The sequence below is a fragment of the Adiantum capillus-veneris genome, chromosome 14 (genome assembly GCF_014529385.1).
Source record: "Adiantum capillus-veneris isolate H3 chromosome 14, ASM1452938v2, whole genome shotgun sequence".
NCBI lineage: Eukaryota > Viridiplantae > Streptophyta > Polypodiopsida > Polypodiales > Pteridaceae > Adiantum > Adiantum capillus-veneris.
The window spans coordinates 100,658,031-100,792,010 of record NC_140944.1 but is presented as its reverse complement, the minus strand read 5'-3'; the positions used below and the strand labels follow the sequence as shown (position 1 = coordinate 100,792,010).

At 45.2% G+C, this 133,980-nt stretch overlaps 1 protein-coding gene across 4 annotated transcripts; it reads right to left on the bottom strand.

The window, feature by feature from the left end:
- Nucleotides 1-17,213: 17,213 nt before the first annotated feature.
- On the bottom strand, nucleotides 17,214-119,530 carry LOC147442844 (acyl-CoA hydrolase 2-like). 4 transcript variants are annotated; one of them, XM_086528857.1, is made up of 17 exons: nucleotides 119,395-119,530; nucleotides 98,803-98,895; nucleotides 98,208-98,275; nucleotides 97,976-98,057; nucleotides 46,469-46,524; nucleotides 46,269-46,394; nucleotides 21,576-21,653; nucleotides 20,422-20,509; nucleotides 20,237-20,349; nucleotides 19,600-19,659; nucleotides 19,454-19,509; nucleotides 19,246-19,350; nucleotides 19,116-19,172; nucleotides 18,195-18,299; nucleotides 17,832-17,880; nucleotides 17,665-17,733; nucleotides 17,214-17,567 (listed from the first exon to the last, which is right to left on the bottom strand). In XM_086528857.1, exons 3-17 carry the CDS (start codon nucleotides 98,229-98,231, stop codon nucleotides 17,490-17,492), a joined length of 1,146 nt encoding a protein of 381 aa, XP_086384983.1. In that variant the 5' UTR covers nucleotides 98,232-98,275; nucleotides 98,803-98,895; nucleotides 119,395-119,530; the 3' UTR covers nucleotides 17,214-17,489. The 4 variants fall into 4 exon arrangements, with proteins under 4 accessions (XP_086384983.1, XP_086384982.1, XP_086384984.1 ...); XM_086528856.1 differs by lacking the exon at nucleotides 119,395-119,530 and adding an exon at nucleotides 119,114-119,325; XM_086528858.1 differs by lacking the exons at nucleotides 20,237-20,349; nucleotides 20,422-20,509; nucleotides 119,395-119,530 and adding an exon at nucleotides 119,114-119,341.
- Nucleotides 119,531-133,980: the final 14,450 nt, after the last annotated feature.

The window sequence follows — 133,980 nt, the reverse complement described above, 5'->3', positions numbered from 1 at the left end:
TGGGCTGTACCCAGAGAAGGCATCTCCACTGCAGAAGAGGAGATTGTTGTTGAAATCCAGGCAATCTCCTCTTCTGAAGAGGATTTCAAATATAAAATATTTTATGCAGATTTGGATGTCCCTTAGAGATCACCAGTGATAGGGGCAGTCATTTTGTCAATGACATGATCTCAACTTTGCTGGCCAATTACAAGATTTTTCATCGCAAGTCATGCTCTTATTACCCTAGAGCCAATGGGCAGGCCGAGAGCACTAACAAGGTTCTGATCGCCCTCCTGCGGAAAGCATGTCATCTCCATCCAGTATCATGGGCTTAGGCTGTGCACGACACTCTTTGGGCATACCACACATCTTTCAAAGCAACAACGAATCACACGCCTTTTCAACTCGCTTTCGGTTTGGAAGCCATAGCTCCATTTGAGTTCAACTCCGGATCCCCTAGGGTGGGTAGTCTACGTGCAAGTTGGGGCATGGAATCTGCTTCTATATCCCGTCTCACCTTATTGGATGAAAGCCACCGTTTAGCTTCACATGCTCTGCAAGCGGAGCACCTTCGTCGCAAAGCATGGCATAATCGCCACCTTAGAAAGCCGAAAATAACGCAAGGCACACTGGTGCTACTCTATCAGGAAAAATATTTGAAAAAAGCAAAGAAGCTGGTTCCAGCTTGGCAAGGGCCCTTCGTGGTGGAAGAGATTTTACCACAGGGGGCAGTCCAGTTAGTCACTCTAGAAGGTGTCTCCCTACCGCTGGTAAATGGATCCAGACTCAAGATTTACCATCACTAGAGCTGACTTTCCATCATCACTGGCCCTATTGATAGTATACTTCATTGAATATGGTGGTATTATCCCTTCATCAGTAGCCTTATTATTGTTCCTCTTCATGATTCCCGTTTTTCTACTATTTTCCAACTGTCACCGACTCTTCTCCATCCCATCTATGATGTAAGCAAAATTCAATCCTCTCTCTGATCTTCTAATTCCCTTTTTCTCATCTCGATTGTACTCCCAGTAAGGATCTCGTAAGGATCTCGGATCTGCTCTCATTTCATTCAACAAGTCACTTGATTTTGCCCCAGGATTCAGCGTGTCTTTTGATTTATTTTAACTCGAAAATCTCTCCACTCTTTCCAATCCACGGTTATCCAACTGTCTCATCTCCACTCTCAGCATCTTTGCTTATCTGTATCAGTCTCTCTCTTCCCTATGGAGTTCTTCAAAAGAGGCATTCCCATCTCCACTCTTTTCTTTGAAAAGGCTGTTCTTTTGGAATATTATCAACTCTGTTCTGACTAGGAACGTTCCCTTTCCAAAAGTTCAACAATCAGTCAGACCAATCTTTGAGTTCTATTGGGCTGATTTTTAAGTAAAACTCCTTAAATCTATGGAAGTATATGATTTTGAGTTCTCTTGGCTAACTCTCTAACTCTCTAACTCTCTGAGAGAGTTCTATACGTAGGAGTGCATCTGATAAACTTAACGTCCCTCGCCTCCACCCACTTTTACCTGAGTTTTTGACCTAGCCCCTAACTTTTGCCTGAGTTTCTACCATCGCCCCTACCTTGTAAACCTCGCCTCAGCCCACCCTGCCTAGGCATACCCATCTAACTCGCCCCTACCCACTTCAATTCGCCCCTACCCAGTTCCCTCTCAATTCGCCCCCAGCCCTATTGGATTCGCCCCTGCCATATATTGGATTTGCCCCTACCCAGTTCCCTCTACATTCGCCCCAGCCTTATTGGATTCGCCCCAGCCCAAGAAAATTCGCCCCCAGCCCTATTGGATTCGCCCCTACCCAGTTCCCTCTACATTCTCCCCAGCCTTATTGGATTCGCCCCAGCCCAAAAACTTCGCACCAGCCTCAAAATTCACCCCAACCTTATTAAATTCGCCCCAGACTTACTTATCGCCCCTACCCTATTGTATTAGCCCCAGCCCTAACTTCATTCGCCTCTAACCTCTTGATTCGCCCCTACCTACCCAATCGCCCCTATACCCTAAACTCGCCCCTACCCCATTGATCCGCCCTTACCCAATGCACCTAGACCCTAACCAATCTCCTAGCCTCAGTCGAATCCTCTCGCCCAGCCCCACCCTCATTCGCCCCAGCTCACCTTCTGTCAGCCCCTCTGCCTAGCCCAATCCCAAATCGTTCCTACACTGGCTTTTCTAGTATCCTCGCCCCCTACTATGCAGGTCCCTACCATCAGAACTACTAGCGTTTTTCGTCCCAGAGTTTCTATACTCCGCCTTGGTCTGCATCTGACTGATACGTGGTGCTTTTCCATCACCTGGTCTACTAATCTGCTCACTGTTTTGTCATCCACCCGGACCTCACCATGGCAGGAGGTAGCAAGAAACAGGAGAAACAACCAGAAGGAAGTAGCAAGAGAAAGGTAGAGTTGAAGAAGAGGAAAGCTCTGGTTGCAGAATCAGAGAGTGAAGCAAAGGAAGTATTTGCAAGCAGTAGCCATGGCATAGATGACTTTACCTCCAGTGACCCAAGTGATGAGAGCTACAAGCAGACTCATCAGCATCTGATGATTCAGATGTAAATTCCGAGTCGGGTGCTTCCAGTGATCAGGAGGAACATTCAAAAGTGGCTCAGAAGAAAGGAAAGCAATCAATCATCACTCATGAAATCAAGAGGCTTGCTTCTTCGAAAAATCACACAACATTCTCATTAAATTTTTATATGCAGCAACCTCGACCATCTCTCAGTGAGGTGCTTTCGACTGCTCAGCTAAGGACTCTGGGTCTCACAGCATTGGCTGATGCAGATTTACCTGATACGGTTCGAGCAGAGATGATACATCAACTGTTGAAAGACTTTCCAAAGGTCCGGGGCCACAAGCTAACAGCTACAAGTCTTGGCCATGCCATGGGTATGACCAACTTTCCAGCTGTGAAGCCTACTACTCGTACTTTCTCTTTGCTGTCCAAGGATGCGACAATTCAAGCATGTCAAGAGCTACTGAGTTCGGATCACCCGGATTATGAGCGAAACAAACGGCTTCTCACAATCTTCAGGTATTACTTTCTGGCTCGAGATGCCAAAGAAGACAAGGAAAAAACTGATCTTCTCACTACCTTCTCCCACTGCGACGGGCTCTACTATTTAATCCACACTATCCCTTGTGGATTCCACCAGATTCTCTTCAGCTCTTTGCAGACTAGGGCTAAAAGATTTCGGGCCCAAGTGCAGTCTATGCAGTTAAGTTTTAAATGTTTTGTGGCACCTCTCTTGGCATGGGTCATAAACATACCTATTAACCCAAATGAAGTGGATGAGGAGCAGGGAACCTCGAAAGGGAAAAGGAAATCCGTGAGCATGCAGGTTGACCCCACAGTCACCAAGAAAAAGAAGATCAAGGCGAAAGTGGTGAAGGATATAGTGAAGTCTCTACTCTCCTTGCCAGTTTCTGAGAGCCAGCAGACTAGGGTACATTTTCAGCGTCACACGTCTACTTCTACCCCTGGTTCTGTTGTGCCGGCGCCAGTGTCTACTGCCGCTCCTCCGGACAGGATGGTCACTTCACCCATACATTCCTTCTTCTCCCATCTTCACTCATACACCGGTCAACATATCTCTCTCTCCACCTACAACAACAATCTCAGAGGCACCTACTACACCAGCTGTACCTACTTCTAGCTCGCCGGTTGTGCCACATGTGCGCCCTCCAGCATCACATGCATCTGAGGGATCTTCAGGTATGACCGACTCCACTTCTCTGTTTCAGCTTTCAGAGAAGTTACTTCAAGACTCCAGAGCTGCTATTGCCACCATCGAGCTAGGCGCAGAGCAGTTAGCTGCAACGCACAAGTGTCACTCCGCCACATACGTAGCTATGGAGGGATCTCTGCGAGTTGTCGAGAGTGCCATCACAGATCGAGATGCAACGATTTTTGCACTACAGCAAGCATTGAAGATAAATTCAAGGATTATTGATGACCTAAAATCACAGGTGCAAGGAGTTCAAGAAATGCTTATGTATGGTAACAGGCCTACCCAGGCTCCTGTGGGATATGGATGGACTGGGCCAGGGATACAAGTCCAGAATCCAACAGGCTTTGCAGCACCAGCAGGTCCCTCTCAGCCCTCTCAGCAGTTCATGGGACACTACCCACAACCCCAGTTCCAGTACTTTACTCAGCAGGGGTCTCAGGTCCAGATGTCACGCATGCAAAGCCAGAGTGTTCCTTGCTATGACGGTGTTGCTAGTGCACACCGCCATGGTTGTGTTACTAGGCGTCCGGAGTTCACTTCAGGGCAAGTGCTTCCATCCGTTGTGCAGCAGATGGTTGCTGCAACCACAGGAAGCCAGGTTATGCAGAGCACATTCCAGCAATTGCATCGTTACACAATCGATTTGATGGCTCCCCCCGATCCGGATACTTCTTGAGCAGCAGTGGCGACGACACTTTCCCTTGGGTGACAGGACTGTGCTCATGCCCCACCTTTCATTGTACATATAGTTACTTTTGCAATTTCATTCAGTGTTTGGCTCACCGAGACGGTGACCAGTCTTGTGGCGGGCAACCTGTAGCAGGCTACGGTGACACTGCTACAGGACACAGTTACAGTTAGTACAGTTGGTCTGGTCTGTTTACACTGGATGGACACTCTAGGTAGTGACACGTGACAGGGATATGGATGATGGCCTAGTGGACATGTCGCCAGGTCACACTTAGCTGGATGACATTTATGAGCCGTTCGTGGCTCTTTATGATTGTATCTATGAGTAGTAATCGTTGGGTCGTTATCATTATCTTTCAGGGATGGCCTGGTTATCGTCTTGGTAGTGAGTCTTACACAGAGCACCTCGGCACTCACCCTGCACATCTGAGCCTCGACACCCCATTTGTACCTGTGAGTGCTGGAATGGAGCTGAGTGTGCTGCCACGCCAGAGTCTGTTCATGGTTCTTTGAGATAGTAGAGTCCACATGTTCTGGTCCACTGTTGTGTCTCTGTTGTTCTGTTGTTATCCATTTTTTCTGTGTTTCATTCTGTTTAAGTGAGTTCCATTTGTTTGAGTGAGATTGCCACGCACATTTCACTAAGGGCACCCACACTGTAGAGAGCACGACACATTATCCGCGCTACATTAGTGACCAACAAATAGTCTAATCCTGGCTGAAAATTCTCAAGGGCACGAAAGACATGTGGATCTTCTCGCTACCTAAATATTGGACTCTGCTCTGTGAGGAGCATCACTAGCTCTCTCTTGAGCACTACTAGTGGTAGATACATTGCTAGTAGACTGAGTTATTTGTGTAGCTGTATTTGAGTCTACGTCCTCAAGTCTCACTTTGTGATACTCAACCTCTTTCAGAGGCTATCTATGCATCTTTGATTTTTTTTAAAATCACTTGTGATCTGTGAATAACTCCCTGAGATTCCGAGTGCCAGAGGCAATAGCCCATCTCTCCATCTATACCATAGCCAATGAAGATGCATTTGTGTGACTTAGGGTCCAACTTCATTCTAATCTCTTAAGCACATGTGAGAATGCCTGACATCCAAACACACATAATTTTTCATAATTAGGGTTCTTGCCTATTCACATCTCCTATGGAATCTTATAGTTTAATGGTGTACTAGGTAACCTATTGATTATATGCACTGTTGTCATAACAGTTTCTCCCCAAAACTCTTGAGGTAAATTTTCCATAGATAGCATGGAAGTTACCCTGTGCTGAGTAGTTCTATTTATGCGCTCAACAATTCCATTATGAGCAGGTGTGTACATCGTAATAAATGTACATTTAATGCCTCATTTGCAACAAAAATCCTTAAACTCAATGGAGACGTACTCTCTCCCATTGTCAGTGCACAACGCCTTCAAGTTTTTGTTGACTAGTTTTCAAAACTTAGTCTTTCCTCTTAAAGAGGTAGATCTACACCTTTCAAGTAGATTCATCTATGAATGTCAAGAAATGTAATGCCCCCCCTCGCCAAGACTTATGCGACACAGGCCCACATAGATAACTATGAACCAAATCTAGAGGATTCCGTGACTTCAAATCTAATGGCAAACTAGTAAGTTTAGTATGTTTCCCGTATATGCAATGCTTACACAAACTAAAATCATAATAGTTTAACACAAGGATATAGCCAAGTCGCTGTGACTGCTTCATTTCCTTGTGAGTCATATGACCAAGTTGGCTATGCCACAACTCTGTAGAAGGCAGCTCGACTACATATATAGAATTCTCTTTCACACTAGAGACATACAAAGGTAAAATGAGCTAGACTTTTGGCCCTTGAGCATGATTAAGTTACCTTTTTTGATAATCCAAGAACCATTACCAAACATTGTAGTGTATTCAAGCTCTCTTGCTAAAACCAATCTTCTAGTTAGCTTTGACACATGTCTGATATCTCGCAGCATGAACTCAGTACCATTGCGCATATGCAACTTCACATCTCCAATGCCACATATCTCAAGCTGATGAGAATCACCCAACTTAACTAAAGCAGCTCTTCCAAACCGAGCCTTAGAAACAGCCGGGGTTGCCCAAACAACAGGGCAAAATTGGCTCCCACAATGTACATCCAAAATGTGAATTTTTCATTGCAAAACCGTAGGACTCGCACTCAAATAGGCGTCAATGATTATGCAAGCAAAAGCACAGAACCAGCTCCCTACAAAAAGTAAAACGCTCTCAATAGAGCACAAACACTCTTAAGTGCTAGTCACGCATAAAACATATGCATCCAAAACTCCCACGAGAATTGTAATGGATACTACTACCAAAGATGCTCCTCACAAATATACTATGTCTAGAGAATTTGTGATTGTCGCTGTACATGTACAAAATTTGTATTTGGGAGCGGTCTTTGAGAAACCGTCAATAGCTATGCATAAGAGATACCTACAAAGAACATACATCATGACAAACACATATGACAATCCAAATCTTCTCTCAAAAACACATAGAATTTCTCCTAACAACAATCTATAATCTGTCTCCCTATCTTGCTCTCAACAATGTCGGAGAGTATGTGAAAGTTTGTAGTTGATGTCACCACGATGTCGGGTGTCACTCATCTATGAAAGAAGGACCTCACCCATGGATGTCTATGTCGAGGAAGAAGCCGATGTCGCAAGCTGAGAAAACAGTTGTTGATGGCAAGAAAAATGGGTGTCAATGTCGAAGGAGAGTCGTTGCACTCTCTCTCTCCCGCACCATCCGCTTTTATAGATGTTGCACAAATTGAAGTTTGCACGCTAAGCGTACATAAGTAGAGTGTACCCATCTTTTCTTCTTTTACAACCACCAAAGTTGTTTCCAAATGCAACGTTGTGGCCCTCATCGTCCAACTAGCCTATAGAGATTAAGTTTTTGTAAAGAGAGAGAACATACCTAACATCTTTAATCTTTCATTCATTTCTATTTGGAGTTTTGACAAAAATTATACCTTTGCCAATAATTTCACAAGCTTCATTATCTCCCAAAATTATCTTTGCCTTGGAAATACTACTTGTAAGGTGTGGCATGGAATGAAGCCATGAAGTCTACTACTAAGAATTGGACATTATTGTCCAAACAAAGAATTAGAGTGTCTTGCTCTACTTTACATACCACATTGGCCTCTGATGTTAGCTTGTTATCTTCAGACTCCGACTTCTGCTTCTTTTTGGACCAGAAATCCTTCATTACGTGGCCCTTCTTGCCGCAATTTCAATACTCAAGAACTGACTGGGATGACTTGCTCCGCCTTGAGCAATCATGACTTCTTTGGTTCTTGAACCTCACCTTCAGTCTTCCTTTTGTTTCCACTAATAGTGCAACACTTGATGATTCACGTGTGCTTCTCCTTCACATTTACTCGCTTAAAAAGACACCCACAATATCATCAAAGTTAAAAGTATTTGTACCAGAGATTCCAGGGCAGCTCCGACCGCATGCGGGAGCGCCGCGAGGATTTCCTTCGACTCTGGCGCCATGGGCCTTTCTACACCATTGTCCAGGGTGTGCTCAGATGGCACTACCGACCACCTGTGCCATCCGACCACCTGTGTGGCTCTTTCCTCCTCCCATCCCTTGATTTAGCCTCATTGTATATATGTTGTTCTTTCATTGGGAGCGTCTCCCCATCATGTTTGTTGTAGCCCTCTCTTGCAGAGGTGGTTGTAGCCCTACGGGCAGCTTTCATTAACTAATAGAAGGATCTTTTTCTCGGAAAGAAAGAAAAGAGCGCGAGAGAGATTGTTTGCCTTTCTTTCTCAAGAGAGGAGAGATGTAGCACGTGTACACGATTTGTTTTTCTTTGTCGCGTGCTATTTCAATTTTTTCGAAAACTGACTTTCTTTGAACCAATCATCTTTCAAAATTTTGCACTTTTTATTGGAAGAGTTGTCAAAATAACTACCTTAGATGACTCCTAGGTGCTTAGAGAAGCAAACACCTTAGTCATCCACAATTTTGGAAAGAGGAAAAATCATTCTATTAGCTTAGGATGAAACGCTGAGAGGTGGAATGGGAAATTGGAAAGTAAGCTCAAGCGTGGATTAAAAAAGTGAAGGGTGATAGTATAGGGCATTGAAAAGTCTCGTGAAGTTAGAAAGTTAAAAGGACTTGGTATCCTAAGATCCTGAGGTGGCAAGCTTCGCAGAGACCATACAAGAAAGCAAAGTGTGCTCGAGCGCAAGCAAAATTCGGAAGATTGGTCTAGGACTACCCATGCCTTGTTGTCAACAAACGATAAGTAAAGCCTAAAAATTTTGTTCAAATTCGATGGTGAAAGGCCTCACTGCAAGGCGACAAACATCCATCTTGTAAACTTTTGCACCTCAAGGCTCGACACGAGCTTGAGGTTGGTTCTGTAATATTATGATGTGTTTAATACAATCCACTCAAGAATTGTGAGTTTTGCCCCAAAAAAAAACGACTTGGTATCGTTTATATAAAGAGGTGGTTGAGCAAGCATGTTTCTTTTCTTTGCCTTTCCTCTTCTCCTTGGAAGTGCATGTTTTTTAGTGGTGGTTAAGGAGACATAGCCCCCAACTGCTCATTAGGGTAGAGGGGCTAGTAAGGGCACACCTAAGGAAATCCAAGGCGCTCTATCTTTGTGCTGGTCCATTTCGAGCACAAAAGGGCGCAATGCATAGCCCACTGCGAGGCTTACCTGCAACAAAAGGATCGGCATAATCGCCACTCAAATATCAAAGTTCGGCTCGTATCTCTCATTTTCTGTGTAACAAAAAAGCAGGCGAATAAAAGCACAACCAGGAGCGAGTAGTGAGTCAAAGCAACCAACAAGGCTCGAACTAGCGATCCAACAATGATGATTTTACGACACTCGCACTAGCCAACAAGTCTTTGGCCTGCTCGAACTAGCGATCCAACAATAAGGATTTTACGACACTCGCACTAACCAGCAAGTCTTTGGCCTGCTCGTGTACTACAACTCGTCCTTAAACGTAAAAAGTGTTGGAGGTGGGATCATCCTATGATTGGACCTTGTACTATTACTAGCCCCTCTACCCTAGTGTTGCATTCTCTAAAATTCTCTCCCGCTACGCCATATGTCATTTTTTGGGGAGCTACCTCAAATATAGGCATTTCTTCTAACAATTAGCAATGCCCAAGTAAATCGTACAAAGGGTGTTGGTATTGGTTTTTACAATCTCACGAGCATGTCTCCCAAATTTTGCAAGCAGGTCTCATTAGACAGAATCTACTAAGATGCTCAAGTATGTAGTTATCTTGCTGAGAGGGCAAAAAAGGGGACCTGCCAAGTGGAAGAGAGAGAGAGAGACATCTTCCATGTGGCCCGACAACCAGAGAGGCGGACATATTTTTAATACAATTGCCAGTTGCCATGCACCAAGACACGCACAGAGAGAGAGAGAGAGAGAGAGAGAGAGAGAGAGAGAGAGAGAGATTTTGATGGGGCTGATGCGCATTGGAGGTACCGTTTGTGTCTCTCTATCTCCTGCATCCTTGCGCAACATCGGTGATGGGCTACTACAACGAGTGGAGGGTTGATCCCCTAATCAGCAACAACGATGGGGTTGGAGCAATGAGTGCAAGCTTGCAGTTAGATGCAAGGCGACGATGAGAGAACAAAGGGCGTGCGGAGGGTTGGCGACATTAGCATCAATTGGGGGTCGAGGGCAGGGGTGGGGAGAGCTTCCCTACAACGTCAGAGACTTGGCATGGGCAGGCGAGCGCGATGGGTGATGAGGATGCCAATCTCTGAGAGATTCAGGAGGGAGAGCTGCAATGTGACGTTATCGGCATCGTTGCCTTTAGAGCCTTTGAGAAACAAAGAATCTGTATAGATTCGGTTTAGCATTAAAGGAAAACAATGATTTGAAAGCATTCACTTACAACCATCATTGCTCATCTCCAAAGCTACAAAACACCAACCAAGCACTAAGGCCTCTCCCTCTAGCAAGCCAAAATCATTTTTTATTGCTGGACTTTTTTAGAGAATTAATTGCACTCTGACAATCTAAAGGCCCATCACTTTGTTAACTTTTTTCCATCAAGCAATAGGTATGTAGATAAATTTCCCCCATAAGAGAAAAAACCAATTATTTAAATTCTGCATTACCAGAGGGATTAGACATTCAAATCAAGGAAGCAAAGTAAAAACTTTGCGAAGCAAGTGTAACGTGTGAATTTTATCAGCATTATTGACGTGACACTCAGATGGTCCGAGCCAAGGTGGCTTGGTCAGTCATCACGCTTCCTTGTTCTCAGGGAGGCCTTGGGATCATTGATCCAGCACAGCAGAGCAAAGCCCTTCTTGGGAAGTTCATAGTCAGAGGACTTCTTCTAGGTGAGGAGCCCTGGAAGGAGTTCCTGTTGCAGAGGCTTCGTGCCAGGGTGCCTCAGTCAGGAGGCCCTTGGCAACCTTCGACCAGATGGATCTTTACAGAGATGCGCCGAGTTGGTTTGAGCAGGAGACTGGAGGACCGCTTCGCTGTGAGTTTGCTTCGTTCTTGGGAGCTCTTACGGCGTGGCCTAGAGCAGCGACAGCCGATGTGCACGAAGGAGCGCCTACGGCAGCCCCTTGTCTGGAACCCCATGGTTAGCACTCAGAGAGGCCACTTGGTTGGTAGTCGGCCTCATGTGTCCTAGTGTCCCATGGCAGCAGGTCCAGCGCGCTCTCTAGGTGACTGGCTAGAGTTCACAGGTTTTTCAGAGGAGCTGCAGGGTTTCCAGCTGCAGGGCATGAGAGGGGTGCAGAGCATGTGTCAGGACATCTCAGAGTTAGTTCCAGCTGAGTGGCTCACGCCTCTCGAGCCAGTAGCACCCCGGTGGATGGGAGCCTTCACACGACTGGAGGTTCTCATTTCACTCAGGGCCTGCTCAGAGACTATCCCAGCCCTGTTCTTCGAGCTTCAGGGTGGGGGATGATTACAGCGAGTTGCAATAGAGGCCCCGCAGGTAGGACAGTGTTGTTTTCAGAGGATCCGAGTTGTGGGCATCTGTGGGAGGACTTGCATCATAGACCCTGACCCAGCAGCTCTTGAGACTGGACACTGGAGGCTATGGGCTTGGAAGTGTTGTCCACTGGCACGAGTACAGTGGGATCCTGGTGAGTGGCTATGGAGGGACCCCTTCTCTTCTGCAGACCACCCAGGAGTCCCCTTCTTTCAGTACACTGTTCGGCTTGGACGTCATATACTTGCAGCACAGAGAGAGGCCCGCCCCGCTGCAGCACGTCATTGGCAAGAGGAGGGCCTCACAGTCGAGTTCTTGGCAGCCTTTTGGCAGAGGCTATGGGACTCCAGACAGCCGAGGCGCGTCACTTTGTTTCAGTGGCTGGTTGCACACAGAGCTACAACAGTAGGGAGCTGGCTTGTGCATAGTGGTCTCTCGACCGCATGTGCAGCCTGTGACCAGTTGGTGGAGAGTCACCGTCATTGTCTTTGGGACCGTCCCTCGGCCCAGCAGGTGTGGCTACGAGTTCTTCGGCTGATGCCTACTCTCTCCACGGCTAGACAGTACACTTGGGGGGCAGCGGCTTGGTCCACTCTCACGGGTCCGGCACTTCAGTTTGAGCTATCTTCCACCAGCAGGATGATAGTTATACAGGGGGGGCATCCTACACTCCAGCCTGCTAACAGAGCTTACTCCACAGGAGTGGTACAGTGAGAGAGAGGAGTGTTGGGAGCTCATCAGTGGCCTAACACTTTGGTTCATCTGGCGGGCCCGCTGTTTCCGCATTTTTGAGGCCCGCTCTGTGCCGCCAATAGAGACTGTTCGTGACTTTTGGCTAGAGCTAATCCATACTCTCAAAGGAAAGCTTGAGGGACTACAGGGCAGCTCCGACCGCATGCGGGAGCGCCGCGAGGCTTTCCCTCAACTCTGGCGCCATGGGCCTTTCTACACCATTGTCCAGGGTGTGCTCAAATGGCACTACTGACCACCTGTGCCATCCGACCACCTGTGTGGCTCTTTCCTCCTCCCATCCCTTGATTTAGCCTCATTGTATATATGTTGTTCTTTCATTGGGAGAGTCTCCCCATCATGTTTGTTGTAGCCCTCTCTTGCAGAGGTGGTTGTAGCCCTACGGACAGCTTTCATTAACTAATAGAAGGATCTTTTTCCCGGAAAAAAAGAAAAGAGCGCGAGAGAGATTGTTTGCCTTTCTTTCTCAAGAGAGGAGAGATGTAGCACGTGTACACGATTTGTTTTTCTTTGTTGCGTGCTATTTCAATTTTTTCGAAAACTGACTTTCTTTGAACCAATCATCTTTCAAAATTTTGCACTTTTTATTGGAACAGAGTTGTCAAAATAACTACCTTAGATGACTCCTAGGTGCTTAGAGAAGCAAACACCTTAGTCATCCACAATTTTGGAAAGAGGAAAAATCATTCTATTAGCTTAGGATGAAACGCTGAGAGGTGGAATGGGAAATTGGAAAGTAAGCTCAAGCGTGGATTAAAAAAGTGAAGGGTGATAGTATAGGGCATTGAAAAGTCTCGTGAAGTTGGAAAGTTAGAAGGACTTGGTATCCTAAGATCCTGAGGTGGCAAGCTTTGCAGAGATCATACAAGAAAGCAAAGTGCTAATATGGACGCTCGAGCGCAAGCAAAATTCGGAAGATTGGTCTAGGACTACTCATGCCTTGTTGTCAACAAACGGTAAGTAAAGCCTAGAAATTTTCTTTTTTCGACACACCATAGGGCCCACAAGGGGAGGTGCTTATCCCTTCCAAATATTAGCCATGTTACATGGTCGGGCAAGGGCCGCGTACCATCGGGCAAGAGCCATGCGTAGGCATCACCATGGCCACCTAATTGATGCACCAGATGCTGGGAACGGCGGAGAGAACTCGTAGCAACCAGCTAGGAACCTCCTCCTCGGGTGATCCACCCCAGGAGGAGGATGCACTCAAGTGTCCAAGGGCAAGAGCCCTAGCAACGTGAACACCAGGTGAGCACAAGGTGTCCCTCTAGAGTGTGACCCAACGGGGGATTTGAACCCACAACCCATAGGTTTAGAGGCCAAAGCCTTACCGTTAGACCAACTCTTTGGGGACAAAGTCTAGAAATTTTGTTCAAATTCGATGGTGAAAGGCCTCACTGTGAGGCGACAAACATCCATCTTGTAAACTTTTGCACCTCAAGGCTCAATACGAGCTTGAGGTTGGTTCTGTAATATTATGATGTGTTTAATACAATCCACTCACGAATTGTGAGTTTTGCCCCAAAAAAAAACGACTTGGTATCGTTTATATGAAGAGGTGGTTGAGCAAGCATGTTCCTTTGCTTTGCCTTTCCTCTTCTCCTTGGAAGTGCATGTTTTTTAGTGGTGGTTAAGGAGACATAGCCCCCAACTGCTCATTAGAGTAGAGGGGCTAGTAAGGGCACACCTAAGGAAATCCAAGACGCTCTATCTCTGTGTTGGTCCATTTCGAGCACAAAAGGGCGCAATGCATAGCCCAGTGCGAGGCCTACCTGCAACAAAAGGATCGGCATAATCGCCACTCAGACATCAAAGTTCGGCCCATATCTCTCATTTTCAGTGTAACAAAAAAGCAGGCGAATAAAAGCACAACCAGGAGTGAGTAGTGAGTCAAAGCAACCAACAAGGCTCGAACTAGCGATCCAACAACGACGATTTTATGACACTCGCACTAGCCAGCAAGTCTTTGGCCTGCTCGAACTAGCGATCCAACAACGACGATTTTACGACACTCGCACTAACCAGCAAGTCTTTGGCCTACTCGTGTACTACAACTCGTCCTTAAACGTAAAAAGTGTTGGAGGTGGGATCGTCCTATGATTGGACCTTGTACTATTACTGGCCCCTGTACCCTAGTGTTGCATTCTCTAAAATTCTCTCCCGCTACACCATATGTCATTTTTTGGGTAGCTACCTCAAATATAGGCATTTCTTCTAACAATCAGCAATGCCCAAGTAAATCGTACAAAGGGTGTTGGTATTGGTTTTTTCAATCTCACGATTTAGCATTAAAGGAAAAACAATGACTTGAAAGCATTCACTTACAACCATCATTGCTCATCTCCAAAGCTATAAAACACCAACCAAGCACTAAGGCCTCTGCCTCTAGCAAGCCAAAATCATTTTTTATTGCTGGACTTTCTTAGAGAATTAATTGCACTCTGACAATCTAAAGGCTCATCACTTTGTTAACTTTTTTCCATCAAGAAATAGGTATGTAGATAAATTTCCCCCATAAGAGAAAAAACCAATTAAATTCTGCATTACCAGAGGGATTAGACATTCAAATCAACCAAGCAAAGTATAAACTTTGCGAAGCAAGTGTAACGTGTGATTTTTTATCAGCATGATGGCTCCAAAATTTCAAAGCTATTGCGTGCTTGCAGACTTGAGCTATGAAGGCATCTATCTGCACTCGTATTGACATGAGGACGAGGGCAACACTTAGCACTACATCTCTCATCTCCTACCTAATAGAAAGTTTTTTATAAAAAGCAGAAGTCGTTTCCATCATGAATGAATTGGAAAAAAAATCTTTCTTTTTCCGTGATCGTCTCCCTCACTACCCAATTAATAGAAAAAAATCCACAATTAAAAAGTCCTCTCTTGCTTGTCTCTAGATTGCTTGGATCGAGGGCTGAATTTGTCAGGTTTAGGTCAGCTTTTTAACGAAACATTTTTCTTTTTATCCTAGAAGAATTTACCAAAACACCCCTTGAATTTTAAAACTTACCAAAATGCCCTTTTATCTATTTTGGTTGGATTGTTCAAGATTTTCTAATCTTTATTCCTTTTGTGACAATTAAGATTCATTTTTGAGTGCTTGGCATGTACTTCGTCACAAATCACCTCACAGAGAAAGACAGTTATATTTAAAAATAATGAACAAATTCATCTCCAAAGCCTACATAACATACCCAAATTCTAGTTTGAGCATCTTTTGTTGATAGACAATCAATCTTCTTAAGAAATGCTATAGATTTTTTTGTCTTCCAAGAAATTTAATCTCACGACCAAGGGTATTTTGGGAATTTTGAAAAAATTGAAGGACATTTTGGAAATTTGTGACAAAATATTGGTGGTGTTCTTGGAATTTTAAGAAATTTAAGGGGTATTTTGGAAATTTTTACAAATTATATTAAAATTAGGGTTGCAAAAAAACACACAGCTTGGAGATAACGAAGGAAGCTCAAGGTACCCAACAGAGAATGTATTACTTGGTGTGCAATAGAAAGATAAGATAGCCCTAGAGTGATGGACGTATATACAATGCACACGGGGAAAACCTCCTAGTCAAGGAAAAATTGCCAAAGTGTTCCTAAGTGTGTTCACATACATCACTGCCACATATATATATATATGGTAGCAAATCTCTCCTGGGAGTGATGCGACTAATAAGAGCTAGCACTTAACGTATAGGGAAGTGTCGTGCCTTAAAGACATGATCAGTAGTAAGCCCAAAGCTTTGCGAAAAGCTTCGAACTTCTCACAAGACAATGCCTTTGTGAAAAGATCTGCAAGGTTGTCCTATGTTGGTACATAAACCAAGTTGATCTCTCTTATTGAGAGCCTCAATGTGCTTTGTGTGAGCATGAAAATTTGGATTTCTCGCAACTGTCAATGCGCTCTGACTGTCAATGTAGATAGTGTTGGCAGTGTCATGTCCAACACCCAAATCAGCCATAAGGAGTCTGAGCCATATACACTCAAATGTAGCTATGAAGATTATCTTGTACTCAATCTCACAACTGGAAGTGAGCACAGTAGGTTGCTTCTTGCTCAACCATGATATGCATGAATTGTCGAGCATAAAACAAAAACCACTCGTGGACATTCGCGTTTCAAAACAACCAGTCCAATCTGAGTCCAAAAAAGCATATAAGTATGGCATCAATGATCCCCCTTGGGATAAAACAATCCAAGATGTAAAGTGCCACTAAAGTAGCGAAAAATCCTCTTGATCCTAGGCTATGCATAAATCTACTGACTGTGAGATTGCAAATTAAATATCTGACCTCGTTGTTACATACATAAATGAGGAATCCAACAACAGATAAAGAGTGACATCGACAGGATCACCAGCATCATAGCATCATGAACTCATTTTCAAACATTTTTCTATGGGAGTAGCAATAGGTTTGCAATCCTCAAGTTCAAACTTACATAGCAATGTCTCTGTGTAACTTGTCTGACACAAGGCAATACCACCATCACACTACTTAAATTATTACGTAAGTAATGATGCAACACCCCCAAATCTTTCATCTTGAAAGTAACATTCAAATCAGCCTTAAATATAGTGAAAACGGAGGTCGAAATGAGCCCGAATCAAAAATCTAAGCAGATCGTGCTATGTGAGCTCAACCAAAGTATTTGTAGACCTGCTGACGCTCGCCAAAGCTCACAGAGTTGGAATTAGGGTTGCAAGAAAAAACACACCTTGGAGAAGACGAAGGAAGCTCGAGGCACACAATAAAGACTGTATTACTTAGCGTGCAATGGAAAGATAAGATAGCCCTAAAGTGATGGGCGTATATACAATGCACAGGGAAAAAGCCTCCTAAAGAGGGAAAAAATGCCCCAAAGGTCCTAAGTGTGTTCGCACACATCAGTACCACATGTATATGGTAACAAATTAGAGGGGTATTTTGGTAATTTTCCCTTTATCATATATATAGAGTAAGTTTGTTAGTAATCACTGAAAAAGGTAGTCTTAAAAGGAAAACATTTATTGCACTCGTTTTGATGTAAGGTGACATTGCAATGAACAGCACATAAGCACCCAAACACAGAGACCTCACTCATTTGACAATTACAAGAACATAGACTGCATATTGCTTGTGCATATGTCTATTGCTATTCATAATGATTTTGTTTAATTGTGTACACCAGAGATGTACTGCTTTTTGAGGGACTAGTAACAAACTTACTACCTCTGGGACTAAATATGTGAATAATATAAGGTGCCCATTGGAAGAAGATGTTTGCCACCTCCAGTGCACCATGCTTACAACAAAGTGATCTGAACATTTAGATCACATGAAGATCAAATATTACAATTTAGATTTGGCCTTCACCTTTGATTTGTTAATCATGCGAATGACACCTTCTTGGGCAGTTGAAACGACCAACTGACAAACATTGGAAACACCACAACCATACATCAATGCCTCACTCTTTAAAAATATTCACCACAACTGGCTTCTCAAATACCTCAATCTAACTCACCTCCCCACTCCTCGTGAAAATTTTCCCCAACACCAATCCCCTTGCATTGCTGGCACGAGGACTCTCAATCTGTTACAATATATAAAGAAAAAGCACTCATGAACGACCGACGTGTTGCAGCAAGCCGAAATAGCATTGGTACAGTTTAAATTGTGGAATGTGCTTACCACATGGAGGAGCCATTCATCTGCCCGGAATGATTTATGAAACCACATGCTGCAATTCGAAAGAGCCCGCTTGTAAGAAAGAAACTATAAATCTCTATTTGAAAATACCTATATTGGTAAGATGTTATTTCAAAGGGTTCTCCCACTGAGAAGATAATAGATGAGCAATCTCCAAACGCCTCATAATATGCCATCCCATGCATATGAAGATTATCCACCCACTAAGTCGATATGAGACGTGCTACACTCTACAAGTCTCATGGTATATCAATAGTGATAACAATCATAAATCCACATATCTCTTGCCTAGGACAAAAGCTTCAGTGCTGCAAAATTTGGGCCAAAAGATGACAAGTAACTTACGAATGATCCAAACTCAAGGATCTCGTTCGATAGCCTGCAATACCACGATGGGGGCGGAGAGACGTGTTTAACAACCGTATATCTGAAGCATATGCTGCTACACATCTGCCATCATAACCACTTCAATAAGAAGCAAAAAAGAAAGGTAGTCCCCTACTTGCAAGATCCACAGTATTTTTCAAACTTGACTTTTCAAGTTTATAACTATTTGCAAAACTCCAAATTTCCAAAAGAAAAGAGATAACCTATCATCCCTGCTCAATGAAGACCTTGGTCGCTCACTTTTTACCACTAATGCACACGCGTGCACACACACACACACACACATGCAGCATGCACACGTGTGCGCGCGCACATACATGCACGCATGCACATGCAGCATAACACACACAAGGTTTTCTCACAACCCTGCCCTAACATACACAAATGGCGAAGACTTAATAGAACATAATTAAAATGCTTGCTTATCTCGACCCTTGCTGGTCCTAAGCAAAAAAGCCTCAGTTAGTGATGTGATCTGAAACCATGAATCTACTGAGGCTGGCAACATACCAAAGTCCATCCTATTGAAAGCCTCAGTTAGTGATGTGATCTGAAACCATACATCTACTGAGGCTGGCAACATACCAAGTCCATCCTATTAAGCATCTACAAGCCCGCGAACTACAAAAACAAGTGGCTCTGGTTTAGTGCTAGGCCTACATGGCACAAAAGAAGAATGCTCATGCAAGAAAAGAGGATCCATGTGAGATCCTTGACTATTTTCACAAAATTCTATTCCTATTAACCAAAAAAGAGGAAGGTTTTCTTGTAGTGTTTATCTACTCATGTCCATGTAATAATGTGGGGCTTGAGGCTCCTTGTAACACATTAAGACACTATGTATTATTAGATTTGCAAATCAAAGGACTCTGTAATTACCTTTGCAAGGCCTGATCATCAGACAGCTTGCCCCGTGCCCGGAACCAAACTTTCTCCCTATCAGCATGCCACATTCCTTGTTTAGACAAGACAGATTGACTAGAGGCTCCTTCAACTGTATAATGCATACCTTGGTTCCATCGCTACAGGTTTCACTTGGTCATCAGGATTACAAGGTCGCACGTCAATGTGAGCCGGAACCACTGTTTTTTTGAGTAGTCTATTTCTAAAATCACTGAGTTTTGAGCAATTCAAACAAAAACCAATCATGTTCAATTTGCAGGTATTCGCAAAACAGGCTGTTAATGGAAATAAGTATTATTTAATTTAACTCTTACACAGGTAATCGCGGATCAGTCCTATAGCGTTCTTCTATTTCTTCAGCAGTCATTAACTATCCATAAACAGTAAATATGCCATCAAGGACTGTCATAGCTATCCTTAACAATCCAAAGTAAACAGAGTCAAACGTAGCATGGCAAACCTCCTCTGGGTTAGGGGCTGACGGCATCAGTTCTTGATGAGTAAAACCTTCCTCAGCCCTCTGGATACAAAATTACAAGGTTGCTACTTAATACCATGTATAAAGCTTAACAACTGAAGGAGTTACCTCAAACTTTTTCTCACAATAAAAAAATCAATGGCATACTACATACATTTCAACTTGGCGGCGTCACCTCTCCATAATGCAGACCCCATTCAAAAAGTGCACATCGAACAAAACCCCAAGGCTCTTGTTTCTATAATTCTATCTAAACCAAATAAGGACAGAGTCACTGAAATCTAAACAAGACGACTTAAGATGCAACATCACATGACAATGTATTCTAAGAGCTCCACCTCATGAGAGCCTAAAACATATTAAACATATGTACTTTGAAGATAAATGAAACCAAACAACCAAGACTCCCTCAAGCTATTTCCCATCGATACACCATGGGATTGTGGGCACAGACCTAGCAGCACAATCCAGAAAATACTTCACCTCTGGCCACTTCCACCACTTAATGGTCACAAAATATCAAATGTTAAGCCTCCCATAGTTTTCTTTATGTTGCTGCACCTTCAAGAGTCTAATTGAGTGTCAAATTTGAAAAGCAACAGAACCTGGTATGACATACTTGAAAGGATGCCATCATGACAAAGATGGTGTGACCTTTCTGGATAGCTGCGATGTGTCGAGTTGCAAAGCTATGGCCATCACGCAGCCGCTGCACTTGATAAATCAGTGGCTCTACAACAAGGACTTCAAAGTCACACTATATCCCTTAACATGAGACATGCAAAGACATTAAGACGGACGGACCATTGTTGTCTCCAGTTCGTAAGAAGTATGAGTGAAGACTGTGAACAAGAAGTGCGGGATCAACAGACTTGCTAGCTGCTGCCAAGGCCTGCAACAAGAAAAAGCAACTTGCAAACATAGACCAGGAGGCACATAGTACAAGCAAGCATGCACATAAATGAGCAATGGCTGCATTTTTCATGTTCATGATGTAACATTCACTAGTTGGACAGAGCACTCCCTACAGGCACCATTCACCATTAACCCAGTGTTCCGGAACGAAGTGTGAGCAGTGACGAGACCAAGTGTCCCGTACTCCCCCCATCTCACCCCTTGGGGCAACCTGCCACGCTAGTCTCACAGACTGTCCACTAGCACGTTGCTAGTGGTTCATCATCACCAATAAGGCCTAGGCCGCCCACCACCTCCTCTTAAGTGGTTAGTCACACTTGCCACTTGCCGTGTTCAAACTTCGCATGACTTCCACTCAAACACGGGAGTCTCATCTCAGACTGTTCCAAATGAAGCATAGGGCGGACCTTCTCTTACAGTGACCATCCACACTCGCCGTGTTCACACTCACATCTGTTAGTGACAATGTACTTCCATCCCCACCTTGTCCTAGGCTACATCCCACCTTCAATGGCGTTCGTATAACACCGAGCCTCCAAATCCATCAACAATGTATGCCAATTACTCCTGGCTTCCACAGCCAGCTTCACCATACTGCTCCTCACAGTCACCCTTGAACATTAAATCCATTAAATGATCTCCACTGATACAATCCACATCCTGGTAGAAACCCATCCTCACATTGGAAGAATCTAGTTCACCCTCTCATAAGTTGGAGGCCGCCATCAAGTTAGGGGCCAGCCAAACTAGTCACTTATTCTCGTTAGAAATTGTAGGTACACTATCAAAAAGTATCATGTCTATTTATCTAGCACTGCCTCCGGTTTGAAAGAGTCTCCTGTGAGTTCCTTAATTGCCACTGTAGCGAGTCAGCAGCGGCAGGCAAAAATAACTGCAATCACCTGTCGTTTGCTGAACATTCACATGTAAGCCCTAGACACCGTTCTAAGCCATTCCTTTTTTATATTTAGAAGCACATACAGCTTACTTGCCACTATAGAAATCAACAGATTTTGTCTTCTTTCTCAAGAAAAAACATGTACCTGTCCAAGAAATTGTCCCCCAAAAACATATCCAATCGCTGGGCCACCAGGTAGGGTAACTGCTCGATAAAGGTCCACCTTATATACAAAACACAAGATGTTGAATACGGTTTTATAACTTATGAATTTCATGTAAACACCTATGCATCATGATGTACAACAGGAATACCTGTTGATCATACTTTCCATAAGACTTCCTTTTGTTTTTATTTTAGAGAGCCAAACACAAGGTAAAAGCTGATTAAGTAGATCCATAATTATTGAATAAGTGATAAGCCTTGTCAGTAACATGCTAAGCAGAATCTGACATCTAACATTATTTGTATTCGCACATAGCATGGGCCTCCCTGATCAATAAGACGACTTATGTAATATGTAAGGTAGCCAAATAAACAGGAATAAAGGGAACGCCCACTGCCGTAAGTTCCATCAGAGATATAACACAGAAAGGATGCACCACATACAAAATTGCAAATTGCTGCTTTGTGGAGCGTTACTATTAATATGTTACAAGGGGTGCGACAGAAACCTAAATTCTAGCCTTGATTTACACTCCATGATTTTAATAGGCTTTTACCCCACATATGATATAGAATTTAGGTGTACTGGATAAGCTGTATACGAGTTATGAAAGAGCAGTTTTCTATGCATGAAAATTTTAAAACCTTGGAAAGAGCTTACAAAAGAAATCAAAGCAATTGCTTGAGTCATGCATACACTACCTTTACAGATTTTCAATTGCCTGGTCATGCATACATTGCCTGTACAGTCTTTTCATAACATCTACCCACACCCTCAAATACATTATCAGGTGCAGGTTTCAACTAACAAGATCATGATAACGCACCCCTCGCACTTTTTTTTCAGGTAACAAAAGGAAATGACCAGAGCACCAAAGCTGTACTGAATAGACGAGGTAGCTGGAACCAAACAGAGAAAAGCTCATAAGATGTAAAGGTATCCCCTCGGCCTTCAGTCCAACAGAAAGTCGAATAAGGTAAAAACCTTTGCATGTAACTGCTAGAACAAAACAGGATTCCTCAAATCCCAAATAGTTCACAATGCCCAGTATCTGTAACCCAAGCATATGTAAGCAATGCGGAATACAATAGGATCTTGTAGCAAGGAGAGTTAGAGAGAGATACGATGCAAAGTAGATTAGTGGCAAATCAAAAATTTAGATTAGCACTCTTTTACAAATTGATGGCGTCATCCACCCATGCGCTCTCAAGGTAGAGCTTAGATGGCTATTTAGACAACTAGAGCAAACAGAAATACAAGGGGCTGGCTATCCTTCATAAGGATGTGTGTGTCTTCGTCATGGCTCATAGAGAAGGCCTCCTTATGTAGATGTAAGGGAGCCTCTATATGCCCATGTGTGGCTAGCCATTGAAATCCGGCCACCGGCCAAAGACCATTGACTTACCGGCCAACGGCTGTCCATTTTCCAATCACTTTCCGGCCGCTTCTGGCCTAGGTATTCTGGGAGAAGGAATATTCCGGTGAATCTTTCCTATTTTGTCTCGGGGGTGCTACCCCTGAGGCCCCAAAGGTGGGCCCTGAATTTGCTCTGTACCATCCACGATCACAAATAAAGACCTCATTAACGTGCAAGCTGGAATCCACCAAATATATGTGCTTCTTCTCATATGGGGGCCTTACAAACTGTGAAACATACATTGTGGTGGGCAAAACTGACAAGTGGGCATTGCAAGTATACTAACAACATACACAAATTGGTAAACATTTATTCAAGAATCTGCATGGTGAGTTTTTGCCATTGCTGCATAAGATTATACACAAATGCACACCAAAGTGGCTATTATGAAGGCATGGGCCAAGCACCATCTACATGGAAGACTCCTAAGACCTTAGAACATAGTTACCGGGGAACGCCCCCTAGCCCCCGTTCCGGCGTTCCGGGGGGGCAGTTTCCTTCCCGAACGTTCCGAAACGTCCCGAAACGTTTGACGTTTCGGGTGGCCAGTGCAAACCGGAACGGCCGTTCCGGAACGTTCCGAACGCCCCCAGAACGTTCCGGAATGCCCCTGGAACAGCCAACGGCTACAAACAAATTTGGCAAAAATTGAAAAAATTGAAGTAAATGTTTGGGCTTCTTTTTGAAGTGTGCAAGGCCTCAAGGACTCATAAAATGCACCCCCCTCCCCCTTTCTCTCCACAAGCTAATCCTCAAGGCTCAAGCTCTCTCCCTCTCACACTCTCAAGATCTCTCCCTCTCAAGACTCACTCTCTCAAGGCTCAAGGCTTTAAGCCTTCAAGCTCTCTTCCTCTCCCTCCCACTCTCTCAAATCTCTCCCTCTCTCTCTCTCTCTCTCTCTCTCTCTCTCATCATCTAGTCATAGCAAGATTGAATGGTCTTCAAAACGAGTTTTTTGTGAGTATTAGAGTCAAAGCACTCTAATACTCCTTGTATTTAAACACAAGGAGCTAAAAAATGCACTATTTGGGTGTTTTTTATACCTCCCGTTCCGCGCCGTTCCCGTTCCGAACCCCTAGCCGTTCCCCCGTTCCACGGGGATCCCGTCGCCGTTCCCGTTCCGCGTTCCGGGTAACTATGCCTTAGAACTCTTGGGCGCACTTCTGGACCATTGGATTAGGGCCACATGGCAAAGTCAATGTTTTTAGCCTACGTAAGGCCTTAGTGGGGTGATCGAAACCTGAAAGCATTTGTGATCCCTTGGATAAAGCTTCGTGATTATTGCCACATGGAAAAAGAAATTGGCCTACATAAGGCCCTACTAGACTCGTGGAACTCTTAGAAGCAAATGTGGACCATTGGAGTACGCTTGTTGTCTGCAATTCTGGACCATTGGATTAATTTTGTTGAATATGGTCACATGGCAAAGTCAATGGTTCTTCCTACTTTTAAACGAACTGTTTGAAGGGAGGGATTAACTAGGGGGGCTGCACACAATCTCTCATCATCTTATTTAGTGTTTAAGAGGGGGCTTATGTAGGCCACTATGACTATTCCCCTTGTTTCCTACGTTTGATGGAGGATCTAAAAGAAGTAATAACTAGGGGGCCATACTCTCTCATCACCTTACTTAGTTTTAGAAGGGGCAATTAACTTGGAGGCCACACGCATTTGTGACTATCTGTAACAAACTTGGACACCCCAAGTCTAGTTTCTACCGCGACACAGCAGAGATCCATTTTAAAACAGTTCACAAAAGACGACATGGCCCGGCGTAGTTCCGTGCTAAGAGGTATTGGCCCCAAAGACTGGCGCCCCTTTCTGTATTTCTTTTCATATTAATTTGTGTGCGAAGTACAAGGGAGTCTGCGGGAACTCACACTCAGACTCTGCGTCCAGATGCTCTGAGTAATGAGGGCCCAACAGACATATTTATTCTTATAAGGGATGCCCAAAAGCAGAGCCCCAAAATCTCAAACTCAAAAGCTTCTTAATTCAAAAGCATTATGCCCAAAAGCTAGCCAGCGTAATTTGCAGAGATCCGTGGTCAGCGCGTTTTACGGAAAACTGCCACGTCAGCAGTCAGCGCAATTTGCGGGGTTCGTATAGTCTGCCACGTGTCAATCTGTCAGGGGGTTTTCCGGGCTACTGCCACGTCAGCAGGGTGTGTGTATCCGTGGGCCTGCCACGTCACCAGTTTGTGACATACCCCCCTCTTGAAAAATTGTAATCGCCCTCGATTTCGCCTGCAAAACAGACAGAGGCCATAAATTGTCTTAGTAGACACTGACTGTTCATTCCAAATCTCAGACTATGATTAATCGGCAACGTATTTAGTAATCGCATCTAGATCCATTCGGGACCTCACGGATGCCCGATTAACTAATCCTTATTGCAATCATGTCTATAGAAATTCATGAGATCAAAATGCTGCAGTCATTTCGTCTTTCATTTCCTGCACTCAAATAAGTCGAGTACAAATCAATCATTTTCTTTTTCGGGAATTCCAGTTCATAAAGTCATACAGCAAAATACTGTCAGCCCATCAATATCCCTGAAACCCAAAGGGGACATCAGTGACTCTATTCAAAATCGGGGTAATCCGTTGACAAGAGCAGAATGACTCCCCTCTTATGCAAGCCCGCTGCACTAGATTCACCCATGCTGAAATCGAGGTTCTATCAGAGCAGACTATGCTAAACTAAATGCTTCAAGGTAAAGTTCCAAAATCTGAGGAGTATCTGCTAGGTCCTCCTCCTCCATCCACTTTGCATCCAATGTAGGATAGTTCTTGAACTTAACCAAGAACCGCCTAATCACTTTACCTTTAATCTTTTTGTCCTTGTGTACCAACATCTATTCTGGAACGAGTATCTCCTCGCTTTCCTCCACTTCGGGTTGCTCATCTGGCTCCCCATCATCGGGCACATCGCCTTTAAAAAGCTTCAATAGACTCACATGAAATGCATTGCGAATCTTCAAGTATCGGGTAGCTTCAGTCTAAAGAAGACATCATTTATCTTTTCTTTTATCAGGAAAGGGCCATAATACCTCATGCTAAGCTTTGGAAAAGGCCGCTCCTTTCCCTTTTTCTTTCTTAGGCGTGCCTTCTCAAAACGTTAAGCTTTGGAAAAAGCGGCTCCTTTCCCTTTTTCTTTCTTAGGCGTGCCTTCTCAAAACGTTAAGCACCCAATCGTCTTCCTTTAATTTCAAATCACGACGGTGTCGATCTACTGCCTTCTTGTGTCGTTCCTAAGATTTCGCTCAAGCCTCCCAAACCTTGGCAAATGCAGTGTCCAAGTCCCTCATGTACTGGTCGGCTTCAAAAATCTTATCTTTCGTGCTAAGGAAGGGTGGAACCTTCGAAGCACCTTCAATGATCTCAAATGGCGCCTTCCCCGTCGAAGAGTGGATCGTGTTGTTGTAACCAAATTCCACCAAGGACAAAAAAAATTCCCATTGAGTCTTCTAATAAAAAATGTAAAGACTTCAATAAATCCATTACAACTGAATTTACAATCTCAAATTGCCCATCTGTCTGTGGCTGGAATGATGACGAGAATTTCAACCGTGTGCCAATGTTCTCCCAAATAGTCTTCCAAAACGAACTCATGAATCGGGGATCTCTGTCAGAGACGATTATGTAATCTGAAAATCTGTGGAATGAATAGTCTCGCTAAATGATCCGGCTTGACTATTTTCTTCACTGGAATGAAGTGAGCTTGCTTGCTAAATCTGTCGATGACATTCCAAATGCCATCATACCCACTCTGTGTCTTCGGGACTGTTACCACCAAGCGACCACCTTTTATGTAGCCATGGGCCGGGCTTGTCGGACCCGCTAGTAGTGTATTATGTTATTGGCCGGGCTTGTCGGTCAAGTAGGAATGGTTAAGAGTGATCGTCAATGAGAGGCGCACTCTAAAACTGGAACCTATAATGTTTGGGTAAGATTGGGTAAGTGTGGGCGCCCAAATGTGAACGGGCAAACCCATATAAAAGTCAATCTAAACCTAAAATAGGTCATTCTCTCATTTGTGCAATGTAAGAAGAGTACTCTTGCTCCATATCCTTCTCCGTCTCCTTTGTGTACTATAGTGGGTGTGTGCTTGAGAGAGAGAGAGAGAGAGAGAGAGAGAGAGAGTGTGTGTGTGATCGAGCATTGCGGCAATACGACGATTGAGCACAACGCAGTGGCGGCTCCCTCTTCTTCGCGGCGAGAAATCCTCCACAACAGCAAGAGTAGAACGGTGAGTGACACACCATTGTCATCTTTGAGCTTACTAGTTTATGCTAGTTGCGTGCTTGGAGCCATCTGTGGCTCGCACACAATGTTAGGCAAGTCCCTTGCTTCGATACGTGAGGCAGAAGCCCACATTTTTGGCACCTTTGCCGGGGAATTGCCCTGCACTAAGCTCAAGAGGCACTCTGTGCTTCTTCTGTGAGTGTTTATGTTAGGAAAGAAGAGGAAGAAGAAGAAGTTATTTTCTGGAAGTTTTTATTTCCTACATAATCTCTGTTTTCTGCCAATGTCTGCTTGCACATAATCTTTTGCACAGTTAGTAGTTAGTGTGTTAGTAGTGAATAAGTAAGTAGATAAGACAGTTCGTTAGGAGAGTAGGTAAACGTTTAGTGTGTGTGTGTGTGTGTGTGGCCCAAAAAAGAAACTGCGCGCGACCGTCCGCAGAATTGTTTATAAAATTATTATTTTTTTAAATTTAAAAAAACCGCTCGAGATATTTGGAACCAAAAAGAAATTGAGGAATTAAAATAAAAAAATTTATTATCCTAAAAGGAAGAGATCGGGATCGAGATCATTCCCCAAGCCCAGGCCCAGGCCTCAATCCTCAGATATACTACTTACACTACCTTATATATAAAGACTAGAATCTCAAGTGAAGGGAGGGCATGTCGGACAAGTTCCTCAAGTCCTCCACCATCCCCTTCACACTCACCCTTTGGACTTACTAATTCTAGTCCTCTCCCCACCTAGGAATAGACTAGTTTTAGGATTCCGAGGGCTGTTCGTAACCGAATCGGGGGCTGTAAAGCACGGCACGTCCCTCTAGCCAAGACGCTCATTTTGAGCTATCGCACGCTATATTCTGTGGCTCATTTTAAAAAAAAGGAACCAAAAATACAAAAAATTGGATTGTAAACACCTAAAAAACTAGGTGAGCGGTCTTCACACACACTCACCAACACCTCTAAAGTGTCGAGGTCACATGCACCTACGCTCTGGTCATGTACTAGAGGACGAGCACATCGAGAGTGTCTCCGTTTAGGGGCACTCATTATTCCTCTACTTTAGGCTCTAGGCCCTCTGTGGGAACTCAAGGTAGTACCACTCAGGACCCACACATCGCGTCTAGTGATTCTTCCTCTGACTACGACATCATGGAGGGTTACCTGATGCCTAAACCCGATAGCTCAAGCCAAGACATGTATGCCATGGGCCCACGGTCAAGGCCGCGCGTGCTTAGCCGCTTGAAGGAAACCTTTAGTAGAGCCACTCGCTCCGAACATGGGGCTAATGATGTAAAAGAGAGGGGTGGAAAAGTAAATTCGCCATTCATAACCGACGTAGACCCTATACTCCTGGAGAGTGTGCACATGAATACTCCATTCACTACACCCCCTGACTCTTCAAAGCTATTCCCCTCCGAGGTTATATTACCTGATGGTAGAAGCCTTGCCGAAGTACAAGAAGTTGAGCGGTATATCATTGCAGCTAGGGAAAAGGAAACCAAGAGCTTACGCAAGGCAGAGCAGCGAAGAGAGTTAATAGCGAAAGCCCCTATGTCAATATCATTGCTAGGAGAGCAATCGAGTGCTCCTAAATTAGTGACTAAGGGTCAACCCATAGAGAGCCACATTGCATCTAGTTCAAAGAACACCCCTATCACCTCAATCCTAGATGGAGCGTTCCTAAATGAGAACTTGGAGTACGAACTACAAACGGAAACTCTAACCAACCTATACGCAGGTCACACCTATCACGTGGGTTGGTTAGATGTCCTACAAACCACAATTGGTGCTACTAGTATGGAGGATCAACAACAAAGAGTTAGAGATCATCCATAGGATTATTGAGCTAGAGAGACAGAACAAGGGGATCCACATGCCTTCGACGGGTCTCATGAGATTCTTGGATACAGGGAAGGCTAAACAACCATTCTTATCGCAAATGGAGACTCCCTCGGTAAGTCCGATGGATCCTCCATATGTTGTTTCGCCAGGGGTCTCAGTGCAATCTGAGCCCACAAGTGATAGATTTACTTTTCTAAGTCTAGCTCATCTTTCCCTTGATGACACCACGGCTACCACGCCTACCCCAATGATGGGCATTAGGGAAACTAACAACTAGAAAGGTGTTGCAATCAGACTATTGGTGGCCTACCTTATTCAAAGATGCGTCACTTTTTACAAAAGGATGTGATGAATGCCAACGTTACAAGATCACACAATGAAAGGATAAGATGCCCTTACATCCTGTTAAAGTAACTCAACCATTTGAAAAATGGGGGTTGGACTTTATAGGCCCAATTAGTCCGGTAGCTCGTAGCACTCAATCTCGATATATTATCGTTGCCACTGACTATGTGACAAAGTGGATGGAAGCCAGGACGACACGTAAGGCTAATACAAGGTCAACTGTCAAGTTTCTCTTTGAGAACGTTATTACAAAATTTGGTTGTCCCTTTGAGATTGTGAGTGACAATGGCACTCATTTTATAAATGGAGTGATAAAAGTACTCACTACCAACTTCATGAAAGTTCACCATAAGTCCACACCTTATTATCCACAAGCAAATGCCCAAGCTGAGAGCACCAACAAGACCTTAATCTCTATCTTGACCAAAACGATGGAAGCTGATCGCAGAGATTGAGATTTGAAGCTGACTTCAGCCCTATGGGCTTATCGTACTTCTTACAAAGTGGCTATTAAATGTACACCATTCAAAATGATATATGGCCAAGAAGCAGTTATGACATGGGAGTTTGTAATTCCTAGTCTGTGTGTAGCTTCAAAAGAAGGTTGGGATGGTAACCTTTAGTCGAGCGCTTATATATCCTTGAGAGGTTAGATGAAGAAAGGCAATCGGCTGTGCAAAACGCACTTGTGGAGAAAGATAGGAGGAAGAAATGGTTTGACCGTCGTCTAAAGAATGGAGTGCGTAACGAAAAGAAAAAGTTGAAATATGCGAGAAAAGGACCATAGACAGTATGTGAAAGTACCCCACAAGGGACCATTCGTGTGGAGACTCTTGATGGAGTTGAAACCATTGGATTCCTCAATGGGAGCAAATTTAAAAGATACTATGATCCTTTAAGCCAAGAGGAACTACGTGCCATCCATCAAAAAAAGGCAGTAAGGCACAAACAAAATTGAAGAAGATACAAGCTCAAGCTGAAGCTAAGGAGCGACAACAACGCATAAGACGCCAACGAGAGGCTATCCTTGGAGTTACACATGCATTCCACGTTGAAACCGACGAGGATTAGTTGGACTCTGACACACCTTTACGATACCCTATTGAGCTAAACAGCACCTATGGAAAAGTACTATATAACGCCTTATTGGACACGGGTGCTAAGTATAATCTGCTATCATATGGGGTGTGGTGTCAATTAGGAAAGACATCTCTATCTAAGAGTATTATCCAAGTCAAGGGTGTCAACAATTAAAAAAACCACAATTTTTGGCATCTGGTACACTTTTGTCAGTTATGACACTGGGGTTGTAGCTCAAGACTTTTTTGTCATGCCTACTGGAACTATGGAGGGCAACATAAACCTTGAACGCACGTAGATGTTGGCAAACAAATGCACTATTGATTGGGGTACTGATAGTGTCACGACATAACCACCGACTCTTACCCCTATCATTGAAGCAAAGTCACCTACGTTGCAGACTCTCGCGAAGTTGCAAGATAGCCAAGATTCACAAACCAAAGTGGTTAACTCGTCCTTGTCGACTCTGCCCATGAACCTAGCACTTCAACACTTGTAGTTGCAGCAAGCAGTAATATTGCAAGTACTCAACCTGCATGACCTAAGAGTACATATCAATGGGTCCCCAAGGCCTTACTTCCAGATACCTCAACCCTTCCATCCATTTCAAGAAAAACTGTTAAGTATGGAGCCTCATTTTCCCTTTTTAATTTTCTGTGTTAAAAACGCACATTTGTAAGGCCCGATTATGAGGAGAAGCCATCGTGCGTGCGGAAAAATAACTCGTCGGAAAATAAAATCACTCGCCGGAAACCAAAAGATTTCACGCCCAGTTTCAAGATGGGAAGTTCATCATTCTAATGTTTTATTATGTTGATGACATGCTGATTGTAAGTGCTAACATGCAGGACATCAAAGACCTAAAATCTTTTTCAATGAAAGATTTAGGTGCTGCAAAGAGGATACTTCGTATGAAGATATCAAGGGAAAGGACGAAGAAGACAATAAAGCTATCTCAAGAGGATTGCATCAAGAAGGTACTAGAAAGGTTTGCAATGCAAAATGCAAAACCAGTTTCTACACCTTTAGCTGGTCACTTTAAACTAACCAAGGATATGTGTCCAAAGACACAAGAGGAGATAGCCTATATGTCTAGAGTTCCATATGCTGCAGCGGTAGGTTCTCTAATGTATGCTATGGTCTGGACAAGGCCAAATATTACACATGCAGTGGGAGTTGTGAGTAGGTTCATGGACAACCCAGGTAAAGAGCACTGGCAAGCTGTGAAGTGCATACTTAGGTATCTAAAAGGGACAACAACAAATGCTTTGTAGTTTGGAGGAACTGATATTTTTCTAGAAGGGTATGTTGATGCAGATATGGCAGGTGACAAAGATACTCGAAGGAGCACTACTGGGTATGTCTTCACGGTTGGAGGCACAGCAGTAAGCTGGGCTTCAAAGCTGCAGAAAGCGGTCTCACTTTCTACCACGGAAGGACAGTATGTAGCAATGACGGAGGCAAGCAAAGAAATTCTATGGCTTCACAGATTCTTAGAAGAGCTTGGATTTAAACAAGACAATTGTGTTTTGTACAGTGATAGCCAAAGCGCTATTCATCCTACGAAGAACTCAGCCTTTCATTTAAGGACAAAGCACATTGAGGTGAGATATCACTTCATACGTACTCTTTTGAAAAAGGGACAGCTAAAGTAGCAAAGGTGCATACAAGTGAAAATCCTGCAGACATGTTTACAAAGGTGGTCAACAAGGAGAAGTTCAACTTTTGCTATCTTTAATCGGCATTCAAAGATAAGAAGCCAGGATGGAAAGCAGTCATAGGTTTGGTTTGGAGATCAGTCTCCAAATGCGAGATTGTTAAGTATGGAGCCTGATTTACCCGTTGTAATTTTCAATGTTAAAAACGCAAGGCCCCATTATGAGGAAAAGCCATTGTGCATGAGGAAAAATAACTCGCCCGAAAATAAAATCACTCGCCGGAAACCAAAACTTTTCACGCCCAGTCTCGTATGGCCGGACGGCGGCCAAAAAGTGGTAGGAAAACGACCGATCGGTTGGCCGGTGGTCGGAAGTCAATGGCCGGTGGCCAAATTCAAAAGCGGACTTGTCTTCTCGAGGGCGGCCACACATGGCCAGATTGGAGGATCTGATTTGGACTTATCTACACAAGGGCGGCTACACATGGCTGCCTCTCATGAGAGAGGACAGCCCTTTTAGCCTATAAAAGGAGGCCATCTCTACACACATTTCATAGTGTGAAATTGATGCAACAAGGTGGGTGTGAGGTGGTGAGAGTGAAGCAAGGCGGGAGCTCTATTAAGGGTATAATCCCTTTGTAAACTACTTTTAGTTTTGAAGTACTAAAGCCATTGAGTGTTGCTTTCCCGTGGACGTAGCCCACAATGGGTGAACCACGTATTCGTGTGTACTCTCTCTCTCTCTCTCTACTCTATAATCTCTTGTGTGTACAATCTCTCTCTCTCCATTAAGTAATCTACTCAAATATCTATTTAGCTACGTCATATTTTCTAACTGGTATCAGAGTAATATTTGCTCGTAGCTAAATTATCTCAAGGAAAGGATTCCTTGAATTGAGTGGGAGTAATGGGGGAGGAAGGGAAGCTCAAGATCAAGAAGTTCAACGGCAAAAACTACCAACATTGGAAGATGCACATTGAAGATTATCTCTACCAGAAGGACCTCTATTTGCCACTAGGCTGTCTTGCAAAGAAGCCCGCAATGATGGCATATGAAGCATGGATTGTCCTTATCGAAAGGCATTGTGAACAATCCGGTTAAGCTTAGCGTCAACGGTGGCCTTCAACGTTTCGGAGATGAAGACCACGGAGGACTTGATGAAGTCACTTGACGACTTCTATGAGAAACCATCGGCATCCAATAAGGTATTTCTTATGAAGCGCTTGTTCAATCTAAAGATGGCAGAGAATGGTTCACTTGCAGAACACCTAAATGACTTTAACACAAACATAAGTTAACTTCGATCGGTGAAAATCAATTTCAATGACGAAGTGCGAGCTCTCCTTATACTATCATCTCTACCGGATAGTTGGGACAACCTTGTGATGGCTGTAAGTAATTCTATCTCTGGCAAAAATACTCTTAAGTTTGATGATGTTGTGGGTGTTCTCCTAAGCAAAGAAATGCGAAGGAGAAGCAAAGGAGAATCATCAAGTGTTGGACTATCAGTGGAAACAAGAGGAGGGCCTAAGGAGAGGTTCAAAAACCAAAAGAGTCGTGATCGCTCAAGGCGGAGCAAGTCACGCACAAAGTCAGTTCTTGAATGTTGGAACTGCAGCAAGAAGGGCCACGTCAAGAAGGATTGTTGGTCCAAGAAGAAGAAGGAGACAGAGTCTCAAGACAACAAGCCAACATCAGAGGCCAATGTGGCAGGTAAAGTAGAGCAAGATGCTCTAATTCTCTCATTAGACAATGTGCCTATTTTCTGGATAGTAGATTCCGGGGCTTCATTCCATGCGACACCACATAAGCAACATTTCCAAGATTACACCAAAGATAATTTTGGGTATGTATACTTGGGAGATGATGAAGCTTGTGAGATTGTCGACAAAGGTATAGTTTCTGTCAAAACTGCTAACGGAAATGAATGGAATCTTAAAGATGTTAGACATGTTCCTTCTCTTCGGAAAAATTTGATCTCTACAGTACAATTGGACGATGAAGGTCACAACATTGCACTCGGAAAACAAATGGTGGAAAATCTCAAAGGGATCTTTGGTGGTTGTCAAGGGAGAAAAGGTCGGTACACTTTACTCGTGTAGTATCAACACGCAATCTTCAACTTGTGCAATAGCTACAGGAGTTGACAGTGCGGTGTGGCACTATCGGCTTGGGCATATGAGTGCTAAAGGAATACAAATCCTTCAAACAAAGAAGCTTCTACCAGGTTTGAAAGAAGTGGACTTAGAGTTCTTTGAAGATTGTGTTTATGGTAAACAAAAGAGGATAAAATTTCAAAAATCACGAAATGAAAGAAAAAATAAAAAACTTGAATTGGTTCATTCTGATGTTTGGGGTCCTGCAAGTACACCATCACTTGGTAGCTCATTGTACTATGTAACATTCATAGACGATGCGACTAGAAAAACATGGGTTTATGTCATGAAGAATAAGTCTGATGTGTTTTCCATATTTCAAAGGTGGAAAGCCTTTGTGGAGAATGAAGCAGGTACCAAGGTTAAGTGCCTCAGATTCGACAATGGATGCGAATATTGCAACCAAGCTTTTGAAAGCTTTTGTGCTAGCAATGATATTGGGAGGCAGAGGACAACCCCAAGAACACCTCAACAAAATGGGATTTCGGAAAGGATGAACTGAACAATCATGGAGCGAGCACGAAGCATGCGGCTACATGCAGGCTTACCGCTTGAGCTTTGGGCAGAAGCAGTAAGTACGTCTGTGTACTTAATCAACCCGTCACCCTCAACGGCATTGGATGGGGGAGTTCCAAAGGAGGCATGGACAGGTAAACCGGTGAACTATTCATTTCTCAAAGTGTTCAGCTGTGAGGCTTTCATGCACATAGATAGAAGTTTAAGATCAAAGCTAGATGCAAAGTCCAAAAAGTGTTTCTTCATTGGCTATGGAGAAGGTGACTTTGGGTATCGCCTATGGAATCCTGAAGATGGTAAAATCTTTAGAAGTAAGGATGTAATTTTCAATGAACAAAATATGTACAAAGATTACTTGGAAAGAAAACAAACAAAAGAAACAGGTGATGAGTACATAGAGCTTGAGGACGGTGAAGACTCGAGGACTGCAAACGGTGACAATGTGCAACAACGTCTACCAAATGAGGAGCCTCAACCTATTCCCCGAAGATCTACAAGAGCAAGTAGACCTCGAGAAAGGTTTTTTTCCTTCCTTCAACCATCTCTTGATCTCAGATTCTGAAGAGCCAAAATCATACGAAGAAGCTATGCAACACGAATCCAAAGAAGAATGGACGAAGAGCATGCAAGTAGAGATTGACTCACTACATCGCAACCAAACATGGGAGTTGGTTGAGTTGCCTAAAGGTAGCGGGCACTTCAAAACAAATGGGTGTACAAGATAAAGGAAGAAGAAGGTGAGAAGAAAAGGTACAAGTCTAAGCTTGTGGTAAAAGGGTTTTCTCAAAAGAACGGTATTGACTTCAATGAAAAATTTTCTCATGTTGTAAAAATGAACTCAATTAAGCTTGTCTTAAGCCTTGTGGCTGCTCATGATCTAAATCTTGAGCAAATGGATGTAAATATGGCATTCCCTCACAGTGACTTAGAGGAGGAAATCTACATGCTTCAACCAAAGGGGTATGAAGTAAAAAGTAAGCAGAAAATGGTTTGCAGATTAAAAAAGAGCTAGTATGGTTTAAAGCAAGCATCAAGATAATGGTACTTGAAGTTTGATCGATGGATGTTGGATCATGGATTCATAAGATGCAACTCGGATCATTGCATCTACACGAAGAATTTGGGAGATAGGAAGTTCATCATTCTAATGTTGTATGTTGATGACATGCTGATTGTAAGTGTTAACATGCAGGACATCAAAGACCTAAAAGAGAAGCTATCTAAATCTTTTTTAATGAAAGATTTCGGTGCTGCAAAGAAGATACTTAGTATGAAGATATCAAGGGAGAGGACGAAGAAGACAATAAAGCTATCTCAAGAGAATTACATCAAGAAGGTACTAGAAAGGTTTGCAATGCAAAATGCAAAACCAGTTTTTATACCTTTGGCTGGTCACTTTAAACTAACCAAGGATATGTGTCCAAAGACACAAGAAGAGATAGCCTATATGTCTAAAGTTCCATATGCTACAGCGGTAGGTTCTCTAATGTATGCTATGGTCTGACAAGGCCAGATATTGCACATGCAGTGGGAGTTGTGAGTAGGATCATGGACAACCCAAGTAAAGAGCACTGGCAAGCTGTGAAGTGGATACTTAGATATCTAAAAGGGACAACAACAAATGCTTTGTATTTTGGAGGAACTGATATTTTTCTAGAAGGGTATGCTGATGCAGATATGGCAGGTGACAAAGATACTCGAAGGAGCACTATTGGCTGTATCTTCATGGTTGGAGGCACAGCAGTAAGCTGTGCTTCAAAGCTGCAGAAAGTGGTCTCACTTTCTACCACGGAAGCAAAGTATGTAGCAATGACGGACACAAGCAAAGAAATTCTATGGCTTCACAGATTCTTAGAAGAGCTTGGATTCAAACAAGACAATTGTGTCTTGTACAGTGATAGCCAAAGCGCTATGCATCTTGCGAAGAACTCAGCCTTTCATTCAAGGACAAAGCACATTGAGGTGAGATATCACTTCATACGCACTCTTTTAGAAGAGGGACAGCTAAAGCTAGGAAAGGTGCATACAAGTGAAAATCCTGCAGACATATTTACAAAGGTGGTCAACAAGGAGAAGTTGAGCTTTTGCTCATCTTTAATCGGCATTCAAGGATAAGAAGCTAGGATGGAAAGCGTCACACGTTTGGTTTGGAGATCAGTCGCCAAGTAGAAGATTGTTAAGTATGGAGCCTTATTTACCCCTTGTAATTTTCTGTGTTAAAAACGCAAGGCCCCATTATGAGGAGAAGCCATGGTGCGTGAGGAAAAATAACTCGCCGGAAAATAAAATCACTCGCCAAAAACAAAACTTTTCACGCCCAGTCTCGAGCCTAAGCTCGAGACTGGCTCCGCCGGAATATTATGGCCGGACGACGGCCGGAAAGTGGTTGGAAAACGACCGGTCGGTTGGCCGGTTGGCCAGTGGCCGGTAGTCAATGGCCGGTGGCCGGTGGCCGAATTCAAAAGCGGACTTGTCTTCTCAAGGGCGGCCACACATGGACGGATTGGAGGGTCTGATTTGGACTTATCTACACAAGGGCGGCTACACATGGCTGCCTCTCATGAGAGAGGGCAGCCCTATTGGCCTATAAAAGGAGGCCATCTCTACACACATTTCATAGTGTGAAGTTGATGCAACAAGGTGGATGTGAGGTGGTGAGAGTGAAGCAAGGCGGGAGCTCCATTAAGGGGTATAATCCCTTTGTAAACTACTTCTTGTTTTGAAGTACTAAAGCCATTGAGTGCTGCTTTCCCGTGGATGTAGCCCACATTGGGTGAACCACGTATATCGTGTGTACTCTCTCTGTCTCTCTACTCTATAATCTCTTGTGTGTGAAATCTATCTCTCTCCATTAAGTAATCTACTCAAATATCTATTTAGCTACGTCATATTTCCTAACAAAAACTTCTCATAGAAAACCAAGAGCGGGCTCTAGGAGAGTCAAGACCAAATCACGATCGATTCCAAAACGACTATTAGAGACCCAAGGCTACTATGATGGAAATGATCAAATTTGGGTACCTAAACGTAAAATGTGTCTTTCCCTATCACCTACAAAACCATGTGAGTCAATTTGTGTAACTCCAAAGCCAATGGCAGACCATGGAAAGGGAAAGATCACAGAATGCTACACACCTATTCCAAAGCTAGTTTGGGTTCCAAGGCAAAATCAAATTATTCCACCTAGCTCAGGAAGGGGGGAGTCCCATGAAGCTTCTAGCTGCTCATGTAATGCATCCATAGAGGTAAAAGCTTCTCCACAGCCTCCACCTACAATAGTGGACCTCCATGAAACTACAAAGGAATCCACACCTCCCAGTGTTCAACAATCACCTGATGAACCACTTCAAGTTCGATCCTGGGAGAGTACCTTACCACCCTTGCAACTCGATGAGGCACCTAAGGTAATAGAAAACTACTGGCAAAAATCATCACCTATTACCAACTGGAACAATTGGTTTCAAAGGGTGACAAGCACATTTCAAACAGTATGACCTACCCAAGGAAGGGGGGAGTCCTCATTCACGTCAATATTTTGGATCCCCATCCTCTCAAATTTTCTTTCCTGACATCTGAACTCTGCAATTGAGGGACTGTATATACATAGCCTTATACTAGTTCTAGCAAACAAACAAAAAAAAAAAGAACAAATAGTACAAAAGCAAGAGCGACTAGCACGAGAGAGCACCCTATCAGATCCTACACATAAGTCCAAATTCATCATGTCACATCAAGCAGCACATGAAAACAACTCTTATGTTTTAAAGGCCTAACCAAATCTATCTGTATTCTCAGAGATGGCTCGTTCACCAGAGGCATGCGCTTCTTTTTTTTATGAAAGGTACCCTTTTTATTTTTCTCAAGTGTTTCACGTCTGCTACCCTGTACTTTCTTGAGAATGGGATTTGATAGAGAGACTTGCGTGTGAGAGAAATTTTGAGGAGTCAGAATGGTTGATACGTCTATGGATAACTAGTGATCCCTACCCAGCAGCGAATGTTTCTCCAATGGCACATGCTTATTCTTTTGCACAAGATGAGTATCTACGCATAGTGAGGTTCTTGATTAACACGCTTTAAGTAGTGTATTATGTTATTGGCCGGGCTTGTCAGTCAAGTAGGAATGGTTAAGAGTGATCGCCAATGAAAGGCGCGCTCTAAAATTGGAACCTATAATGTTTGGGTAAGATTGGCTAAGTGTGGGCACCCAAATGTGAACGGGCAAGCCCATATAAAAGTCAATATAAACCTAAAATAGGTCATTCTCTCATTTTTGCAATACAAGAGGAGTGCTCTTGCTCGATCTCCTTCTTCGTCTCCTTTGTGTACTAGTGTGTGTGTCTGCTTGAGAGAGAAAGAAAGAAAGAAAGAAAGCTTTATTAACGTCTTCGAAAGGCCAAACTCGACCTATGAGACAATATCATATACATGTGTTGATGCTCGAGGCATCGAAAAATAAAAAAAAGGTACAAACTGAAATGAGCCTATACTATGCAAAAGGGTGTGGTAGGGTGGTGCATGTGGTGTACAATGTATAGTGTGGGTCCTCGTGTCGAGGTGTGCTCACGCATCATCAGGCTCAACTAGGGGCTACAAGGTGATACCAACATGAGATGATAGGGAGGGTATCTAAAAACAAGCAACATATGTAGGGTAGAGAATGTGGTACATCGGTGGTGGCCTGCTCAGGTATCTCTGGAATGTTGGATCCCCTGGTGCTGGTACATGACTCTGCTCTAGATACTGATGGTGTAGAGCTAGTATCCTCGAGATCTCCCTCTAGTGACACCCATGTGTCCTGTATCCTGAGAGCCTCGGTCTCCAACGTGCCCTCTGAGACTCTGCCTGCAGAAGGGTAAGCCCTCTACTCTATGTAGGTAGTGTGGGGGGGTCTGGCCCTGCTCGTCGGAAAAACTGTGTGATGGTAGTCTATGTCCTGCTATCCTGACTCTGGCGTGGCTGTAACAACTGCTCTCGAACCTCTAAAGCCGCAACCAGGAACTGGCCAAACCTCCTCTGCTCTCGGCCTATCATATGTTGCTGTAATGAGTCTCCAATGCCATATCTCTCTCTCAGCTCTGTATATGCTGGGCATCTCATGACAAAATGCTCCTCACTCTCCACCTCCGTATGGCAGATCCGGCATGTACGCTCCTCTCGTGGTATGCCTCTAGCTCTGCCACTCTCAATCTCTAGTTGATGTGATGACACTCGTAGCTGGCCAATGCTGACCCGAAGTCGATGTGGCATGTACTCCTGCATGTATAATGGAATCTCAATGAATCCTTGCTATGAGAACCTCAGAAAATGCTCATAGTAATATAGCATTTTAGGAGGTAGGGTGTCTGTGGGCCTGTGCCATGTCCTCTGAATATATGTATTCCATATCTCCTGTCTGATGACCCTATTCCGCTCAAAGCGTGAGAGGGAATAGGTCGGGGCCTAGGTGTCATACTGGAGTGGTGGTAGTCTATCGATATCAAAACCGTGCTGAGCTAGCCAATCTCTTGTCTGGGCATACCATGAGCTAGTGTCCCCTGCCTGTGCCATCTCTCTAGATGCAATGAAGTCTCTATGCTGGATCCATATCTTTGAATCTGTGAAGAAGGCAAACAGTCTGAAAGAGTGCCTCTACCAACATCGGTGGTGCAGCCAGCTCAGCTCTAATAATGTCGTGTGGAACTGATGGCTTGCCACGAATCATCCTGGAGATCATAATAATCTGTGGCCTCTCTATCTGTGTCCATACTGAGTCTGCCAGTCTCGGTCCCCAAATGGCCGAGGCATACATGAGTGCAGGTGTGACCAGTGTGTCAAAGAGCCACCCCTTCGTCCGGGGCTCCTGGAAGTGGGCCTGGTGGCACTGTCTCTCCATCAGAGCTAGTGATACGTATCCTCTGGTAAGTCCATCTCTGGCTGCCTCTGTCATGGAGAAGGTCCCTGATGCTGCGATGAATGTAACCCCCAATGAAATGAAATGTTATATTAACGTCTTCAAAAGGCCAAAGTGACCTATGAGACCAGAAAGTTACAATGTGGTGGATTTGATAGAAAGTCAGAGTAACAAGATGACAAAATGACAGAAATGACAGAAATGACAAAATGACAAAAATAAAATACTATGGAATCCCGAACTGCTAGGCGAGGAATCCAACATCGGTCGCTGGCGAATCTCATCAATCTCCTCCATGGTCAGTAGTTTGACCGGGCATCGTGCCAAAGTGATCCGAATCCTCTGATGCAGCCTCCGTCGATGCTCTGTAGTCCTCCGCAGTCGTGGGCGTCTGGATCTCCCCATCTCAGTTGCTCGATCGCCCGTCCATCACAGCACTGCGGCCTGTCCTCCCGTGATGATCAAGCATTGCGGCGGCACGACGGCGGCGAGGCAATTGAGCGCGGCACAGCGGCGGCTCCCTCTTCTTCGCGACGAGGAATCCTCCACAACAACAAGCGTAGAGCGGTGAGTGACACACCATTGTCATCTTTGAGCTTACTAGTTTAGGCTAGTTGCGTGCTTGGAGCCATCTGTGGCTCGCACACAGTGTTAGACAAGACCCTTGCTTCGATACGTGCGGCAGAAGCCCACACGGAGATCAAAAATGAAATCCATAGTAATACTTTCCCAAAGGCGGGTGGGAATGGGTAAAGGCTATAACAATTGCTATGCTTTATGCTTGTCAAACTTGACCTTTTGGCATACCAAGCAACTGCATACAAAGTCGTCCACATCCTTCTTGAGTCTCGGCCAAAAGAAGTAACGCTCCACACCTTTCAAGGTGGTGTCAATGCCGCGGTGACCCGTAAAAGGTGGACAATGGCATTTAGTCAGAACCTTTTCCCTCAATGGCTGTGTAACGCACAACATCGTTTTCTTCATCAAGTAGCCATCCCGTATGGGATATCCCGCTACTACCTCCCCATTCTGTATTCGAGTGAATACATCTGAAAAATCTGGATTTGTGGCGTACTGATCAACCGTGTCCTTGAAGCTTCTATGATGAATCGCGGAAATAGCCAAGACTAGCGGCTTCCAAGACAAAACATCTGCCACCAAGTTCTTCTGTCCCTGAACATGGACAATCTGGAAGTGAAACTGTGACAAGATGTTAGCCCACCACATCTGCTTTTCCGAAAGCTACTTCTGTGACAAGAAGCAGCATAAACTTCGAGGATCAGTGAAGACCGTAAAATCGGCTCCGAGTAAGTAATGTCGCCACTGACTAAGAGTGTGGATCACTGCCAAAAGTCCTTTCTCGTAGATCTGTGCTGTCAATTCTGGCCTTGAAAACAATCGGCTTTCATAGGCAATCACATGGCCTTCTTGCATTAAGACCGCTCCCAGACTACAACCACAAGCATCACAATATACTTCGAATGACTTTTGCAAATCCGGCAAAGTCAATACTGGTCCAGTAGTCAATTTCTCTTTCAATGTCTGAAAGGCAATCACCTCTGTGGGTCCCCACAAGAAAGGGACTCCTTTCTATGTCAGAATGTGCAAAGGGGAAGCTACCTCTGCAAACTTTCGAATAAACCGCCAGTAGTAAGAACAAAGCCCAAGAAGCTTCTAACTTCATGAACATTCTTCAAATCAGGCCAATCACGTATAGTCTCAATCTTGGCCGGGTCCATCTGTACTCCTACTGCTCAGACGATGTGTCCCAGAAAGTGTATCTCCGGCAAGAAAAATTTACTCTTTTTGGCATTGATAACTAACTTGTGATCTCGCAATGCCTCAAAGACTTGCAACAGATGATGTCTATGTTCTGCTTCATCCGTGAAGAAGACTATAATGTCATCAAAGAAAGTGCCGACAAGTGATCTATACTCTCTGAAAATCCTATCCATTATTTGGTTGAAAGTCGCTAGAGCATTGGTAAGGCCAAAAGGCATCACCAAAAATTCATACAAACCGAAGCTCGTCCAAAAGGTTGTCGGGTAGAAATCTCCCGGTGCGATTCGGATCTGATGATATCCGCTTTCCAAATCAATCTGAAACAAGAGGATCCCTGTAGTCGGTCAAGAATATCATTGATCCTTGGAATTGAAAATCTGTTCTTGATGGCGATTTTATTGAGAGCTCTGTAATCAATGCACATTCTCCAAGATCTGTCTTTCTTTAAAACCAACAACACCGGAGAGCAGTACGGTGAAGTGCTCGGCTAGATAAGACCCTTTTCCAGAAGGTCTTTCACTTGGTTCATAATCTCTTCATTTTGGCTCAACTAACACGATAAGGTGGCCGGTTCGGTGGTGTGCTTCCAAGTATCAGATCAATGGTATGATCCTCGGGTCGAGATGGTGGCAACTCGCCTAGTAGGTCCTCATAGAAGCAATCGGCATGAGTGGAGAAAATCTTGGCGTTCTCTATCAAGTTCAGACATGTTCGTTCTTGTTCATCATTTAACTCTTTCAAGTAGATCGAGTAAAGAGAGACTGAATTTCATTAATTTGGAAATGGCTGAAGCCGATACAATAAGGACACACTCGCCCTTTAGTTTTACATCAAGTACAACTTTTCGGCCCTTTTCGTTCGTCAAAGTTGCTTTCTTTGCCCGATTATGGACCACGCTGTTGTTCTTATGGTACCAAGGGACTCCTAGGAGGACGTCACAACCTTCCAAGGGCATTATGTAAAAGTCCTCGTGTCCCAAATACCCCTGACAATGCAACTGAAGCTTGTCAATGACAAGTGTAATGGCTATGTCCCGTCTGGGTGCCGCTACAACTGCCTTTGCCGATGGTCCCATCCTATCGGCCCAAGCTCGGCAAAATTCTGTACTTTCATCAATCAGGCTTGGGTTAGTACCCATGCAATCTGGAACCAGTCCTGCTTTCATCTTGCCTTTTCTGCCACGTTCCTTTACTGCTCTCGAACTCTCTGTCCTGTCTTCAATTTGTTCTTGCTGTGCCTTTTTGGGGTACTTTGTGGAGACGTGCCCATGTTCCCCGCAACTAAAACACTTCCCTTCTTTGATGTAATTGGCCCTCTCTCGAAGAGTGAGCCGGGGTCGTGTATCCTTATCTTTCTTTTTTTGGGAACTCTTTCTCTTTCTACTTTCGTTGTGAGAGGTCTGTTGGGTTCTCTGAGTCAAGATCTCATCAGTGGGGTAAGTCAAATTTCCCGAATGTATCGTGAAACCCCGTTTCGCATGACCCATCAATTCTTGAATAGAATTTGACTTTTGTTCCAGGCAGTAGTCTCGGATCTCTGTAGGGAGTCCGTAGCAAAACCGCTCAATCTGTTCCTTAAAAGATACCTTCTTAAATGAAGAGGTTGGTAGAAAAGAGTTCCAAAATCTCTCGCAATAAGCGTCCAAAGAATCTCCCTTGGTCATCCGAAGATGATTCCAAGAGGTTCGTAGTCTCGAGTCAGCCAAGAAGAAATAAAGAGCCTTTTGAATTTCAACCACTTAACTGGAGCTTCCTTTCTCAGAAGAAGAGTGGACCACTATGTTCCAGCATTGCCTTTGAAGAGAGATGTAGCCCTCCTAATCTTGGAGTGTTCTGAGTAGTGTCCTCCAAAGAAGGCTATGTCAAACTGCTGAATGAAGGCCAAATCCCTCTGAGCATTTTGAAACCCAGAAAAGGATTCAAATTTAATCGAATGTCCACCTTCTTTAAATTCTTTTACTTTCTTGCTTTTGTCTTCAAGGAAGTCATATTGGTTGGCTCTGTAAAAATGCTTCTTCTTTGCATAAAACATATGGTCATCGGAGTCCAAACTGTCAGAGGATGACTCCCTTGTAGAACTGTTGGAAACTAGGCAAAATCTTGGTTTCTTTGCCTTTTGCTTGCCCTTTCCGAAGCTTTGATTTTTGCTTCGCTTTTTGCCTTTTCTATCCTCCTCGCTCGAGTCAGAAGAGCTAGAAGAACTGTCGGAAGAAGAAGAAGAAGAAGAAGAAGAGCTGGTTAGTCCTTCAAATCATACACACTTCTTCTGATTTCTTGTAGATGCAAAAGAAGATTAACGGCCCAAATAACCAGGGTAGTCAATCCCCTTCTTGTGCTTTTTCAATTTCTTTTTGGATTCATTGTTCGCGTCCAAAGACCGACTGATTTGTGTCTAAACCACCTCTTGTAGTTCTTGCTCTGTAAACATCCTCGGATAAGGAGGTTTCTTGATTGCCGGTTTGATGGGTGGTTCTGTGGCTTTCTGCCACTGGTTGTGCACTTCTGCGATGGATTGCTGAGACAAAAATTTTGCAAACTGAGGATCCTTCGCAAATTTAATCATCTGCTTTGTGCACTCGTCAACCTCCTGTCGACGTTCCATCTCTTGAAGTTTGTACTAAGTAGGTTGAGGTGGCCCGTACTCTTCCTCTGTTAAATCATCAAAATCTTCTTCATGATCTCCCACATAGCAGATGCAGAAGAAGTCGACTGATTCTTGTTGGAATCCATAAGTGTCGCGAGAAAAGGATCGGATTTCCCGGTAGAAGAGAAATCGGCCGCGCTCTGATACCACTGTAACAAACTTGGACACCCCAAGTCTAGTTTCTACCGCGACACAGCAGAGATTCACTTTAAAACAGTTCACAAAAGACGACATGCCCCAGCGTAGTTCCGTGCCAAGAGGTATTGGCCCCAAAGACTAGCACCCCTTTCGGTATTTCTTTTTATATTAATCTCTGTGCAAAGTACAAGGGAGTCTGCGGGAACTCACACTCAGACTCTGCGTCCAGATGCTCTGAGTAATGAGGGCCCAACAGACATATTTATTCTTACAAGGGATGCCCAAAAGAGAGCCCCAAAATCTCAAACTCAAAAGTTTCTTAACTCAAAAGCATTATGCCCAAAAGCTGGCCAGCGTAATTTGTGAAGATCAGTACGCATTTTACAAAAAAACTGCCACGTCAGCAGTCACGGATCCGTACAGTCTGCCACGTGTCAGTCTGTCAACGCATTTTCCTGGCTGCTGCCATGTCAGCAGGGTGTGTGTATCCGGGGGCCTGCCACATCACCAGTTTGTGACACTATCCACCTTGTTTATAAAAGAAAAGGCTCTTTACCACAAAGATATTTGATACTCTATGTTAGTACGTGGCACCCTTTTTCACACGCCATACTTTCGGAAAGGCTCTTTCCCTAGTTTCTCCAAAGACGATTGTCCCTTGATCCCTCTGGATAAACAACCTCAAGTGACATATATTCCTCTCATTTACTTGATACCCCTAACCCCCATTTCCTTGAAAATTGAGATACTTGCAAGATATTTCTGTGTTTTCCATAAATACAAGTAAATAACATCTACAAGTAAATAGCCGCAGGAAGAAGTTGATAACCATGAAAAAAGGACAAAAAGTGCAAAAGCCTGCACCTACGAAGTTGCACTCTAGAATATGGAGTTTTTTTTTTAAAAGAAAAACAAAGACCTTGATTGTCCAAGGTTTTTAGAGAACAAGTTATACCTCAAGGGTCTCAAGCTGTAAAACTTGCTCCACACCAGCACTACCAGTATGCTCCCTCTCTGAACACCAAATGGATGCCGGTGAAAGTAAGTTGGCTTTTTCGTGCCCTAATATGAGGCAGATAACCTGGAAGCATGAGCTAGACATCTAAGGAAAAGAAGATATCCCAAAAAAAACCTTACACCATGTCCTTACACTACCTCATTTTTTGCAACTACGTCCGCTTTATGGGTGTCTTTAACAGGTTCAATAGTAGCTGTCCACAAACACAGTAAAAATGAGTACTCAGGTAACCATCCATAAATCCAACTCATAGAACTGGCCTTTATCACACTTTGTAGAGAGAAATCTATGCCGTGCACTCTATTGTGGGTGATCCTCAATGCAATATGCAAGAAATCTTACTCCACACACCTCACAAACATTGTAGAGCAAGATGAAATGTAGCAAGACTATACTCAAAATAACACAACAAAAGACTCTAAACCCAAATGGAGCTTGACTATACTCAAAGGACCGATAAAGACTCTGGCTGGCAGCACGCTCAGCTCCAAGCCAAGACTTGCACTTACAATCCGGGTGCAGGGCTCCAACTGTGCAAGGAGAGTGCAGGTGTGCAAGTGCTAGACTGAAGACACAAGACTCTACACTAATATGACTCATACGCGCATAAATCCCAATGCCAACCAACTGAGCATACCAACAAAACATAAAGGGCAACCAACAACTAACACACAACACAGCTTCGCCGATCTCCGAACTATGGTGGCGGTGAGCATGCCACATCCTCCTCTCGACCACCATGGAAGCAGCAAAGCCGGAAGTACTAATACTCCGAAGACGGCGAGAAAAACGGAAAGAAAGGTGGGTATGGGGATGGAGGCCACATGTATAGAGCAGGCTACAAAACTTGGATGAGGGTACATCTGATAAGGCACTCCTACCCCGTGAGCAGGTGGAGGGGAGGAAATGTGACAAACAGTGGACGTGGGTAGTTGATAGCTTGGGAAACCACCGAAAGGTGAAGCATAAACTGACGAGGGTGGCTGTGTGATAGAGGCGAAAGATGACCCCACAAACTGAAAAGATGCAGAAGCCGGATGAGGAGATGCATTTGTCGTAGGCCTCACTGCACCATGAGAAACAATAGTAGCATCCAGTGCGCAATGGATGATACAGACTACGCTGGCCTGAAAACGTACATTAAGTCATTACAATTTTTTAATGGTTAATGATGGGCATTTCCAATCTTTAAAAATGTCCACGTAGGCAAGGAGGGGTAAGAGGCTAGGAGGGGTGAGAGAGTGTTACACGCTTGGACACTCCAAGCGAGAAATCAATAGCAACCGTCACAAACAGATGACGTGGCATGACCACCCGAGCAGACTGTACGGACAGACAGTACATAGGTGCTGATGTGGCAACAGGATGACGTGGCAATAGGATTTTCTCGAAGACAAGGGCAAAAAGACCAAGGAGTTCAAAGAGAGTGGACAGGAAGTAAATTTTGAATACTTTTCAGGGTTTCGAGATGCTCCCAAGGCATTAGCCTTTATCCAACAATTTGATATAGCAATTTTTGGAGGCAGCTATACAAGAAACTCCAAGATTAGACGGACAGCATCGTTTTTTAAAGGCAATTCACCGACATGGTGGTCCACTCTTTTGTTGAGAAAAGAAGCACCGACAAAGTGGCTAAAGCTTAAGAGACTCTTTATCTCTTCGTGGCTCACTCAAGAATATGAATGGGACGTGATTACTGACAGGAATCATCTTCGGATGGTCAAGGCAGAACCTTTGGATACTTACTGATAGAGATTTTGGGATGTTTTCTTACCTGCTTCATCCTTTAAGAAGATTAGTTTCAAGCACCAAATCAAGCGGTTTTGTTGTGGACTTCCCAAAGAGATCCGAGACTACTGTCTTGAGCAGAAGTCCAATTCCATACAACAATTGATGGGACATGCTAAGCGGGGATTTGCTATGCATTCGGGTAACTTGACTTACCCACCAGATAAACCTTCAACAAGTCAAAACAGAAGCAGACGATAAAGAGATACACGATCTCGACTGACATAAGAACAGAGAGATGAATATTTCAACGCAAGAAAGTGTTTTGAATGTGGAGAACAAGGAAATATCTGTGCACGGTGCCCCAAAAAAGCACAAGAATAAGGAGACTGACAGATTGAAAATACAACGGGGCGAGGAGATACTCATTCCAAAACAGATATTAGCTGAAAAATTATGGATGAACTGCTTTATGAATTCATGAATGAAATAGGACTTTTTGAAGATGATTTTGATTTGAGTATGAAAGTAATGTTTTATGGAAGATCCTGCTATTTGTGAACAGACAACAGGGTCGAGAATGAGATGATTTTGGAACAATGACAACTCCCGAATGAACTTGATAACGAAAAGAATCATGAATTTTGAATCATGAACGATTCAAAGGAACTGTCGTGAGCACATCAAGAGTTCCTACAAGATGAGATGACCACACATCTAGAACTGAATGATTGAACGACTCTATTCAGTATGAATTGACCAAATGACGGCAATTTCGGTTTCGAGAAATCTATGGACATGATTGCAATATGGGATTAGTTTTTTTTTTCCGAGAAAAAAATCCTTCTATTAGTTAATGAAAACTGCCCATAGGGCTACAAGCACCTCTGCAAGAGAGGGCTACAACAAGCATGATGGGGAGACTCTCCCAATGAAAAAACAGCATATATACAATGAGGCTAAATCAAGAGATGGGAGGAGGGAAGAGCCACACAGGTGGACAGTAGTACCATCTGAGCACCCCCTGGACTATGGTGTAGAAAGGCCCAGGGCGCCAGAGTCGAAGGAAAGCCTCGCGGCGCTCCCGCATGCGGTCGGAGCTGCCCTGTAGTCCCTCAAGCTATCCTCAAAGGGTATGGATCAGCTCTAGCCCAAAGTCACGAACAGTCTCTGCTGGTGGAACAGGGCGAGCCTCAAAGATGCGGAAACAACGGGCCCGCCAGATGAACCAATGTGTCAGGCCACTGATGAGCTCCCAACACTCCTCTCTCTCACTACACCACTCCTGTGGAGTAAGCTCTGTAGCAGGCTGGAGTGTAGGTCGCCCCCCCTGCATCACTATCATCCTGCTGGTGGAAGATAGCTCAAACTGAAGTCCCGGGCCCGTGAGGGTGGACCAAGCCGCTGCCCCCCAAGTGTACTGTCGAGCCGTGGAGAGAGCAAGCATCAGCCGAAGAACTCGTAGCCACACCTGTTGGGCCGAGGGACAGTCCCAAAGACAATGACGCTGACTCTCCACCAAATGGTCACAAGCTGCACATGTGGCCGAGAGACCACTATGCACTAGCCAGCTCCCTATTGCTGTGGCTCTGTGTGCGACCAACCACTGAAACAAGGTGACTCGCCTCGGCTGTGTGGAGTCCCACAACCTCTCCCAAAAGTCTGCCAAGAACTCGACTGTGAGACCCTCCTCTTGCCAATGACGTGCTGCAGCGGGGAGGGCCTCTCTCTGTGCTGCTAGTATATGACGTCCCAGTCGAACTGTGTACTGAAAGAACGGGACTCCTGGGTGGTCTGCAGAAGAGAAGGGGTCCCTCCATAGCCACTCACCAGGATCCCACTGTACTCGTGCCAACGGACAACACTCCCAAGCCCATAGCCTCCAGTGTCCTGTCTCAAGAACTGCTGGGTCAGGGTCTATGACGCAGGTCCGCCCACTGATGCCCACTACTCGAACCTCTGAAAACAGCACTCTGCTACCTGTGGGGCCTCTACTGCAACTCGTTGTAATCGTCCCCCACCCTGAAGCTCGAAGAACAGGGCTGAGACAGTCTCTGAGCAGGCCCTGACTGAAATGAGAACCTCCAGTCGTGTGAAGGCTCCCATCCACCGGGGTGCTACAGGCGCGAGAGGCGTGAGCCACTCAACTGGAACTGACTCTGAGATGTCCTGACACATGCTCTGCACCCCTCTCATGCCCTATAGCTGGAAACCCTGCACCTCCTCTAACAAACCTATGAACTCTAGCTAGTCACCTAGAGAGCGCGCTGGACCTGCTGCCATGGAACCCCAAGAAACATGAGGCCGACTACCAACCAAGTGGCCTCTCTGAGTGCTAACCATGGGGTTCCAGACGAGGGGCTGCTGTAGGCGCTCCTCCGTGCATGTCGACTATCTCTGCTCTAGGCCACGCCGTAAGAGCTCCCAAGATCGAAGAAAACTCACAGCGAAGCGGTCCTCCAATCTCCTACTCAAACCAACTCGGCGCATCTCTGTAAAGATCCATCTGGTCGAAGGTTGCCAAGGGCCTCTTGACTGAGGCACCCTGGCACGAAGCCTCTGCAGCAAGAACTCCTTCCAGGGCTCCTCTCCCGGAAGAAGTCCTCTGACTACGTATCAGCCAGGTAGAGAGGCTGATCAGGAACTTCCTTTGGTCAGGACGTGACACTCAGATTGCCCGAGCCAAGGTGGCTTGGTCGGTCATCACACTTCCTTGTTCCCAAGAAGGGCTCTTCTTTGCTGTGCTGGATCAATGATCCCAAGCCCTCCCTGAGAACAAGGAAGTGTGATGACCGACCAAGCCACCTTGGCTCGGGCAATCTGAGTGTCACGTCCTGACCAAAGGAAGTTCCTGATCAGCCTCTCTACCTGGCTGATACAAGAATTCGAAAAGATCCAACAAGAAGTGATGTACCACATAGTCGCCAACAACACCTGGTTGGCAGCTACTACTCTACCAGCCAGCGAAAGTCGTGCTGAGCTCCAACGTAGCAGCTTTCTCCTGATGGACAGGAGAAGAGGAGCAATCTGCTGCTCGGGGGATAAGTCCAAACCAACCTGACAACCCAAGTACCGAACTGCAGTCCCTGGGGAAATCCACCTGAAACCCTCTCCTGGCATCCAATCTGGCACAGGAGCACTGCCAACCGAGAAAGCCACTGTCTTTCTCCAGTTGATCAGTGCGCCCGATGCACAACGGAAGGTCTCCAAAGCCTGCTCACATCTGTGTAGATTGGCCTCATGGCCCTCTAAGTACAAGGCTGAGTCATCGGCAAACTCAACGTCCAGTAGCTCATCTCCCCGAATAGGGAGTGCTAAGCCCCTCAAACCAACCTGCTGTGACACCAAAAATCTGCTCATCGCCCCCGCATAGAACAGAAAGAGAAAGGGGGCAAGAGGACAACCCTGTCTGACCGAGCGTGTGAGCATGAAGCGCTCACCTCTACCGCCTGTCTGTACAAAGCTGACACCCCTCTGTCTAAGAAGCCCATCCTGCGTAGAGTGCCCTCTAGAAAGTCCCAGTCAACTCTGTCGTATGCCTTCTCAAAATCGAGAAGAAGAATCACAAGGTCCTCCCCACGGAGCCGTGCCAGGGCAGAAGCCTCCCAGAAAGTGAAGATGTTGTCAAGGATACTGCGTTCCTTGACAAAACCTGTCTGAGTCCCATGTATAAGGCTCTCCAAAAGTGGCTCAATCCTCAAACTCAGAGCCTTGGCAAGAATTTTGTAGGCTGAGTTGAGGATGGTGATGGGACGCCACTGTCGAATCTCATCCAAGGAGCCACCCTCCTTTGGAATGAGGTAAATCAAGCCCTCACTCATGCTATCAGGCATCACTCCTGTGTGCAAAATGTACTGAAAGGCACTACACAGATCTGGGCCAAGCAAGTCCCAGTACTCCAAGAAAAAGTTGGGAGTCAGCCCATCCTCACCTGGACAGCTACCACGAGGGAGGGCCCTAAGAGCCGTATACAGCTCCTCAAGCTGAAGTGGCATCTCTAGCCTCTGGCGCATCTCCTCAGTCACAAGACAAGGCATCTGTGCCCAAACCTGCTCCCTACATGCATCCTGCCGCTCTGACTGGGGCTCAGCCGACAGTAACTCACGGTAAAAGTCAGTAGCAACTGCACGCATCTCCTCGGGCTCACAAACAACTGACCCATCGAGTCTCCTCAACTGATTGACCTTGGCATGCGAGTGCCGAGGTCCCACTGTCTCAAAAAAAGCACCTGTCACTCTGTCACCCACCTGAGTCCACTGAGATGCCTGTCGGTGAAAGGCAAACTCATGACGCCTATCCTCTGTGCTAGCAAGCTCCTGTCGAGCCTGCTGTAACTGCTCCTCCAACCATGGACTGTCTGGATGCTACTCCTGCATCCTCTGTAATGAAGCAATGCCTCATCTAAGACGCTGCTGCTCCTCTCTCGCTACAACCCGGCGAGCCAGAGACTCCTGGAGAAAAAAGTGGCTAAGCTGAGCTAAGCCTAAGGCCACTCTGTCTGCAGGTAGAACCTGGCTGTCCATGCCCTCTCTCCAGAGAGTCTCTACTCTCTCTCTGAGTGCTGAGTCCAACAAGACCCGCTCTGGGATGCGAAGCATCGTGCTCCCACTCCTCTACCTGTCTGTCACTGTGAGGATCACTGGTGTATGGTCCGAGAAGGATGTCCCTACCAGGATGCCCACTGATCCTCCCAAGTCACTGAAGTGGTCACTAGTGTAAAAGCGATCTATCCTTGATAGAGTCACTCCTCCCACTCTGCAGTCTGAACTAGAGAAGGCAAGACTAGCTGGAGGATTCACAAAGCCAGAGTGTTGCCATGTATCCGAGACCCTCAAAGTCATACACAACCTCTCCCAAGCTGCTAACTCGACTCCATGCACAGTAGCATGGCTGCCTCCTATCCTGTCAGAAGGGTCCTCCAACATGTTGAAGTCCCCTCCTACACACCAATGGTCAGCCTGCGGCAAAGACTCAACAATCTGTGACCAAAACTCTGCACGAGCACTCGCCACATTGGGCGCATAGATGTTCAGGAAGCCCACAATGGCCTGCTGCAATGAATCCGCAATAGTCATACATACCCCACCTTGGATGCCTCCGGGTCCAAAAGCAGCTGACCAAAAGGTATCATATCGTCTACGCAAAATCTGACCATATCGCCGAATGCGGCTCTCACACAGATGGTGCTCTTGAAGCAGAAGGAGATCAATCTCTCCTCCCACAAGGCAACGTTGAAGCTCCTGATGCAATCGGCCCCGCTGTCGCTGAAATTGGGGCCCACCTAGTCCCTGCACGTTCCACGAGACGATCCTCATGGGGAGCGAGAGAGAACAGATGCTACCGCAGCAGCAAGACGGGCTATCTTCGAGGCTGGCTTGGATGGGGAGTAATCCGCATCCGAGCGTCCTCTAGATAGGCGAGACTGTAGTGAGTGCCTAGTCCAAGCCCAAGCTGAGCGAGCCGTGCGTAAAGCAAGCTCCTTTGTCCAGGAGTCCTCATGAATGTATACATAGCAAGGCAAACACTGCGTATCAGCAAAGAAGTACACCACAATGTGCCTACATCCTGCTGAGTCTGGGGGTGTCACCGCAAACTTGGCCAGTGGCCACAAAGTCTGTAGCAAATCTGTAACTCCAAGTTTTCCCATGTGATGAGAGAACTCGAGAACCTGTGTATGTAACCATCCCACAACTGAGTTGAGGGACCACTGTCTCGGCCCTACCACAGAGGGGGAAGGAGAAACCAATTGTTGAGTCCAAGGCCTCTGTCCCCCTAGTGGCGAGGAACAAAGCATGGACCCTGAAGCAGGCTGCCTCGTGGTCTGCTGCGGAATGGTCGAGAAAGCGAGTGAACCCATAATCGAAGAAGTCCCAACGGCGTTGGAGGTCAATGCTCGTCAGACCATGAGGGATAGCTGCAAGGGAAGATGTCTAAATCTGCAGAGAGGGCCGCAAGAAGGGCTGACCCTCTCTCGCTAGGCGACTCGTGGCAAAGGCGCTGCCAAGAGATCTCCTAGCCGTCGGCGAGGGACCAGTCTCCTGAGTTGACTGTGGAACTGGAGCAAGAGGGGGGGGAGAAGGAGCTGGGGGGAGAGGGGAAGAAGAGTGGGGCGACAGAGGTAGAGGGGCGAGGTGGAGAGGCGACAGGAGCAGAGGGCGGGGGGGAGGATGAGGAGGAGGGGAACTCTGAAGGGGGAGCGGCTGTCGAGGGTGAAGCGGAGGTGGAGGCTGGCGTAGGGGATTCCTCCTGCTCAAGAGGACCAAAGCGGTTCCCCGTGGCAACCCACTGCTGTTGAGTAGGCACCTGAGGGCCACTCTGAGTACCAGGCTGTCGCTGTGGCCCCTGGCGTCGACAGCCACGGGCCTGCTGCCACCCCTCCTCCGTTGGAGCCCCAGGCTCGGGGGGTGGCTCTGAATCTGTGCGCTGTGCCGCTGACTGAGGCCGCGGCCCAGCCTTGGCAGGCTGGGGCTGAGGCTGAGGTGCAAGTCGTGGCCTCCTCCGTGGACAGGCCTTCGCAAGGTGGCCCATCTGTCGACAAATGAAGCACTGGTTCGAGAGGCTCGAGTACTCCACACTCTTTCTAAACCAACCCCCACTCACCCAAGGCAGAAGGATGACCTTCGGGAGCGTGTGGGTATCTCTGACCAAAACTCGAACTGAGGGGATGCCAGCCGCCTTGGCAGCTACTGATGCTGCCGTACGAGGTGTCTCTTGGACAGTCCCGATGGCAGAGCCAATCATGGAAAGAAGTGGTAGGTACTCCCTCCGTAAACCCAGAAAGCCGACTGAGATGGGGATGTTTGCCTCCTCTACTAGAACATCCGAAGTCGGGTCAAAACCATGTCGCCACTGTCGAAAGTGGGCGCGTGATGCTCGGATGGCCAGTGGACTCATAGCTATGACCTTGGAAGCCATCTCGGAGGTCTTGAACTCGATCTGATAGTACCCCCGTCCGAGAATCTGGACATCCAAGATCTTGCCCACCTCTGCGAGAAGGCGGGCCTGGAGAAGGTCTCGCAGCTCTCCTCTGCTAGGTCGGGTGCCGAGAATCTTGCAGATGACCGAGGTCGCCTGCAATCGCTCTACCTCTGCGGCAAGGCTCGCTTGCTCTGTAGGCAAGAGAGCAAGTCGAATGGTGGGCTCAGCGGGGTCGGGCGAGGGGGCTTCTGGCGAGTCCCTCTGCGGCGAAGCTGGAGCCTCCATCTGTGTCTACTGCTGTGGCGTAAGAAAGGGACGACGGGATGGCGCTGCAATTGGGCGTGTCAACACTGCTCCAAGGAATTGAAGCACTGCCGAGAGTGCCGAACTGCAAGGAGTAACCGAGGGAAGGACCCCAGCGGGCGGACGAACGGGCCGAGGGGGGCGGGGGATTTTTCTTTTTCTTTTTTATGGCGGGTTGTTGCAAGCGGGTATGTAGTGCACAAAAGGTGGGGCTGAGGGCGGGCGGCGGCAACTGGGGCTGAGGGTGGGGGCGGCAGCAGGGGCTGAAGGCGGGCGGACAAGGGCAGCGCGAGGGGGGGGCAGCGCGGGTTGAGGGCAGGCGGGAGCAGCCAGCTGGGAGGCCAGCAGCGACGGGCAGCGTTGAGGGGGGGGGGGGGGGGGGGGGAGCGATGGGGAGCGAAGAGGCACAGCAGAAGCGAGTGCGCAGTTTTTTTCTTGGCCGTTAGAACCGCAATATGGGATTAGTTAATCCGACATCAGTGAGATCCGGGATGGATCTAGATGCGATTACTAAATACATTGCCAGGAATTATGGTCCTAGATCAGAACGAGATCTATGAATGTAATCGCAATATGGAATTAGTAAATCCGACATCAATGAGGTCCACTGTGGATCTAGATGCGATTGCTAAATACGTTGCCAGAAATCACGGTCCTAGACTCTATATGATATGATTTGTATGTGATGTGACTATCGTCTTTGTACAAGTGCTAGATTTGTGTCATCTAGTGCGTCGGTACTTAGAGTCAATGTTTACTGAATTGGTTTATGGCTTATGTCTGATTTTGCAGGCATAATCGAGGGCGATTACAATTCTTTCAAGAGGGGGGTATGCAACAAATAGATGACGTGGCATGACCACCTGGGCAGACTGTACGGACAGACGGTACAGAGGTGCTGGCGTGGCAGCAGGATGACGTGGCGGAAGGACAGGCCCGAATTCTGCGATGACATGCTGACGTGGTAGACAGTACGGACTTTCGTGATTGGCACTGACAAGTGCTAACGTGGCAACCTGTACGGATTTCCGCAACTTGTGCTGACTGTTTTTGGCAGTTTTTGAGAGAGAGAGAGAGAGAGAGAGAGAGAGAGAGAGAGAGAGAGAGAGAGAGAGAGATGATGAAATGAAATGTAATATTAAACGTCTTCAAGAGGCCAAAATGACCAATGAGACTGATAGAATCCTTGTGGATCTAATCCAATGTCTGGGTCCAAAAATAAAATAAAGTGAAAGGCTAAAAGACTAAAACCGTCAGACTGAAATCATCATCATCATCATCAATGCCCGAGGATGCCTAGCATCGGGCGTTGTCCGAGAAAGTATTGCATCGGTCGCCGGAGAGCTTCGTCAATGTCCGCCTCTCTAAATAGTCATATTGGGCGTCTCCCATATCGTGCTAGAATAGTCTTGATCCTCTGATGGAACCTCCAGCGATGTCGTGGTCACCCTCGTAGGCTTGCGCGTCTAGCTCTCCCGAGCTCAGAGGGTTTGTCCACTAATATACCTCTGGTATAAGTGGGCTCTGAAGTTTGTTGTGAAGCATGCTCATCTGGTTGCTGAGTCCCTGCTATAAAAAAGTCAGTGATCTCCCTCGGTGAATGTCTCCTCAAGAGACTCTCCCTGTGTCTGCACAGCTCTAGCAAAAACAACCCGAGGCATCTCTAATCCTGATATCCCATGACTCTAGCCAACGGTCCAAAACCCTCTCTGTGAATAGATCGTGAAAGCAGCCTCGTATCTCATAGTATACCGGATAATGACAAATGTGATGTAACTCTGTCTCTGGCTGTATATAGCACAACACAACTGGCATATCCTGGCTTCTGTTGGCACTCTCCTAAATCTGCCAGTCTCAATCTCTAGCTAATGCGATGATGTGCGCATCTGACCAATAGCACATAGTATCCCATAGGATAAATGAGTCTCCATAAAGGCCGGTCTGATCACATATCCATCCTCTGTTAGTTGGAGAAGATGCTCTCTATAGAAAGCCATCTTCGATGCCCAACTCTTGTACCAACTATATCCATGTGCTTCTGGATCTAGTTGAATCAAATCCTGACGTAAAAGTTTAGTGATCTCTATCCGTGTGAGAGAAAGGGAGGGTGCATCCAAGGAGTACTAGAATGGGGGCAGTCTATCCATGCTAAAACCATGTGATTGAGACCATGATGTCATCTGCCCATACCAGCATGTTGGGATGACTCAAGAGCTAGCCGAGCACATCTGTCTCTAGGGAGGTCCCACAAATTATGCATGAAGGAAATTGATCTAGTTAGGGCCTCAACTATGAGAGGGGAGGCATAATCTCATGTGGCACTGAGGCCTTGGCCTGAATCAGCCGAGAGATCAAAAAGATTGGAGGCCTCTCCATACATCTCCATCCATCAGTGCTATCAGATCTTCCATGGTGATCCACTAAGGATCCCCAAATCTAAACCCCATAAAGCACAGTTGACGCCACTAGAGTGTCAAAAGGCTAGAGCTTTGTTCCTAAAACTGAACCTGCGAGCACATCTTCTCCAATCCTCCCAGGGCTGCATAAGCTCTCATCAATCTAGTCTCTTTTGCTCTCCTCAATGAGAACACCGGTCCACTGAAGACTACCCCAAGATAGGTGTATGCATCTGTGTACTCCATCGTCTCCAGGCCATATGTTAAAGTGGGTGCTGACCTCCTGACCCACTGTGGTGTGGAGAGGAGGAGAAGAAGAAGAAGAAGAGAGTTTTAACGTCGTAGGAAACTATCCCAAGAGACCTTAAAGATCTAGCCGGCGAGGCATTGAACTCAAGACCTGTTATTCAAGAGGGAAATGGCATAACCAATCTACCACACTTGGTTGATAGAAGGTTATACCATTTTCCTCTTTTTATTAGCGCACACACACACACTCACACACACGCCCAAGAAGGAGAGAGAGAAAGAAAGAAAGAAAGAAAGAAAGCTTTATTAACGTCTTCGAAAGGCCGAACTCGACCTATGAGACAATATCATATACATGTGTTGATGCTCTAGGCATCGGAAAATAAAAAAAGGGTACAAACTGAAATGAGCCTATACTATGCAAGAGGGTGTGGTAGGGTGGTGCATGTGGTGTACAATGTATAGTGTGGGTCCTCGTGTCGAGGTGTGCTCACTCATCATCAGGCTCAACTAGGGGCTGCAAGGTGATACCACCATGAGATGATAGGGAGGGTATCTAAAAACAAGCAACATATGTAGGGTAGAGAATGTGGTACATCGGTGGTGGCCTGCTCAGGTATCTCTGGAATGCTGGATCTCCTGGTGCTGGTACATGACTCTGCTCTAGATACTGATGGTGTAAGGTTAGTATCCTCGAGATCTCCCTCTGGTGACACCCATGTGTCCTGTATCCTGGGAGCCTCGGTCTCCAACGTGCCCTCTGAGACTCTGTCTGTAGAAGGGTAAGCCCTCTACTCTGTGTAGGTAGTGTGGGGGGGTCTGGTCCTGCTCGTCGGAAAAACTGTGTGATGGTAGTCTGTGTCCTGCTATCCTGACTCTGGCGTGGCTGTAACAACTGCTCTCAAACCTCTAAAGCCGCAACCAGGAACTGGCCAAACCTCCTCTGCTCTCGGCCTATCATATGCTGCTGTAATGAGTCTCCAATGCCATCTCTCTCTCAGCTCTGTATATGCTGGGCATCATCTCATGACAAAATGCTCCTCACTCTCCACCTCTGTCTGGCAAATCCGGCATGTACGCTCCTCTCGTGGTATGCCTCTGGCTCTGCCACTCTCAATCTCTAGCTGATGTGATGACACTCGTAGCTGGCCAATGTTGACCCGAAGTCGGTGTGGCATGTACTCGTGCATGTATGATGGAATCTCAATGAATCCCTGCTTTGAGAACCTCAGAGAGAGAGAGAGAGAGAGAGAGAGAGAGAGAGAGAGAGAGAGAGAGAGAGAGAGAGAGAGATCAAATGTTATATTAACGTCTTCAAAAGGCCAAAAGGACCTATGAGACCAGAGCGTTACAATGTGGTGGATCTGATACAAAGTCAGAATAACAAAATGACAAAATGACAAAATAAAAATACTATGGAATCCTAAACTGGTAGGTGTGAACTAAGCAGCTAGCTGGGATAGCAAAATCACAAGTCACAATAGATCCAACATCGGTCACTGGCGGATCTCATCAATCTCCTCCATGGTTAGCAGTCTAACCGGGCGTCGTGCATGTGAGGCCAAAGTGATCCGAATCCTCTGATGTAGCCTCCATCCATGTTGTGTATTCCTCCGCAGTCGTGGGCGTCTGGATCTCCCCAGCTCAATCACTCGGTCGATCAGTGTGCCTCTGGTGTGAGGCGACAAGCTCTACTGTGGTAGTAGCTCCTCCGAGTGTCCAGTGTCTTCTCTATAGAAGTCTATGATGTGTCTCTGAGATTGGCTGGCCTCTCCTCTCATCACGCTCTCTCTGTGTCTGCGCAGCTCGAGCAGAAACAAACACAGGCATCTCTGATCCTGGTACCTCATGACTTTGGAGAGTGGTCCAAAGCCCTCTCTGAACAAGCAGTGGAAGCGGCCTGGTATCTCGTAGTAGACGCGCAGTGGCATGTGTAGTGCAACTCTGTCTCAGGCTCCATGTAACACAGGGGGCATGTCCTGGCCTCTACTGGTACTCCGCTGTATCTCCCAGTCTCGATCCGTAGCTGGTGTGAAGATGTGAGTATCTGGCCAATAGCACATCGTATCCCATGAGGCAAGTGGGTGTCCATGTATCTGGGCCTCATCACAAAACCGTCCTCCGTAAGCTAGAGAAGATTCTCTCTGTAGAAAGCCATCTTCGTGCCCAGCTCCTGTGCTGGCTGTATCCATGTCCTCCTGGTGTCTAGCTGAGTCAAGTCCTGGCGGATGAGCCTGGTGATCTCGGACTGTGTAAGAGTCAAAGACGGTGCATCCAGTGAGTACTAGAAGGGGGGCAATCTGTCTGTTGTGAACCCATGCGCCTAAAACCATGATATCATCTCCCCATACCAACATGCTGTATATCCCTGCATGGCTAACTATCGAGACGACTCAAGTGCAAGGCGGTCGTATCTGTCTCTGGAAGTTCCCACATGCGGTGTATGAAGGAGACAGATCTGGTGAGCGCCTCAACCACTAGTGGGGGGGCAGCTAGCTCTGCTCGGATAATGGCACGTGGCAGTGAAGCCTTGGCTCTAATGAGCCGCAAGGTCATAGAGACCAGAGGCATCTCCATGTCCCCCCATCCATCAGTGCGACCTGTCCTCCCGTGATGATCCAATGAAGGCCCCCATATCTCAGCTCCATAGAGCAATGCAAAAGCCACCAAAGTGTCAAAGAGCCAGACCTTCGTCCAAGGCTCCTGAAACTAAACCTGTGAACACATCCTCTCCAATCTACCCAATGCCAAATGGGCTCTGATCAATCTAGTCTCTGCTGCTCTCCTCAATGAAAATGCTGGTCCACTAAAAACCACTCCAAGGTAAGTGTAAGCATTTGTATACTCCACTATCTCCTAGCCGTATGTGAATGCGGGCGCTGACCTCCTGATCCACTGTGGGGTGGTATTAAATACCATGACCTTGGTTTTACCAAGGTTGACAGACAAACCACATTCATGGGCAAACCTATACAAAGCATCCAAGTGACGTTGCATCCCCTCCGGAGAGTCGGAGATCAACACAATATCATCAGCATATAACACTAGCGAAATCCATGTCCCTGCCAACGGTGCACCTCTATCACCATCTCTCTCAATGTAGTCAAAAACCTCCTCCACATACATACCAAATAGAGTAGGAGAGAGCAGGCAGCCCTGCTTCACCCCAATAGTGGAATGAACCGGTGTAGATAGACCCTCTGAGGTGCGTACATGCCCTACTATTGATCTGTACAATGCCATGATTCCCCAAATGAGCTTTGTGGGTACTCCCATCTCCTGTATTTTGCGCCTCAATCTAGCTCTGGGTACTGTATCAAATGCCTTGCGGAAGTCCACAAAGCTACAATAGATCCGTGTCCCATGGGATCTGCCCTCCTCGATGATGGCCCCGAGTGTCAAGATATGGTCAAGAGTAGAAAAACCTCTCTTGAACCCTGCCTGCCCAGCTGCACACATTCCCTCCCTCTCTGCCCATCTACTCAGTTGTTGCTCAAGAATGGATGCGTACAACCGTGCCAATGTGTGTCCAATCATGATAGTGCGATAATTCCCAGGCTCCATAGGATCTCCTGACTTGAAGATAGGTACAATCGTAGATAGGCTCCAAGTATCAGGCAAGCCCTCACATGGCACAATTAGAAGCTTTGCTAGTAAATTTTTGGCATGCATGAAATGCTCAGCCACTAAGTCATCATGATCGTATGCTCTCCCAATCCTCATCCTCTCATTGGCCTTCTTCACCATCTCAGCGGTGAAAAAAGCACAGCATGGATCGGGGGGGGGGGGGGGGGGGGGGGGGAAGGGGCGGCTGTAAAGAAACTCTGTACAAAGATGATGCGTACTGACCCCAAGTCTCTGTAGAGTAATGGCAGGGGGGTGTAGCGCGGATAGTGTGTCATGCTCTCTACAGTGGGTGCCCCCCTCAGTGCAATGTGCGTGACAATCTCACTCAAAACAAACTAAAAACAAACGAACAATAGACAACAACTGAGCTCACAGAGACACGACAGCAGACCACAACATATGACTCTAAAAGAACTGATACAGACTCTGGCGTGGCAGCACACTCAGCTCCAGCCCAGGACTCACAGGTACAATGGGGTGTAGAGGCTTAGATGTGCAAGGATGGTGAAGACGTGCTGTGTGTATAGACTCACTACCCAAAACGAAGATGCTGGACCATATCTCTAGAAGATGATCCACCAGCGGCTCATAAATGTCACCTACCTAAACCAATCTCCAAACTGAGTGGTGGTGGTGACCTGGCCACGATGTCCACTAAACCACCACCGTCCGTATCTTGCCACGTGTCACTGCCCAGCCCAGAGAGTCCGTCCAGTGTGAGCCAGACTAGACCAATTGTACTAAATGTATGTCCTGTGAAAGTGACACTGTAGCCTGCTACAGGTTGCCCGCGCTCACCGTCTCGATGAGAGGGATACTGAAAAACTGTGAAAGAAAACCACTAGGCACCGCATCCGTACATCTTTCGTGAAGCAGGTGTGAGGCCCAACCATGACCTTACATGCCTCAAAAGTGATGTTAAAAACACTGCACTGCTTGCAAATGCCTTTAGCCTTTTAATAGGCGGGAACCCAGTATGATTGCATAGTCCAAAAATCCCAATTGGCACAACAAAATGAGGCTCCACAGCAAAGAGATATGCTCACTAGGTAGGGGTGAGGTAGGGGGGGAGGGGAGACTAGGTAGGGGCGAGGGGGGAAAGGGGTGGTTAGGGGGGCTAGATAGGGACGAGAGCAAAGAGGGGGTGGGTAGGGGCGAGGGCAAGAAGGGGGTGGGTAGGGGCGAGATTGTGTGAGGGGGTGGGTAGGGGCAAGGGCAAGAGATGGGGTGGGTAGGGGCGAGTGTGTGTGAGGGGGTGGGTAGGGGCGAGTAGGGGGAGGGCAGGGGGCGAGGGCAAGAGAGGGGGTGGGTAGGGTCGAGGGGGTGTGAGGGGGAGGGTAGGGGCGAGTTAGGAGAGTTAGGGGGGACCAATTTGGAAAACGGGACGAGTTGGGGGTTGGGTAAGGGCGAGGAGGGAGCAGACCATTATGAGCAAAGTGCAGGTTGAGGACAGAGTCAACTATTATGAGCAAGACAACTATCAAGAGCAGGGAATTCATCAAGCAAGACCTGCTCTATGAAGGGATTTGGCTAGACACAGAGGAGAGCTTCGTTCTGGTTGGAGAAGTAGACATCAATGGGGCTGATGTTTGAAGGGGGGTGAACTCTTGTAGAGGTGATTTCTTCCCGCTTCTATGATTCTTCATAGGCTCACCAAATTCAAAGGCTTCCACCAAGGGCGCATCAAGAGTAGCTTCTGTGACCTTCGACCTTTGAGCTGGCTCAGGTGGCTCATTCGGTTTAGTTGTTGTGGAAACATTGGAAGAGGGTGTACCTTCAAGCAAAGAGTGAATCGAAACTCCAAAACAGTGCATAGATTTGGTAGCATCCAACCACTCCAACAGATCCTCATCTGACCCGTCAGGTGGAGTAGGCTGTTCTGATTCAAGGCTGGTTGCTAGGGACAAAGAACTATGTTGCATGACGGGATCCATGCCTCCTTCTAGGCGAATTGGTTGCATCGGGGAGCCAGGAGTATGTATCCACATGGCATCGTTTCCCCAATCATGAAGTGCTTTAGTGTGTCGTAGCCATGGTCTTCCGATGAGCAAGGGAAATCCGCCCTCCACCTATGGAAGACGAATCACAACAAAATCCAAACTAAAAGTGGAATCTTGTACCTGCAGAGGCACTTTTTCCACTATGCCCATAGGGTATATTTTCCTCTGTTCGGCCAATGTTACTGTGAAGGGGGCAGGTTGAGTTGGCTGCAGGCCTAAAGCCATCATAGTGAACTCAGGCATCATATTGATGCCAGATCCACCATCCACAATTACTCCTGAAAATTTATCCTCCAAGACGGACACGGTCAGGGGAGGGCTTCTATAATCAGTGAGGGGAGCAACAGGATTGGATATCATATAGGACTCTAATGGTCGCACTGGGAGGTGCCTGCCAGTAGGACTTGCTCCGGGGTAAAGTGACTAAATAACAAGGGTGTCGCTTCTAAAACTCGCAGCATGTCATAGAGGGACAGTTGTTGGAAGGTGTTTTTCAAGATTGCCTCTGCTCTAAGCTTTTCTTGTTCTAGTTCTCTGGTACCTTGATCTTCTGTAGACCGGAAACTGCCTTCAAGAAAGCTTCATCAATATTGGAGAGCAAAGATTTGGATTTCTTTCATGGCACTGGGGGATGGCGCTTGTTAACAGTTGAAGGCAGGGTATCCACTGGTGTGATAATGTGTGCGGGAGTTGAACGTGTTGGAATACTAGGACCGAGAGCGACTCTCTGGGCCCGAGTGAGGACGCCGGCTGGCTCCTCTACCAACTGCAACTTCTCGAGTGGTAACCACATGGGCAGAAGGGGGTGGTTGAGAACTGGTGCTAACTGTTATCAAATTGCGCTTGGGAAAGATAAACTCATTTTGGCTTTGACTTGGGTTCGCAGCCGTGGATGCACAAAGCTTAGGGCAATCTTTACTATAGTGATCCTTCATTTCACGGCAATGACGACAGGGAGGGGACCCTTCGGGCAGAGGGAATTTGCTTTGGTAATGACCATATTCCCCGCATCTGTAGCACAAAATGGGCCGATTCAATGGGCGAGTCGAAGGACGAGGTGGTCCTTGCTCTTGGTGCATGGAGGTGGAGGCATAGAAGCTGTGAGGTGGGGATGGAGCATGGGTGTGATAAAAGCTGTGAGAGGGAAAAGTGCTCTGCATACCTTGCATTATGCATAGGAGGGGCTGACAATAAGGTGGCATGCGGTGTGGATTGCCACAGGGAGAAACCATATTGGATGCAAGTGTTGGCCCTTGTTGAAGAGTAGGACCAAGACTTTGTTGTATTTGTCGCAATCCCTTGAGGTAGTAGCAGTCCTTGTCCTCATGCCCAGACTTTTTGCAGAAGTGGCAATAAGCCCGAAGGGAGAAGTCCTGTGGAGGGTGTCCAGGAGAGCGACACGAGCTGCACCATACCATAGCTTTAGTCTCCTGCTGAGACCGAAGCTCTTCTAGCTCTCTCTTGATTGATCCAAAGCCTCGTGATGTGGGGGCTTCTCATGTTTAAGCGAGATTGATTTCTCCTCTTGAAGAGCGCGTTGTAGTTTTAGGGCTTCAAGTTCCCTACGTAAGAAGTCAAAGGGTCAGCTGGACTCTCCAAGAGTACAGAGGCAGTTTCTACCTGAGAAGAATTTGTAAACAACTTACTTGCCCCCTCTATCCTAGTAGCAGCCGCAACAAACTCCTCCAAGGTGGCATCAGGTCAGAGATTCTCTCTCAGTTTTTGATGAGAAGTCTTTGGAAGAGCCTTCTCTACCCATTTCTTGACAATGAACTCACCTGGTTGCTGAGGAATCTTGGCAACCAGAGACTTGGTTTTAGTCATGAGTTCTGCAAAAGTCCCCTCTGGCTCGAGCACCATGTTGGCCAACTCATCCAAAACCTTTTCCTTGTAGTCACCTGGCCTGAATGCCGCACAGAACTGTTGTCTTAAAGCTGCCCAAGTTGCAAAATGGTTCTCTGCAAACTGACTGTACCACTTGTCTGCTAAGCCATCCAATGTTGATGGAAACAGCACCAAATAAGCATCTTCTCTATTAAGACCACGACCTCTACAGAGAGATACGAACCTTCGTGCATGGTCGTCTGCATCTTCTGAGGAGAGTCCCTTGAAAGTAGGAAACTTGATGTTTACCTTGGCCAAAACACTGGTCAACACCTCCATGGCCTCTTGCTCAAGAGCTCGTTGCTCAATACCCTACTGTAACAAAATAGGAGAGAACTTTACTAGGGAAGGGGACCTGGAAGATGTGGAGCCGGATGGAGGAATGGGTGATGCAGTCTGTGGAGGTATGGGTGACGAGGTTGGTGAACTTCTACTTGGTACCAAGGGTCGTCTTCTGTTGTTGTACTTCAGAGGACTCAGTAGTGCACTTTGACGCTCTAATGACCGCCTTGTATGTGTCATGCAGCGACCACAAATCCAACCAAGCTTTTGGGCAAGAAGACCTTTAACTGCTCTAACTGGTTGAAGACAGATCTAGACTCTACTAGACTAGGCAAGTGACTAGACCCAGGACCAGGGACAAGAGGACTAAACCAGGACGAGGAGGGACTAGACCAGGACGAGGAAGGACTGGACCAGGGACAAGGGCTGGTTGGACCAAGGCGAGAGAGGACCAGACCAGTTGGACCAGGGCAAGAGAGGACCAGACCAACAGACTACTACACAGTGCAAGGCAAAGTAGGCGAAGCTAGGTACAAACCAGCTAGCTTCATGATTTGTATCTCAACAGAGAGTGAGACTTCAGTTGAGGTCCCACCGTGATCGCCAAAATGAGAGCACCTGTAGCGCGGATAGTGTGTCGTGCTCTCTACAGTGGGTGCTCCTCAATGCAAAGTGCGTGACAATCTCACTCAAAACAAACTGAAAACAAAGGAACAATAGACAACAACTGAGCTCACAGAGACAACAGCAGACCACAACATATGACTCGACTATCTCAAAGAACTGGCACAGACTCTGGCGTGGCAGCACACTCAGCTCTAGCCCACGACTCACAGGTACAATGGGGTGTCGAGGCTCAGATGTGCAGAGATGGTGAAGACGTGCTGTGTGTATAGACTCACTACCCAAAACGACGACGCTGGACCATATCTCTAGAAGATGATCCACCAACGGCTCATAAATGTCAGCCACCTAAACCAATCTCCAAACTGAGTGGTGGTGGTGACCCGGCCACGATGTCCACTAAACCACCACCGTCCGTATCTTGCCACGTGTCACTGTCCAACCCAGAGAGTCCGTCCAGTGTGAACCAAACCAGACCAACTGTACTAACTGTGTGTCCTGTGAAAGTGACATTGTAGCCTGCTAGGGGGGGGGGGGGGGAGGGGCTGCTCATGAAAGAGCCGCCATGCCTCACACGAGTCCTGACTCAAGAATAGCTTGTATAGATCCTGCTCTAGTCGAGCCAAAAATGCCCTCTTCTTCCGCCGCACTAGGCATCGGAAGTCAATCAATGACTGTCTGTGAGTGATGTTCCCCAAAAGCACCTCCCTCTTAAGTCTAGCTCTAGTCTGGCGGCAGTCCTTATCATACTAGTTGTTCTGAGGCATGCTCTCAGAACGACGTCTCTGCTCAGGCTAGGTGTGTGGGGTATGCCTCTGTTGCTGCATCATGTAATGGTCTGTGTCACTATAGTAGTAAGCTCCTCCAGAGGTCGCCCTGGCTCCTCAGTGCATAGGCCTCTGTAGATCCCGGTCTATGTATACAAAATACGTCTCCCGCGTGAAGGTGTAGCGAGTAGGGGCTGCTACCCGTGGACTGTGTGCTACACTGAACTGGAAAGAGATGGTCAACGACACAAGAGCATGATCCACTGCCACCCCAACAGGTCTGGGCCCAACTATGAGATCCTGGATACTAGAGATGAGGCTCGGCTGTGCCATGACATTATCCACTGTGCTGGCTCCATGTCTGTGTGGAAAGCATGTGAAACCTCCTGCAGTGAGAAATCTCTGTAGGCCATTCAAGATGGCCAATCCATGTGCAGTCCCCATGTCTATCAAGTGTCGTCCATACTCGGTATGTTCCCCATCCCGTCTCTGCAACAGTCACAAACTGCTAACGTGTCAAGTCAGTGAAGAATAGAGCCAAACTTGCAGATGCCAGCCGAGGGGCCTAAACCCAAGAAGAACAAGTAACATAAGAAGTCCTATAAACTTATGGGACCCCGTCCGATGGGGCCACAAGTGACATAAAAGATTAAAATAAAGCAGGATCTGCACACATGCGTAGCAGCTGATGACGTGGTAGTTTTCAGATTTTTCATTGATAGTGCTGACGTGGCAGAATTCCGCAAAAAGCGCTGACAGTGCTGACGTGACTGTTGTACGGAATTCCGTGATTTACACTGGCAGTTTTTCGGCATTGCTTTTGGACCATAAGCTTTTGAGTTTGAAGGCTTTTCATGTAAACTCCTTTTCATAGGCCAAGGGCCTTTAAATATATGCTAAGGGCTCATTCTCTGGCATGCTTTCTAGAGAAGGTGCAGAGTCTGGAGTACCGGCTTGTACTTTGTTGATGCAATATAAAGAAATACCGAAAGGGGCGCCAAGGTTTGGGGCCAATACTCTCGGGGGTGAAAATCCGTCACTCCGTGTCGCATGTCGTGCTCTCTCTCTTTCAGTTCAAGTGTTATCTAAGTGCTAAAAGTTTGTTCAGTCTATTCTTTTCTATTAGCACGTGGTGCCCATCCTGTGACAGCAACATCCAGCACTCTCAACATCTCCTCTAAAGTCTCATGGGTAGTCCTAGCGTTGAAGTCCCCTGGAATGATAATGTCACCATCTCTAGAGAATTCCCATATGTCATCATCCAAAATAGTGAAGGGGGAATGTCCTCTGGGTGGTGCATATACTGACGTACTCAGGGGAAAGTAGCAAATAGCAATGTAAAGATATCTGTCAGTCTCTGCCCTCAATCTCACCCACATGTACCTAGCTTGCTCATCCCTGCGGGCTATATGTATCAATGGCTGCAACTCCTCCCTCAATAACACTGCCACTCCTCCTGAGCCCCACCCTCTGTGCTTTGATCATGTTGTCTCCTGTCTACATGTTGTCTCCCATCTATATCCACTAATGTGAGGCATAGACTACCTAGGGGCCTGATGTGTCTCAGAGTAGAAGATGATGTCTCTCCTGGTAAAACTCTCCTCAAAAGCACCCACATCAAGGCACATAGATCCATTACAATTCCAAGTAGCAACTTTGAGTGTGGTCCCATAGGCCTCACACCGTCATGTGGAACGTGGCTCCAATATCATCACTCTTCCATCTCGGTAAAAAGCAATCTTACCTTTTTCCCTTGCCGCTCTAATCTCTGGCATTACCTCCTGCATATTGGCGACCTGTGAGAGGGTAAGGTCATCCCCGAGAAAGATACCCGTCTTCTTAACAATTGGTCTCTTCAAAAAGTCCTTCGCTTCCATGGAGGGAAAACGAAGGATGAGTGCCCTTTCTTTCGAGGTTTCCCCCTTGCTCCCATTTTTCTTGTTGCCCACTCTCCAAGCTCTTGAGTGCATCGGTTCATGAACCCCATAAAGCCATGAGTTCTTTTACCTCTTCGTCTATATTATCTGTCTTTAAGGCAGCAAATTCTCACATGTAGAGAGCGTACACGTCTTCTTTGCTCTTCTTCTAGTGTCGGGTTGATAATGGTGGGTGTGGATGTTGTTTCCTTACTTTTCCCTTTCTTGGCAATCTCAATCCATTTCTTAGCCTCATCTGCTTTCTGTTGAGTCTTTGTAATAACGTCCACCCAAGAAGTCGTCATTTCTTTATGTTTCTCTTCCCCCTGTTTGATGGCTCACACTGCTCTGTGATTGTGTTGAGTTCTTCTATTACAGAGGGTTACAATTCTCCCTCTTCAAGCGTGTTTCATGATCGTGCCTCAGCAAGCTCCTTCTTGAGTGACGCAATCTCTTCGTCTTGGGCCGTCACACGATCTCCCATTGCAGTGATCTTGCTTTCTTGGGCCAAAACGCGATCTTCGAGCATTTTAATTGTCCTTAATAGGTGGCGGTTGATCTTGTTAATGGTTTCGGCCATTTCTTCTTTGCACTTTTAAACTGCATCTTCTAAGGGGTCAGGCTTATCATTTCGCTTCCTCACGTTTGGTCGTTGCCAAAAACGAGAGGAAATTTTGCGGCGGAAGGAGACCTACACGCACAAGTGCTTCCACATTATGCATACATGTTCTCCCACATTAAGCATACATGGCGTACATTTTCTGCAAATTACAACAAAAGCCCGCTTTATGCAATTTCTGCCAATTCTGCACCTCTGCAATCTTGAATTTCGAAATTCTACAATTTTTCTGAAAACCGTCTTCTGTTGTACTTGCGGGGGCGGGGCTGCACGGAGAAACGTGAGGGGGACGGGGCTGGGGGGGGGGGGGGGTTGGGCAGAGAGAGAGAGAGAGAGAGAGAGAGAGAGAGAGAGAGAGAGAGAGAGAGAGAGAGAGATGAAATGAAATGTAATATTAACGTCGTCAAAAGGCCAAAATGACCTATGAGACCAAACGAGTACATGTGGTGAATCTAATACCAAGTCTGGGTACAAAAAGTACAAAGAACTGAAAAGAAAATAGTGGGTAGGGGTGGGGTGAAAGCTAATACAAAGGGAATACAAAGGGTGAGTCGATACAATGGAGCTCTCTGACAGTCGAGGCATCATATACATATACATCAATATCCAAAAGGCTATAGAGATTCAATGTCCTCCAAGGTAGGCACTCTGTCGGGACGGCTCCTATGTGGTGACTTCTCCTCCGTGAGTTGGAGAAGATGCTCTATATAGAAAGTCATCTTCGTACCTAGCTCATGTGTAGGTTCTATCCATGTTCCCTTCGTATCCAGTTGAATCAAGTCCTGTGATGAGCCTGGTAATCTCTGCCCTAGTGAGAGAGATGGAGGGTGCATCCAAAGAGTACTGAAATAGGGGTAGCCGATCCATACTAAAGCCATGTAACTGGAACCAAGATGCCATCTCTGCATACCAACATGATCTATCTCCCTGCAATGCCAGCTGTCGCGAAGACTCTAGTGCTAATCGAGCATATCTATCTCTAGGGAGAGCCCAAGTGCTATGCATAAATGAAATTGATCGAGTGAGTGCCTCCACTACCAACGGAGGAGCAGCGAGCTCCGCCCTAATAATGTCATGTGGTACAGAGGCCTTGGCCCTAATCATCCGAGAAATCATAGACACCAAGGGCTTCTCCATACATCTCCATCCATCAGAGAGAGTGCGAGGGGGGGGGGGGGGGGGGGGGCTGCAGGGGGAGCGTGGGGGGGGGGGGCTGTAGAGGCAACGCGAGGGAGACGAGGTTGCAAGGGCAGAGAGAGAGAGAGAGAGAGAGAGAGAGAGATGAAATGTTTTATTAAACGTTTTCAAAAGGCCAAAATGACCTATGAGACCCAACTGATACAATCTTGGTGGATCTAATACATTGTTTGGGTACAAAATGACAATGAAGTAAAGTCAAAAACTGAAATCGTCATCATCACCAATGCCCGAGGATGCCTGGCATCGGGCGTTGTCCGAGAAAGTATTGCATCGGTCGTTGAAAAGCATTGTCAATGTCCACCTGTGTAAATAGTCGTATTGGACATCTCCCATGTTGTGCTAGAATAGTCATGATCCTCTAATGGAGCCTCCGTCGATGTTATGGTCACCCTCGTAGACGTGGGCATCTAGCTCTTCCGAGCTCAATGGCTCTGTCAACTAATATACCTCTGGTATAGGTGGGCTCTGAAGTCTGCTGTGAAGCTTGGCCATGTGACTGCCGAGTCCCTGATCTAAAGAAGTCAGTGATCTCCTCTGTGACGGTCTCCCACTTCTTGGTCTCCTCAAGAGACTCTCCCTATGTCTACACAGCAACAAAAACAACCCGAGGCATCTCTAATCCTGTTATCTCATGACTCTAGCCAACGGTCCAAAACCCTCTTTGAATAGACAATGAAAGCAGCCTCGTATCTCATAGTATACCGGACAATGACAAATGTGATGTAACTTTGTCTCTGGCTCTATATGACACAACTAGCAAATCTTGGCCTCTGTTGGTACTCTCCTAAATTTGCTAGTCTCAATATCTAACTGATGCAATGATGTGCGCATCTGACCAATAACACATCGTATCCCATGGGATAAATGAGTGTCCATATAGGCCAGTCTGATCACATATCCATCCTCTGTTAGCTGGAGAAGATACTCTCTACAGAAAGCCATCTTCGTGCCCAACACCTATGTCGGTTGTATCCATGAAGCTAAATCACATCCTGACGTATGAGTCTCGTGATTTGTGTCCGTGTGAGAGATAGGGAGGGTGCATCCAAGAAGTACCGGAACGGAGGCAGTCTATCCATGTAGCTAAATCAAATCCTGACGTATGAGTCTAGTGATCTCTGTCTGTGTGAGAGATAGGGAGGGTGCATCCAAAGTCTATCCATGTTGAAACCATGGTCATCTGCCCATACCAGCACGTTGTATCCCCCTGTAGCGCTAGCTGTTGAGATGACGCAAGGGCTAGCCGAGCATATCTATCTCTGGGGAGGTCCCATAGACTATGCATGAAGGATACTAATCTAGTAAGTGCCTCCACCACGAGAGAAGGGGCAGCTAGCTCGGCTCGAATAATGTCTGAAACCATGATGTCATCTGCCCATACCAGCATGTTGTATCCCACTATAGAGCTAGCTGTCGGGATGACTCAAGGGCTAGCCGAGCATATCTATCTCTGGGGCATAAACTATGCATGAAGGATAGTAAGTGCCTCGACCACGAGAGAGGGGGAAGCTAGCTCGGCTCGAATAATCTCATGTGGCACTAAGGCCTTAGCCCGAATCATCCAAGAGATCATAGAGACTAAAGGCCTCTCCAAACATCTCCATCCATTAGTGCTGCCAGATCTGCCATGGTGGTCCACTGAGAGTCCCCAAATCTGAACTCCGTAAAGCATAGTTGAAGCCACTAGAGTATCAAAAAGCCACATCTTTGTTCGAGGCTCCTGAAACTAAACCTACGAACACATCCTCCCAATGCTGCATAAGCTCTCGTCGGTCTAGTCTCTGCTACTCTCCTCAATGAAAACACCGGTCCACTGAAGACTACCTCAAGATAGGTGTATGCATCTGTATACTCCACCGTCTCCTTGCCATATGTAAATGTGGGTGCTGACCTCCTGACCCACTGTGGTATGGTGCTAAACACCATAACCTTGGTTTTTCCCAGGTTAACACACAATCCACTATCATGAGCAAATGTGTACAAAGCATTTAAGTGATGTTGCATCCCCTCCGGGGAGTCAAAAATAAACACAATATGATCAGCATATAACAATAGTGGGATCCATGTCCCTGCCAACTCTGTTCCTCTATCACCATCCCGATTCCCTCTCAATGTAGTCAGAAACCTCATCCACATACATGCAAACAATGTAGGAGATAGCGGGCAACCTTGTTTCGCCCTGATAGTGGAGTGAACCAAATCAGAAATCCCCTCTGGAGTGCGTACATGCCCCACTACTGCCCTATATAGAGCCATGATCCCCCAAATCAACTCTATGGGTACTCCCATCTCATACAATCTGCGCATCAATCTAGCGTTGGGCACTGTATCGAAGGCTTTGCGGAAATCCACAAAGCAACAATAGAGTTGTCTCCCATTTGATCTCCCCTCCTTAATAACGGCTCTGAGTGTCAGAATATGAGCAAGAGTAGAGAAACCTCTCCCGAAACCCGCCTGTCCTTATGCTTGTACACCCTCTCTCTTTGCCCATCTATTCAATTGCTGCTCAAGGATGTATGCGTACAACGGTGCCAATGTGTGTCCAGTCATGATAGTGCGGTAGTTCTCAAGCTCCATAGGGTCCCTTGACTTGAGGATAGGTACAATAGTAGAAAAACTCCCAAGTATCACGTAGGCCCTCGCACATGGCACGATTGAACATCACTGCTAGAAGCTTTGCAAGCAGATCTCTGGCATGTATAAAATGCTCAGGCCATCATGATCCAATGCTCTCCTCGTCCTCATCCTGTCAATGGCCTTCTTTACCATCTTGGCGGTAAAGAAAGCACATGTGTGGGCATGGCTCTGGCAGATCCGCAAGAGGTGGCTGCCTAGAGACAGTGTAGAGAGATGATGCAAACTGACCCCATACATTCGTAGAAGTGATGACTGATGGGGGAGAATGCCCATGGAAGAGTCGCCATGCCTCTCGAGTCCTGACTCAAAAACAGTTGGTATAAATCTTGCCTTAATCTAGCTAGAAACGCCCTCTTCTTCGGTCGCACCAAGCATCGAGAAGCAATCCGTGACTGCCTGTGAGTGATGACTCCTAGAAGTACCTCCCTCTGAAGTCGGGCTCTCATCTCTTTGCACTCCTCATCATACCAGCTATTATGGGGTATGCTCCCAGAACATTGTCGCTACCCAAGCTTGCTCAGTGTGTGGGTATGCCTCTGCTGTTGCATCCTGTAGTGTCTCTGTCAATATATATGTGCGCTCCTCTTGAGGTCTTCCCGGATGCTCTATGCATAAGCGTCTGTATATACCATCTATGTAGACAAAATCAGTCTCCGAAGTAAAAGTATATCAGGTATGCATAGATGTTTGTGCCGGTCAAGCTGTGCTGAACTGGAATGAGACAGTAAACGTGAGGAGGGCATGATATACTGCTAAGTCCTAAATAGAGGGTATAAAACTGGGTTGAGCCAAAACATAATCCACTGTGCTTCCTCTTCACATAGATTTTTAACCTGCTCCTTAATGCTTTCAGTTCCTTTATCATTGAGGGTTGATTTTCTCCCTCCTTTGCAGGGGTATTTTTACAAGCTGCGAGTTCTCCCTTAAGTGCTTCGATCAATGCATCCTTTTCATTCATGCGTTCTTCCATGTTTGATTTCCAAGATTTCAAAAGCAGCAAGTACATCCTCTAACCTTTTTTGCATAACGCATTCCATTACAATCACTTCTGCCCTCACTATAGTGTGCCCTGACACCAAATCTCTCACACGATCCTCAGACCTTTCGGGTGGTGACTGAGACGATAATGAATCAGAGAAACAGTCACTAAACTCGCAAAAATGCTGACCTTTCTTTATCTAACAAAGATAAATTTGACTGACAATTTTTTGAAACATAACGTGCAAAAATCAAGTATGCAGAAAGATGATTTTTAATTACAGAAGTGATAGCGGAAGCTGATACAATAGGGACAGACTCTCCTTTGAACTTTCCATTCAAGATGTGAGTTTTGCGCCTATGCTGCAAGGTGATCTTTTTGTTGAAGACCTTCAACACTCCATGTACACGAAACATCCACAGGATTCCCAACAAAGCATCACACCCTTCCAAAGGCATGATATAAAACTCTTCTATGTCCACATCCGACTGAATATGTTGACGCAGCTTTCCAATCATGGGAGTTACACACTTTGAATGGCCAGGACATGCCAAACCTGCCTCAGTTGTGTACCCCATCTCTTCCGCTTTGATGCCCAACTTGATAGCCAACTCTGGTGAGATAAAGTTTGCCTCTGCAAAGAAAATAAGCGTTGTTTGATCACTGGCTTTACCCCACGCTTGCATAGCTCACTGGCATCAAAATTTGGCTTTTCGCACACCATATCTAGCACTAAGTTGTCCATGGGTTTGGGCTTCTTTCCTTTCCTGTCCTTTTTGTCATCTGAGTCAGCTGGCCTCTCCTTCTTTGGACAATCTGCAGCAAAGTGATCAGGCTGCTCACAAATAAAGCATTTACCCTCAACCATTAAAGCCTCTATTCCTCGAAAGACTTGCGCACAAAAGGCTTCTTCTATTTCTTGGACTGTTCTCCAGAAGTCTCGGCTGAGTCTTTAGCTTTCTCTACTTTTCCTGACCCCTGGGAAGCTTCAGGAGTCGCTTTTGCGAAGGCTTCTTTGCTTAACTTTTCTTTGACTGACCCCCTTTCACGTTGCCCTGGAATCCACTATCTTCTCCTTTCAACAATGCATGACCAGTGCTAGCAACCTCCATTAGTTAAGTAAGGGTGGCCACTCTGTTCTTTATACAGTAATTCCTAAGCCCTTTAGGCAGCCCACAACATTACTTTTCTATCTGCTCTGACAATGGCACAAATCTGTAGGCAGTTACTAAAAGCAGCGCTTTACAGAACTTCCGATCATACTCCTCTTGAGTTTTTGCAACTAGCTATCAAAGGTGGCAGTGGAAGATGCAATGAAGACAAGAACTAGCTTTGTGATCCGCATAGAACTGACATGCCAACTGGATAGGCTCGAGATACACACAACAGCGACTGCTATTGACACTACCAACTGCTCCTACACACACAAGACCACTGACACAATCTCCACATGGGCTGCCCTAGCCTCTTGTGAAAGCGAGGCTTTGGTGGGATCTCTCTTGGCAAGAAAGCTGATCTGGAGGGAAAAGAACTTGAGTCAAGGCTACCCTATGGTGTGGCAAAGAACATGGATCTCCTCCTCCGGTATGCCTGCACCAAGACGGAGGTGCTCTACATCTACAAGATCATAGTGCCTCCTAGAACATACCCTAAGAGAGTAAAACACAAAGGTGATCCCCTGCTGCCCATCACATTTGCTGGTGTGTTGCCCTCATCCTAGTGACCACAACTGATGGGATGGAAAAAAGTTAGGAAGGACTGTTGAAAAACGCTAGCAGAACTGCCCTCCACCTGCCCATCTAATAACCCTAAGACTGTCCCCAAGGGGCAACACTACAACCCAGGCCTATGCACACCGTCCTCCCATGGTGCCCCTGCCCCCACATATATACATCCATAAAGGCTCGTTGGCCAGATCCATGGCAGTCCCCCACAACAGAGAAAAGAGGGAAAATAGGGGAAAGATAACACCAAAAGCCCTATGGACTATAGGAAAAATAGTGGTAAGGCTGGGGAAAATACTCCCAGCCTGCAGGAGCCTAATGGCCATGGAACCAAGCCAAAACCCAAGGTTAAACACAACCCGACATGAGAAAACAACCTCACACTGGCCGGGCACAGCCACAAAACAGCCCACACTCCCTAACACTTGTCCCTAGGAGAAACTGTGACCAATTGGACGAATCCAAAGACCCTCTTGGAAAGGGAGACGAACCAGGAAGCTGGAGTGAGCAATCTGCAACTGCAAAGAGAGGGTTTCGTGGACGAGGATATCTGCTACAAAACTCCGAGGTCGAATAATACAAAGCGTCGTAGTATCATCCAACCACTACCCCCGAAAAACGTCCGGGAAGTAAAATGCTATCTACTGAAAGTAAATCCTGCTCTAACAAGAATCTCCTCAACACAACCGCCTCACAAGTCGCACAACAAGCATCTGCAAAAGGTACATTGGCTAACCGCTTGAAGAGAATGCATCATAACTGAGGGTTAAGGCATAAAGTAATGGTATCCGGATCATTTCCCAACTCTAAAGTGCTCCCACCCTCGAGGAAAGAGTCGGAAACATGCACCTCCGATCACATAACACATGCTAGAATCTCCAAGCTGCTATGGGAAGTCCAAAGAACGGGACAACCGAAGCTATTGAGTAATTAACTATTTGATGATAAAGAACCAAAGAGCTACACCAACCGCCATTTAGAATAATGAACTGCAAACTCTATCTGCAGAAACTTCATCAGAACCGAGAGTGAAACTACTACCGATCTTCATCTGTCTGGAACACATCCCGAGAGAATATCACCTCACTCTCAGAGTGAATCGGGAACAAGCATCCGACAAAAGGGAGCACACATCAATATTGAGACTGCAACTAACACAGCAAGATCAAGAGACCCTACACCCAAGCTCTGCAAGAAAAGAATAAGGTGCTACCAACAAGACCGTCAATCCTATCCACTGCACATAAAACTGTCAATCCTATCCACTGCCCACCAACAAGACTGTCAATCCTATCCACTGCACATAAAACCACTGGTACTGAAGGAAGTAGTTCATGGAAACTCACTCCCAAGCTAGCTCCACATCCCCCTCTAAAGGAAGAACATCCGAACCATGGATAATTGTCAAAACTCTCCAACAGTCTCTACCTGTGTCACTGGATCACCCAAGGTAGGTGAATCCGAAAGGAAATATACATGTGGAACCTGGAACCCAAACCTGGGAGAACCAAGAAGACCGTCTCTCCACTGTAAAATTGTCATGGCTTATTATAATTGGTTCCTAGTCTAAGGACTACTATCCACCTGTACGAAATAACATGCAAGTCTAAGGATAAGGAAAGAAGGTGTGTCCTAAATGGTACAGCCTCCTCCACGGATCAATCTGGAAGACAGAGGCATAGGAAATAGTAACTACTACTTGGATGCACTGGGAAGAGCAACCGTCATGCCACAAATCCAAAAGACGAAGCAACCACCAAAATGGCTAAAGAATAACATCCGTCTTACTAACTACAGTGTGGGTTGAACACAAGAAACGAGTGTAGCAGGGCTACAGTGTCACTGGCATGGGACAAGCAGTTAGTTGCAGTTGGGCTTGAGTTCACACTGGGCGGACTCTCCCCTGCCAGTGACACGTGGCAAGTGTTACGGATGGTGGGCCAGTGGACACCGTGGCCAGATCACCACCACCTCAGTTAGGAGATAGGCTTAGCTGGATTGGGATATCTGCCAGCTGTTCGTGGCTCTTAGGAGATACATATGAGTGGTTGGTTTCAGTCGTCGGTACGCATCATCGTCTCCTTTTGTGTGGTCTGTCGTCTAGGGTCCATTATCTTCAGTTATACACAACACGTCTGCACCATCCCTACACACTTGAGCCTTGACAACCCCACTCTACCTATGAGATCTGGGCTGGAGCTGCGTGCGCTACCATGCCAGAGTCTGTATCAGTTCCTTTGAGTTTGTCGATGTTAATGTTGTTCATGTTCAGGTTTTGCTGAGTCATACTGTTGTTGCTCTGTTGTCCTTTGTCTTATGTGTTTGCGTTTGTGGAGTGAGATATCACGCACATTGCACTAAGGAGCACCCACTATAGAGGGCATGACACATTATCTCCGCTACAGGTGCTCTCATTTTTGGCGATCACGGTGGGACCTCAACTAAAGTCTCACTCCGTCGAAAGTCGAGTCAAAGAGCTACTGGTTTGGGCCTGCCTCAGCTTGGCTCCGTCTAGTTTTCCCTCGACTTGCTTAGTTTTCAACCTGCTCGTCTAGACCTGCTTGTCTATTCTCTCGTCCTAGTCTATTAGTCTCTAGGCTGGGTCTAGTCTTCTCATCCAAATCTAGCCAAGAGGTCTAGTCACTCGCCCTGGTCTAGTGGAGTCTGGACCAGTGTGAGGTAAAGGTCTTCGTGCACAAGTGCTCAAAGCTTTGGTGGGTTTTTGGTTATTGCATGACACATACAAGGCAGTCAAAAGAGCGACAAAGTCCACTACTAAGTCCCTTGAAGTCCTACCACAGGAAGCGTCAACCCTTCGTGCCAAGCAAAAGTCCACCAGCCCCATTACCCCTACCTTCTCCCTCAACCAGTTCTACACCTCCCCAATCACCCCCATCAATTTACTTCTCACCCACTGTGTTACATCCAGCTTCGGTGCAAGAAGCTCTTGCACAGACAACCATGGAAGAGCTCACAAGTGTCCTAGCTAAGGTGAATATTAAGTTTTCGACTTTCAAAGGTCTCTCCACACAAGATGCTGACGACCATGCCCGGAGGTTTGTTTCTCTCTGCAGAGGTCGTGGCCTCAACCGAGAAGCTGGCAACCTGCTGCTTCAACCCAAAGAGACTTTTGCAGAACTCATAACCCGAACAAAGTCTTTGGTCGCCAAGCTTAACGCAGATCTGGATCCGACGGAAGTTGTACTCTTGCAGATCAATAATAAAGAAATATTGAAAGGGGTGCCAGTCTTTGGGGCCAAGGCGTCTAGGCTCGGAACTTCGCCGAGTGCTGCCGTCTTCTCTCTCTTTTGTTTTCAAGTTGTTTTAAAGTACTAAAAGTGTATCTTTGTGTTTCCGTCCAATCACTCGCCAGAAGTGATTACATACCATGCATGGTGTAGTTCTTTGTTTCCTTGCCCATTGTAGCCGAGATAATGTGTCGTGCCCTCTATAATGGGTGCACCCAAACGCAAACACAGAAGACGAAGAACAATAGAGCAACAACGGTACGACTCAGCAAAACCTGAACATGAACAACATGAACATCGACAAACTCAAAGAAACCCATACAGACTCTAGCATGGCAGCGCACTCAGCTCCAGCCCAGATCTCATAGGTACAGTGGTGGTGTCGAGGCTCAACTGTGCAGGGATGGTGCAAACGTGCTGTGTATAACTGAAGATAATGGACCCTAGACGACGGACCACACAAAAGGAGCTGATGATGCATACCGACGACTGACACCAACCATTCATATGTATCTCCTAAGAGCCACCAATACCTAGCAGATATCCCAATCCAGCTAAGCCTATCTCCTAGCTGAGGTGGTGGTGATCTGGCCACGGTGTCCACTGGACTACCATCCGTAACACTTGCCACGTGTCACTGCCAGGGGAGAGTCCGCCCAGTGTGAACTCAAGCCCAACTGCAACTAACTGCTTGTCCCATGCCAGTGACACTGTAGCCCTGCTACAGGTTGCTCGCCACAATACCACTCACCGTCCCGGTGAGATGGTGAGATAGAACAGTTAGACTAGAGAGAACCGTGAAACACTAGGAAAAGCGCAGTACACTCGGACTGAAGAAGGTGATGTTTGGAGAAAATTTTGAGTTCCTAGGAGGAAGTACCAATGAAGCAATGCCGATATTTGCAAGATGTGCTGAAGAAGTAATGACCCCGGCTCAATGAGGTAACTGACCAGACATTAGAAACGAAAGACTGAACAATACGTGCTTATCGCTGATTCTCGCAGAAAATTCACTATGGGCTGCCCTTTATACATGGATTTCACTCTGGAGGGCAAGGGGTAGGTAGGGGAGGGGTGAGGGGGTTGGGTTAGATAGGGGTGAGAGGAGAAGGGTGGGTGGGTAGGGGAGGGGGAACTAGATAGGGGCGAGAGGGGGCTAGATAGGGTGGGTAGGGGCTAGATAGGGGCAAGGGGGGGCTAGATAGAAGGCGAGAGGGGGAGATTGGGTGGGTAGGGGCTAGGGGGGACTAGATAGGGGCGAGGGGGGCTAGATAGGGGCGAGGGGTGGGTAGGGGCAAGGGGGGCTAGATAGGGGCAAGGGCAAGAGAGGGGGTGGGTAGGGGCGAGGGGATAGGGGGTAGATAGGGGCGAGAGTGTGTGAGGGGGTGGGTAGGGGCGAGTAGGGGGAGGTTCTAGGGGGTAGTGAAGGAGGAAGGGGTGGTAGGGACGAGGAGGGAGCGAGGGGTAGTGAGGGGTGAAGCGGCGAGGGTAGAGGGGTGTAGCTGGGAATGTCCATGAGCAGACAGATATCATGAGCAGGGAATCCATCAAGCTTGAAATATACATAGCGCATGGGGAGTAGCTTCTGTGACCTTTCAACCTTTGAGCTGGCTCAGGTGGCTCATTAGGTTTATTTGCTGTGGAAACATTGGAAGAGGGTGTACCTTCAGGCAAAGAGTGAATAGACTCCATAACAAGGCATAGATTTGGTAGCGTCCAACCACTCCAACATATCCTCATTTGACCGTCAGGTGGAGTAGGCTGTTCCAATTCAAGGCTGGTTGTTAGGGACAAAGAACTATGTTGCACGACGGGATCCATGCCTCCTAGGCAAATGGGTTGCATCGGGGAGCTAGGAGTATGTATCCACATGGCATTGTTTCCCCAATCATGAAGTGCTTTAGTGTGTCGCAGCCATGGTCTACCGATGAGCAAGGGGAATCCACCCTGAACATGGGGAAGGCGAACCACAACAAAATCCAAGTTAAAAGTTAAGTCTTGTACCTGCAGAGGCACATTGTCTACTATGCCCACTGGGTAGACTGTCTGCTGGTCGGCCAATGTAACTGCGAAGGGAGCAGGGCGAGTAGGCTGTAGACCTAGAGCTAACATAGTGAACTTGGGCATCAGGTTGATGCCAGATGTAACAGACTTGGACACTCCAAGTCAAGATTCTACCGTGACACAACAAGAATTCACTTCAAAACAGTTCACAGTTCACATTTGATTCGACACGGCCCGGCAGAGTTCCGTGCCTAGAGATATTGGCCCCAAAGACTGGCGCCCCCTTTCGGTATTTCTTTTTGTATTATTCTGTTGCACAAAATACACAGAGTGGCTGGGTCTCACTCTCAGACTCTGCGCCAGATGCTCTGAGAAGTGAGAGGCCAAGCCACAGTTATAAAGGTTTACAAGGGATGCCAAAAGCAGAGCCCCAAAAACTGTAAATCAAAAGCGCTTTAAAAATAAATGGCAATTCCTTTCAAGCCTTGGTAAATAAAGCAAAGCTTTAAAAAATTAAGGCTTAATTTTTATTTTTTTTAAGCCAGGCTTTAAAAAATTAAGACTCTCTCTCTCTATCTTGCGTAGAGTTTTACGTAACCAAAAGCAAGAATCAGTGTAGCCAAAAAGCAGCCAGCATTTGCTAGAGAAAATATGTCGTACAAATCTGTCACGTACAGCCTGTCCGTACACTGCTGCCACGTCAGCCCTGCAGCGCAATTCAGCCGGCTGTTCTCAGCATTAGGGCGGGTGTGTGTACTCGGCAGCCATGAGTGTACAGGAAAGCCACGTCACCATTTTGTGACATACCCTCCTCTTGAAAGCATTGTAAAATCGCCCTCGATTACGCCTGCAAAACAAACAGAAGCCATAAACTGTCTTAGCAGACACTGATTGTTAGTATTGACGCACTAGGAACACACATCTAGCACATGTACCAATCGACAGTCACATCACTTGACATCACAGGATATCAAATGACAAATCACATTCAAAATTCATTCGGATCTCAAACCATGATTTATCGGCAATGCAATTAGCAATCGCATCTAGATCCACTCAGGACCTCATAGATGCCCGATTGACTAATCCCTATTGCAACCATGTCTATCGAGATCATTCAGACCAAAATGCTGCAGTCATTTCGTCTATCAGTTCCTGCACTTAAACAAGTCAAGAACACATCAATATCATATTAGCGGGAATTCCAGTTCGTAAAGTCATACAACAGAATACTGTCAGCTCACAGCATCCCTGAAACTTAAAGAGACATCAGTGACTTTAATATCAAAAATCGAGGCAATCTCTTGACAAAGGAGCAGAGCAACTCCCCTCTTGTGCATACCCGTTGCACCAAATTCCGCCCAAGCTGAGTTCGGGGTTCCATTTAGAATAGACTATGCTAGTCCAAATGCTTCAAGGTAAAGATTCACAATCTGAGGAGTATCTGCTAGGTCCTCCTCCTCGATCCACTTCGCATCCAATGAAGGATAGTTCTTGAAGTTAACCAAGAACCGCCTTATCGCTTCACCCTTAATCTTTCCGTCTTTATGTGCCAATATCTGTTTTGGAACAAGGATCTCCTCGTTTTCTTCCCCTTCGGGTTGCTCATCAGGCTCCCCATCTTCGGGCACATCGCCTTTAAAAGGCTTCAAGAGACTCACATGAAAAGCATTGTGAATTCTCCAAGTGTCGGGCAGCTTCAGTCTAAAGGAGACATCATTTATCTTTTCCAAAATCTGGAAAGGTCCGTAATATCGCATACTAAGCTTTAGAAAAAGCCTCTCCTTTCCCTTTTTCTTTCTCAGGCGTGCCTTCTCAAAACATAGAGCATCCAATCGTTCTCCTTCAATTTCAAATCGCGACGATGGCGATCTGCTGTCTTTTTCTGTCTTTCTTGAGATTTCTGCAAAGCCTCGCGGACCTTGGCAAAAGCCTTTACAGCACTTTCAATAATCTCAAATGGCGCCTTGCTCGTCGAAGAGTGTATCGTGTTCTTGTAGGCAAATTCCACCAAAGGTAAATACTTTCCCCATTGAGTCTTCTGATCCGAGATGTAAGACTTCAATAAATCTAGTACCACTGAATTGGCAATCTCAAATTGCCCGTCAGTCTGCGCCGTGCGGGTAGAAAGATGACGAGAACTGCAACCGTGTGCCAATGTTCTCCCAAATAGCCTTCCAAAACAACCTCGTGAATCTGGGGTCCCTGTCGGAGACAATCGTCTTGGGCATGCCATGTAATCTGAAGATCTGGGTCACAGACAGTCTCGCTAAGTGATCCGGCTTGATTGTTTTCTTCACTCGAATGAAATGAGCTTGCTTGCTAAATCTATCACTAACAATCCAAATACCATCGTGACCACTCTATATTCTCGGGAGATCAAAAATGAAATCCATTGCAATACTTTCCCAAGGGCGGGTGGTATGGGTAAAGGCTGTAACAATCCCTGTGATTTATGGTTGTCAAACTTGACCTTTTGGCATACCAAGCAACTGCGCACAAAATCGTCCACATCCTTCTTGAGTCTCGGCCAAAAGAAGCATCTCTCTACCCCTTTCAAGGTGGTAGCAATGCCGCGGTGACCCGCAAAAGGTGGACAGTGGCATTCGGTCATAACCTTTTCCCTCAACGGCTGTGTAACGCACAACATGGTTTTCCTCATCAAGTAGCCATCCCGAATGGAATATCCCGCTACTTTCTCCCCATTCAGTATCCGAGTGAAAATATCTGCAAAATCTGTATCTGTGGCATACTGATCGACCATATCCTCGAAGCTCCTATGATGAATCGCGAAAATAGCCAGAACCAACGCCTTCTGAGACAAAGCATCCGCCACCAAATTCTTATGTCCCTGCACATGAACAATCTGGAAGTGAAACTGTGACAAGCTGTTCGCCCACCGCATCTGCTTTTGCGATAGGTGCTTTTGTGACAAGAAGTAGCGTAAACTCTGATGGTCTATGAAGACAGTAAAATCCACTCCGAGTAGGTAATGTCGCCACTGAGTAAGAGCATGGATAACCGCCAAAAGCTCTTTCTCATAAATCTGTGTTGTCAATTCCGGCCTTGAGAACAGTCGGCTCTTGTAGGCAATGACATGGCCTTCTTGCATTAAGACCGCACCCAGACTTCGACCACAAGCATCACAATATACTTCAAATGACTTATGCAAGTCCGGCAAAGTCAAAACGTGTAAGGTGCAGCGGAAGTGAATGTTGAACTTTGCTCAAGATGAGTGCTCGGAACTGTGCTCAAGGTTCTTTTTACTTAGGGAAGGGAGAGCCTTCTGTTCTTTAATGAGAGAGTGCAAGTGATCACAAACAAAGTGGTAGACACTGTGAATGAAGGTGCATGAGTCTGAGAGATAGAGAGAGAAGAGAATACGACACCAAGAAGCTGTCAAACCCTCCTCCAAGGGCCCTCCTCTCGATGGCGAGAGAAGTCTATTCTATTGATTGCACAATCTGGTACAAGATGCTTATGCAAGTCTAAGTGATGCTATGTCCAGGTCGATGATGCTAAGGCTGAAAACTGAATGCTATAGAGACGACGAAACGACGACGGTGACTAGCTGAATTGGCTTTCCGTCTGCTATTCCTTATTGGCTGATTTGCTGTCGCAAAACGCTGCCCCTTGCTTGTCTAAAAACGCTGACTGTTATAAGTGTAAAACGCTGATGTACTGGTCCAAAAATGCCACCATGCTGTCTTGGAAAATGCCAGTTCTGCTGCCTTTTAAAAATGCTGAAGTCTCTATGCTGAAAAATGCCAAGTTTTGCTGCTTGAAAACACTGAATTGGCTGCTTGAAAACGCTGCAGAAGATGGCTGAAATCGCTGATCTATGGGGCTGAATTCACTGCTGCAAAAACGCTGCAATGCTGGCTCCAAAACCCTCGTCTTAGGTCCTCAAAAATGCTGGCTTGACTGCTGAAAAACGCTGGGTTTTACTGCTGAAAACGCCAGGTCTTGAAGGGTTCTTGCTTGAGAGAGCGGGGGAGATGCCTATTGCAAGTCTGTTGCCTGTGCACTTCCTCCACTTCTGCCAGATAATGCTAGCGCTGGTTTCCTTACATATTATCTTATGCAAATTGCCCTACCCAGTTTCCCAACAAAAGTCACTTAAAATAATACGTGAAAAATGTCAAAAATAGGAAAAATAGGTTCTGTGCATTGGAAAATGCTCCTCATGGTTTCTGATGGTAATGCTAATGATCATGTTGTGTGCAACCAAAGGATATGCATCTACTCTAAGTGTCTGGACATACACGGTTTGCGAACAGACTCACAAAAGTGTCAGATCACTTCCTATTCTAGATTGACTTGACTAAACTGAACCTTGGTCATGTTGTAGCTTGTCCACGGACACATAGGGTTCGATGTGTCACGTGACATCCCCTCCTTTTCAAAGTGAGGTATTGGTACCGGATTGTATGGCGTCGAGGGAGATCGCCAACAGCGTCTAGAATCCTGGAAAGGACTCTTCGCCGGCCCATTCTGATGCGTAGGTCGTGCGATACTTTAACTTTATAAAGGTCTGCAATGCTTGCTTCTTTGGGCTGCGCCGAAAGCGACACAAAGTCTTTTGTGGATCCTTCGATGCTTCAACTTCGTCGATAGTCATGCATCTACCTTCTTCAAGAATCTCCGAGGCTGAAAATTCCTGAAACCACTTCCAACGCAAAAACATGAACATACCCATTCCATGTAAGGTGACTGGAAAAATTCTAGTCTTCTTTAAAGACTGTGCATGCAATGTAGAGGAACATATAGACGGAGTGTCAAACCGTATATCAAACACATGCAAACAATGAGGTGGAATCTTTTCTTTCTGATCTAAATCAATCAACTGTGGAAAATCACAATGAAAATGCCTATGCTTGATGCTCAAACCTTCTTGTACTCTTTCGGATACTGTGTCATGCCAAGGAAGAGACATGGAATGTGAATTCCTTGAATGCAAACATTTCATCTTTTCATGAGTAATCCACATACATCCGTGCTCATTCATGAGTGAATCGTGCTTATCGAACAATATGTCATGCCTGTGAAAAGGGATCACATAAGGACGGTGACTAAAATACAGGAAAGCATCACGAATAAAACACTCGAACAATGTGTGCTGACTAATCATTCGTACACATAATACTTCCTGAGAGGGTCCTTTGAACCTCGACTCGAGAGCCAAGATCAGTTCTTCGTGATCGATCGTATCTTCCTGTGGGGATGCTATGGAACTTGACTCGAAAGCCAAGATCGGTTCGTCGTGATTGATCAAATCTGCAACGAGGCTAGCTTCGCTAGAAAAAACATCAACTAAACCATCATCCTGGTGAACAATCACATCATCTTCTTGCAAATTATCATGCTTGTGAGAAATCACATCTTGATCATGCAAATCATTTGTGTCATTCTTTGGAAAAGAAGAGACTGAGAGAGTCTCCGTTTTCGGATTCTTTGCCATCTTAGCCTGCACATTAGAAATGAGAGATGAAGAATGAACAACTTGCTCTCCACGAATGACAAGGGGAGAGTCACTTTTGGCATTGAAAATGAACGTATTTTCCGCCCAATCAATGAGAGGGTTATGTTCATGAAACCATCAAATGCCCAAAAGCATATCGCATCCTGAAAGAGGAGAGACTACAAATTTTCTGCGGAAGGACACTTGTTGAACAGTGAACATAACATCAAGGCACTCTTGCGTGATGAGAGAGTCCATACCGAGAGAGAAGCCATACACCTTGAAAGGAGATGTCTTGCGAACTTCCAAGCAGGCTCTTTCGACAAGAGAGTCACTAATCAAATCATGCATACTGCCTGGGTCAAACAATATGACAACGTTGCCCTTGCTAGTCTAAAAACGCCGACTGCTGCAAGTGTAAAACGCTGATGTACTGGTCCAAAAACACCACCATGTTGTCTTGGAAAACGCCAGTTCTGCTGCCTTTTAAAAACGCTAAAGTCTTCCGGAGTGAGCTTACGTTTAGCAATTGTGTTAGCTTTACCCTTAGGTTCATTTTGAGAGTTCTTTTCTGAGAGACTATTGGAAGATTGGTTAGAAGAGTTACCGTTCTTACCGTTCTGAGAGGTATTTGTGGAAGTCTTGTTTTCCTTAGGCTTTTCCTTGTTGTGCTTCATCTCCTATGCGAGAGCAATCGCTACCGCCTTGTTGAGATCGATTGGATCGAGTACCTCGACATCATACTTGATATACTCGTCCAATTCATAAAGGAGTGCCTCTTTGCGCTCTGCATCCAATTTGCGTAATTGAGTACCGAGCTGCAAAACACGATTAGAGAAAGACATAACTGGCATACCATTTTGCTTGAGAGCGCGTCAATCGTCCTTCAATCGTGCAAGGTACTGGGGTGGCATAAACCGCGCCTTGAGCTTGTCTTGGAAGTCGGCTCAATTGAAGGAAAGGGGCGCGTCTTCGTCGGCTTCTATTGCCTGTCTTCTTAGTTGTCGCAAAATAAGCATTAAATTGATGCAACCAAGAATGAATAACCGTAGCATCCATCTTACCATCATACTTATTGAAAGTCAACTTCTCTGTGACTGGGTTGTTGGAGTCCGAACCTCGGCTTGTGCCACTTGTTGATGAACTACCAACTTCTTTGGCTGGCTCGGACTTCGAGGCGAGAACCTGTTGAACCAATTCTTGCATGCGTAGTTCTCTCTGTGCCTCACGATCGGCCTCCAAGGCCGCTCGTCTTTCTTCGGCCGCCTCCTTTCTTTGTGCTTTTCTTTCTTTTCGTTCCTCGGCCGCTCGGCGCGCTTCGCGGTCCAAGGTTTCATGTCTGGTTTGGCGTTCACGCTCCATGGCAATGCAATTCGCTTCTAGTTGGGCCATCGCAACTCGATTCGCTTCTTGTTGTTGTGCCATCATGTCCATTATCGACTTGACCAAAGCCTTCATAAGATTTGGTACAATCCATGGCGTAGATAGGGGAGGAGGATCAGAAAAACCTCCTTGGTGGTGAGATTCTTCTTCGCTACTGTCATGCCCATCACCTCCATGCAAAGTATCCATTCTGCTTCGGGTGATGACCATACACTGAGATCTTTGGTTCTTAAGTTCACGAGGGTCTTGGGGTTCTTGGGTTCTTGAGGTTCTTGAGTTCTTGACGTTCTTGAGGGTCTTGAGGTTCTTCTTTAGCTTGCAATCTGTGTTAGAGAAGGATCTTCTCTTCACCTGAGTTCTGCTCTTTTCCGTAGGCTTACCCCTTGGCGGCCTTGCGCACACACCAAGGTTGCTTTTTCCCACCTCACGTCGATTGGCCAGCTACTAAGTGCACGATCCGCTCTCAATGAGTGAAAAGAGGCACAAGCGGAGGCTGGACTAGCCCTTCTTTCTTGGGTTTCCTGTCACTCTTCAAAAACACGATTAGGAATCGACACGCCCAAGAGGTCTTGGGTTACGTGAGACCGCAACAAGCAAAAAAAAATATTGTGGTTCTTTCCTTGAGTGATACAGAACACTACCAAAGCTCTCATACCAATGTAAGGTGCAGCGAAAGTGAATGTTGAACTTTGCTCAAGATGAGTGCTCGGAACTGTGCTCAAGGTTCCTTTTTACTTAGGGAAGGGAGAGACTTCCGTTCTTTAATGAGAGAGTGCAAGTGATCACAAACAAAGTGGTAGACACTGTGAATGAAGGCGCATGAGTCTGAGAGATAGAGAGAGAAGAGAATACGACACCAGGAAGTTGTCAAACCCTCCTCCAAGGGCCCTTCTCTCGATGGCGAGAGAAGTTTATTCTATTGATTGCACAATCTGGTACAAGATGTTGATGCAAGTCTAAGTGATGTTATGTCAAGGTCGACGATGCTAAGGCTGAAAACTGAATGTTGTAAAGACGACGGGACGATGTCGGTGACTGGCTGAACTGGCTTTCCGTCTGCTATTCCTTAATGGCTGATTTGCTATCGCAAAACACTGCCCCTTGCTGGTCTAAAAACGCTGACTGCTGCAGGTGTAAAACGCTGATGTACTCGTCCAAAAACGCCACCAGGCTGTCTTGGAAAACGCCAGTTCTGCTGCCTTTTAAAAACGCTGAAGTCTCTATGCGGAAAAATGCCAGGTTCTACTGCTTGAAAACATTGAATTGGCTGCTTGAAAACGCTGCAGAAGATGGCTAAAATTGCTGACCTATGGGGCTGAATTCACTGCTGCAAAAACGCTGCAATGCTGGCTCCAAAACGCTGGTCTTAGGTCTTCAAAAACGCTGGCTTGACTGTTGAAAAACGCTGGTTTTCACTGCTGAAAACGCCAGGCCTTGAAGGGTTCTTGCTTGAGAGAGCGGGGGAGATGCCTGTTGCAAGTCTGTTGCCTGTGCACTACCTCCACTTCTGCCAGATAATGCTAGCACTGGTTTCCTCATATATTATCTTATGCAAATTGCCCTACCCAAGTTCTGTCACAAAGTGATGACGTGGCTGCCAGAGAAACCCTAATCTGCAAAAATCCTAATTTCTGCCAAAAACCCTAGTCTACAAAAACCCTAATTTCTGCCAAAAACCCTAATCTGCAAAAACCCTAAATGCTGCCAGAAACCCTAACCCTAATTTTGGGCATGACACGTGGCAGCAGTACGGACGCCCGCAGGTTGCGGCGGAAATTGGGGAGGTTGATTTGCTGCGGCAGATTTTCTTTTGACAGTTTTTGAATGCTGCTTTTTCCTACGCAAAGGATGGGAGAGAAAGAAAGAAAGAAAGAAAGAAAGATTTTTAACGTATATGTCAGGCCGAAATCGGCCTATGAGACAAATCAAATGTACATGGTGTGTATGTCATCCGTCTATCGGAAAGACAAATGAAACAAAAACTGATACAAAACTGAACTGAATGTAGGTAGTGGAGTATCTGAGGAGGGATGGAGCTCTATCTCTAGGGGTATATGCATGTCTATATGCTCAAGGTAGTACAATCATGAGAATGAGAGAGAGAGAGAGAGAGAATCTTTTGCTTTATTCTCTATCGGCTCAAGAGAGCTTGTGAGAGAAAGAGCCTTTGCTTTATTCTTAGGCTTTTGATTTTTACCTTTTGGGGCTCTGCTTTTGGCATCCCTTGTAAACAAATAAATAAGTGGTTTGGGCTCCCACTCTGCAAGGCATCTGGACGCAGAGTTTGAGAGTGAGACGCAACCACTCTTGTACTTTGAACTCAGATTAATACAAAAAGAAATACCGAAAGGGGTGCCAATCTTTGGGGCCAATATCTCTAGGCACAGAACTCTGTCAGGCCAGTGTAAATCAATTGTGAACTGTGAACTATTTTGAAGTGGTTATTTGGTGCTGCTGCGGTCGATTCTTGACTTGGAGTGTCCAAGTCTGTTACAGTGCTATCAGAGCACGGCCGATTTCTCTTCTACGGGAAATCCAATCCCAAATTTTTTTTCCGCAACACCTATGGCTTCACACAAGGATCAGTCAACTCCCTCTGCATCTGGAGATGCGGCAAGGGATCACAGCGAAGATTCAGGCAAGGAGTATGGGCCGCCTCGGCCTAGTCAGGCGGAGCGACGAGAGATGGAGCGCCGTCAATTGATCGGCGATGCAACAAAGATGATGCTCAATTTTGACCCAAAATTTGCAAAATATATGAGCGAGACTTCTTTTCAGGAAGTTCATACGCAGTGGCAACACCACCCCTGAAACCCGCTCTCAAGGAACCTTCTGCTCACAAGAAATATTCAGAGAAGGAATTAGAAGAGGTGGTTGATGCACGGATTGCTCAGTTTTTTGACGCGCAAAACAAAGCTAAAAAGCACGGCAAAAAGCAGAAGAAAGGCATTGACTTCCCGGGATATTTGGGTCGTCAGTCGACATTTGATAAGGAAAAGAAACAGAAGAAGCTTGTTTGATTTGAAGAAGTACCCAGTTCTTCTTCTTCTTCTTCTGAAAGTTCTTCTAGCTCATTTGACTCGAGCGAAGAAGACTGCAAAGGCAAAAAGCGAAGCAAGAAACAACGCTTCGGAAAGGGCAAGAAAAAGGCAAAGAAGTCTAAATCTCGCCCAGTGAGTGACAGTTCTACAGAGGACTCATCTACAGATAGTTCAGACTCTGACGACAGCAACTTTTATGCAAAGAAGAAGAATTTTTATAAAGCCAATCAATATGACTTTTTGGAAGATAAGAGCAAGAAGGTCCGAGAGTTTAAGGAAGGTGGACAGTCAATTAAATTTGACACATTTTCGGGATATAGAGATGTTTCGAAGGCTTGAAATTTAAGAAGCTTTTTATTTCTTCTTGGCTGACTCAAGAGTATAAACGCGATATACGACCTGCTTGGAACCATCTTTGGATGACCAAGAAAGATACAATGGACGCTTATTGCGAGAGATTCTGGAGCTCTTTTCTACCCGCCTCTTCATTCAAGAAGACCTCGTTCAGAGAACAGATTGAGCGGTTTACCTTGGATCTACCTACAGAGATCCGAGATCACTGCTTGGAACAGAAGTCAGCTTCTATTCAGGAGTTGATGAGTCATGCGAAACTGGGTTTTGCCATTCACTCTGGCAGTTTGACCTACCCCACCGATGAGATCATGACACAAAGATTCGAACAGACTTCGAAAAATGAAAGTAGAAAGAGAAAGAGCAACCCAGAACAGAAAGATAAGGATGCACGACCCAAGCTTACTCCTCAGGAGAGAGCTCGCTTCATTAGGGAGGGGAAGTGCTTTGGATGCGGGGAACCTGGACATATCTTCGCGAAGTGCCCTAACAAGGCACCGAATGAACAAGATGAAGAAAGGCCAAAAAGTTCTAAAGCAGCTGAGAGACGTGGCAGAAAAGGCAGATAAAAAAAGAAAAAAAAGCAAAACTGGTACCACATGGCGTGGGGCCTGAACCGAATCAAATGAATGAAAGTACAAACTTTGCCGTTTTTGGGGCAAAGAGAAGGATCAGGAAGCTCTTTTGAAGGAGCCAAGGCCAACTTCTTTTCACTTGGAATTGGCGGCTTGATCTGGAATTATGCCCGACAGGCTGAGGCCACAGGCGGAGGTAGTTCGAGTGGCACCCGGACGGGATGTTGCCATTACACCGAGCATTGGCAAACTTCGTTTACAATGACATGGGTGTTCAAGGCACGCGAGTGACGTTCTACTCGAAATCCCTTGGTACCACAAGAACTACGCCGTGGTTGACTACCGGGCCGAGAAAGCGACTTTGACAAATGAAGGGCTCAGAGATTGTACTTGATGAACTTCAGTTTCTTTACTCATTCTTTTTAGGAGAGAACTGAACGATGGATAAAGGTCGAATATGTTTTGACCTGAACAAAAGAACGCCAACTTTTCAAAGGGCCTGTCAGGCGAGTTACCGCTCGTCCTGAGGATTATACTGATGCCAGGAAGCACACCACCGAACCGGCCACCTTACCATGTGAGCCGAGCACAGAACGAAGAGATTATGAACCAAGTGAAAGACCTCTTGGAAAAGGGTCTTGTCCAGCCTAGTACTTCACCGTATTGCTCTCCAGTGTTGTTAGTTTTGAAGAAAGACGGATCTTGGAGAATGTGCATCAATTATAAAGCTCTCAACAAAATCACCATCAAGAACAGATTTCCGATTCCTACGATCGATGATATACTCGACAGATTACAGGGATCCTCGTGTTTTAGCAGGATTGATTTGAAGAGTGGATATCATCAGATCCGAACCGCGCCGAAAGACGTCTATAAGACAACCTTTCGGATGACTTTTGGGTTATTTGAGTTTTTGGTGATGCCTTTTGGCTTAACCAATGCTCCTGCGACATTTAATTGGATGATGGACAGGATTTTTCGAGAGTACAGGCTATTTATTGGCACTTTCTTTGACGATATCATTGTTTTCTCCAAGAATGAGGCAGAACATAGAGATCATTTGCTTCAGGTCTTTCAGGCATTACGAGATCACAAGTTAGTGATTAATGCAATTTTTCCTACCCGAGATACACTTTTTGGGACACAGTGTGTCAGCAGCAGGAGTGCAAATGGATTCGGCCAAGATAGAGACTATCCGTGATTGGCCCGATTTGAAGAATGTCCATGAAGTTAGAAGCTTCTTGGGATTGTGTTCGTACTACAGGCGGTTCGTTAGAAAGTTTGCAGAGGTTGCTTCCCCTTTGCGTACCTTGACACAGAAAGGAGTCCCTTTCTCATGGGGACCCACAGAAGTGACTGCCTTTCACGAATTAAGAAGGAATTTGACTACAAGACCAGTTTTTGACTTTGCCGGATTTGCAGAAGTTGTTTGAAGTATATTGTGATACTTGTGGTCGTAGTGTGGATACACTCTTAATGCAAGACGGCCGATGTCATTGCCTATGACAGCCGATTGTTTTTAAGGCCAGAATTGACATCACAGATTTGTGAGAAAGAGCTTTGACGGCTATTCATGCTCTTATTCAATGGCGACATTGCCTACTCGGAGCCGATTTTCCGTTTTTTCACAGATGATGGGAGTTTATGCTACTTCTTGTATGGAAGCAGCTATCGGAAAAGCAGATGCGGTGGGCAAACATCTTGTCACGGTTTACTTCCGCATTGTCCATGTGCAAGGACAAAAGAAATTGGTGGCAAATACTTTGTCCCGAAAGCCGTTGGTTCTAGCTATTTCCCCGATACATCATAGGAACTTCGAGGCTATGGTCGGTCAGTACGCCACAGAACAGATTTTGCAGATGTATTCAGTTGAATACAGAAAAGGGAGATAGTAGCGGATTATTCCATTCGGGATGGCTACTTGATGAAGAAAACCATGTTGTGCGTTACACAGCCGTTAAAGGGAAAAGGATCTAACCAAATGCTACTGTCCGCCTTTTACGGGCCGCCGATGCATTGCTACCACCTTGAAAGAGTTACTTGGTATGCCCGAAGGTCAAGTTTGACAGGCATAAAGCACAGGGATGGTTACAGCCTTTTACCCATACCCACCCGCCCTGGGAAAGTATTGCAATGGATTTCATCTCCCGAGAACGCAGCGTGGGCACCATTGTTTATTGCCCCGGTCTTCAGATTACATGGCATGCCTGAGACGATTGTCTCCGACAGGACCCCAGGTTCATGAGTTTGTTTTGGACGGCTATTTGGGAGAACATAGGCACGCGACTGCAGTTCTCGTTCCACTCGCAGACTGACGGGCAATCAAAGATTGCTAATTCAGTGGCTCTGGATTTGTTGAAGTCTTCTTGGTCGGATCAGAAGACTACTTGGTGGAATATGCCTACAGAAACACGTTTGACTCTTTGATGGGGAAGATGCCATTTGAGATTTTTGAATTTGCTACGAAGGTTCTATCCTTCCTAAGCACGAAAGATAAGATTTTTGAAGCAGATGAATATTCGTGCGACTTAGACACGGCTTTTGCCAAGGTGCGCGAGGCTTGGCAGAAATCTCAAGAACAGAAAAAGGCAACGGATCGCCATCGTCGCGATTTGAAATTGAAGGAGGATGATTGGGTGCTCTTACGTTTTGAGAAGGCATGCCTGAGAAAGAAGAAGGGAAAGGAGAGGCTTTTTCCAAAGCTTAGTATGCGATATTACGGACCTTTCCAGATCTCTGAAAAGATTAATGATGTCTCCTTCCGACTGAAACTGCCTAACACTTGGAGGATTCACAATGCAATTCATGTGAGTCTCTTGAAACCTTTTAAAGGTGATGTGCGTGATGATGGGGAGCATGATGAGCAACCCGAAGTGGAAGAAAACGAGGAGATCCTTGTTCCTGAACAGATTTAGGCACATAAGGATACAAAGAATAAAGGTAAAGTCCGAAGGCGGTTCTTGGTTAAGTTTAAGAACTATCCTGCATTGGATGCGAAGTGGATGTAGGAGGAGGACCTAGCAGATACTCCTCAACTTGTGGAACTTTACCTCAAAGCTTTTGGTTTAGCATAGTCTACTCCAATGGAACCCAGAATTCCCTTGGCCGGAGATCTGGTGCAGTGGGATGCACAAGAGGGGAGTTACTCTGCTCCTTTGTCAACAGATGCCTCGATTTTGATACTAGAGTCACTGATGTCTCTTTGAGCTTCAGGGATACTGAGAGCTAACAGTATTCTACTGTATGACTTTATGAAATGGAATTCCTGAATATAAAACTGATTTGTTCTTGACTTGTTTTTAAGTGCAGGAACTGATAGACGAAATGACTGCAGCATTTTGGTCTAATTGATCTCGAATAGACATGGTTGCAATAGGGGTTAGTCAATCGGGCATCGATGAGGTCCCGATTGGATCTAGATGCGATTGCTAGCTACATTGCCGATAAATCATGGTCTAAGATCCCAATGAATGTTGAATGTTTAATGATGTCCTGTGATGTCGTGTGATGTGACTGTCGATTGGTACATGTGCTAGATGTGTGTTCCTAGTACGTAGGTACTAACAGTCTGTCTACTAAGACGGTTTATGGCCTCTATCTATTTTGCAAGCGTAATCGAGGGCGATTACAATGCTTTCAAGAGGGGGGTATGTCACAAAGTGATGACGTGGCTGCCAGAGAAACCCTAATCTGCAGAAACCCTAATTTCTGCCAGAAACCCTAATCTGCAGAAACCCTAATTTCTGCCAAAAACCCTAATCTGCAGAAACCCTAGATGCTGCTAGAAACCCTAACTCTAATTTTGGGCATGACACGTGGCAGTAGTACGGACGCCCGCAGATTGCAGCGGAAATTGCGGAGGCTGATTTGCTGCGGCAGATTTGCCTTTGACAGTTTTTGGATGCTGCTTTTTCCTACGCAAAGGATGGGAGAGAGAGAGAATCTTTTGCTTTATTCTCCATCGGCTCAAGAGAGCTTGTGAGAGAAAGAGCCTTTGCTTTATTCTTAGGCTTTTGATTTTTAGCTTTTGGGGCTCTGCTTTTGGCATCCCTTGTAAACAAATAAATAAGTGGTTTGGGCTCGAAAGGCCCTATGGGAACTTTATAAAGAGTACAAGGGATGCCAAAAGCAGAGCCCCAAAAGCATTAAGCCCAAAGCACAAAAACATTTTTTCTCAAAAAGCTCCCACGAAAATTGCCAAATCTGCCAGCGCAAAAAGCGGTAGTCCGTACAGCAGTGCCACGTCATCGCCAGCAGCACAAACGCCGGAATCTGTACGGTAGTGCCACATGGTAGGGCAGTGCGATTTATTGCCGCCAGTCAAATTCCTAAAATAGAAGTAGCCGCCTCCAAACCCAGCCTGCTACTTGTGGCTTATTGAGCAGATAACGAAGAGCATGATGGTCAGTGATGATTGTGAAGTACAAAGCCAATAAATAATGGTGAAATTTTTGCAGTGCATAAACAATAGCTAATCCTTCCAGAAGTAACCCTCGACACGCTCGCTGCTGCTTGCGCTCCCCCCCCCCCCCCCCTTCCCCTTTCCCTTCACCTTCCCACAACTCCCCTCCCCCTCACGCCCCAGCCCCAGACGAGAGTCCACCGAGTGAATCCAAGGCCAAATGTAACTGCTTTCCATGTCTTGTGACATTGTAGCCTGCTACACACTTGCAAGTGCAACATAGTGCGATGACTTATCTTATGAGATAAATTCATCGTAATGAATTATTGCACTCGTTTGTAACAGTTTACAGGTCTCGACCCCTTTGCACACAGGTAAGCTATTCTTAAATGGCTTGACTCTACATAACCAAAGGAGAATTACAAACCACACACACTCCATTGGAACATCAACATCTTAAGCAAGGCTGCAAACATAGTTTATCCATGCGGTAAACGCATACGGGTACCAAAGTACGGAAAAAGTACAGTTCACACCCCAAGAAATTCCATACGTTACATACACCCTAAAAAATCGTGCTGCATGTGAGATTATGCGACATCAAAGCCATAAATAATCACAAATGTGTGATGAATGATAAGTAATCTTGTTACATAAGCAGAAACTCATAAGCAAGCGTCAAAACCTGATGCCATCCTGATGTTGTAGCCTAGAAAATGTAATAAGGTATAAAGTACTGGACAAAACATAGTTTGAGAGAGCCAATATGTAAGAACCCGTATGAAGCCTCCAAACTTAGGACAAAGTAGGAAAACTTAACCACTATGTGCCCCAAACTTAGGGCAAAGCATGAAAAAAATAATTTAATACTTATCATACACGACGTTTCCACATGTCTGGTATCTTTACCATACGCATCCAGAAAACCTATGACTGAAGCCATCCTTGATTTCAACTGAATAATCTGTAGACTTTCAAAGCAGAGTGCTATCATTTCCCACATCCTCCAGCACAAGGCTTTTTAGTAACCTTGAAGGCTGCCGCATGAACCGATTCTTGTTGAATTAAAAATAACATAGCTAAGCTAAACTAAAGCATCACCAACTTCAAGAAGTACAATACCGCCCTGTTATATGTGGGTGTGCATGTAAATCAAGAACCTATGGTTTAGCAAAGTCCAGAAAGGTCTTGAGAGTGTAGACATAATGTCCCCTCCAAAAATTGCCAACGCATGATTTGGCCCTGACTTAGCTATATGTGAACTTTAGTTTGTGTTAATTCAACTACTTTCTTGCTATTCAACATTCAAAGAGCAACATAACATACCAGAGCCAAAATAATCCCCAGGCTTCATAGAAGGAACTGTAGGACCAACACTGGAGTTTTCTGTAGCTGGATTAACCTCTGCCTGCAAGGTTTGTGATAGTTACTAAAGTTGTTTTCTGATCAATCATCGACATTGAGGGACATTTAGTGAGAAGAGCCTTAGCTCTTCCTTTGTATATTGGTAGCTTCATTTTACACCATGGTTCAAATCATTCAAGTGAAAGATTCAAACCTCTCCTTTCCAAACAAAGTACATCCCCTCACTTGTTTCTCCCTCTCGTGCAATATAGTCTCCTGAACCTGGCAAAAGCACAAAGCCCAACCACAGGGCAATAAGCACATCTAGCAGGTACTGAAAAAGCTTTACCATGAAATGTTATAATGAAGATATTGCATTAGTTTGAAATGCATGCATTCTTTGAACATGCGACACAAAACTTGTAAAGCAGAAATATCCTAGAGCTACAACTAGTCTTTGAAACAGAACATCAATATGATGATCGCCTTAGAAAATGTACAAAAAAACAGTCTAGCATAGCTTTCCCCCGAACCAGTTACTCAATCCAAAAAACTTAGCAGAGTTATGTCCCCCCACATGACTCAGAGGAAATTGCATGTACATCAGATGAGCTTTTCCATGGTAGCCATCTCCAGAGATGCATTATGTAAACCATCAATATTTATCTTCGATAATTTCTATCGCTAGGAGGTGCTCTATTGTTCATCGTATCAGAGCCTCCAAAGCACCTAATCTGATCTGAACCTTCATAACAGCTAATAAGTTGTGCCAGGTTGATCTACCAAATTTAGCTTGTAATCAAGAATACCATAATGTTTGACTTTGACTGCTTGTGCAATCTGCTGGATAGATGTTGCTGGCAACTGCTGCAGCAATGGAATGCACCCCAAGAAATCAATCACTGTCATCCAAACAAAGAGAAAGAAACTTAGAAATTTGGCAGACTAAAGCGACATGGACGTATTCAAAAACACGCAGAAATTATTTGATCTGAGACAATACAATGTGAATCATACTAAAGTCGAAAAAAGAACTATACGTTCAATGCGCTCTCAAATCAAGGGATTGCTCCCTTCTGTCTATAGGTTCACGTTTATTCACACACAATCAGGTGTGACATGTCGAGCTGACACCCTAGCAGGTGTAGCAAGTTCTAGAGCTGACAATTCACCTTCAGTCACTGTGCACACTTTGTTTACAAGAACTTCAACCGATAAATGGCCCCAGAAATTATTCACACAGCCACTTGATTAGCTTAATGCATTTTCTACAAGCTGTGCCCCCAAGGCTTCTGAAAATTCGAAGAATTTTAAAAAAGGGAACCTGCGACGGGAATTAACACTTAAAGCACACACACGGCTCGGAAGCTAGAATGCTTCGAGCAGACACCGACAACCTGTAGGCCCCAAAATTGGCGCCCCTTTTGATATTTCTTTATTTTTTAAGAGGGTAACTTACAAGAAGAGTCCTGGGAATCCTTTACCTGTATCCAGCTAGATACCACCTGTTCTGGCAAAATTTCGGCAACATAACAACCCCAAAACTTGCTCGAAACCAATTCCGCTATTGGAACTCGCTTCCACTGACATAAACCCTCTAACTCCTGCCCAAAAACAGTAAATTCAGCACGCTGTATTTACTGGTTTTTGCCCTGTTTTCAGCCCTAAACAGTCCCTAAACTGCCCTCTAACAGTGGGGCACTGTTCCCAAGGGTTCTGGCGTCCGTATGGCTGAAAAACAGTCAAAATACAGCGCATAATCAGTGCTGAAATCGCACCTGTACGGTGAGGTTATCACCCTTACCAGTGCCTGCTTTTGAAGTAGCATTTAGCTACTCCTGTTCCTGCTCAAAGAGACTCTTGCCTCGGCACAAGAGCATGAAACCACACAGTTGTACATCGGTCAAATGAAGAGCCCTCTTGTGGGGGATCACATAACTGCACGTAGGGGAGAGAGAGCAGTGTGTAGTGTGCAGGTCATCACTCCTAGCACCACATTGTACATAGAGTGGAAAGCATGCACTCCATAGCTCTTAACCTGTGACAAAAGCTGAAAATGGCGCCCCCTCTTGCTGAAAACAGCTCGCCCCAGCCTCCAGAAGTGGCAGATTCGCTCATAGAGTGAACCTCGCACACTTTCCGAGTTTGGGCTTCCCTGCTAAAAATATCTCAACCGGCGCATCCGTTGACTTGGCATCAGAGCAATAAAATGTTCCCCTTGTCATTCCAGAGCTAATGACGCAAACATATTTTCAGATCCAAAATAGCAGTTCCCTAATTTTTAGGAGATGCTTCTGTTGGGCTCCCACTGGTCTTCTGACCATCTATCCCCATTGGGACCGCATCCAAAAATGCAATGTCGCCCAACTGTCGGGTACTTTCCTTTGGTGACCCACCTTGGCTTTATGCCTTTATTGAGTTCACTTCCTAGTATCCATCAACTTGCTAAGTGCGACGGGCGGACCTACATGATCTTGAATTGAGCCTAGACATCCTCTTACTATACGAATTGTCACAAACAGGTGACGTGGCATTGCCCTGGCCATGTAGCAACAAACCCCAGCACACACACACCCCCGTAACAATGCAGCAGTAGGTGACGTGGCAGATTTCCGGGATTTACGCTAGCCTGCTAACGTGGCACTGCCGTACGGACCCCCGCAATTTGCAGCGCTTTTTACGAAAATTCTACGCAGGATTTTGGCAGCCTTTTGCTCTACGCAAAACTTACACTGAGAAGCTTTTGAAGTTGCTTTATTCACTAAGCAACGCTTGGGAGAAGAATAGCTTTATTTTTAAAAGCCTTTGGAAGCTTTGCTTTATTTTAGAAAGATGCTTTTGGGGCTTTTCGCAACCCTTGTAAACCTTTAAATACGTGGGCAAGGCTTCCACTTTGCAGAGCATCTAGACGCAAAGTCTGAGAGTGAGAACCCTCCCACTCCCTTGTACTTTGAGTTGCAGATTAATATAAAAAGGAATACCGAAAGGGGCGCCAGTGTCGAATCAATTGTGAGCTGTGAACTGTTTTGAAGTGAATCTCTGCTGTGTCACGGTAGAATCTTGACTTGAGTGTCCAAGTTTGTTACAGTGGTATCAGAGCGACTACAGGGATCCTCTTGTTTCAGCAGGATCGATTTGAAGAGCGGATATCATTAGATCCGAATCGCGCTGTCTACAAGACAGCTTTTTGAACGACCTTCAGTTTATTCGAGTTTTTGGTGATACCTTTTGGGCTTACCAATGCTCCAGCGACCTTTAACCGACTGATGGACAGGATTTTCAAAGAGTACATATCTTTTGTGGACACTTTCTTTGACGGCATTATTGTCTTCTCCAAGGATGAGGCAGAACATAGAGAACATCTACTACAGGTCTTTCAGGCATTACGAGATCACAAGTTGGTGACTAATGCAAAGAAAAGTGAATTTATCCTACCCGAGATACACTTTTTGGGACACATCGTCTCAACAGCAGGAGTGCAGATGGACCCGGCCAAGATAGAGACTATCCGTGATTGGCCCGATTTGAAGAATGTCCATGAAGTTAGAAGCTTCTTCGGCTTATGTTCTTACTACCAGCGGTTCATTAGAAAGTTTGCAGAGGTTGCTTCCCCTTTGCATATCTTGATATAGAAACGAGTCCCTTTCTCTTGGGGATCCACAGAGGTGACTGCCTTTCAGACATTGAAAGAGAAATTGACTACATGACCAGTTTTGACTTTGTCGGACTTGCAGAAGTCATTTGAAGTATATTGTGATGCTTGTGGTCGTAGTCTGGGTGCGGTCTTAATGCAAGAAGGCCATGTCATTGCCTATGAAAGCCGTTTGTTTTCAAAGCCGGCATTGACAGCACAGATATACGAGAAAGAGCTTTTATCGGTTATCCATGCTCTTACTCAGTGGCGACATTACCTACTCGGAGCCGATTTTACGATCTTCATAGATCACCAGAGTTTACGCTACTTCTTGTCACAGAAGCAGCTATCGGAAAAGCAGATGCGGTGGGCAAACATCTTGTCACAGTTTCACTTCCAGATTGTCTATGTTTAGGGACAGAAGAACTTGGTGGCAGATGCTTTGTCTCGAAGCCGTTGGTTCTGGCTATTTCCGCGATACATCATAGGAGCTTCGAGGATATGGTCGATCAGTATGCCACAGATACAAATTTTGCAGACATTTTCACACGGATACGGGATGGGAGACAGTAGCGGGATATTCCATTCAGGATGGCTACTTGATGAAAAAAACCATGTTATGCGTTACACAGCCGTTAAGGGAAAAAGTTCTAACAGAATGCCATTGTCCACCTTTTACGGGTCACCGCGGCATTGCTACCACCTTGAAAGCAGTGGAGAGATACTTCTTTTGGCCGACTCAAGAAGGACGTGGACGATTTTGTACGTAGTTGCTTGGTATGCCAGAAGGTCAGGTTTGACAGGTATAAAGCATAGGGATTGTTACAGCCTTTACCCATACCCACCCACCCCTAGGAAAGTATTACAATAAATTTCATTTTTTATCTTCCGAGAACACAAAGTGGGCACGATGGTATCTAGACTGTTATTGACAGATTTAGCAAGCAAGCTCATTTCATTCCAGTGAAGAAAACAGTCAAGCCGAATCACTTAGCGAGACTGTTTATGGCCCAGATCTTCAGATTACATGGCATGCCTGAAACAATTGTCTCCGACAGAGACCTAGATTCACGAGTTTGTTTTGGAAGGCTATTTGGGAGAACATTGGCACGCGGTTGCAGCTCTCGTCATCTTTCCACCCGCAGACAGATGATCAATCGGAAATTGCAAATTCAATCGTACTGGATTTATTGAAGTCTTACATCTCGGATCAGAAGACTCAATGGGAAAAGTATTGCCCTTGGTGGAATTTGCCTACAATAACACGATTGCATACCATAAATACACGCCACTGATGATCTTGTGTTGGTAGCACTCTTTTATCATCACATGTATCTGAAAGAAAGGTCGTAACACAGATACAAATAACTTAATGAGACCTTCATACTTTTGTCATTTCCATCTACTACACTGAATTTATATGTACATTTGATGTGCTAGCCCTATCATTACGCCTCCTTTGCACATGTTGGGTTGGGGCATAAGTAGGTTGTAACCCAAAGGCTTCAAGGTAAAGCTGCAATACATTTGGTGACTCTGATAGTTCATGCTCTTCCATCCACTTTGCATCCATAGGCGGATAGTTCTTGAACTTCACCAAGTAGCGTCTTGCAACCTGTCCTTTACCTTTTCTGTTCTTTTGTGCCAAAACTTGCTCATGTACCAGGATCTCATCAAGTTCCTCAACTTCTCGCTGATCCTCATCTAGCATATCTTCTGGCACATCACCCATGAAGGGTCTTAGAAGACTCACATGGAACACATTATGAATCTTCCACGCATCAGGCAATTTCAGCCTGAAAGCCACATCGCGGATCTTGTCAAGCACTTGAAAAGGCCCATAGTAACGCATGTTGAGCTTAGGAAGCAGCCATTCCTTGCCCTTCATCTTCTTTAACCTTGCCTTTTCGAACCTTAACAGAACCCAATCACCAGGTGATAACAGCAATTCACGACGGTGACGATCAGCAGCCTTCTTTTGCTTTGCCTGAGTCTTCTCCAAGGCAACTTTAATTTTCTTATACATTTCATCCATGTTTTGAATATATAGATCTGCCTCAAAAGATCTTGTCCTTTGTATGCAAAATGGGAGGAACTTTTTTGCCGCCTTCAACAATCTCAAAAAGTGTCTTGCCAGTCGACGAATGCACCGTATTGTTGTACGCATACTCAAGCATAGGCAAATACTGTTCCCACTTGCCCTTATTATCTGACACATAGCATTTCAGCAGATCTAAGACAATACAATTAGCCTCTTCTGACTGTCCATCAGTTTGTGGATGAAACGAAGACGAGAACTTGAGCGTAGTGCCCATGTTCTCAAACAATTCTCTCCATAACAAACTGGTCATACAAGGATCACTATCACTGACAATCGATTGTGGCATACCATAGTACTTAAACACATTGTACATGAACAAGAGTGCCATCTGATCAGATTTTATCTTCTTCCTAACAGGGATAAAATGGGCCTGCTTGTTGAACCTGCAGATAATGATCCATATACCATCGTTCCCTCTTGGGGTTCTTGGAAGATCAAAGATAAAGTCCATAGCAATGCTTTCCCATGGCTTATCCGGAATCGGTAATGGTTGTAACAACCCTGGTGCCTTTTATCTGTCAAACTTGACCTTTTGGCAAATCAAGCATGCTCGCACAAAGGCATCCACATCTCTCCTCAAGGTAGGCTAATAGAAGAATGTCTCTACCGCTTTAAATGTCGCATCAATACCACGATGCCCTGCATACGGTGGGACATGACTCTTCCATGACCTTATGTCGCAATGGCCTAGTGACACAAAGTCTGCCATGCATCATCATAAAACCATCTCTGAGCAGGTAGTGCTCACGATGTTGCCCTTCTTGCAACTGTTTAAAGATCCTTGCAAAATCTTCATCAGTAGCATATTGTTCCTTCATGTCATCCAACTCATGATGATAAGAAATTGACACGGCTGAAATTTGTGGCTTCCTTGATAACGCATCAGACACAACATTCTTCTTGCCTTCCACGTGTATAATTTGAAAGTGGAACATAGAAAGAATGCTTGCCCATCGCATATGCTTTTCGTTTAACTTTGACTGTGTCAAGAAGTATCGCAAGGTCTGATAGTCTGTTTGGACAACAAAATCAGCACCTAAGAGGTAGTGCTTCCAGCTAGAAAGCGCATGAATCACAACCAAGAGCTCTTTCTCATAGACTTGCATAGTCTTCTCTGGCCCTTGCAAAATTCGGCTTTCATAAGCTACTACCCGTCCATCTTGCATTAGCACTGCTCCGATGCTACTACCACACGCGTCACACTGGACTACAAATGACTTCTTGAGATCTGGCAAAACAATTACTGGATCTGAAGTCAACTTTTCCTTTAAGAGACTAAAAGCTGAAATCTCTTTTTGGGTCCATCTGAAAGTGACCTCTTTCTTTTGCAAAGCGTGAAGAGGTGACGCTATCTCTGCAAAATTCTTGATAAACCTTCTATAGTAGGAACACAATCCCAAGAAGCTTCTAACATCGTGCACAGTCTTCAATCTGGCCATGTTTTGATAGCTTCGACCTTTGCACGATCCATTCTAACACCATCCTTTGAGACTATGTGACCAAGAAAGTGGATCTCTTCCAAGAAGAATTCACTTTTCTTAGGATTGACAAGTAGCCTGTGACTGCGCAGCTCTTTGAACACAATGGTCAAGTGACGCCTATGCTCCTCTTCATTCTTCGAAGACTATCATGTCATCAAACAAACCGTTGATGCGAGCGAAAAGTCCGGTCCATCATTCTATTGAACGTGGCAGGAGCATTTGTTAGCCCAAACGGCATCACTAGAAACTCATAAAGACCAAATGTCGTTCTAAACGCAGTCTTATGCACATTCTCTGGCCTTATACAAATCTGATGGTACCCACTTTTTAGGTCTATCTTGCTGAAAATTGCAGCACCCTCTAAACGATCGAGAATATCATCAATTCTAGAAATAAGGAACCTATTCTTGATGGTATTCTTATTCAACGCACGATAATCAATATACATGCGCCATGAGCCATCCTTTTTCTGCACTGGGAGCACCGGGGAGCAAAAGGGTGAAGAACTAGGCTGAATCAACCCCTTCTCTAATAACTCCTCAACGTGGCCCATAATCTCTTTCTACTGCACCGTGCTAACCCTGTAGGGAGGTCTATTTGGTGGGCTACACCCTGGCACCAAATCTATCCGATGGTCCTCGGGTCTCTCTGGCAGCAACTGCCACGGTAATGAATCAGAAAAACAGTCACTAAACTCTCGCAAAAATGCTGACCTTTCTTTATCTAACACAGATAAATTTGATTGACAATTATCTGAGACATCACGTGCAAAAATCAAGTACACAAAAAGATGATTCTTTATTACAGAAGTAATAGCAGAAGCAGATACAATAGGGACAGACTCCCCTTTGAGCTTTACATCCAAAACATGAGTTTTGTCCCTATGCTGAAGGGTGATCTTGCCGAAGACATCCAGCACGCCATGCACTCTGAACATCCACGGAATTCCAAGTAGCGCATCACACCCTTCCATTGGCATGATATAAAATTCTTTTGTGTCTACATATGACTGAATATGCAGACGCAGCTTTCCAATGATGGGGAGTAACACACTCTGAGTGGCCAGGACATGCCAACCCTGCCTCTGCCCTATACCCCATCTCTTCAGCTCTGATGCCCAGCTTCATAGCCATAGTTACCCGGAACGCGGAACGGGAATGGCAACGGGATCCCCGCGGAACGGGGGAACGGCTAGGGGTCCGGAACGGGAACGTCGCGGAACGGGAGGTATAAAAAACACCCAAATAGTGCAATTTTTAGCTCCTTGTGTTAAAATACAAGGAGTATTAGAGTGCTTTGACTCTAATACTCACAAAAAATTCGTTTTGAAGACCATTCAACCTTGCTATGACTAGATGATGTGAGAGAGAGAGAGAGAGAGAGAGAGAGAGAGAGAGAGGGAAAGGAAGAGAGCTTGAAGGCTTGAAGCCTTGAGCCTTGAGAGAGTGAGTCTTGAGAGGGAGAGATCTTGAGAGTGAGAGGGAGAGAGCTTGAGCCTTGAGGATTAGCTTGTGAAGAGAAAGGGGGAGGGGGGTGCATTTTATAAGTCCTTGAGGCCTTGCACACTTTCAAACAAAGCCCAAACATTTACTTCAATTTTTTCAATTTTTGCCAAATTTGTTTGTAGCCGTTGGCCGTTCCAGGGGCATTCCGGAACGGTCCAAGGGCGTTTCGGAACGTTCCGGAACGGCCGTTACGGTTTGCATTGGCCACCCGGAACGTCAGACATTCCGGGACGTTCCGGAACGTTCGGGAAGGGAACTGCCCCCCGGAACGCTGGAACGGGGGCTAGGGGGCGTTCCCCGGTAACTATGTTCATAGCTAACTCTGGTGAGATAAAGTTTGCTTTGGCACCTGGATCAAAGAAAATGAGTGTCGTCTGATCTCTAACTTCAACCCATGCTGTGATAACTCGCTGGCATCTGTACTGGGCCTGTCACCCACCATATCTAGCACCAAACCTACCGTGGGTTTAGGCTTCTTGCCTTTTTGGTCCTCTTTATCATCTGAGTCAGCTGGTCTTTTCCTTTGTGGACAATTTGTAGCAAAGTGACCAGGTTGCTCGCATATAAGGCATTTGTTTTCGGTCATTAGGACCTTCTTTTCCTCGAGCGGCATACGCACAAAAGGCTTCCTTTTCTGTTTCTTTGCCTGCGTTCTAGAAGTACCAGCTGAATCCTTATCTTTGATGGCCTTTTCTGACCCCTGTGACGCTTCAGGAGCCGTTTTCACAAAGGGCTTCTTCGCTGAATTTTTCTTTTGCTGCCCTCCTTTCTCGTTGCTCGGAAACCCACTGTCCTCTCCTTTCAACAAGGCAAGACCAGTGTTAGCAACTTCCATGAGCTGGGTGAGAGTAGCCACTCTGTTCTTGGTACAATAAACCTGAAGCCCTTTAGGCAGCCCACAACAATACTTCTCTATCTGCACTATCAATGGCACAAATCTGTAGGAGGTCACTGAGAGTAACGCTTTACAAAACCTCCGATTGTACTCCAGCAAGCTCTTGCATGTAGCCGAAGTAAGTTGGTGCCAATCTATCATGACGTCGGCTTCAAATTCATTTGACAGCCAAGCAGATGCAAACATTTGCTTGAAGTAGACCCAAGTGGCGGGTGCCTGTCCTTGCATTAAAAATGTCGTCCACCATGTAAGCGCATTGTCTTTCAAGAAAGTGGCAACTTTCTTGACCTTAGAGGCCTCTGTAAAATTCCCTCTTGCATAAGCTGTATCAAACTGCTGGAGGAAAGTGAGAGCCTTTGCTTTATCCTCGAAGCCACTGAAAGGTTTAAACTTTACAGCTGCACCACCTTCTTTGTAAACTTTTGGCTTTTCTAGTGCCCCCAAATTGTCATAAGGAGTAGTCTGCAACATGGGCACTGTAGTAGGCATCATCGGCACATCTTGGCTCAGAGGTGCCATATCTGGCTGCTGTCCAGAAAAACCAGCCATGCCAAAATGACCCTGTGGCACCCCACATTGGCCCTCGTTGCTCTGAAAACCTTGCAACTACCGATGCTACCATACATGGGGTTTGGCATCATGCCTTGCATACCCCCAAACACTGTTCCTGGCATGTACGGCTGACTTCCAAGCACATAACCAGCCATACTCTCGAACACAGATCCACCCCCGAAATACCCAGAATGTACCGTGGGTGGTGAAAAAACTAGATGCATTGCCTGGTAACCAGTTCCCTGTCCATTAAAGACAGTATGCGGGCTTTGAAAGGTGGCGGGCTGAACTAGCATAGCCTGTGGAATAGGCGTCCTAACCACCTGTTCAAGGACAGGAGGAACCTGTTTTGGAGCCCCTGACTCCACAACATGCGAGTGTTCCCTATCCTGCTGAGACGCATGAAGTACTTGGGCTTGAGCCTCAACAAGCTCTGTTCGCGGAGTAGGTTTACTATTTTGCAGTAGCACTGGTGGCGCTTGCAAGCACTCCATAAACCTTGGGTTCTGCACCAGCTGCGAAAACACATTCACCGTGGCAATTAACTGAGTCCTGAATGCATCATACTCAAGTTGCCCAGTCATAAAGCCCTGTACCGGAGGAACATTCACATCAACAAGAGGTACAGACTGACGTGGCCGTGAGCTTTCGCCAATCTCGAACACCATAGGAATTTCCTGTCTGTCCTTCAAAGAGGAGCCCTCTTCCATAATGCCCTTCCCTTTGTCGCCCATTGTGTAATCCCGCGTTCCTGTACTCTGTGTCTTTACCCAAAACAACCGAGGCTCACTTCTTGAGGAAAAAGTGATTGATGTCCCGGTAACGGAACCTTGAAACCGGCCCGTGGGGCGGTAGGCTTTGGCTTTCACCCGAAATTCTTTTCTTTACTTTAGACAGAGAGAGAGAGAGAGAGTACTTTGCAAAGGGAACCTGCGACGAGAATTAACACTTAAGCACACACACGGCTCGGAAGCTAGAATGCTTAGAGCAGACACCGACAACCTGTAGGCCCCAAAATTGGCGCCCTTTCGGTATTTCTTTATTCTTTAAGAGGGTAACTTACAAGAAGAGTCCCGGGAATCCTTTACCAGTATCCAGCTAGATACCACCTGTTCAAGCAAAATTTCGGTAGCATAACAGCCCCAAAACTTGCCCGAAACCAATTCCCCTGTTGGAACTCGCTTCCACTAACATAAACCCTCTAATTCCTGCCCAGAAACAGTAAATTCAGCACGCTGTATTTACTGGTTTTTGCCCTGTTTTCAGCCCTAAACAGTCCCTGAACTGCCCTCTAACAGTGGGGCACTGTTCCCAAGGGTCTGGGCGTCCGTATGGCTGAAAAACAGTCAAAATACAGCGCATAATCAGCATTGAAATCGCACCTGTACAACGAGGTTATCACCCTCACCGGTGCCTGCTTTTGGAGTAAAATAGCTACTCTTGTTCCTGCTCAAAGAGGTTCTTGCCTCGGCACAAAAGCATGAAACCACATAGCTAATCATCAGTCAAATGAAGAGCCCTCGTGTGGGGCATCACATAACTGCACATTGGGGGGAGAGAGAGCAGTGTGTAGCGTGCAAGTCATCACTCCTAGCACCACACTATACATAGTGGAAAGCATGCACTCCATAGCTCTTAACCTGTGACAAAAGCTGAAAATGGCGCCCCCTCTTGCTGAAAACAACTCGCCTCAGCCTCCAGAAGTGGCAGATTCGCTCACAGAGTGACACCTCACCCACTTTCCGAGTTTGGGCTTCCCCGCTAAAAATATCTCAACCGGCGCGTCAGTTGACTTGGCAGCGGAGCAATAAAATGTTCCCCTTGTCATTCCAGAGCTAATGACGCGAACACATTTTCAGGTCCATAATAGCAATTCCCTAATTTTTAGGAGATGCTTCTGTTGGGCTCCCACTGGTCTTCTGACCATCTATCCCCATTGGGACCGCATCCAAAAATGCAATGTGGCCCAACTATTGGGTACTTTCCTTTGGTGACCCACCTTGGCTTTATGCCTTTATTGAGTTCACTTCCTAGTATCCACCAACTTGCTAAGTACGACGGGGGGCCTACATGATCTTGAACTGAGCCTAGACATCCTCTTACTATACAAATTCTAGTGCCGACCAACTTCCCGTCTGCGGGTGAAACTACCGTTCACATTGGCCATACAATGTCCGACCATTTGCAACTTCAAAAAGAGGGTCTTAAAAATAAAACAAAAATCATTGGAAAGAAACCAACAACTAAGGTTAGCAGTTGCCACGTCCTCGTGACATTAGGCCCCTCGACCGGGATCTGCAAGTTGGCTTAGGTCTTTAGTGGCTTGACACATCAGCAATTTGTGACCGCAGTTGGTCTAAAATCTGGCACCCGTTGGGCAGGAGCACAAAACGCAAAAATCCATACAGGGTGTCAACAAAAATCCGGGATCTGCCATATAGACTGCCACATCAGCATTTCACGCACTTTTTGGGGTTTTAATGGTTCTTCTTAGGGTTTACGTCCCTCGGTCATGGTTTTGCAAGTTGGTAGGGTTAGGATTTTTATGCTAACCCCCTTGGCCTCCAATTGAGGTTTTAGGCCCCTCGGCCGGCTTCAATAAGTTGTTTGGGACTTCGTCTACTTCTTTTGTTGAAATTTAGGCCCCTCGACCGTCTTTAGCGAGTTGGTCAGATCTTCAAGGTATACGTCAGCAGTTTCTGACATACCCCCCTCTTGAAAGAAGAGTAATCGTCCACGATTAGACCTGCAAAACTCAATTAAATTAGTTCAAAAATCCGAGGGTTGTCGTGAGGGTCAATCAGTTTTTCTCATTTCGTGTCGGAGCTCTTGATATTCTGGAACTTTAGCCATCACACCCAGACCGCATTGATCTTTAAAGGGGGTGTATTGATGCACTTATATTACATACCTAGCCAATCTCACCCAATATGGAGCAGATACGATTGGCACATGACGATACAACATAAATGATTATAGATGCAAGGACAAGACAAAGAGACAAACTCGCCGATGAAAACTCCCTCTGAGAACCAAGGTTCCATGCCATGAGAAATTCAAAGGTCACGCTCTCCTATGAATACTCCCCCTGAGAACCAAGGTTCCGTGCCATGAGATTCAGAGGCCTGATACAACCAAACGCTCCCCAAACCATAGCTAGCACCGCTTGGAGATTCCATATCCAACTAAACGCTCCCCAAACTGCATTCTGCATTGTTTAGAGGTTTCCTAATAATGAATACTCATCCTAGGATCAAGACCCGAGCCATGAGCTATTCGGATCACCTGCTAGAACAATGTCCGAGCTATGAGTTATTCACCAGACAAATTCCAATTGAAACTAACATCAACACCAGAATCAAGCAATACTCAATCGGCACCAAGACAAGTTCAAAACAGATAAATTCCATTTCAAACAAGTTCCAAACAGTATTTTCAAACAACGTTCAAAGTATCTAAATACAAAGCAAAACTAAAAGTATTCTGGGTTTGTCTCGGGCAGTCGAACTTTCGACTGGCTTGTCCTTCTGCACCAAAGTGATGGTACGGTTCCAAATCTGGATCGTAGCATCGTCCTCGTCGCCCCAAGGCATGCCCAAAAGAGAGTCGCAATACCCTAGCTTCATGAGGTGAAAGTCTACCTTGCCCTGGTACCCTTGGATGGTGACGAGAGGGGCACCAATGTGTGGTACAACTTTTTGAGTTTGCTCGGTGGAGAGCTCGGCTTCAAGTTCTCCAGTAAACTAATCATACATCTGCTTTAGGAATTCTGGATAGATGAAATTCTTAGTGGCTCCTAGGTCAAAGAAGATAAGTGCATTGAAGCCATTAATCTTTTCATATGCTCTACATAATTCTTTGGAACCATCAACAGAGATGCCATAAATGTTGGAAACAAGTCCCACTGCAGTTTTAGCTTTCTCAGCAAGATATTGCTATAAATGCTTATCCCCTTTTGTAGGGCATGCATAGGAGTTGTGTCCCATCTGGAAACATTCAAAGCATCTGCCTGCTTGTAATAGAGTTTCTCGTTGGCGAGGTGCCGTCACGATTGTGTCGAATTGTCGCTTGTGTGACCCATTGGTAGTGTCACATGACACATCCAACCCTATGTGTCCGTGGACAAGCTACAGCATGATCAGGGTTCAATCAGTCCAGTCGGTCTAGATTTAGAGGTGATCTGGCACTTTTGTGAGTCTATTCGTAGACCGTGCATGCCCAGTCACTTAGTATAGATGCATATCCTCTGGTTGCACACACCATGATCATCAATATTCCCATCAGAATCCATCAGATTCCATCAGGGGAATTTTCCAATGCATTTAGCCTATTTTACTTATTTTTGGCATTTTTCACTTATTAATTTAAGTGACTTTCCAACAAAAGTAGGTAGGGCAATTTTGCTAAGTTTGTATATAAGCAAACTAGAGCTAGCACTATTTAGCAGAAGAGGCAGCAGGAGCTCCACGCTCAACAGGCAACAGCAGACCCCCCCAAGAGACCTAGCATTTTGCAGATCCAATATCACCTAGCGTTTTTCCCCATCAGATCAGCCTCGGCTACCGCAGACAGCAAGAGCCCCAGCGTTTTTGCAAGAGATCAGCAGATTAGCCTAGCGTTTTGCATTTTGAAGAACCACGGCAGCAGCAGGACCAAAATTCAGCCCTAGCGCTTTTGGTTGCAGATCAGCCCCGACGTTTTGCACCTTTATCGCGACGGAAAGTCAAGGAACATTAGTGTTTTCAGTTTTCAGCAGTTAGTACCCGCAGATCAAGTCCCGAACCTTGCAGATCTCACTTTTCCGCAGCAATTCCTCGCCGCACGGTCAGTTTCCGCAAGGTTTACAGTTTCAGCCCGGAAAACGCAGATTTCGACATCTGCGTTTTCAGCGCGTCGTCGTCGCATTGTCGCCATCGACATCGTCATCGACATAGAGTTAGAATTCAGCAGATAGAACATTTGCAGATTTCAGCCCATAGCGTTTTTGGACAGCAGTAGAAAGATTGCAGATTTCAGCCCTTAGGTCGACTTCGTCATCCCCGTCGTCATCGTCGACATAGCCTAGACTTGCATCAGTCTCTTGCATTCCCATTGTACCAGTTTGTGCAATCATAAGTAGACCACTCCCGCCGACGAGAGTGGGGCCTTCGGAGGAGGGTTTTACGTCTCTGGTGTCGTATCTCTCTTCTCTCTCTCTCAGTCTCATACTCTTTCACGCACAGTGTCCATTCACTTTGTTTGCCATCATATCATTCTCTCATTAAGAACGGAAGGCTCTCCCTTCCATAAGAACAAAAGGAACCTTGAGCACAGTTCGGAGCACTCATCTTGAGCAAAGCGCAAACATTCATTCCGCTGCACCTAACATTGGTATCAGAGCTTTGGCAGTGTTCTGTATCACTCAAGGAAAGAACCACAAGAATCACAAGAATTTTTTTTGCTTGTTGCGGTTGCACGAACCCAAGTTCGCTTAGGCGTGTCGATTCCTAATCGTGTTTGTGAAGAGTGCCAGGACTCCCAGGAGAGAAGGGCTTGTCCAGCCTCCCCTTGTGTCTCTTTTCACTCATTGAGAGCGGACCGTGCACTTAGCGGCCGGCCAATCGACGTGAGGTGGGAAAAAGCACCTTGGTGTGAGCGCAAGGCCGCCAAGGGGTGCACCCGCGGAAAGGAGTAGAACTCGGGTGAAGAGAAGATCCTTCTCGAACACGGTCTGCAAGCGAAAGAAAACCTCAGGAACCCAAGACCCCCAAGAACCCAAGTTCCTCGTGAACTTAAGAACCTCAAGACAACAAGAACCCACGACTTCAGAATGGTCACCACTCGAAGCGGAATGGATACTTCGCTTGGAAGTGATGAGCATGAGAGAGGCGAAGAAGAAATTTCCCCACTGGGAGGTTTTTCTGACCCTTCCCCATCTACAATAAGGATTGCACTAACTCCTATGGAGACTTTCGACAAGAGGATGATGGACAGGAAGTTAGAAAGCGAAGAAAGAATCGCAGCCATAGAGCGTAAGTACCAAGAAAGAATGGCAATCATAGCCCGTGCGAGCCAGCAAGCCCGCTTGGAAGCCAAAGTAAGAAAAGCAGAAATAGAACGCAGACACCAAGAAAGAATTGCAGCCGCCGTCAAAGGAATGAGAGACAAACACATAAAAGAGTTCTTGCAACTCGTTTCTCAAGCTCAAGCACAGCTGCAAGAGATTCGGGAAAAGGACTCTCTCAGTCTCTTCTTCTCCCAAGCATGACACACAAGATTTGCATGATTATCAGAAGCATGATGATTTGAATGACAATGACAAGCATGATGAATTGAATGACAATGATTTGCATGATGATTTGATTGACAATGATAAGCATGATGATTTGGATGATCATGATGAGCATGATGATTTGCATGATCAAGATGTGATTTCTCACAAGCATGATAATTTGCATGATCAAGATGTGATTTCTCACAAGCATGATGAGTTGCATGAAGATGATGTGATTGTTCACAAGGATGATGTGTTAGTGGATGCTTTTTCTAGCGAAGCTAACCTTGTTGTAGATTCGATCAATCACGAAGAGCCGATCTTGGCTTTCGAGTCGAGGTCCAAAGAACCCCCACAGAGCCCCCACATGACGATTCGATCATTCAGGAAGAAGCGATCTTGGCTCTCGAGCCTAGGTCCAAAGAACCCTCACAGAAAGTATTATGTGTTCACATGGTTGATACGCACACATTGTACAATGTTTCATTCGTGATTGTTTCCTGTATTTTAGTCAGTGTCTTTATGTGATCCCTTTTCCTAGGCATGACATATTGTACGTTGAGCACGTTTCACTCATGGATGAGCACGAATGTATGCGGATTGTTCATGAAAAGCTGAAAAGTATGCATTCAAGGAAGTCACATTCCATGTCTCTTCCTTGGCATGACTCAATTGAAGAAAGAGCACATGAAAGTATGAGCACTAAGCATGGGCATTTCCGTTGTGAATTGCCACAGTTGATTGTTTTAGATCATAAGAGAAAGATTCAATCTCATTGTTTGCATGTGTTTGATGAACGGTTTGTCACTCCGTCTCTATGTTCATCTACATTGCATACACAATCTTTAGAGAAGACAAGATTTTTTCCACTCACTTTACATGGAATGGATATGTTCATGTTTTTGTGTTGGAAATGGTTTCAGGAATTTCGGGCATGGAGATTCTTGAAGAAGAAAGAAGCAGGACTCTAAACGAAGTTGAAGCATCGAAGGAGCCACAGAAGACTGTCGCTTTCGGCACGGCCCAAAGAAGCAAGCGTTGCAGACCTTTATGAAGTTCAAGTACCGCACGACCCACACCTCAAAGTGGGCCGGCGAAGAGTCCCTTCCAGGATTCCGGATGCTTTTGGCGATCTCCCTCGACACCATACAGTTCGGTACCAGTACCTCACTTTGAAAAGGAGGGGATGTCACGTGACACATCCAACCCTATGTATCCGTGGACAAGCTACAGCATGATCACGGTTCAGTCAGTCCAGTCAGTCTAGATTTAGAAGTGATCTGGCACTTTTGTGAGTCTATTCGTAGACCGTGCATGCCCAGTCACTTAGTATAGATGCATATCCTCTGGTTGCACACAGCATGATCATCAATATTCCCATCAGATTCCATCAGGGGAATTTTCCAATGCATTTAGCCTATTTTACCTATTTTTGGCATTTTTCACTTATTAATTTAAGTGACTTTCCAACAAAAGTAGGTAGGGCAATTTTGCTAAGTTTGTATATAAGCAAACTAGAGCTAGCACTATTTGGTAGAAGAGGCAGCAAGAGCTCCACGCTTCTCAACAGACCCCCCAGGAGACCTAGCGTTTTGGAGATCCAGCATCACCTATCGTTTTTCCCCATCAGATCATCCTCGGCTACCGTAGACAGCAAGAGCCCCAACGTTTTTGCAAGAGATCAACACCAGCAGCAGGACCAAAATTCAGCCCTAGCATTTTTGGTTGCAGATCAGCCACGACGTTTTGCACCTTTATCGCGACGGAAAGTCAAGGAACATTAGTGTTTTCAGTTTTCAGCAGTTAGTACCCGCAGATCAAGTCCCGAACCTCGCAAATCTGACTTTCCCCCAGCAATTTCTCGCCGCACGGTCAGTTTCGGCAAGGTTTACAGTTTCAGCCCGGAAAACGCAGATTTCGGCATCTGCGTTTTCAGCGTGTCATCGTCGCATCGTTGCCATCAACATCGTCATCGACATAGAGTCAGAATTCAGCAAATAGAACATTTGCAGATTTCAATCCATAGCGTTTTTGGACAGCAGTAGAAAGATTGCAGATTTCAGCCCTTAGGTCGACTTCGTCATCCCCGTCGTCATCGTCGACATAGCCTAGACTTGCATCAGTCTCTTGCATTCCCATTGTACCGGTTTGTGCAATCATAAGTAGACAACTCTCGCCGACGAGAGTGGGGCCTTCGGAGGAGGGTTTTACGTCGTCTCTGGTGTCGTATCTCTCTTCTCTCTCTATCTCTCAGTCTCATACACTTTCATGCACAGTGTCCATTCACTTTGTTTGCGATCATAGCATTCTCTCATTAAGAACGGAAGGCTCTCCCTTCCATAAGAACAAAAGGAACCTTGAGCACAATTCAAAGCACTCATCTTGAGCAAAGCGCAAACATTCATTCCGCTGCTCCTAACAGGTAGGCCTTTGGGGTTGCGCACAGACGAGTGCGTTTCTTCAACTCTTGTATGTGCTTGTAAGGGCAACACATGCAAACGATGGGAAACAAACAACACGCTTTTCTTACTTATTTGCTGGTGATTCTATGCTGAATTTTCAACTTACACACTTGTAATTCTAGAGAAAGAAACATATTCCTGTGAAGGGGCTCGGCCGTTCCATGTCCAACCTTGTGTCACTCTCTCTCTCTCTCTCTCTCTCTCTCTCTCTCTCTCTCTCTCTCTCTCTCTCTCTCTTTAATATGTCTTTCAGTTATCCATATCTCTATGCATCTATTATGCTATATCTCTACATATGTATGTCCCTCTCTCTTAAACTCTGACTGGAGATTGGTATTTATCCTTTGTGCAAAGTGTTAATTGGTAGTAATAAGCATGTGGTACAGCAAGCGCATAGTGGAGAAGATGCCTCTGCAGGTACAAGACTTCACCTTCAGCTTGGATTTTGTTGTGGTTCATCTTTCCGAGGTGGAGGGCAGCTTCCCCTTGCTCATTGGCAAACCATGGCTATGGCACACTAAAGCGCTGCATGATTGAGGGAATGAATTATGACGTGACCATCGACATGGATTCATACTCGTGGATCCCCAACGAAACCAATATACCAAAATAGGTCCTAGCACTCAAGGAAAGAAAAGTGACGGGTAAGCTAGTCTCCAGGTATTTGGTCAAGTTCCGGAATTATCCAGCTCTTGGTGCGAAGTGAATAGAGGAGGACCTAGCTAATACTCCTCAAATTTTAGAGCTTTAGATTTAGGCTTTTCATTTGGCTCCAACAATTCCAAAAGTGCATGTTGAATCAGCGGGTTGAATTCGGCGCGATCTGTGCTGCATAAGAGGGGAGCCACTTCACTCCCTTGTCACAGATTGCCTGGATGGGAATAAAGTCAGTCCATTTCTCTCTCAGATTTTGGGGGTCTCTCTCAAAACCATATAGCACTCTCAAAACCATAGCTACTATATCTATGTTGTTGTAGCTGGCATTAGATCTCACTCACATCGGGTGTTCAAATCAGCCCCATATCTCCCTCTTTTGTGGCCATTGGCAACCCAAGTCAAATTGGATCTCCTCATCAAATTAACCTGGAGGTGCTTCATTAGAAGAGCTTCCGTAAAGGTGATCTTTCCAATGAGTTGAGTCGGGCATTGACGTAGCATCTGTGTGGAAAGCAAATACCATTCCACAAACAAAATGGAGGAAACTTGAGAGGACTATTGGACCCAATCGATGTACATCAAACCTCTCTCTCTCTTTTTCTCTCTATCTTTGTGACTCTCTGTACCTACATACACAAATCTTCTCGTTCATGAATTTGAGAGATTTATCTCTCTATCTACATATATGAGGAACCATCCTTAACACAAAGGAACATAAGGTTGTGATTGTGTGACTGCTACATCTTCTCTAGAGTCTATTTTCTTCCACTACGCTGGCACAATGATGTCACACGTTGAGAAAAGCTGCTCTGGTTTTGAGAACAACACTCTTACCATCATGACCTTGCATATCCTCTCTAGGGTTTCTAAGAAACCCCTCGGTTTGCTACATAGAAGAATGTAAGAAGCATTTGTGATGGGAAACCCTGGCCCTAAAATGCATCATACATCAATGACCAAGAATTCACACCCTATTACCTAGGAGTGTTTTCTTCTCGTGTTGGGTATACACTACATTTATCTCAGATCAAGTCTAGATGATTGCTGGATCATCAAAATTTATCTCGAGAGGACCTAAGCAACCTATGTTATAACTTGGCTCAAAATGGTAAGAAGGCTTCTGAGATGTAGAAGAACCTCTCTTTTATGTGCCTTCATGGCACGGTGCCAGAGTGGAATGTAAGCAGTGGATCTATCTGATTGGTCCTGCAGGTCAGCTTTGGCCTCTAAATAACATTCATAGAACTTTCTTTCTTTCTCAATTGCCGTGGTGAAGCCTCAGTATCAAGGCTTCAGATTGTTCTCAACCCATGCGTTAAGGCGGACTTATGTATTCTCTTGCACCAGGTATAGAGCTGAAGAGCCACACCCAAAATCGAAGGGGCAAGGTCTTGATCTTAGCAGCGCAACCTTTTCCTCTTAGTAGCTAGAGCGACACAGAGACAGTTTTGGCATGCAAGAGCCTGAATCCATGTTTCCTGCGCTCTGTGTTTCTCACCAACAAGTTATTGCATATTTAAATGCCACCGCTCTCACAATTTGTACGCAGCTTGATTCTAGTGGGTCGAGAGCCAGCTTACCTTCATCAAGCTCCATATTCGTCAACAGGCGTGGGGAACTTGGCATCCTCCGAATATTAATAAAAGGCTGCTTTTCAATCGTGTCGAAAAAATAGGTGTGTCAAATTTTTAAGGGGAGACACCGGAGCCAGCACGTGGGGAGGGAGGGAGGGAGGGAGGGAGGGGTGGGCGGGGGTCTTTTCGTCGTGTTCCCTCGCAATGCCCGACCAAGTGGGGGAGATGAAGCAGAGCCGAGCAATGGTCGAGAGAGAGAGAGAGAGAGAGAGAGAGAGTAGAGGGACCTCTGTCTTTGGGTGCTGCAGCTCCGCATGGAGTGAGATTTCAAGGGTCGCGAGCCCCGCCCGCCCCGCGGTCTGCCTGCTCGAGGGCGTGCATGCAGCCAGTGATGGTGAGCGCCGACTCCCGAAGGTTGGGGCCGTTGAGTCCGGACAGCTGTGGTTCTTTTCTTTTAAATATAAGAGATTCCTTTGGAATCTCGTGTAGAAATTCATGCAAAAGTCTTACAAATTTGGAAAACTCTACTTGGCATCTTGCCGGTTATGAAACAAGTGATATTAAATCACTCTAAAGCATATCTCTCTCTCTCTCTCTCTCTATATATATATATATATATATAAAAGCAAAAATTACCGAAATACCTTTCTAATTTGTGGAAATTCCCAAAATGCCCTTGTATCTATTTTGGTTGGATTGTTCACAATTTTTTTATCTTTATTCCTTTTTGACAATTGAGATCCATTTTTTGAGTGCTTAGCATGTAATTTGTCACCACTCACCTCGCAAAAAACGGGAATTTATTTTAAGAATAATTAAGCAATTCATCTCCAAAGCTTACATAACCAACTTAACTTCTAGTTTTAGCATCTTGCACCGATAGAGAATCGGTCTTCCTATGAAAATCCACAAATATTTCTATCTTTGGAGAAATTTATACTCACAACTAGGGATATTCTAAGAATTTTGAAAATTTTGAAGGGCATTTTGAAAATTTACGACAAAATATTGGGATATTTTCGGAATTCTTGAAATTTGAGGGGTATTTTGGAGAGAGAGAGAGAGAGAGAGAGAGAGAGAGAGAGAGAGAGAGGTTCCGAGAATTTTTATTAGAAGTTCCCAATCCTTGAGAGTGGGTACTCTATGGACGAGTCCTATTCACTTTGCAACCTTTAACTTTGAGAGAGAGAGAGAGAGAGAGTCACTTTGCGACCTTTAACTTTGAGATAGAGAGAGAGAGAGAGAGAGAAGCATTGTTAGAGAAAGCAACACTAGTTGCAGCCATCATCCATGAAAATGTGAAGTCTGAAAAGAGAGAGAGAGAGAGAGAGAGAGAGAGACCAAGGGAAGATAGACATGCTCATAACCACCCAACCTGCTTATATATAGGCCCCTGGCCCTCTGGCTCTTAGCTACATATAGCCCCTATACCGCATGTGTATCCGGAGTTGACCCTTGGCCTTGGCCCATCCTACCTTAGGCCTGACATTACTCCCCCCTTGGAGAAGCGTTTTCGTCCTTGAAAACAAGTTATCCAAAGAGGATATGCAGATTACAAGTGTAATCTTGTGCTAAAGGATATGCAAAGCACGTACGTTAGCACCAAGCAATCCAATTAGCAAGAATGTATTGCTCTAGTTGGAGTTTGCTTATCATAAGTTAAAAGCATGTTTGCGACTAGGTTTAGTCTCTTCATGTATAATTCATGTTCTTAACCTTGAACACTAGTTATGGTGGGGTTGTTTACTAATGAAAATTGAGAACAAGTCAAGGACTTATATTTTGCTGCTAAGTTATGTCAGCCAGTTACTTTCATGGAAAGTGAAAAGAGGTACTCTTTTGGGTACTCATTTGTTGTGATGATAACTCGTTTAGCATGTTCATGTGCGTTCTAAATGGAGTCTACACACTATGTTGGATAGGAGCCGGTAACACAAGTTGGTTGCAAATGGACAACAATGTGAAAAATCAAGATGTTACTTTTGGTTTCATTGAACCTCCTACTAAACCGTGTTCCGGTCAAGCAACCAGCTGAATCCATGAAGGATGCCACTGTGGAAAACATTAGTGTATCACCACTCTGACAGTACTGAGGTGTTTTTCATCTTGGTTAACTTGAAAGATCCACAAGCACCCAAACCGAACCATGACCTCTATTAGTGATTGGTAGATCCAAACATAACCTCATAGAGATACTGAACATAAAGTGCAAAATGTTTCGTAGCACTAATGTGATGAATATACATGCCGTTCCAAATCAACCTTTGTTAAACACTAGGGCCCATAACACCTAGTGTGCATGCATTTAGCAAAAAACATATCCGAAACTTTATATCCATGATCATCCTTGTCAATACTGATGGCGAATGTGATGCTCCAAGCACACATTAAAGAGGAATGTAAATAGTTCTTAAAAGAAACTAAATACTTTCTACTGCAATCATTTGCAAACCTTGCTAAAACGTTTGAACCATAATAGAAGGCGAAACATTAATCACTTCTAGGTACAAATAATGAAACCTTTTCATTAACAACTCATAGCCTTGTTATAGTCATAAACAACCATCCTTTAATGTTGTTTAGCAACACTTGTACGTTTAACAATTCAGTCTGAGTATCCGACAATTTCTGGCCACGGAAATTGTTCCTAATACGACGTGTTGAAAACGGTCTTATAAACGGATTTGATCAGCACCGAGGGACTTTGTCGCAACACATAATTGGAATAGCAGGTGCTAGTGTCAGTCCCAGAGACTCATATTCTCCACATGTGGAATATGTCTCAAGTAAGGATGTTTGAAAAAAGAACATCCTTCAAGTACAAGATGCACTTGGGTGTGGAGGTAACTGTAAACACACATGCGACGTGCATGAGAGAGACCCTCATTATCCATGCTCCACACTAGCTAAACCGAACTCCTTGAGTTCCTAGACCATGTTGTATCCCATGTGACAACATGTGCCAAATCATACCCTACAAGTGGGTCTATAACTGCGGAATGCAGAATTTATTGTGGACACTACAACCCAAATTTCTTGGCTCTTACGTGGCCTTGTCATCTTGTTGGAGAGCAAAAATGGATGAAAACATATAAGTTTATTCATCCAACTTGAAAAAGTCAAGCAAAGCATATGCAAAAATGGAAATAAACCAAATCATATGCGTACCTGGAGGTTGCATAGAGTGTTCACTTACCTGTAGTCAAAGGCACTTGCCCAAATTTCCCGCCTGCAAAGGCCTAGGAACACTAATTGAAAATTAGTGAAATGCAAGTAGTATTGCACATGTAACCTTGGGTGTTGCCTTTGCAATCCAAACCCCTTGGTTAAAATCGACATTGTCAAACCCCTTGGTTAGACTTTTGTAGGGAAACTACTCAACTAGCAGCCGGTACTTGGCATGTATCCGTGACCCCCCTTGAGTTTGCCCTTGTTGGTTTGGAAACTTAAATTGTCCACTACCCCTTGGCAGTTGGTGAACGTCTTTCCGTGAAAGCGTAAATGTGAAGGTTCCTAGAATTGCCCATCAATACTTAATAAGTGATTTAGTAATCACGAGCTGGGTCTTACCCCAAAACTATACTCATATAGACACTCTTAGTGCTATAGATAAACTAGGAGATCCATTGAAGTTAGAATCATATTCACAACTATATCTTTTCCGGACCCAAAAATCCATAATCTTGGGTTTTTGTGAACAGCCATGATGTCTGAAATGTTGGCTTCATCTATTGATCACCTTGGCAGAGATAAGCGCTTACGAGTTTAAGAAGTTCAAAAACTCAAGTTGATTTTCACACATAAAGGGTGTAGTGATCGCTAATGGCAAGACTCTGGCTTGTCTATTAGAATCGATGGGTACTCAACTAAATAGAACTATTCGCGAGATCACTGATGGATTACAAACAGATGGCTCTTAGACATTCCAAAATAGGTGGCAATAGATGGCTCTTAGCCCTTCCTATTGTCTCTTAGCCCTTCATGTTACCTATTGACATAGAAAGATTTCAATAAAATCATGCCAAGTTTCACCTTTCCCGCATAAAAGTTGGAAAGAGAGAGAGAGAGAGAGAGAGAGAGAGAGAGAGAGAGAGAGAGAATGTTGGGCTGAGGAAAACCCCTTATTCTAATGTGTTGTATGCCCCTTGCATATGCTCCAGTGTAGACCATGTCTGTGTCATAGCTTATCCAATAAGTGTACAACAGTATGCATGTACAAGGCTCTTGTAGAGATAGATACCATAATTCACATCTAGGCCCACCTAGCGTACATGTGGTCATGATTGTACTAGAGTGACTTAGGTATGGCACTTTGCCCGTGAAGAAATATATAAAAAACGCTTGAAAACATCCATAACTGAGCTCGTCCTTGACAGAGTAGCTAGTGCTATAGCGAAAGCATAAATAGTAATGAGATGGAATTATGTCAATCTCACTGACATGCAATGCACGTAGAGGTGGAAGCCCTTGGCGACATTGACGGCCCTACAGATGAGAAAATACCAAAAGTGCCTTGCACAATCACCCTTGGCAACATTGACGGCCCTACAGATTGAGGTGATACCAGAAGTGCCTTGCACAATCGAGCATGGATACATCACAATTCGTCGTTGTCATACGTGAATTGTGAGCTTATATCCTTACTTTGCCAAATTCTTGAGCTTGTGTGCCAATGCCCTTGATGCCCAATCAATGGGAAATATCTTAGAATGAGATAGAAGCCTTGCTTTAAGTGAAACCATCAAAGCACTTTGCTTTGCATGATAGGCAGTCCTTGCCAACTTAAAGGTTAAAATGTTGGAAAAACAAGAAAGCTTGAAATTATTTAACATGATTGCTCCTGTGGCAAGTTGTCTTGAGTCTCCGAAATAAAACTCGCTTGAATTCGGCTCATAGCCATATCTGTTGTGCGAGAGAACGTCGTCATATGCACCATATACGCTCTCATGTGACATAAAAACCTGCAGACATCCTGGAAATTTTCCCTAAGTTCGTATGCTAATAGCATATTCAAACTTTGGAAACCGCGATGCCAAATGCCGAAAGGGAAGCCTTGCTTCACATAAGTACTCATGGAGTTCTAATGCTCATAGCGAACAGATACTCGTGCCAATTGACAATGTCATAGCAAAAGAAAGTCGACCTTGTCAAGCATTCACAGATAATCGACCTTATGTGACATAAAGAAACCCCAATCGTCTTTTCAAGCTATAACGAGTGGTTAGCCATGCCGAGCACATTTGCCTAAATCTTGTCTTAAATATACTAGCGGTACCACTGAATGATCATGGCATACAGTGGTAAAGGTCTCCCAAATTGATCTCCTCATAGCAAGGTATTATAACATGAGCATGAAAAAGAAAGCCTTTCTTCGTACATAGCCCTTAGATATGTGCACATACCATGCATGAAAAAGAAAACCTCAAGGACCAACTCCTAAGTGTTGTACTGAATATAGCTATTTATATTCAGGTAGTGAGCCTTGCTCAATGATGAAAACACCATTTTGGAGACCAAGTGAACCATGCTCCAGAAATTCAAATGCCAACTGCATAATTGGAACTAACTAGACAAGAAAAATGCAAAAAATATGCATACCTCAGTGTCAGGAATTGACTTGCCATGTCGGCCACATAGCCTATGCTGACGAGCTTCCTTGGACCTCGAACCGTTGCCAGTCTATCGTCAAATTGGCAAAATAACTTGCCCAAATCTTCTTGCTAAAAGAGAGCGTCTCCCATTGCAAAAAGTACGGAATGACCACAATCAAACATAGCCATGCAAGTGTTAATAGGACTAAAAGGCCTTACTTGTTCGATACCCTTGTAATAGCGTCGATCCGTAGTTAATGCGATTGTGTAAATTTGAAGTTTAAATTTTTTGCAATTGACTGGCAAGGAAGTCGCCGAATTTCTATCAAGGTCAATTCTTGTACTTTGCTGCTTGCATGACTTGCATGTTGCTGCATGTGAGCTTGCTTGCTAAATTTTTGCAATTAGCTCCTCACGTGGGTTAAATGCTTCTCATCGGCCTTGCCGAGAGTCCCACTGTGGTAACCAAGGCCGATGAGTCCCACTGTGGTAACAAACCATTCAAGGGTGTAAAAGCCCAAAACATTTTGCGCTTTGTGTGAACAAGGGGTTGCCAAGTCTGGCGATGGCGGGCACAGGAAAGAGAAGGATGCTAGCTTTGCGTACAGTCCAAATCTCAGGCCTCGCCTGTATCAAAACCTGCCCCTTGGGCCATGATGAACCCAAAGCGAGAGAGAGAGAGAGAGAGAGAGAGAGAGAGAGAGAGAGAGAGAGAGAGAGAGAGAGAGAGAGAGAGAGAGAGAGAGAGATCAGTTTTGTGCAGGTCATCTTTGACCGCTTGTGAGTGTAAGGGCGCGTACCTGCATACTGATCACTTCACTATCGAGCCTCTCCTAGGGGTAGTTTCCCGTAATAGCTGGTCGCTTCGCTCTTGAGCCCTTCCTAGGGGTAGTTTCCCGTAGCATCTCCGCCCGCTGTTGGCTGCACCATGCTCATCAAAGGGATTGTGCCAACGGTCTTCCCTCCTTCCTTGCCAGAGTGCTTGTCCACGGCACACACACACACACACATAGAGAGAGAGAGAGAGAGAGAGAGAGAGAGAGAGAGAGAGAGAGAGAGAGAGAGAGAGAGAGAGAGAGAGAGAGAGAGAGAGAGAGAGAGCCCATGCAAAGCCATGCAAATCAGGTTTACCCTCCTCCATAGCTCTCCCTTCCCCTGAGCTCTGATACTAATGTAAGACCGAGGGAAGATAGACATGCTCATAACCACCCAATCTGCCTATATATAGGCCCTTGGCCCTCTGGCTCTTAGTTACATATGGCCCCTGTATCGCATGTGTATCTGGAGTTGACCCTTGGCCTTGGCCCATCCTACCTTAGGCTTGACAAGAGCCATCATCCATGAAAATGCGGTTGAGAAGACACACACACACACACACACACAGACCCAAAATCGGAGTCAGGATTTGAGATTGGAAGTGTTTTTATTCTTGAAGCTGCAATGCAACACTGGGGAGGGTTGCAATGGAGAGAGAGAGAGAGAGAGAGAGAGAGAGAGAGAGAGAGAGAGAGAGAGAGAGAGAGAGAGAGAGAGAGAGAGAGAGAGAGAGAGAGAGAGAGAGAGAGAGAGAGAGAGAGAGAGAAGGGGCTCAACAAGCTACAACAGTTCGCAGCTCCACAAAGCAAGGGATGCCTTGAATGTCGGGGCATCCCTTTCTAGTTGCCCATCAACTTCAGTCTTCCAAGCTCCAGAGTCCAAGCCCACTACAAGCCAATCTATGGTGATCACTTGTGCAACTGCATAAAGTTGTTGAAGCAACGTTCAAATAAAGACAAAAATGGCAGGTATTCAATGGTGGAAGCTACTAAAACTTGAACATTCACAGACCACAACTACAGCTCAAGAGCCCTCGTGCAAGACTTAGAGAGAGAGAGAGAGAGAGAGAGAGCTTGATGGTCGCAACCTCCTGCAACCAAATATGTTGCCTCACATCTTACATGCTTAGCTGCCCCACACCTTACCTGCATCTGTTCTTTCCATCGATACCCTGGGCCTGGCTCTCTCTCTCTCTCTCTCTCTCTCTCACTCACTCACACACACACACACACACACACACATTTATTACTTAAGAACCCATAGCATATTGGACACATAAACTTCACTTTATTAGGTCTCCGCCATGGGACTTGGCCCTTCTGAGATACAAGTAGGTTTTGATTAAAAAAAGGGGGGTGGTTTACTGCCTTGTGTAATACTGGCCGTGAAGGTGCTAGGGTAGTACTCTCATACTGCTTTGTAGGTGGCCTCGCTATCGCAAGAGGGGGTCTCTCCACTCATGGCACTCTGCTCAACACACAGGACTGGCGGCCTTCCTCCTTCCTCCTTCCTCTATTTAAAGAGGTGAGGGTGCAACTCCGCCCCTCACTTAGCTTTGGTTGTTGTTCTGCTTGCATTAAGTAGAATTGTGCGTCTTTTTTACTCTGAAGTATGGAGCGCGCAACACAAGTTACTTAGGTTTGCCACTCTGCCCATGCATATTTCTTTGCAGACCTACTTTTGATGATGTAGCTAGTTTTGATAATGTGGTTCTTTATGAGGTTTTCGCTCTGTATAAATGGAACCTGGTTAAGGTCCTTGTTGGTCGGTAAGTATATGTGGTGATGATTTTTTGGCATGGCTTTTTACCCTTCCACTGGAAATTTGGGTTGCTATTAAAACTTCGTAGTTACTGTTTGAGGACGTTTCGGGATATGAGGTACCAGCTGTTGCCGTTTAAAGTCTCTATAAAAACTGGTATTTTTTGGGGGGACTGCTCTACGTCAACATTGGCTTTTTTAGGGGATTGTGCTGCCACTTTACGTAGCATGGCAAGTACTCTGTCGGCAGTAACCGAACATACTTTGGGGGCTTATTGAGCATCAAAATGCCTTGTGATTTACCATAGGTTTCTTTAGCACTATCATAAGAAGCCTTGATAGGCCTTGTATATTGGTTGGCTATGGGTACATACATGGGTGATGGTGTTTTTCTGTCCTACTACGCACTGATATTAGTTGGCTATGGGCACATACATAGGTGGTGGTGTTTTTCTGTCCTACTGCGCACTGTTATTTAAGAAAACAAACGGGTTCTTAGGGGTGTTGGGCCCAGTTGCACACTGTTGCAGTACTTAGTCTTTAGTGTATTAATTAGGTTAGGAATGCATTACAATTTTTGCATTCACTTAGGTGGATGTTGCTCCTTTTGTAGCTTTGGGTATTGATGTGGTACTAGCACTTTAAGCATGGTATATTTTTCCCTTAAACTTCATGGATTCGGCTCAAGGCCTGGCTTGTATCAGGGCTCCTTACTACTTGGATTGCTTAAGAGAAGTATATGGTAAGTGATATACAAATTGTGGGATGATTTGGAGTCCATTGACCATGATGGGTATCTGACCTAGAAACAAACTTAAACGAGCTTGATACTTTATAAGAGCTGTAAATGGAACTTTTCTAAGAAAAACTTCTTGTATAAACTTCAGTTGGTGGAGCTGTCATAACTAATAAAACTAATAAAAATAAATAGAAAGGGGGGATTCAAACACTTGAATTAGAAGGGGTGATGGTCTTCTAATCAAGATGATACTCTTTTACTGAAAACTTTGGGATTTTTGTAAAAAAGAGAAAACATTTTTTCTATAAATACTATGGACTTAGCTTGTAAGTTTTTAAAAAAATTGTAAGATGGACATGGATAACAACTGTTATAGTCCATTGATACCTGTAAAACACATCCAAGGCTAACATATATGTTGTCTTGTTTGGATGGATGCAGGTAAGGACTCTATCTTGTTTTGGAAAGTTTTTTTTGGCTGTAGCGAGCTGTCTAACATTGGATTACACATTCACCTACTGCTTGGAAGTTCTTTTGTTATTTGTCTACTGGAATAGGGCTTCATTCTTACAATCATTGTAAAAAAATAATTTTAATACTGAATTGTTTTTGTACTTATCATTTCCTTTTTTCTAAAGCCAACTGTCTTTAGAATGTAAAAAGTTCAATTATGTCTTATTATTTATGATAAAACAGCTACACACACATCCTAAACATAAGGTTTTTTCTTTTATGAAAAAATTGGGATGCTGGCTTTGGAAACTAATTCTGAAACTTAGATCTAAGATGCACCCACAGTCTATAATCCCTTAATTGGTTGACTGGTGTTAGGTAGTCCTTCATAGACTATTTTTCTGGTCTCCTGGTCATGGCTATTATAGTCTTTTACTTTGCCGGTTTAAGGTTTGCCGGCCCAATCTACAGTAACTGATCTTATGTATTTCCTTTCAAGACCACAAACCTTTTAGAATGACAGCCCGCATGAGCGTAAAACACAACCCTGAGAATCATACAAAGATTCTTGTGCAGATTAAGTTGGACCTTAAGGACCATAAACCAAAAAATGCTTTGGCAGTTAGAACCAGACCCTTCCAAATCACCCTTCAACCTCAATCTCATTGACCATTCTAAATGCCCTTCCAATACTGGCCTCTACATCCGTACAAAAGGGAACATGGAGTTTGTTAAAAGCAACCCGGACTTCTACACAAAATCCATTTCGAATGTTTTTCAGCCCAATGTTAAATGTGCCTACAGATTTCTTGACCCTAAAGTCTCTTGCGAATCCAGCATCATGTGATTTGATCATGCCATTTGGTTTATTCTCAACCATCTTGACCTACTCTTCCCAAAAAAACCAGTAGATTTTCACCTCTCCCTTATTTGCTCCTGGTTGGGCGACCAAGCTAAATAGATTGTAATTGCTCAGATTGCCTTTAACATCTTTCGTGGATTAATGCTGGATATCTTGAAGGAACTGAAATTTGATGAACCTGGAATCTACCTAACCACTTACGCTAACTACAAAGGTGTAAAGATCATCACTAGCTTACTCAAACCATGTATTGATGAGGATGATGCCCCTACTCTGAAAAGACCCAATTCTCCTACTACCCCCAACTCTTTCACTTCTTTTTTAACACCTAGCTCTTCCTCTAACCGGGGGAAGTCGCGTAGCTACACTAGGGGAAGAGGCAGAAACTCCCCCATCGGGAATTTTCTTGAAATGTAATCCTTGGTGGAATTGCAGGTTACTGCGCGCCCTTGCGGATGAAGGTTTCTCAACAAAGTAGCTCCAAACCAAAGCTATTTCTACGTACACTATCTCTTCCATAATGTACTTCTCAATTGGATAAAACCTAAATCTCTTTTTTGTGAGTGCTTTGATCTACTTTTTGGCAATCACACATTGCTTGATAATGTACTCATTGGTTGGACATATCAACAACCCATGAAAAACTTGGTTTACAGTAATGATTTTCTTCGACACGGATCTGCTCTCAATTGTTCATGCAGTCAATTTACCACATTTTGCAAAAACTTTGATACATACGGTATGCATTTTTGTATTGTGATCTTAGCATCATTGAAAATATCAAAATATGAAGGATCTTGGTCAATGGGCTCAATCACATACCTAACTCTCCCAAAAACCCTTACCTTGCTCTATCAGCTGTACTTAGCTGCCTAACTGACCTTGTCAGCTCTCTCCAACTGGAGAAGACAATCCTACTGGACTTAACAAAAGTTGTGGAGGAATGCTTCTTTCAGAAATTATCACAAATTGCTAGAAAATGGTTATCCACTAATAACTCCTGGTTAACACCACAACTTGCTCTTGATTTTTTTTAAAAATCTAATAAGTGCTGGATAAAAGCTCTAATTGTCCCTTTTATTTGCAAAAACCTTGCTTGGAATGCTGCCGGCGATCGGGTTTCTGGGAAGGAATTCATTAGAATTAACTCTTCCTTACAAACAGTCACCAGCAGCATCTCAAGACACTTGGAGAATTTAGGCTATATTTTACAGGACACTAAACTACCAGTACTTTTTCCCACATATAAGGTACAGAAACACAAATTCAGATGGATATCTGGCGCTTTTAATGGTATCTTTACTGATATCATGTTATGCCTTGACCTAATATTAGCTGAGTTTGAACTTATTTGTGCCTCTAAACAAAAAATCTGCCACGACTTTCTACAAATACAGTACAACCCCTTCTCGATAACAAAAAACTCTATTGAAGTCTCTCTTAACCTCCCTAAATAAATCTTCCATATTTTTTAGCAAATATCACACAATGTTATGAAAAACATTCCCCTTGATGGAGATCTTGGCCTTAAGAATGTTCTAGCCAAGGTTATTAAAATGGCTTTCTCCAATGCAAGAAGGAAGATTTTTTTCTACATATCACTTTCCAAAAACTGAGGTGGTTAAAGACTTATTCTATACACCCCTTACACTTCAATGAAGAGAAGCTTTGTCTTTACATTTCATGGTTTCTTGATAACTGTACTATCCTTTCTAGAGGACATTAACCAATGCCTGAGCATCCCCATGGGGTTCTCCTGCTCTCCACTTATGTGTAAAATTTACCTGGCCTTCTTCAAATACAAATGGCTTCTCAAAGCCATGGAATGTAGGAATAATAATCTTTCACTATTTGGACATACTTACAAGTACATGGATGACATACTAAGCATCAACAATAAAGCCTTCCTTGAGGAATTCTGCCTTATATATCCTCACTGCCTAAAGATTGAACTTACTTCTTTACACGAGTTCATAACACCCAATGGGCCTTTTTGTACTTTGGTACAGTTTCTTAACCTTTCTATCTCCCTTCATATTCCTTGTGTTGGAGGATACGACCTAAGATTTGTGTGGAAAGGGGATCTTCTTAAACTGCCACCTTTGGAGTCCATTAAGAAGAATAGTAATAGGCCTCACAAAGCAGAGCTTAGCACTTGTATCAGCCTACTATTTGATCATCTACTCTTCCTCCAACTATCTCCTTGCCAAGGAGGCTATAAAATTACTAATAAGAAAATATTGCCATAACGATTTCAGTAGAAGCCAAATAGTCAATAAAATTATACAATCTCGTACTCAGCATGATTGGCCTGGGTTACACTTTAACCATGAAAATCTCATTTCTCTAATAAGGTAGTAGGCCCATTCCCAATGGGCCTACTATCAACTCATTGTGTTTGGTGCCTAGGAGAGGGCAGGTATACACACACACACACACACACACACACACACACACACACATTGTATTACTTAAGAACCCATAGCATATTGGACACGTAAAGTTCACTTTATTAGGTCTCTGCCATGGGACTTGGCCTTTTTGAGATACAAGTAGGTTTTGATTTAAAAAAGGGGGGGCGGTTTACTGCCTTGTGTAATACTGGCCGTGAAGTCACTAGGGTAGTACTCTCATACTGCTTTGTAGGTGGCCTCGCTATCGCAAGAGGGGGTTTCTCCACTTATGGCACTCTGCTCAACACAAAGGACTGGCGGCCTTCCTCCTTCCTCTATTTAAAGAGGTGAGGGTGCAACTCCGCCCCTCACTTAGCTTTGGTTGTTGTTCTGCTTGCATTAAGTAGAATTGTGCGTCTTTTTTACTCTGAAGTATGGAGTGCGCAACACAAGTTACTTAGGTTTTCCACTCTTCCCATGCATATTTCTTTGCAGACCTACTTTTGATGATGTAGCTAGTTTTGATAATGTGGTTCTTTATGAGGTTTTCGCTCTGTATAAATGGAACCTGGTTAAGGTCCTTGTTGGTCGGTAAGTATATATGGTGATGATTTTTTGGCATGGCTTTTTACCCTTCCACTAGAATTTTGGGTTGCTGTTAAAACTTCGTAGTTACTGTTTGAGGACGTTTCGGGATATGAGGTACCAGCTATTGCCGTTTAAAGTCTCTGTAAAAACTGGACTTAGCGTGTAAGTTAAGTTTTTTTTTGTAAGATGGACATGGATAACAACTGGTATAGTCCATTGATACCTGTAAAACACATCCAAAGCTAACATATATGTTGTCTTGTTTGGATGGATGCAGGTAAGGACTCTATCTTGTCTTGGAAAGTTTTTTTGTGGTTGTAGCGGGCTGTCCAACACTAAATTACACATTCACCTACTGCTTGGGAAGTTCTTTTGTTATTTGTATACTGGAATGAGGCTTCATTCTTACAAATATTGTACAAAAATAATTCTAATACTGAATTGTTTTTGTACTTATCATTTCCTTTTCTAAAGCCAGCTGGCTTTTGAATGTAAAAAGTTCAATTATGTCTTATTATCTATGATAAAACAGCTACACACACACACAACATCGGACGATGAGGAGGTAGGAACCAAAGCAGATGATTTGACTCTGAAACAAGACATTAGATGAAAAATCCTTGCTATTCTACAGTAGGAGTTTAGACTCATCGAGGCTATCGATAGGGAAGCATGCTTTTTTGGTGTTGCAAGCCTTTTTATAATTGAGAGCTTCCATCCACTATGTGTATGTGTGTGTGTGCCATCTAAGGTAAGGCAAAGGCGTTGAAGGTTGAATATGAGATGAGTTCTCAATAACATCTTTCCCTCTTTGAGACTTGCCTGCACACGTTCTATTTGAATCGAGAGCCATGGCGAGCTCACGCTCTACAGTGGCAGCAACAACAGGGGCCATGGTGTGCGGCAAACATGGTGGACAAAACCAGGACGTAATTTTTTGGGGAACATTTTTTGGAAAGCGTTTTTTGGAATCCAACGAGCAAATTCCAAAAATATTCTTTCTCTCTCTCTTGGGAGAGAAGGGGGAGTCTGGTTGCTTAAAACAATGCAACCTTGCTCACAAACATCACCATCAACCTGTCAACCTCATACTCAATTTCCAAGGGCACACACACACACACACACACACACACACACACACATAGAGAGCATGGAATTGACATAAACAAGATTGTAAGAGTGTGTAAGAGAATTGTAAGAGATAGAGACTTGATTAGAGAGTACATAATAATTTAAGCATAGCATAAGAGTGTAGAGAAGAGAATCTGCAAGAGAAAGGCCTAAATCTAGCCCCAAACTCCATGGCACCTATTCTTGTGGAGTTTGGTATTTAATATATTATTTGTGAGTTTAAGGTGCCAAAATTTGAGGCCCCTCTTTTACAACCACTTCACTTTTGTAAATGAGTGAAGCTCATTAGTTCTTACATGTCCCATAAGGTAAAGTTCTCACTACAATTATTTACAGAGCCATAGTGGCTTATGAAATGAAAATCTAAAATATTGTGCAAGTACAAACGGTCGAGAGGGTTATTGCCTACACCTCTTCGTCAACTCCCAGCATTCCAATCTACAAAATCATCATCAATAATTCAATTAGAAAAATAAAATAGACAACACATAATTAACCATTACGCCAGCTATCCCAATTGTAGCTAACCACTACAATAGG

Excerpts from the sequence above, each read along its gene's own strand:
- LOC147442844 (XM_086528856.1), bottom strand. The coding sequence starts at position 119,159 with ATGCCAAGTTCCCCACGCCTGTTGACGAATATGGAGCTTGATGAAG. Across the intron at positions 17,734-17,831 it reads ATGAATGGCTCCTCCATGTG|ATTGAGAGTCCTCGTGCCAG; the intron begins GTAAGCACATTC and ends ATATTGTAACAG. Across the intron at positions 17,568-17,664 it reads TTTTCACGAGGAGTGGGGAG|TTGGTCGTTTCAACTGCCCA; the intron begins GTGAGTTAGATT and ends AATGTTTGTCAG.